A 137,996-nucleotide genomic window follows, 5' to 3' on the forward strand; every position below is an offset into this window, starting at 1 on the left:
TCCTACCCACTGCCCATCTCAGGCTGGTGTCAGCTCCACTCCAACAGGACCTGCAGGCAGGAACCCGAGCCAGGGCACAATGGCTCTGCTCAGGATATGTCTGTACCCAACCCCCAGCAGCTGGTGCCTGTGGCAGCTGTGTCCAGCGCCACGTGTCAGGGCAGGCCAGGACAGGGTGCTGGGACCCCAAAGCATAAGGATAAAGGAGAAAAGGCAAGCACAAAAAGCACAGAAGCCCACGGCACAGCAGAGCTGGAGCAGATATACCTGCCTGGGGAGGATGGCATGAGGCACTGCCTGAGCAGACCTGGGCAGCACCAGGGCCCTGGATTGGCAGCAGTGCCCTGGTGGCACGGGCACAGCTCTGCCCTGGCCCGGGCAGCCGCTCACAGGCAGCATCAGTCCCGGCGCCGGCTCCAGCTGCCTCCTTCCATCTTCCCCTCACTCATTCCTCTGCGGGCTCTGGCACCGCTCCCAGCCTTGGCACCAGCTGCAGCTCCTCACCCTGTCCCCTGCACTGCTGCTGGTACTGGGCCAGTGCAGGGGGGCTGGGGACAGCAAGGCAGCACAAGCTTCCTACAGCAATCCCTCTTCTCCTCCCTTAAAAACCCAGGGGAAGACAGTCTCACCTTGATGGCATGTTGCCCACCAGGGTCATCTCTCCTAGCAAGGATTTTCTCCACGGGATTTAAAAGCCCAACACTGCTGCCCACTCTCTGTAACTCACTCACCACTACCTCAAGAGCTGCAGCTTTTACCCCAAGGGCTTGCAAATAGTCCCCTGCAGGGATGAAGGCAGCTGGGGCACTGCTGGGGCACTGCCAGACATCCCCATTCAGCTCACTTGGCACGGCTGTCCTGGGGCTGAGGCTGCCAGGGGACCACCACCATGGCCAGGACACGGAAGGGCACTGCCAGGGCAGGGTCCTGTGAAAGCTCTGCCATGGTCATTCTGGGAGTGCAAGGAGACTCTTCAATGATTCTACAGGCTCTGGGAGATCTGGGCCTGGGCTGAGGCTGAAGGCAGCTCTCACAGGAGGGACTGTCCCTTCAGAGAGGCAGGCACTGCCAGGCTTGGTGGCACTGGGCTCTTCTTCCCATCAGAGGCCCACCCTTCAGCACTGTGCATTGTTCTGGAGCAGGACTGGCCCTGCTGCTTCAGCCATAACCCTGCCAGGACCCAGAGAATAGCTCCTGCTGGCTCCAGTGGCATCAGGTCCTTCTCCCACTTCCTCCAATAGCCAAAAAAGCCAAGCTAGCACAAATAGAAGCAGGCTGTCTCCTTCCCAGGCCTGGGAGACAAACCACAGCGGTTTCTGCATACTTGTGTAGCTTCTTCCTACCCAGTCATCCCAAAAGCATTCCAGTAATGCTACATCTTGGATCCTTCCTCAGCATGCCAGGACACTATCCTCGGCAGGAATAGCTCCTGGGGTCTGGATCCATGGGGAAGTGGCAGGAGCTATGCACACCAAATGGGTATTTCTGCTGAGTGGCACAGCGACACAGACCCCATTGCTGCATTTGGCTCTTCTCAAAATTCCTAATGTACCCACTCTGCAGACAAGCTTGCAGGGCAAGCAAAAGCAATATCCATTCATTCTATAAATAAATACGTATGTGTGCAAGTGTGTGTGTCACTATCCTCCTCAGACACACATGAGAACCCATTTTAAAATTCAATTAATTTTAAGAAGCTGTTTCTAAGGAAAATGTCACCCTGTAGACATTCACTAAGAGCTTCCCACTGCTGCCCACAGTGCCTGGAGCCGGCAGGGACACCAGGATGTCACCACTCAGCCCCAGCACCGCCACACACATCCCGCCTTCCCTGAAAGTCACGGGACAGGGCCGGTATTTTGGAGGACAGGTACAGCCTCTTCCCACAACAGATCATTCCCTGAAAGGAGGCTGCCGAGTGGCCGGGGCCGGAGCTATTTCTGTGTGCCGATGAGCTATTGCTGTCCGGCTGTTGCCCAGGATCAGTGACAGCTCCGGCTGGTGGCGGTCCGGCCGTGTCCCCGCAGCCACAGAGGCACCGCTGGCACCGCTGGCACCGCTGGCAGCGCGGGCAGGGAGCGGGGCTCCCCCGGGCCGGTGGCACACGGGGATTTTCCACTTTCCGCCGTGCTCAGGCATTTCCCGAGGCTGGGAAGGGCGCAGCTCCCGCCGAGCTGGCGTTTCCCCATTAGCATAGTGGGAACAGGGACCCTTTTCTTCTCCCGACGCCGGACGCGGGGCGGGTGCTGGCGGTGCTGGGCTGTGACACCACGGGGGCGGCGAGAACGTGGAAACTGCAGCCCCCGGGAGCAGCAGCGGGAGGAAGAGAAGGCAAGGACACGGCCGAACCCCCTGTGCCCCCGAGCGAGCTCTGCCAGGCTGTGCCCGGGAAGGGCCAGCACACAGGACCCCACGGAACCCCACAGCAACCCCGGGCTGCGGCTCCACTGTGGAGCCCCCCCTGCTCAGAGCTCGGTGCCCAGCTCCAGCCCGAGAGGCCAAATGTCTCTGCTCCACCAAGGAGGCACCACCCCGACCAGCTGAGAGATGCCCAAGGGCAGCAGAAGACACTCCCCAGCTCCCCGCAGCCCATGCCACCAGCGAGCCCCCTGCCCACTTGCCACCACTGCTTCTCCATTAAAAAGTTCCTCATATAAAATAATCCCGATGTGCTCCGGTCTCCAGTGGCTCACGGGTGGGATGTGCCGGGCGTGGACACGCTGGGAGGGTTCAGGACACACGGGGCATTGCCAGACAAGCCACAGGCTGCACCGGAGCTCCAGCCCTGAGGGAAAGCTTCTCTCCGGGATGGACAATTAGGCAATTACTTAATCGCCACGTGCAGCTCCTGCGGCAGAAGGAAGCGCTCGGGTGAGCAGGGCTGTCCCCCAGAGAGCCTCCCGGGGCCAAAGGCATCGATGTCCCCATCCCACAGGGGTGGAGCAGCCAGCCAGCCCCATGGCATCCCCTCAGAATGCCCCTTCCCCAGGGCTGAGGCAGCACAGTGGGATGTCCCCTCTCCCAGCACTGGTGGCCCTTGTGTCCTGCTGAAGTGTCACCTCCAAAGCCAGTGACACTTTTGCTTAGCCCAGATGTGCACTGGACTCCCAGAGACAAGCCAAGGGCCTGTGGCCTCAGCCAGGGCTGCAGGAAGCTCCCAGCATCCCTGTCCCCAGAGGGGTCCTGGCACAGACAGGTCTGTATTTCCCCACACAGGATGCTCCAGTTTGCAAACACCAGCGAGAGAATTCACAAACACCGACTGATTTAGCACACACACAAAACCAAACAAACTTTACAGCTGACTAATCCTCACAGACTGGCAAAACCTCCCCAGTTTCACTGAAAAAACCAGTCCATGATAGCTTTGGGGAATTTCTGCTGCACCAGCTGGGGGGTGCTCCTGCCCCAGTTCCCAGAGCCAGAAAGATTGGGGAGCTCAACAGGGGCCTGGGGCTTCGCTCAGCATGGGGTTATTTAAATGCACTTAAAAGAGCATAACTGAAATGGTGACATTTTTGAGATACTGTAGACAAGATCTGCAAATTACAAATAGGTACAAGTGATACAGAAGGAAGCATTTTTTGAGAGTCATATTCCCATTCAATTTTAACCCCATTTGTATTCAAGCACCCAAGATTTAGACTGGGGGTGTCTATAGAGACTCCCAAGCAGGACAGAATTCCAGCAAAACCCTGCTGCTACTGCTCTCTAGTTCTCTTCAAGATGCCTTTGTGCAAACAAGAACTATAAATCAGGCTGCATTTTTGAGTACAAAAGGGGACGTAAGCAAAATGCTCAGCAGGCAGTTTTTCCTACCCCTGGGAATAGCACTGAGCTGCTGGAGCCTGGCTGGGACATTAATCCTGGGACATTAATCCCCTGCCCACAAGGCAGGCACCAGAGCAGCCCAAGGAATTGCAGCAGCTCTTATTATTAGCTGGAGCAGGGAGGCTCCCGTGGTGAAACACCCGAGTGTGGCACGGGCTGGGCTGGCAGCACATGTGTGTACTCACACTCACACTCAGCCCTGGTACTGCCACTGACAGCACACTCAGCAGCTAAAACACAACCACAGGTGACAGGGACGCCTCCTCCTCTGGCTGGCACGATGAAATTCCATTTAATAAACTGCATCTGAGCTACTTGGGTATTTTTGCACATAGTTCTGGTGACAGCTGCTGTCTGGGGAGGATCCCAGCCCTAATTCTGGCCAAGGGTTGGGATTAAGTCCCAGGACAGAGGAATCTTGTCAGGTGCAGTGCTGGCTCTCTGTGAGGGCAGGTGTCTGCAAGCTGAATGCCCAGCATGAATTCACATCTCCTCTCACTCGTGGAGGGTTGGGCCATTCATGTACCAACTTTCCCACACCCAAATCCAGAGGTAAAACATGTCCAGTGTAGGTTCTTGGGCAGAACTGGGGACATGGCATCAGGGCTGGGACAGAGGATGGGGGACTCAACAGCTCCTGGGTGTCAAGAATTAAATCCTCTGATAGCTCCAAGCATGCAGCCCCAGAGCAGGTGGGAGCATGGAGGTGACAGGACTCAGGGGTTTTTGCACCACCAGTGCAGAATTTGTCACACTCCAGCACTCTGGGGTCTCTGGAGGATTGTCACCATGACGCACTGTGGATCTACCACAGTGCAGAGAACAGTGGTAGGAGAGCCTCCCCAGTTGTCCTCAGGAGCCTGGGGTTGCTGTCAAGCCCCAGCAGAGCCAGGCTGGTCTTGTGGGCACTCTGACAGCAGAGCACTGCAAAGCTCAGGGGGCTGGCAGGGACACAGGCTCCTTCCTGTCAGGAGCATTAGAGCAGGATTTACAGCAAACAGCACTGGGCACATCTTCCCTTGACACCTGGTCAGCCAAAACCACTGCCCAAGGATGTGCTTTCCTTCAGGCATGGACAAGGAGAGGCATTCCATGCTCAGGGACACCAAGTGCCCATCCCGTGCCCATCCCGTGCTCCCGGGCACCACACCCCAGGATATTTCCAGGCTGGACAGGAGCCACGTGCCACTGCCAGCCTTCTTTGGGGACGCCAGGAAAGGCTCTGAGGCAGCTTCAGAAAACCCTTTATGCCACCCCCCCCACACACAAAGCCTCATTATGTGACAGTGAATTCCTTCCACCCCCCTGTGGCCGCGGGGGCTGCCAGGCTGGTCCTGGAGAGGGATCCTGCTCCCAGCCCCGTGTTTTCCCACCCCAAAGGGAGCCAAGAGGTAGAAGAGGCTTTTTGGGGACAGGTCCTGGCTGCAGAGTAGGCTGTCCCCACACCCTGTGCTGGACTGTCTCGGGCTTCTGTTCCTGCTGCTGGGAAGGATTCCAAAGCCCTGAGAAAGAAGAGGCAGCAGCCCCAGCCCAGACCTCAGCCCCGTGGGTTTTGCAAAGGGAGGGCTGAGTTATGGGGAGAGGAAGGATTTAAATCAGTGCCCAGGATAAATAATTGCATGTTCTGTTTATGATCCTGAGACAGTGACACAAAACACCAGAAAAAGACTTGAAAAGAACCAGAAAACACAATCCTGGTGAATTCCAGCAGTTCTTGCAGAGCTCTGAAATTCACCCTTTGCCTTTCTCCTGCAGATATCAATGAGCTTATCAGGCTCCTGCCTTGCAGCAGCAGCTGTGGGAAGCACGAGAACAGAGGTAGGGATGGGGAAGGAGAACAGCCATGGGGACAAGGCTGCTCCAATGGCTCCACTGGCCCCCACAGCTACTCTGCTCCAGGGCTCTGGAGCCTGGAGCTCTCTGCAGCCCAAATAACCAGGACCAGATGTCTTGAGGGCCACTAGGCTCACACGAGTTTCTTGTAAGCACATGGACTCAAAAGGGTTCAGAGATGTCATTGGGACCTGACAGAGAAACAGGAGCACAAGGAGCACAGACACTGCAGTGAGGGAGCCCAGGCAGGAGCCTGTGGGCCCACAGGCACGGGAGGAGCTGAGAGAAAAGCCCCCAGTGCCCAGACCAAACATAGAGGAAAACAGCCAGAGCCAATTCCCCTGGCTAGGGAGGCTTCTCCTCCCTGCAGGGCTTTGGGGGAACACATTCTGCCCTCATCCCCTGACACACTCCCTGCTCTGCTTGGCCACCACCCCAGGATGAACAGAAATCCAGTTCCTATTTGGGTAGAAACCCCTCAGGGTAGTAAGACTAATTGTTAAAGGATGCAAAGGCAACTTAACACACTGGATTTTAACTGCACATCACCCAGCCTAATGCACGAGTTTAGAGGAAAAGAGAAGACAAAGCATCTGTGTCTGCCAGAGCATCCCAACCTCAGGACCAGCTGGGCACCTCTAGGGAGCAGGGAATGGGGCACAGGGAACAGGCACTCAGAGTCACCATGTGGAACACTTACCAAGTGTCTTCACTTCCCCAGGAGACACAGAGAAGGCATTAACCTCATCTTCCTTGCAATCCAGGGTGTTGTGGGCTCTCCTTAGGTCTGCCCTGAGCAGCCCCACCTGCTCTGTTTTGTTGTGCCTGAGCACGTGCCCAGGCTTTGTCCGTGAATGTTCATCAAAGGCCAAAACTTCACTGCTGCTGAAAAATTTATTGTGGCCTGCAGCATCCCCACTGTGCCCTGCAGGTCCCTGCAGGGGGCTGATAAATCCTGATCGGTGCCTCCTGGTTCTCCTGGGAAAAGATCCCCAGAGGGACAGCAAGGATTTGTCATGGATCAGCTCATAAACAGGCTCATGCTCAGGACTGCACTTGCTGCTCCTTGGACAGAGGAAGCCATAGACACCTTCATCATCTTCAGCTGATGAGGGAGAGCCTGGGCTCAGGGGCTCATCCTGCCGGCCTGGAGACGCTGGTGGCTTTGCTTGGTGCTCAGCACTCCTTGGCTCCATCGTCCCTGGATGGAGCCCTCACTGCCACTGGCAAAGCTGGCAATGCAAAACCAAAACTCAGTAGCAAGAACCACACAGGAGACTGCATTTATTTTGCTTTTCCTCATTTTCCTTTCCATTCTATTTGATTAGAAAGGGGTGTTATGGCCCTCATTCTAGAAACCTCCATGCTCTCCTCACCAGAACATGCAGACCCACAGTTGGAGCTCGAAACAAAGAGCTGGGTTTGTATTCTTCATTTCTCTCTTAAAATACCACTCCTCCTATACTTCCAGAGGAGGGTGTGCTTCCCATCATGGCCTTTTCACTGTTGGCAAGGCAGCACTGGGGGAAGAGTGAGGATGTGGAGGGCCTCGTTGGGATGGATTTCAGGCTGCCTGAGGTGTGTTTCAGGCTTCTGGGAAGAGCTGGGGCCACGACTTCTGCGCAGGCAGGGGAAGTTTGACTGAGGCAGGGAATCACTCCACCTCTTCCCACCTGGGCATAGCTGGGAAGAACAGAGTTCCCAGGTGGCAGGACCCTGCCTGCCCGCTGTCCCCAGGGCTCTGATGATGCTCCCTTGTTTTCATCAGCAGCACGAGCAGCTGCTGCTCAGACACAGAGGGCTCAGAGCACAGCTATGATGAGGTGCCAGGCACAGGGAAGCCATGGCACTCCAGAAAACTTTCCCTGTTCCCTTCCCTGAGACGTGGGCAGAGAGGACAAGGTTCAGGTAACTGGGTAGAAACTGGGTAACTGGGGCAGAAACACCAAACCTGCCCTTCCCACATCAGGAAGTGCATTATTGGTTTTTATTCCAACTAGGATTCTGAATAAATAGAGCAAATCTACACTTTCCTCTCCCAGAGCCCTGAGCCCCCCAGCACAGGCATTGCCCCCTGACAAGGTGAGAGCAGAGCAATGCAGTGACCCTTGTCTCTGTCCCAGCAGCTGCCCCTGTGCTGGGCTGTCACATCTGCCCTCGGTGATGCTCCCCCAACATCTCCACTGAGGAACCCTCCATGCTGGACACAGCCTGTCCCATCCCACCTGCCACTGCCCTCGCATTCAGTACCTGCAGTGTGGAGATTCAGCAGCCTCCGGCCTGACTTCCAGCTCCTGCAGCCATGTCACACACTTGCCCTGCCAGGAAAGCCAAAGGTCAGGAATCAGGTTCAGTCCCAGCTGTCAACAGCTGCACTCTATGGGTTACTTCCTGATTTTACTGGCAAAGTCCATCCTTCCACTAGCACCTGCCCCATTTGTTTGCCCTAGGCTACAATTCAGCGTGCAGAATATTTGCCTTAAAAGATTTACTTAGGGGAGAAAGATGCTAAATTCGAGCTTTAGCTGAACAAAGTGTAACTACAAATCCCAGAGCTGAACTTGGGGACACCTCTTTAGAGTGGAACAGGTACATTTCCAGGTCTGGTAAATTGTATTTAAAAGAAACAACAAACAAACAAACAAACAAACAAAACCAACCCCTTGTTGAATGAAAGTGACTTCTTGCCCATCACAGGCAGAAACCCCGCAGCAGGGCCAGGTGAGGCAGCACCCGGCTGAGGCTGGCTGCTCACAGGTCACCTCCCCGAGCTGCCTGCGGGACGAGCAGCCCGGCCCCGCTCCCCGGAGCTGCCCGGGATGATGGAAACCACGCAGAGGGGACAACCAAGCCGCACAAGGCTGCCGGGGACAGCGCGGTCCTGCCGCCCTCTGGTGACCGCTGGCCCACGGTGGCCGTCCCCAGCCCCGCAGCCCATGCTCGGCACAGGGGCAGGGTGTCCCTGCTGCCACCAGCTCCTGGCCAGGGTCGTGCCATGGATGTCCTCATTGCCAGCGAGAGCATGGACAAAGCCCTGGCCACTGCCTCAAATCCCGCCGTGGCTCGGGGATGGGTTTAATTGCCGTTGGTTCATTAATGCCATTCACCCTTCCCAGCAGGTTTTGCTCCCCCCTCGCCCCCGGTGGTCCCTGGCCAGCACCGCTGAGGCACACACAGGTCCCCTGGGTGGCTCCTGAGACCTCCTGGCCCTAAAGCCACTGGAACCCCGATTTTGGGGTACACCAGCACCACTGCTCCTTTCCTGAACAGCCTGTGAGCACCAGCAGGATCCCAGCCTGGCCAGGGCGATGTCCCTGCTCAGCCTCAGGGGCTCTGGCATGCGTGGCACACATGTCCTGCTCTCCGTGTGTGGCATGGGGACACGAGGACAGGACTGGGGAGCTTCCCCCCTCCTGCCCCAGCCAGGCCAGGGGAGCTCCTGGCACTGCAGGAGCCACAGGTACACAGAGCTTCCACCCACACCTCACATTGCCCACGAGACTTTCAGCCCGTTTCATTTTTCAAGTTAAAACAAATAAATTATTTTCCTTTTTATTGGTATTAAATAGATCAAAATTAAACGTATATAACAACTTCTGCTGATCAACAGTATTAAAAAAATCCTATTAGGAAAGAAAGCCTGGTTTGTGCATTGGAAATCAGCCATTAGTCTGCAGAGCAGTTCAAACACTCCATTATAGGCAACACAGCTGCTTCTCCTTGTTGCCCATCCCCAGCAGCTTTAAACAAGAAGGAAAAGCCTTTCCCCTTGGAAAGCACCACAGTTCTTACCACAGACATTTCCAGCACAAATTAAACCTCTCTGCTGTGGTGACAGGGATCACTCCCCTGCAGGGCCGATGGGAGGGATGTGCTGCACACCTGGCAGGATGGGAAGAGGGACATTCAGGGAGCACTCAGCACCCAAAGGTGACACCAGCACTTTAAAGGACGATCAAACAGTTGCATTAATTCCAGCATCTGCAAGTATCAAACAAGCTCGAGGCATTTTGTTTCCCTGAACCAAAATGGTTTGGTTGTGTTGAATGTGCCCATGTGGTTCTGTCACACCAGGGGCTCTGCAGGACCCACAGGGGTGAGTGAGGAACAAACCCCAGTTTGGGCTTTTTGACTTTCTGAAGTCATGCAAAAAAAATTTGAAAATATTACTGGATCAATTAAATGCCACTCCAATTATCCTTCAGATAAAAGAGCAGCTCAAGTCACAAGACCCAGAGAGAATCAAGGATTTATTTGAAAGTGTGGTTAAATTCTTGTAGGACAGGAAGATTTGGCTCAAAGAATCCCATCATAGCCATCAACAGCATGACCATCCATTTCCCTTGAATACTTCTTTTCAGCTTCAAAAAGCTGAACTAACATTTAATTGAATGAAAAACTGCACACTTAAAAGAAAAAACACATTCCATACCAGCAATAATTTAATGGAAGCTTAAAAATTCCCTTTTCCATGGTTCTCATGTCTGTGAACCACCATCCAGCCCCCTGGTGCCATAGCCAGGCCCTGCCACACACAGCAGCTCATTATCCACAAATGCAAAAATGCACTTTTAATCTGAAATTCAGCAATTTCCATCCCAACTCCCACCCAGCGCCAGTGTCTACAGCACAGACTATTCTTGCACATGTAACTAGAAATTAGGCATATTCACACCTCAGCAGAACCCACAGACCTCAGTTTCGATCTGTCTGCACAAATGTAGGAAAAAAGACATTTTACAGCAGCTTTTTAACCCCAGACATTTCATGGATTAATGACTGAGAACAACAGACAACAGGAATCGTTTCTGTAGTTTCCAAAAGCAAGTCCCAGCTCCCAATGTCTGTGCCAAAATACACCTGACTCTTGCATATCTGTACCCAGGAGAGGTACACAATGAACCTGCAGTGACTGGTGGAGCCCCCTCCCCTTTATTAAAGTATTAAGCAAAATTAAAACCCCACAAAACAACCCACAGAACAAGTGTCTGACATCTCATGGGAAGTACAAGGGAACAACATGTACATTTGCACACATTTCTTTCCTGTCCCCATGAACAACCAAAGGAACAGTCACACAGAGGCAGGTGAGAGCAGAATTCACATCCTGCTTCAGAGCAACCAACACTTCTAGTACCATTTACTTCTTTTCCTTCAAGCTGTTTTAACACTTTGGGGCCCAAGCCCTGGTATTTTTTCAGACCCAAACAGCCTGTGCAGCAAAACCTCAACTTTCTGCATAGAACCCATTGTTTTTTCATACATACACATTCATGTACTTTCCAAGGAATTTTCACCTCCCAAACGCAGAGTGAGAGCCCAGTCTTTGCTACAAAGCAGTCTCAGCATTTCTGCAGGACTCTGAGCTTTGTTCCCTCTGGTCACAGGTCTGTAACTTGCAGTGAGTCCCAAGTCCCCTCACGGAGGCAGTGATGAAGGCACCAAGCTGGAACCTTTTTCCTGCCACACGAAGGGATGGACACACACAGCACATGGATATGGGCAAAAGCAACTCCCTGCCACCAGCTCCAAGGCCCTGCAAAAGGACCCAGCTGAGTTTTGACTGAACTCTCCTTTCCTGGGAAAGCCCCAGTCCCACGATGCCCTGGGTGCGCATCCCACCAGTCTAGAATGGAATGACAAGGAGTCAGACACATCTCTTTCCTCTCCAGACATCATTGCAGTGAAGTTCTATGGTTTGATAAGGCATTTTTATCTTCAGTGAGGATCCAAGCACGGGCAGGAAATCTGCCAAGTCGTGCAAAAACTTCATGTCCCAGCAGCTTGAAAATCCAGGATTTCCCATTCTCTCCTCAGATGGAACAATCCCTGTCCCAGTGAGCACTGTTTATTTAACACCAGTACAGAACAGAGCTAAATAAACCCCTCAGCAGCTGGACCTCGGTATCTTTCACAAAGAGGGACACACAAATGAGCACTTTTTGCAGCTCTCTGGCTTTATCCCACAACCTGCCTTTTTACAATATCCCTATATATAAATTAGAAAGAGATAAAGCCAAGGATTCACTGCAGCGTCCATGAGAAAGTCCATCTGTGTAGCAGTCCCTCGGGATGGTGCTCACTGGGGGGTGAAGGTCAGGATCATCCAGCTGATGACGAAGTAGAAGAGGAAGATGGGGTACACGACGAGGGCCTTGCGGTTGGGGGGCTGGCTGTCCGCCAGGAACGCCGTGGATGCTGCAGAGACACAAAACCTGTGAAGCAGGAACCCTCACAGCCCCCTCACAGTGAGGATCTGCACTGCAGCTGTGTTGAAAATAAAACTACTGCTCAAACCAATGGGCTGTAATCACCAAACTTCCTCTATCATACAGAATGACAAATCACAGAATCATGGAATCACAGCATGGTTTGTCTTGGAAGGGATATTCCACCTCCTGCCACAGGCAGGAACACCTTCCACTAGCCCAGGTTGCTCCAAGCCCCAACCAGCCTGGCCATATATACTGATTATCACTGTACAATGAAAGCCAGACTGACAGATAAAGAGCAGGAGAAATCATGCAAATGTATCTCTATAAAATTGGCATTTTTAATAGTATTTGTAACTTAATCATAGAATAAACCACCAAACAGTTTCACAGAGTTTAATACTAAATCACTATCCTGCTGCCCAAGGCAATTTGCATATGACCATGGAAATCACCAGGAGCAGAGACAGAGGCTGAACCTCTGCCAGCTCAAGGACTGGAAGAACTATTTCTACAGCCCTTCAGCAGCCCAGGGCCACCCTAGACTAGAGCACCCCTAGGTTCTGCCTCGGGGAATGCACAGGGATGCAGCTCCCCAAGCACAGGCACACGTCAGGGACTCACCCAAGGTGGACCAGGCGAACATGGCCCCCACCACGATGAGGCGGATGATGAAGCTGACGGTGCCCGCGCCCGCCAGCAGCACCAGCCTGCACACCAGCATGGCCACGGTCAGCGGCATCACGCAGTACCCCAGCACACACAGGCTCTGGAAGAAGGAGCTGCACAGGGAGACAGCAACAGGGAAACAGCAGTCAGGCCAGGCAGGGCAGAGCTCAGTGCACAGGAGTGAGTGAGCCTCCACGGAACACACCCGCACTCACATGGTGCCTCCCAGGAGCTTCGAGTTGAGCGTGATGACAACGGCCCCAAACCAGATGATGACAAAGACCTCGGCAAACTGGGGCCCTCCGTCATCCTTGCTGTCTGCAGAGCCACCCTGCAGCATCCTGGAGTGGGGAACAGGGAGAAACAGCTGGTGGGGAACAGGCAGATGGAGGCATCAGCACTGGTGGAGTTTTCCCAGACCGAAGTAGGTGCCAGAGCAGGAGCCCCAACACTGATCCCCAGTTATGCTGCAGGCCCATAGTTTTTCATCCATTTTATGTTTCAGTTTTGCAGAGGTAAGGAAAATGGTTGTGGCTCAACTGAGGTGATTTAATTTTCCCTGTTTTGAGGGCTGTGAAAGCACTCAGAAGGAAATCAAGCCATGGACAACAGGCTGAGATGGAAATTAAAGTACCAAAGTTTTGGTACCTCTCAAAGCAGCAGAGTAGTGTGTGATTGAACAAACCAGCCTCAGAGAAACCCTGGAATAATTACGGAATGCAGGCACCACAGCTGAACCAGGACACCTAAGACACCTTCAGTAAAACCATTCCTGGGCCAAGGGACTGGGAAGAGTTCATCCTTAAGTGTAGGGACGGAAGGTGCTAGTGGGCTTGAAGTGTCACAAACACATTTTATCAGAGAACCCAACCAAGAGAACCCCAAAATCGGGGTTCCATCAGAGAGGGATGAGATGAAATTGATCTTAACACATTAATTAGTAATTTTTAACGTTTCATTTCCCTCATGCACTGGGCTACAAAACTCCAAATTGCCTTGGAATACTCACAGAGCCAGGGAGACACACAGCACCAATGGGCCCCAGAGATCCCCTGCAGGAAGAGGGAAAACACATCACAAAAGTCACAGAACCATCTCAGTGCCCCTCTCCTGGCAGTGACAGAGCCCCTTTCCCAACTCTCAAGGTGCCATTTGCCACATCTCACTGCTTTACAATTGCCTTATTCAGCATCTTACACCACAATTTTTAATAAAATTAATTCAAGACCCAGCAGCTGCTACAGCTCCCAGTCCCACCCATCCTGGCCCACACCACCCTGCCATAGAGCCCTGGGGACAGCCCAGCTGTCAGCTCTGCTGCTCAGGATGTTCAGCCCTCCTGAATCCCCATCCCCTGGATCCTGCCTCTCCCCTGGAGGTCAGCAAGGCCCCAGCACGTACAGTCCCTGAGGAGGGCACTGCTCTTCCTGGGATACATGACATGGACAAACTTCTTCCCAACAGCCTTCAGGTCCCTCATCTGAAACAAACACAAAACACTTTCATTTATCCCCTCACAAGAATTACAGCTCCCAGCTAAAGCAAAGAGACAGAAGGAACACGGATGGCAAATCAGAAGAGGATCCAACCCAACAAGCTCTGCAGCACCTTCTGCAACAAACAATGACTGCTTTTCCTACATTTCTTAACAACCACAGCATACCATCCTTTTCTTTAACAACCACAATACTGTATCTTTTAATAACACCAGAATATAACCAACAACTGTTTGCTCCTCTAGGAAAAGAGAATAAATGAAAAATACCTTCAGTCAGTAGTTTCTCACAAGCTCCCACTGAGGCCTCTGCCCTCACATTGATTTCAGGATCACAGAGAAACTTTGAGCCACAATTCAGACACTTTTTGACCCGTTTTGTTTAACGTGATGAGTTCTAAATCAATCCCCGCTGAAGCACAGGTTGAGCAGAGCTGTGCAAAAACACAGGTTTTGCACAACAGCTGCCAAAACCACCAGAAAACCTGAGTTTTACCCCAGCCACAGGCTCAGACTCACAATTGTGTCCTTGACTGGCTCATCCAGTGTGGAGTAATCCTCATCAGGAGAATGAGATCCCACAGGGACAGTGATCTCCCCTTCCACTGGAATATCCTGGGATATCGACACATCTGCCAGACCTGGGAACTGAACGGGTACAAAGCTTTAGGAACAAACACAAACATGCTCGTGTGCACTTCAGATGGGCTGGGGCCGGACAGAGCTGCTGAGGATTCAGGGATACAACGGATAAATGTTCTGCAGCAGGGCCAGGCTGTGCTGCCCGATGTCAGCAGGTGTGTGTGAGCCTGTCCCCTGCCACCCCCAGAACCCACCCTCTGCGCTCTGCTCCGCCAGCACTAACTGGAATAAGTAAAAAACTGTGTTTTAAGGGAGGTGGTGCTTGAGGGCTGCACAACCACACCACCCGCATTTAAAATTCACATTAACATTTAACATTAACAGCCCCGAGGAGCTGCAGGGACACCCCCAGGCACACGGTGAGGCTGCACAGATACCAGGTTTTCCTCGAGGAAAGCTCCCGGGTGCCCGGAGGCGAAGGCAAAGGCACAGCCCGACCGGTTCTACGGCAAACACTGCCAGGCGGGGCACGGCGGGCACGGTGGGAGGCTCCCCAGCAGGGTAGTCTGAGGACCTGCCAGTACCCCACACTTGATTTCTTTTCCCCAACATTCAATTTTTCTCTCCCCTTCACAGCAGCATTTCACAACATCCCATGATTGCCACCACAGCAGTAAGTTTTATTTTCAAATCAAAAAACTCCATCCACGTACGCCAAGTTCCCGTATACAACAATCATGGTGCTGGTTTGGCTAAGCAGTGGTGGCAGCTGGTTGCCCATAAGGGCTGTGCCATCACATCTTCCCCACTCATTCACTTCTGAAAGTGCCATCTCTGTGCACCACCACAAAGGAGTCCACCTGGGACAGCCCATAGCTGGAGTCCCAAATTGGGGAAAGTAGCGATGCAAATCAGAGTCTACATTCATTTGCTTTTCTTTTTGTCGCCTACATTCTACTCTCTGAGGTCAGGCAAGTGCAGTCTCTTTCTGTTAGGAAATCCTCAGGAATTGTAGTTTTGCGCAGGATGATGTGGTCAATGCAGTGAGTGTGCTGGCCCTGGATCAGGCTCTGCAGCGGTGTCACTGTCACGCCCCAGGGCCCCTCTGCCCCCTGCCCTGTGCCCGGCCTTGTCCCCTTTCCTGTCACCTTCCTCACCCTGTCCTCGGCCCCCTTCGGACGAGCCGCCGCCCGCCCAGGCCTCCAGACCCCGCTGGACACCTGCCGGACTGCCCGGCCCTGCCCAGGGAGAGAGGGAGGCCCGCCCGCAGGCCGGCCTCCCCTCGGCTGTGTCTGTGGTTTATGGTTCTGGCTCCCGCGGCTGCCCCGGCCGCACTCACCAGGCTCCCGCCGGCCCCGCTCCCCTCCGCCGCCGCCATCTTGCCCGCCCGGCCGACGTGGCCGCGCCGTCACCGCCGCGCGCCGCGCGTCACGCGCCGCCGCGTCCATGGCAACGCGCGCGGCGCCGCCCCGCCGGCAGGGGGCGCGCTGGCAGCGCCCGGAGCGCGGCGGGCGGAGCGGGGCGCGCGTCCCGCACCGCGCGGGGCGGCCGGGCCGGGCCGGGCCGGGCCGGGCCGAGCTGGGGGCGGCTCATCCCGGACTACACCTCCCGGCGGCAGCGGCGCGGCCGGAAGCGCGGCGGGCGGGCTGGCGGGGGTCGCTCGGGCGGGGAGCGGCGGGCGGGGCCGGGCGGGCGGGGCGGGCCCGCGGGATGCCGGCGGCGCGGGGCGCCCGGGGCGGCGGCGGCGGCGGCGGCAGCGCTCCGTAGGCGCAGCGCGGCCGAGCCGCGGCCATGGGGCACCCGCCGCTGGAGTTCAGCGACTGCTACCTGGACAGCCCCGACTTCCGAGAGCGCCTCAAGTGCTACGAGCAGGAGCTGGAGCGCACCAACAAGTTCATCAAGGAGGTGATCAAGGACGGCAACGCGCTCATCGCCGCCATCCGCGGTGAGCGGGCCGGGGCGGGGGTCCGGGCAGGGCTCCCCGCGGTGTGTCCCGTTCCCTGGGCATCGCCCCGCGCCGGAGCCGCTCGGGGCCGGCGTCCCGCAGCGCTCCGGGCAGGGCTGGCGTTCCCCGGGCGGCGCCCGCCACCCCCGGCTTGTCCCTGTCCCTGTCCCTGTCCCTGTCCCTGCGGTGCCACCCCCGGGGCCACCCGCTGCTGTCCGCGGATCCCCGTCCCGCTGGGTTGACACCGGCGGCGGGACCGGCCGAGCCTTCCCAGCATCGATCGGCTCGTCTGGGGCCGGTGCCCCCCGCTCGGGGAAGGCGCTCCGTTATTCGGCATCCCCCGAGCCGCGGGGAGCGGGGCGGGTTCATCCGCGGTCCTCCCGTCACCCTGGGGCGGCACCGTGAGCGTGAGAGCGGCCCCGCAGCGCCCTGCTGGGAGTCCTTTTGTTGTCGGTGTTCTGTCATTCTTCAAATCACGGTGAGCGTTTTTCCCAATGAAACGTCGATTTCAGTGTTGACTTTGCGGGTGTCGCCGGCTGAGAAGTGCTGACAGATCACCAGAGCACCTGGGCCAGGTTGTGTCACCTGAAACCACCAAGTCCCAGGTGTTTGACAGTGACCTTCTGACTGCTTAGATTTGTCTTCCCTCCCCACCTTTGTGGATACACCTCCATACACACCTTCCTTGTGTCATCTCCCATCCCTTCCTGGACTCCATGATCCTAAAGGTCTTTTCCAATCCAGATGATTCCATGATTCTCTGCTGCTGTCGATGCAGAAGAATCCAGGCCCAGGCCAGCAGAGCATCCATGGGGGCAGTGGAGGGACACAGACAATCCACACTGGTCACACACGGTTTTCCTGCCAGCTGGTTGGTTTCAGTTGGTGTTAATAGGTTTAGCTGCTGCCCTTTTGTTCAGAATAATTCAGAGCTTCCTTGTTATCGAGGCCGTGGCTGGAATAGCCCATGTTTGCCCATCTGGAAGCAGCAGAGACAAAAGCTGGTGTGACTGAAACTGCCAATGTCACAGGGCTGTGAGACCTAACGTGCCTACAAAAACCCACATCTCTGCACAGGCCAGGGCCAAAAAAAAAAAAACCAAAAAAAACCAAACCAACAAAATGGAAATCAGAGGGATTAAAACAAACCCGCTTGCTAATGGAAATGCTTTTCTTCATCACTTTGTTCAAAACCATTTCCCTTTTCAGTGTTTGTAGTGCACAGGGATGTGAGGGATTTTGCTGGGTCAGCAGACCCGGCCCAGGGAGACTGGCCAGGGAGGAAGGGCAGAAGCAGAAGAAAGCAGAGCACACCCAGACAACACTGAGAACCCCCAGGGCTGAGGATTTTTTGCCTGAAATGCTGTGGGTGTTTTTGTATCTGATCCAGCGGGCTGCCAGGGAGGTGCTGGGGCTAATCCTGCCTGAGCTTCCATCAGCTTCCTCTGTTTAGTTAACAGATAACTTAAAAACATAGATATATCTCTGAATCCTATCCATGTGGAGCTGTGAGTGGGAATCATGGGCACTCACTGGCCATGGCCTCACCATGGGCAGCTGGCAGATCCCAATGTCCACTCGGACAGCCACGCCTGGCAGTCCCTCTGTGCCCCTTGACAGGGTGGGATGGAGGTGCCCTCAGCTGCTGGGATGCAAAAGTGGTGGTGGTCCCATCAGGAGGGTGAGATCCAATGAGGATAGAGGGTGAAGTACCTGAAGGGGCTCACAAGAAAGGTGGAGACATTGGACGAGGGATGGAGTAACAGGATAATGGGAAATGGCTTCAAACTGAAAGAGAGCAGAGTTAGGTGGGATAATGTGGAGGAATTCTTCCCTGTGAGGGTGGTGAGGCCCTGGCAGAGAGTGCCCAGAGCAGCTGTGGCTGCCTCATCCCTGGGAGTGTTCAAGGCCAGGTTACCTGAATGAGGAGGGTGCTTTAGGGGGCTTTAAACTCCTTTAGCCTTTCATGGATTAAGGGAAACTAGTTCCATTCCCTCCACCCAACTATGTCACCAGCTGGAACAAATAAAATTCCAGGGGTGAAGCTCTTCCAGGGGCCTGCAGCCCACCATATCCTGGGGAGGGTCCTCCTGCAGCCACAGCCCTAGCAGTGCAGCCTTTGAGTGTGGCACTTTCTCTTGTGGACTGACACCCCCCAACAGCTGAGTAGCCACAGCTACGTGGGACACCACAAGGGGACAAAGTATTCGGAACTGCCAAGCGGGGAATTAAACTGACTAAAGCAGAGAATAATATTTCATTCATTTGTAACAGTCTTGGGTGTGAAAGCCAATAATAGAAAATAATACTTTGAGTCAGAAATGGAAATTATTTTTGTTGTGAAGTTGACTGTGTCCCTTATTTTTCGTGCCAGCAGTATGGAGAATCACTGGCAGTGCCAAGTGACCGTGCTGGTCCCACACATTCTAGTGGCAGTGCTGAGACCACCGTGGCCTGTCCCTGGTCAGGCAGGGAGAAGGACTGGGAGGTGTCTGTCCCTTCATGCCCATCCCCTTGGGCTGGCCAGGATCAGGATCTGATGTGGGCACTGGGGATTCAGCTCCAACAGCAGCTCAGCCATGCCCAGAGCTCGCCATGGCCAGCACTGGTGTGACAGAGGAGCCTTGCTCAGGGCACATGCTCTGGGCCACTGGGCTGTCAGAAGTTGTGACTCCATGGCATCACTGTGGCTGTAAGAATGGCTGCATTACTGCAGTTTCTTTCTGTACTTCAGTGTGGATTTCTTTAATCTCTCCTGCTCGCTATGCTCTGCTGTGTATATGATAATGCAAAATCACCTATTTCCCCTGGTCTTTGATCTTCTCTCCCAATTAAATATCAAATGGAGTTGGAGAAATGTCAGAGGGAGGCTTTTCTCATTAGTACCTGTGAGTGCTGTGATGGTGAAAATTGTGCTTTGAAGCTCAAAGAGCTGTGAGTTCCCATGCAAATGTTGTGTTTGTGGTTTGCACTTGATTTCTGTCCAGCATGGAGCTCTGCAGAGTGCCAGACTCTGCTGGCAGTTCCCAGCCTCCCCAGGTACTGCGAGCACTTCATCCTGAGGGATGATGTGACAAAGGAATGTGTAAGGACTGTGTGAGCTTTTCTCCATGAATGGGGTTCCTTGGACATCCAGGAAAGGTCCCACCATCATCATCATCATCATCATCATCATCATCATCATCATCATCATCATCATCCCCCACTCAGGTCCTGCAGCACTGTGTGTGGGAATTGGTGTGTCTCCTCAGGGAACTCTTGTGTCCCCCAGCCTGGCAGACCTGTTCTGGACAGGTTTCTGTGCTGTCGTTGGATGTGGTGCCTGGGGGTTTAATGCTGTGGTGTGTGGGAAGAAGTGTGGCCTTGGAACAGGTTATTTTAATGGGATTGAAGCCACCCAGAGTGGCCTGTCTGCCCAGTTCCCCAGAACCCCATGTCCTGGTTCATGGGAGGGCTGTGGGGACAATGGAGTCTGTTCCTGCAGTATGTTACACCCAGATTCTGGGGACTGTGTCCAAACAACTCTAAAGCTCCTGTAGAAAATGTGGAAGAAGAAAGAGTCTATCCCACACCAGGAGAGGCTGCAGGTCTCTAGAAAGGATGAGCTTTGCTGGGAGGCAAAGCTCCAGTGACAATGTCCTGTCCCACAAAGACAGCTTAGCCATGAGACAGTATGGAGTAGAGGGAGAATGACCTGCTGGAAGATACATCTCTCTTCACAGATCTCTTGTACTTGTTGGCTCCTTGCTGGTCTTCCCCATCCTTGCTGTGGATGTCAGCCAGTAAGGGCACCAGTTACTGCTGGTAGCTTGTAGAATTGTCTCCTGACTTCTCAGCTCTGTCTCAAAAGACATCACAGGCATAGCCAGAGCCCCACTCTCCCTGGGAGCATCTGTGCCCTGCAGGCATCCTCAGCACAGCTGGGCACAGGGGTCTCTGCAGCAACAGCTGCTGATGAAGCAGCTCCCACTCCTGGGCTTTGAGCTCTGAGCACAGGACTAGGGCCCCAGTTGGTGCAAATCTAAACCAGACATGCTTTAACCAGACATTAAAACACAATAGCAGAAAAAAACCCAAAAGCCAGCTCACTCCCAGCGCCAGAGCCGTATCCTCAGTGCAGGCAGGAGAGAGAGGGGCCAGCACAGGATCTACCAGATCCAGCTGCAAGGCAGATCCCACCCCCTGCTCTGGGGCTCAGGGATGTGTTTTCTGGCTTTTGCTGCCCCTGGAGCAGCTCTCTGGCTGGGCAGTTGTTGCTGTTGGATTTGCTTTGCTGGTGGCTGAGGTGCCAGGCTGGGCAGAGGAGGGTTTGGCCGTGCCATGATGTCCCCAGGCCTGGCTCCTTGTCCCTTGCTCCCTCCCTGCTGAGGTCCTGAGCTCCCCAGCCTCCCCCCTGGGAGCCACAGGCTCCTGCTGGTTACAGCTGCTCCATCCATGCCCAGGTGTGCCCAGGCCTTGGTTTGTTTTAGGAAGCCCAGGGCAGGAATGTGGGCAGGGGTGGCTGGAACAGCAGGAAGCCAGCCCTGTCCCTGCCAGCTCAGGGGCTGGTGGGAGGGCTCTGGACCAGCCTTGGCACAGCTTAAACAAACCAGTGAGCAATATTCTGTGATGGCTTTTTCCAGCTCAGATATGCTTCCCGAGGACTCGCCTGCATACAGCAGCACAAGGGGCCAGGAGAAGAGGCAAAATCGTTTTCATGTGTTTAAGGATATTTTTTCTTGTGCTGCACATGAGGCATTCAGGGAGCTTTTCATCCATCTTCTACTGTGTTTTCTGGCTCCTTCCCTGGGAGGATGTGGGTGTTATCCATGTTCTGTGTGTCTCACAGCCCACGGCTCACAGCAGCACTGCTGCTGACCTAAGAGTTTCCTCTTGAGTCACTGTATGAAGACTCAGCTTTTCTGGCTTTTTACTTGAGGTACTGTTGGAATATTTTATTCTCAATGCTGTTGGTGGCACACTGGAAACTACAGATGTGGCATCCCATGCTTGCCCCCAGACTTTTCTGTCCTGCTGGGTGCCAGCCTGGCTCTGTGGAGTGACAGTGCTGTGCTCGCTCTGTTCTGCTGCAGCGTGCAGCCTGACACCTGTGGCACATCCTGGCCATACTGCATCCTCCTGCCCACACAGCGTGGCTCTGGCACTGATCCCTGGCTGCCCAGCCATGGATCTGGGCTGCAGAGAGGGCCTGCAGTGCCAGGTCAGGCCATTCTCCAGGGCCAAAGGGGCAGGTGCTGCTGTGGGGGCTGCGTGGCACTGCCTGGCAGGAACACAGAGGTTTGGAGAACTGTGGGTTCATAGAAAAAAACTCTGGTGAACAATCAGCACTATTTACAGGTATCGAGCACCAAAATGCAGCAGCTTTGGAACTGCTGGAGAAGTTCAGGAGGCAGCAGTTATTTTTCCTTACTCAGCAATAAATGAATCTTCCAAACACATAAAGCTTCTGTCTGAGGATCTGACACGTGTGAATGAGAAAGCTTCTGGAACCCTGTTGTTTCTGTTCTGGGGATGGTGCATTGTCCACACTGGCCTGTGTTGTGTCTCGCAGCCTTTTCAGTGCCACTGGCTGAGCTGCTACACTGGGAGCAGTGATCCCAGGCCGTGCTGGCTGCTTTCTCCTAGGGAACATTCAAACATGGGCCCTGTGTCTTTTCTTGTCACTGAATTCTCTGTGCAGGTGAATGTGGGGTCATGAGTTGTTCAAGTGATGATAAGAGCAGCAGAATGGCCTGAGATAAAGTCTATAAATATAAATACAGCCCAGAAGTCAGTTGCTCTGTCAGTCTGATCTCACTCCTTTTTAGCCTTTTCCTCCAGCCAAGTCTGATTTTGAAGATCCTGGGGATGTTTAAAACAGGAATAGATTTATTTATGTTACTAAACCTTGTAGTTGTGAGAATGGAGAACAAGGGACACAATCTGTTCCTGTTCCACCACAGGATGAACTGGAGACTTGCAGAGCATCGGGGACCCTTTGATGTGGAAGCACAGACCCCAGGTCCTTGCAGAGGTGCCCAGAGGTGGGGTATCTCTTGGCAAAGCCCCCTGAGTGTGCTCTGCAGTCAGGCTGCCCCAGTGCCAGGCAGGTTGACGGTGCCAAGGAGTCTGCCAGTGTGCCATGTCCACAGTGGCATCATCTCCCAGCCTGGATCCGGAGGGATGCACGTTCCTCCCCGCACCAAGGCAATTCAGATCGCTGGAGAGCGATCCCTCCCTGGCGTGCTGTGTGACTCAGCTGGCCCCTGCCCAGCCCTTATCGAAGGCAAAAACTCTGAAATCATCGGTGCTCCCTGGCCCGTCGGAGCCTGTCCTGCCTGGGAAGGGCGGCTGCAGGGAGACGCGTGTGAGGGCTCTGCAGATCATGAGACGTCTCCGTGGGGATTGCTCGTGCTCTGCCCGGATAAGAGTCCGTTGTTTTCGTGTTTGTTTTCCCTGTGTCCGTCCTGCCTGTGCAGCGGGATCTTGGAGCACACCCTCTCCTGCTGCTCACGCCAGAGCACCGTGCCAGGAGCCTGCTCGGCTGCTCCCAGAGGCCTGCAGCACTGCAGGCATTTCTGCAGCTCTGCCCTCGCTCTCCTGATGCCCCTGGGAAAGCTGCCCCTCCCTGACAGCTCCCTCCTCCCAAGGGAGGGCAAAATACATTTGTTTTCCCTGGCTCAGCTCTGTGTATTTTTCTTTTTCAAAGAGCCTGTCCTTCATTCCCCAGCCCGAGGACATGTCCCCAGGCTGATATTCCAAAGGTGGTGACTGCCTTCTGTGGGACAGTGATGCAGACAGGTGTATACATAGGTGCAGCAGCCAGAGCCACCTGCCAGCCTCACCCTGCTTCCAGCCCCAAAGTATCACCCGGCTGCCACAGCCACAGCTCACCCGGCGCTGCCATCCCCAGGGATCACCTGGCAGCACCATCACCAGGACTCACCTGGCCATCCCTGCTGCAGGGGCAGGCATCCAGCACCTCTGTGCTGGGAGTTCTCAGGAAAGCAGCTGAGTGCTGCTGCCCTCGGAGCCTCCCGTGCGGGGTTTGGGAGCCACTGGCTGCCCAGCCCAGGAGCTGCCCACCACTTCCAGCAGCAGCACGGTGCCCACAGGGCTGGGCACTGTCCCCCAGCTATGGCTGTCCCTCCTATGCTCGGGTTCATTGCACTCCAGAGCAGTGCTGAGCAATTCCCTGCTGTGCTGCCAGTTGGATTGGGACACCAGCTGCTCTGAAATTCCTGCAGGTGTGGCAGCACCAGCCCCATGGCTGGGCTTGATCTGTGGTGAACCAAAGAACTGTGATGGCGTTTCATCCTTTGTGACTCTTCTCTGCCTCTGCGACCCCAGGAGCATTTGTTTAAAAAACAGTTGCATTATTTCTTACTGTGCATTTCACCATTTTTGCTGATTTCTAAGGCAGCTCATCTTTTCTTAACTTCCATTTCAGTTGGCCACGTGTTCTGGGCTGGCTGCCCTGTGTCTCTTTCCAGTTTTGTTGAAGCAACTCCTCCAGCTTTGCAGGGCTGCAAGGTTGATTTGAAAGGCCAGCAAAATGGCAAAGGGGAAAAAAACTAATCTCTGAGAAGTTCAGGCTTCCAAAGTGCAGTTTTACCCATGGCTCATCCTGAGGAGCTCTAAGGGAAATGCTGATGCCAGCATGAATTTTGCTGCTGTGGGGAGAGCAGGGGTGTCCTGGCTGAGCTGGGCCAGGCAGGAGGCTGTGCTGCAGCATCCTGTGCTACCCTTGTCTTGCAGAAGCAAAAATCATTTAAAAAAATTAATCCAACACACTGTCCATTATAAAAATATTAAACATACAGTCTGGAGTGCTGCTTGCTAGGAAATCAGTGCAAGCCAGTGAGTGTCACTGGGAGAATGGTGTGCTCCATGACATTGCTTTGAAGTGTGGCTCTGCTGCACGATTCTCTTCCTGAGCAATGGATCTGTCACTGTGGAGGTCTTGGGAAGAAGATGCTGGATAACTTAATCCAAGGGAGGGTGAGAATGCATCCTTCTCCCAGAAGCTGTATCCCACATCACTCACTCCCAGTTTCCTCCAAAACAGACCAATATACCCCAAAACTTTGTTGTTCTTCCAGTGTTGCTTGGTTGCTTTGTTTCAGTTGGGGTTTTGCGCTGATATGTTGCCAAACTTCCAAGCTGTTGATGAGGAGACCCATGATCTCCTTGTGCTCCAGGCACCCAGGAAAGAGCCCCTCTGTGTGTTTAATGCGTTGAGCTTCAGGGTGCAGCCTCGTAACCTTTGCCAGCTCATCTGGAGCACGGCAGGTTTGGCAGAGCCGGATTCCTTCAGGCAATGAGGGAGATTAAGCAGGCGTGAGAATTATATGATGAGTGTAAACCCTTGCTGTCTGGTCCTTGGGTATTTAATTTAATAGTAAATAAGAAAATAAGCCTGTCAAGCTCGTTTGGGCACTTCCCACGAGGCTGGCTGGGCAAGGAGAAGAATTAATGAGAATAAAAGATTGAAGTTTAGGACAGAAAACAGAAACTGTGGAGGATGGGGGGAGAGTGGGAGGGGGATGTGTGAGTGGAAGTGATGGTCCAGAGGGCAGATAACCAGCTTGCAGAGCAAGAAGTCACTGGTTGGGGAGAGTTACTGAGAAATGTCTTTTTACTGGGAGCACAGCCCTCCTGCCTGGAGCCTGGGCTGGACTGGCTGTGAAAGAGAAGCAGCAGCTTATGAACAGCTCAGTCAATGAAGGGCTGATTAGGAGAGGTAAATGTGTGACAGTGTGAGACATCCAGTAAATTCCTTCACAGGAGATTTGTAAAGCACAGCTAAATATAGCAAGCTATTTTTAGCAGTTCATGCTAGCCACTTACTCCTGGCAAGTGGAAAACCCGTGTCAGTGTGGGAAAAATGGCCTTTGTCCAATGTGTCAGGATTTCTGAGTCCCCACAGAGCCTTCAGGGGCACTTGCGGACGGCTCGCCCTGGGTCAATGCCAGGCACTGCCTGTCCTGGGCTCTGTAATTCCCTCCTGGTGAGCATCTCTCCTCTGTGCAGCACCAACAGGGCTGCATTCCTTGCAGGATCCTGTGTGGATTTGGGACTACCTAGAAGGCTAACTGGAAGGTTACATTTTTATCCTCATCTGAGAAAATTAACATGTTTCTGTGTTTGAGGATCTGTAGAGTATCTGGGAGTGTTCCATGAGTCAGGGCTCGTTACTCCTGACCCTGATGGCACATCTGGGCTCATCAGAGGGAGCTCATGGCTTTCCAGGCTGAGGTATTTTTGTGGGACAGAGACTGGGGACTTCATGCAGGTAGTACACACAGTGTAAAAACAACACCTTGGAGCACAGTCTGGCCCCTTGGCCACTTACTTTGTGTGCTGGCTCCTAAAACTCTGCTGCAAGGACGGAAAATTCCCAGGAAGCAGTGGGTGGGGTACTGTATCCAGAACCTCCTCCTCAGGGTGGTGATGGTGATCAGCTCCATGTCCTTAGTGATGCAACTCCCTGGGGAATTCTTTGGCCGGAGTTGGTAACAATGGGGACATTATTTTCCCCCTAGGAATCACGGCTCTCTCTCTGCATGCTGGGAAAAGTGGAATTTCTCATGCTGAATGTTGTGCACAGCTCTCCATCAGGGAGGAGAAAATCATCCATAGGGACCATTGGTAGGAAGTGTAGGTGTGTCCTCAGCTGCTGTGGGTCAGGGTCTTGCAACGTTTTCCTGACAAAAGTGGATTTCCAGGGTTAAGATCCCAACCTGACAATCTCTGTCTTAAAATGCCTTGTTTAAGGGTAGAATGAACTTTTGTTGTCTTTTGTTTGCTTATTTGAAAGGAAAGTGTGTGGCCAGCTTTGATAGTTCTGTTTTCAATCTGGAGAAGAAGAAAGCAAAATGCAAAGATGGAGCTCCTGCTTAGCTTTGCTCTGGTTATTTGCATTGCCACAATCAAACCTGGGCCTTGTTTTCCCTGTTGATTCCTTATGGGTTTTATTCATGGGTTGCTGAAGCTGTGACTGAGTTGCTCTGGCACTGCAATCTGTGGGTCGGGCGGATGCAGAACCTCAGGAATTGCTTTTCCCCCATGGAAATCTCTGCTGGCTGCACTTCCCCGAGCTGCCCATGCGTAGATGCAGACAGAGAGACCAGTGAAAATCACTTCCCACCTTCCGTGGTGGGCTGGGACATCCTGTCCCTTCCCAGGAACAGGGCAGGGATGCTGCAGCCCTATCACTGCTCAGCTATTCATGCCTTCAGCTGGATCAGATTAAACTCAGGGTTGGCTTTGCACTGAAAGTGTCACTGGCCAATGATTGCAAAGATGATGAGGTCGAGGGGCGGTATTTTTATTTTGTTTTTTCCTTTTTAATTTGCTCCCTGGGAGCAGCGTGTGATGGGGATTAGCCAAAGGGCTGCTGAACCCACTGCTTGCTCTGCCCCTTAGCTTCTGGAGGAGCAGCAATTCCCACCTGGCTGTTTCCTAGGAAGAAGCAGGGTGGTGCTGTGTATACCAGCTGCTGCAGAGCCAATGAATGTCATGTAAACAAGGCCTGTTTGGGTGTGGATAACGGGGCTGAGGGTGCTGGCAGCCTGACTCTGGCCAGTGTGATGTGTACCTTCCACACCTACTCTCCTGCACAGCTGGGGATGTTCTGTTGGTTTTCAAAGTGTTTATTTATAAAAATCAGGCTGCTTTTTGTACCTGTGTAACACCCAATGTCCCATTGTGTCCCCTGTGGTGTTAAATGAGGCAGCCCAGGCAGGGCCCTCCTGTCCTGGCTCAGAGATCCTGCTGGTCCCCATAGCTGTCACTGCTTGGTTGTCACAGCCACTTCTATTTCCATGTGCTCAGGGGCACCGTTTCCTCTCTTGGGAACAGAGGACCATTGCAGTCACACAGACTGTGACCTCTGGGTTGCAATTAGTGAAGCTAATTAAGGATATGCACCTGTGACACCTGGAGCATTGCAGACCCTCAGGCAGCACCTCTGTGCCCCATTCTCTGGCTGTGTCTGCTCACCCTGTTCCCCCATGGTTCTCTTCTGTGGTGATGGTTTCCTTCTGGTTTAAATTCTAAGCACTGGAGGAAAAAGCAGCATCACAGCCTCATTTGAGTTTTGTCAGAGACCTGTGGCTTTTGCAGCGGTAGCAGCACTTTTATGTTTGTGGTTTTTGGTTACCTGTGGTTGCTGTCAAAGGTTAAAATAAGAATCATAGGTCCTCACTGAGCAAGCTGTGAGGCACATCCTTCCAGAGCTGCTGGTTCTGAAGGTGTGTTTATCTACACATAAAACCAGCCCTGAGTTCCCTGTGTGCCTCCTGAGGCTGGCACGACTGGCACTGGTGCTCCCCACTCCTGCCCTGCAGCCTGGCTGGGGCAGCTCTGGGCAGGGATGGAGCTTCATTTTGACTGCTAAATTATTGTAACCACAAATGGTGAAATTTGGCATTGCTTCCTGATGCTGGAAGGGAGAGGAGCCCTTCAGGACTCCTCATCAAATTCATTTTGGTGTGTTTCCATGGAAACAGGCTGAGCAGGCAGGGTCCTTGGGGTGGTGCTGAGCCTTGGTGTGCTGTTCGCAGGAATATTCCAGCTTGGAGCATGACACTATTCCTTGATCCTTGGGTCCTGGTTCTGGGGGAGCAGGACAGGCCCTGCAGCTGCCTCTCCCTCCTGCCAGGCTCTGGGGGTGCAGAGCAGCAGCCTTTGGCAACGGAGTGTTTGTATGGGGGGAAAACATTTCCGACAGTTAAAACAAGGGAGAATACAGACTTATCTCTCCCAGTGTGGGATGGAGCCTCATTTTTCCACAGCACATCTTTTCCTGCTGGTTCCTTCCTGTGGTCAAGCCTCTTTCCTGTGGCCATGGCTTATCCCTTTCTCCCCAGCCCCCCTGCCCTGCCTGATGGGGTGTCCCTGTCACACCCAGGGCTGTGGCAGCACCGCAGCAGCAGCAGCAGTGATGCTGTCCTGTGCATGCACACAGGAGCTCTGTCAGGAGCTGATGTTCAGCCAAGGCTCGCTCCGTGTGGGAGTCAAGCTGTGTTGGTCTGGAGAAGCCTGGTTTCCATCAAGAGCTCCTCCAGAGCCCGCCAAGCACATGTGGTGCAGGCTTTCACTCCCCTCCCTCTCTCCCTCCTTCTCCCCTGGGCTGACGGGGACACATGGCACACAGAGACCCTCTGTCCCTGCCAGGTACCACCCATGGGACCTGCGTGTGCTGCTGTGCTCCCAGCTCACGGGTACACTGGAGCTGTGGTGCCTTGTCACCTGCCCCCAGCCAGCTCCCATGGTGGGGACAGACAGACAGACGGAGAGAGGATGCTGGCTAGGGGTGCTGCTGCTTTCAGAGGGGCTCAAGGACTGGGCTGGGAGAGGTGTTTGCAGGGAGGGATTGAAAATCACCTGCGACCAGCAGCAGGGGAGGGGCTGGAGGGGGCCACAGCAGCGTCAGGGACGGTGATGGTGACGAGGATTTGCAGGGGAGGAACAAAGATTCCCCTGAGCGAGGGCTGAATGAGCCTCCGGCCTGGCCTGAGCGAGCACTGGGGGACTGAGGGGGAATTATTTGCCGAGGTTTTCCATCAAGTCAATGACATCGTTCTGTGCGAGAGTTCACCCATTTACGTGCTCCAGCCCCTGGCAGCTGGGGCTAAATAGCGACATTCAGGCCTGAATCTGCCCATTCAGGAGCAAAGGTTTGACCCATCGGAGGGAGCTGCTGAACGAGGCTTTTCAGGGAGGAGCAGGGACTGCACTCTGAGCCTGCAGTGGGACCCAGCAGTGCCCCCACGCCTGCCTGCCCAGGGACCCTGGGGAGGGTCAGGAGCTCCTGACCTGGGGACAGGAAAAACAGGGTAGTCTGAGGACCTGCCAGTACCCCACACTTGATTTCTTTTCCCCAACATTCAATTTTTCTCTCCCCTTCACAGCAGCGTTTCAGAGCATCCCATGATTGCCACCACAGCAGTAAGTTTTATTTTCAAATGAAAAAACTCCATCCACGTACGCCAAGTTCCCGTATACAACAATCATGGTGCTGGTTTGGCTAAGCAGTGGTGGCAGCTGGTTGCCCATAAGGGCTGTGCCATCACATCTTCCCCACTCATTCACTTCTGAAAGTGCCATCTCTGTGCACCACCACAAAGGAGTCCACCTGGGACAGCCCATAGCTGGAGTCCCAAATTGGGGAAAGTAGCGATGCAAATCAGAGTCTACATTCCTTTGCTTTTCTTTTTGTCGCCTACATCCTACTCTCTGAGGTCAGGCAAGTGCAGCCTCCTTCTGTTTGTATCTCAGGAATTGTTGTAGTTTTGTGCAGGTCAATGCAGTGAGTGTGCTGGCCCTGCTGGCCCTGGATCAGGCTCTGCAGTGGTGTCACTGTCACGTCCCAGGGCCTCTCTGCCAATGCCAGCAGACGGCATCCAGACACGTCCTGCAGCCACACAGGGTGCAAAGACACAAAGCATCCTTTGGGCCAGAAACGTCTCTGGAAGGTCCAAAAATAATTTGGACTGAGCCACAGGAAACATCAGGCAATTTCTTTGCTTCCAGCCCAGATTGTTCCCCACCAGCGGGAGCAGCAGGTCCCAGGGCCATCTGTGGGTGCCCAGGCAAGCCCAGCTGAGCCCCTGGCTCAGCTGTGTGCTCTGTGGCACTGTCCTTCCCTCAGGGCCTGTCTGTGCCCATGACCCCACACAGGGACAGTTATTTTTAGTCCTGCCTTTTCCCTCACATTTATTTTCTGACTCTACAGATTTTTCTCCCATATTATGAAACAATTCCTGTGAACAGTGGCCAGCCTGTCTGACAGCCCCTGAGCTCCAAGGAGCTGTGCTGGTGCACACAGAGCCCTGAGTATCTCCTGAATGTTTTCCTGCAGGGAAGTGTGTCAGTGTCCCTTCCTGTCTGTGGCTGGACACAAGGCCATCGATCAGTTGTTGTACTGTGTGGTGCATCCATTAGTGCTGTAGAAGCTTTTTCAGAGAGAGAAAAAACCCAAATCCTGTACTTTCTGCAGCTTCTGAGGGTTATTAATGCTGCAGCATTTTCTGCAGCACTGAAATTCCCATTGCCTATGGATTTTCGTAACTACATTACTATGGTCTTTTTCCATTCAGGATAAATTCCTAGGACATGCAGCCTCTGTAGAATAATTGCAGAAACCCACAACTGATTGCTCTGTCCTTTTCCAGGATATTCCTCAGCAGTGCAGAAGTTCTCCCAGACTCTGCAGTCCTTCCAGTTCGACTTCATTGGTGACACACTAACGGATGATGAGATCAATATTGGTGAGTTCTCTGCTTTTTGAAGCTGACTTCACTTCCAGTAATTGGAACAGTCTCCCTCTCTAGGAATTAGCCTGCCTGATGGTTTTTAAGCAGCCTCAGGAGCCGGGTTCCAGGCAGCTCTTCCACAGCTTATTTTATGAAGTTGAACAGTCACGGGTCAAGTTTCACATTCCCAATTCAGCGGATAATTTGCAGAGGTTTTCCATGGCTCTGGGCCTGCTCCATGCTGCCAGGTGCTGGGAAGGAGGCAGCGTGGTGACCTCCCAGCCAGCCCCTCTTCCCAGAGCTGCAGTGGAGCCCAGCTGCCTTCGCTGTGCTGGAAAGATTGGATACTAGGAAAAAAATTTCACTGAAAGAATAATAAAGTACTGGAATTGTCTTCCCAGGGAGGTGGTAGAATCACCATCTCTGGATGTGTTTAAAAAAAGCCTGGACATGGCACTTGGTGCTATAGTCTAGTTGAGGTGTTAGGGCATAGGTTGGACTTAATGATCTTAGAGGTCTCTTCCAACCTCATTATTCTGTGATTCTGTGGTTCTGTGAAAGGCCTTGCAGGAACAAACTGCCCCACGCTGCCCTGCAAAGGCACAGACTGCAAACTGCTGGGAAAAAGTGTTGCTGGATGTGTCTCAAATGGAAAACAATGGCCATCTGTGCCCTGGGCAGCCTTGCAGGGCTGCTCCCTGCACATCTGCTTGGGGATTAGTGATCCTGGAGCCGTGTTACATCCCTGCCCTCCCCCAGCACAGCTCTGGGAGTCACTCAGCATCCACAGCCCAGGAGGGCTTAATTCCCCAAACCCTGCACATTTCACATGAATCACATGAATCTGCTCTTGGCTTAGCGAGGTGAGTGGACCCTGTGGGGGTGACAGGGGACTGCAAGAGGGACAACAGGGCATCCTTAGCCCTCGAGGTTCTGACCTGCCCCATCAGACAAAACACTTGAGCCACGTGCCTGGGCTGAGGAGCTGCCCATAGGCTCACAGGGCATGCTCCAGGCAGGAGCACAGGGCATTCATGGGCTGGGACACAAGGCATGGGATCTTTTCCAAGCTGTTCCCGAGGGCTGCACATAGGGGGAAAAAAGAAAACCAGCTTTTGTCAGGCAGCGGTTGGAGAGTGGCAGCAGTGTGACATTGCTGCTGTCAGGTCTCAGCCACTGTCAGAAGGGGAAGGAAGTAGAGCCTGTTCCTTGGGCTGTTGTATTTAAAGCCACGTGAAGCAGACTGCAGGCTGCCCCTCCAAAGCTTGCTTCGTTTATGGAAAGTCTCTGGGTGAAACCCTCTGGAAATGAGCCAGCCTCCAAATCTAATGGCAGCAGAGGTGCTGAGCTTCCAAACACACGTGGGTCAGGGAGGGGAGAACTCTGCCATGTAAATGCCCCTCCTGGGAGCTGAGGAGTCTGAGGCAAACAGCCATGCAAGGAAAGGAGTGTCCCTCCTCTTGGCTGGAAGAAACAAAGCTCCAACAACCAAGAAAGGCTGCTGGGAATGACAGAGGTTGAATAAAGGGAGTGTGGGATGAGGGAGAGCAAGAGAGCAGATGTAAAACCCGTCGTGGGGAAAGAAGTGTGTTTCCCTTCAGTTTTGCTGGGGAGTATTTGTTTTGCTTTTTGAAGAAGAGGTCCCCAGCTTTCCTGTGAAGAAGCCTGGGCTGTGTTCCTCCTCCCACCCAGGCCCTGGTGTGCCTGAAGGGGTTGAGGCTTCCTTATTCCTGACACAGCAGTGGGGCGTTGACGTCTCCGTAGCAGCTTCCATCTGCCAGGGTGCCAGGGATCTGCGTGGGAGTGCAGAGCTCATTTGATGTGCAGGATATGGGAGTGAAGCAGAACACTTACAGGCACTTCTTATGCGCTGCAAGAGAACGTGTTTGGGTTGTAAATAGAGCTTAAGTCACACTGCTCTCTCGTTGTGTGGGCACAGAGCAGCCTGGCACCCGAGCGGGTGGCAGCGGGGACACTGCAGGTGGCAGTCAGGACACTGGGTAGATGTTGTCTGTCGTGAGCAGCACTTTCCCCTGGGGAGGTGAAGGTCATGGATGCACCCGTGTTACCCCACAGCTGCAGCCCCTCCTGTGCTCCCTCCTGCAGCTCCTCCACTGTCACCTCACGGGACCCAAATCAGCAGCTCCTGCAGAGATGAAGGGGCAGTGAAATGGGGTGGCATTCTCTCCCAGGCATGGGAACCTGGAATCCTCTGGCTGTAAGGACCTTCCTGGAATGCTTCTGGCTGCCCAGCAGAGTCGCTCTGGCATTTCCAGGTGTCAGTTCCCAGGTGTGGCTGGGCAGGCTGTGACTGCTGGTGGCCCTGCATGGGCTGGCAAACTCTGACCCAGGCCAGTAGCACAGATCCGAGATCCCCAGGCACTGCTGGGCTGGCAGCAGGATGTGAGCCTTGTGTGTGGTGCAGGGTCAAACTCAGTTCTGTGACTGGAGCCTGGAAACATGTTCCTGGGCTCTTCCTATAGAGCAAAGGGAAAAATCTAGGGAACATTTTATGCACTGACATATTCCCTGTAAGCTTGGGACTGGATTCTTTCTCCCTGTGATAATTCTTTTCCTGGCTCAGGCCCCTGGTGTCCATGTACTCCATCATCCTGGGGAGCCACAGTGACAGCCACGTGTGGCTCTGGGTGTGAGCACCATGGGCAGTAGGGCCATGGCATTGCTGGGTGCTGGAGCCCTCACTGGAGGAGAGCTCAGAAGCCCCTGACTCATCAGGAAGGTCTGTTGTACCACTGCCAGCTGAGGGCTCATGTCACGAGGCTGCAGTTGTTCCCTTCTGTGTGTCTCAGCAGCTGCAGAATGAATCCTTACACTGGATTTTAGGACAGGTACCTCTCCCAAGGTACTGCTGTGTATGAGGGGAGAGGACTCTCTGCTTGCACAGGGAGCACATGAGCTCCCTGTCTCTGACCTGTAGGACAAGCTAATCCTGTGCCTGCACTGCTGTACAGCTGCTGTGCCCCCTCGTGTGCAGCCCTGCTCTGTCCAGCCCAGCAGCCTGAACTGCAGAGTTCTGGGGTCTGACAGAGCCACTCTGGGATGTTTCACCAGGGCAAGAGGGAGCCTGAGACCCACCAGACCTGTCCCATGCTGTGCTGAGCAGGCTGGAGCTGTGGGAAGCTTTCCCAGGTAACTCCCAGGTAGTTCCCAGGCACACTGGGGTGATCAGGTTGTTCCCCCAGGCATCCAGCACACAGCCACGCTACCTGCATGGGCAGGTGTTTGCCCAGCCTTGCAGCCCAGAGGGATGGGAGTTTGGCTTGGCACTGTCAATGCTCTGCTGCTTAGAGGTTTCCTCCCCTGGGACAAACTCAGCCCCTTCCCAAGTTCTCCTTCGATGGGCAGAGAGAGGAGCTGTATGTTCCCCCTTGGTGTGGGGTCAGCTGCTCCCACCTAGTCTTTTATTTCCCCAGGCTAAATTATTCTTAGTTCAGTTTGTTAAAGGGAAGGTTTTGTGCTATTTGTGTTGTAGCTGGACTCCAACTGCTTATCAATGAAATCTTTATGTTTCACATATTTTGGGGAGTGGTGTCGGTGTCTGTGACCATGTCTACACCTGCTGCCTTTCCTCCTGCACTGGACTTTGTGCCTCCTGGTGCTGCGTGTGATCTTTGTCATTCCAGGCTGTTTTCATTTGACCCACTTGTCCTGGTCCTGGCAAACACCTGCAGCTTTTCCTGGGACAGAGGTGCCAGGCCCATCCTGGTGCTGCTGACAGCTGTCCAGGCAGCCCAGGCACCCCTGTCCTGCCCAAAGTGGCAGGGCCTGGGGATGGCAGCTCCCCTTCCCCCTCTCTGGCCTTTCCCTGCATTTGCTCCTTCTCTGCCACCTGTATTGCCATCTCTATAACACAATTCCTGATAAAAGCTAATTAACATCCCCTTACTTTCCCAGGGCCTTCAGTCCTTCATTACCTGGGTAGGAGATCCTCCTCTCCCTTGCATAAATAAATACCCCTTAAGGCCAGCCTGCACCTGGCGTTGCCTCATGCAGTTTCTGCCAAAAGGAGCCAACTCTTCTCTGTTTTTTGTCAGCCTTTAGACAGCCATGCTGGGGTGCAGCCTCACTGGGGTGTCCTGACATGTGTCACATGCTCCAGTGCCACATCCCAGCTCCACTGACCAGCCTCTTCTTTACTTACAGCCGAGTCCTTCAAGGAGTTTGCAGAGCTGCTGCATGAAGTGGAGCTGGAGAGGTCCATGATGGTAAGGAGAAGGGAACTGGGCTCTGTCATTCCTGACATGGTTAAATGCCAAATCACAGCCACAGCACCATGTGCCTCGGTGTGAGGCTTCTCAGCAGAGGGAAGCTGGGAGCACCAGGAATGTGCTCTGCACTCATCTGCTCCATGGTCCCATGGCCGTGGGCCCTGAGCATGGGGCAGGCACAGCAATAGGTGTGGGGGGCTGTGACTCTCCCAGGCACAGAGCCCCAAGCCCTGCAGCTGGAAGGGCTGCTCACCAGCTGCTTCTGTGGTGAAACCGAGGGTTAAAGAATAAGAAGTGTTTTCACACAGTTTTTGCTGGGGGCAGGAAGGCAGAGCCCATCTGTGCTGCTCCAGCTCCTGCAGTACAATGCACTGCCATCAGCTTCCTGCTGCCATGTGCCCTCAGCTCTCCAGGGCTCCTCCAGAGCCAGTGCTGGCTTTCCATTTCACTCCTAATTCCAGGAAAAACATGAAGGTTAGGCTCAGTGGAGAGCTTGCAGCATGCCAGGAATGTGCTGCTTGGCTCTGCCTTCCCCTGCCTCGTGCAGCAGCAGAGGCTCCTGCCAGGCTAGGCCAGAGGGTCCATGGGCAGGCAAGGAACAGCAGGAAACCAGGAAAGCACTGAGATACTTCTTTATTATGAATTACATCCCAGGTATAGTAGCTCCTTTGGCAGTGGGGGAGCAGTGGAAGCTGTTGTTTTAGGAGTTATGGCACTGTCCAGTTTTCAAAGTTGGGGTTTTTTGACCTCTACTTGTAGGACCAGTTCTGTTTTACAGCAGCTCCCTCAGGAGGTTTTCCACTCACCGTGTTCATCAGCCCTAAATTCCCTGAGGGGCTGTGCTGTGTGGTGTCCTGTCCCCTTCTCTTCCCCTCTCCCTTCTCTGGAGCGTGGGGCAGAGCCTGTCAGGGAAGTGGGGATGGGAGGAGGCAGCAGGTTGGTCCCAGGGCCAGGCTGGAGCTGCTGATACAAGCTGGGATGAGCTTTCCTGTGGATTCATGGTAAAGGTGTGCAGAGCACCATCCAGGAAAGCATCTCTCAGACATGAGAAGGAGTGGAAGAGACACAGGCAGGCTTTCCCTTTTCCCTAGCTGTTCCTGACACAGATTACCTTCTGGCTGAATCTCGAGACATGGGAAGTCCATCCTTTATTTGAGAGCAGCCTTGTTAGATGGGGATGGGGGGACTCCCTGTCACCCACAGGATGTCCCCAAAGCCTCCTGGGATGTGGTTGGGGTTTATTGTGTGTCACCCATGGGGAAGAGCAGGTACAGATGGTTTAAGTGAATTCACCTACAGACAGAGAAGTTTCCAGTCAAAACCATTAAAATCACAAGTTCTTGGCTTCTAGCCCTTTTCAGCCTCTGTTTAAGAGAAAATTGATCAGCATCCTGCAATTAAAATGTTTTTTTTTTGCACTGTAGGTGCAGAATGCAAGTGATTTGCTGATCAAACCTTTGGAAAACTTCCGAAAGGAGCAGATAGGGTTCACCAAGGTAAGGCTTCTTTGTTTGTTTTCAGTGTAAACAGATTTGTTTTCTGTTAGTGTGTTTGAATTCAGATTTTTCTCCTGTTGTTTTTAACAAGCTGACAGTTGTTCTACTTCATTCTGACTTCAGGCACTCAGAAACTCCCTGTTCAATGCTGGCTTTCAGCTGCTGGCATGAGGGTTCGTGCTGTGACTTTTAGTCTGAATTTTCAATCTTAAGAGTCTCCAAAATCTTTTCCTGAATTCTTTGGGTTCTCTTCTGGCCTGATTTCAGCACTGCCACTGCTCTGAGCAAGGAGTGCTTGTTCCAACCAGGAGATCCTCCTTGCTGCTTTATCTCCTCTCCCCTTTGTTCAGAGAATAAAACACTTTCTGCAGAGAAGTGTGTGGTGGAGTGGGAGGGAGGAAGGGAAGGAGGGAAAGCAGGAGAAGCCAGCAGGCAGAACCTGATTATAGTCATAGGGCTTTTGTTATGAAATATTTACATAAAGCGTCTAATGAGTCTTTCAGATGGACCAAACTTTTAAAGAAACAAGCTATAAAAAGCAAATTCTGCACATGTGGAGCACAAAAGATCATTTTTCCCTTGTCTACTATCAAGAAGTCCAGGTTCCATGTTACTCAGCAGCAGCTTAAAATGGGGCTGGCTCTGACCCAGCTCTGAAATGGAGATGTTTTGGAGAACACTTGAGGCTTGGATTCAGCCCAGCCCATCTGGAGGCTTTGACGTTTAATAAATACAGAGTTTGAGAAGAGATACTCGATGGCCCTCCTGCCCTTTGCCATGCCCTGAGGGCTGGTGCGTGGAACCCTCTGAGGAGCTGCAGCCACGAGCATGGCACAGGTGCTGCCCACAGCCCCTGCTCTCAGCCCTTCAGGCTGTTTTAGTCCCAGAGAGCCCTTAAGGTGTGTAAGGGCCACTTTGCCCACAGCCCAGAGCACACACAGCATGCTGTGCCCCGAGAGCTGAGCTGCCTGTACCCACAGGCTGTGTGCCCGTGCCCTGCTCCCTTCCTTGATGGGCAGGCACGGGTCTCAGCAGGGCTTGTGCCACAGCCCCAGCACTGGCATGGATTCACCTGGCAGCCTGCAGCCCTTCCACAGTCCCTGTGGATGAGCAGGGCGCTCCAGGGTGGTGACAGTGGCAGGACACAGCTCAGAGCAGCTGGAGAGGTGGCAGAGGGCAGGGGGTTGTTGCAGATGGCTCAGTTTGGTTTGGGATTTTGTTTCTCGTGAGGAACATGAGCTGCAGAGGTGCCAGGGCACTGTGGTGGTCAGAGAGCTGTGCTGTGGCTCAGCACAAGTGCTCCATGCAGGAGCTCACAGGGCAGCACCTTGCACCATGCCAGGATCCAGGTGTGCCCACACTGACAGGGCTGCACAGGGAGGTACCACTGTCCCCAGTGCCACCCCAAAACCTTGAGAGGGTGTGAGTTTGGGAGTGAGCCCCAGCCACCCCACAGTGACAGGGCTGCACAGGGAGGTACCACTGTCCCCAGTGCCACCCCAAAACCTTGAGAGGGTGTGAGTTTGGGAGTGAGCCCCAGCCACCCCACACTGACAGGGCTGCACAGGGAGGTACCACTGTCCCCAGTGCCACCCCAAAACCTTGAGAGGGTGTGAGTTTGGGAGTGAGCCCCAGCCACTCCAGCCCCTTGTCCTCAGCTCAGATGCTTCCCTCACAGGAGCCTATGCCACCCTGCTGGTGGGCTGCACCCTCAGGTGTCACCTCGGGAACAGAGCCTTTCTTCCTTCACCTGCCAGCTTCCAGAGCATCTCGGGGCATCCCCAGCCGGCAGCAGGAGGTGTGAAGTACAAATGGGGCTACTCACAGCAGTGCTCTGTCAGTGTGGGTTCCTCCCATCTGCCCCATGGACCCTTTCTGGTCTGCAGCAGGGCAGAGGCCAGCCTGGGGAACAGCCTGGAGACATGACACAGGGAATTTGTGCCCTCTGCTTGGTTTCCGTATTTTGGCAGCGTCGCCTTCTGTGAGATGTTTTCTGTTCCCTGTGCGAGCTGCCAGAGCCAAATAGGAAGAGCCCTGAATCGGGGCTTTGTGATGCCTCTAGCTGGAGCACAGCCAGTCTGACCAGCACATCTGAGTGTGCATTCAGCCCTTCTCCCAGGGGGAATGGAGTCTCCTGGGGAGGGTGTTCTGCCACCCGGGCAGCCCTGGCTGTCACTGGGACCACTCCAGCCACCCCCTCCCCGTGGGGTCACTGCTCTTCCTGTCACTTGCTGTCAGGGTGAGTGGCTCGCCACTGTTATCACAGATAAAAGGGAGGATCTGGGACCCCCTGAGCTGACCCATTTCCCAGCTCTGGCACCATGGCAGGGGGTGGGTGTGGATAGGAGCTGGTGCATATGGAGGCCCCATCCCTCCCTCCCCACGCTGTGGGGCTGGGACCCTTTGGGAAGAAGCTGGCCACACTTACTGAGCTGAGCAGGATTTGAATAGAAAAGTTTAATTCCAGTTTCACTTGGAAGGAGACAGCTTTTTTAAAAAAAAACACAAAGCCAACCAAAAAAATCAGAGGGAAAAGCTTGTTGGGATGTAGTGTAAGGGCAAAAGGAGTGCTGAATAGCTGCAGTGTTTGTCAAAATTTTTTCCATAGGAGATAACATATTCCTAAATGGTTTTAGTTAATTCTGCTATTAATTTCAATAATTATAATTTTAAAAGAAAGGGAGGTTAATAACTTCTACTTGCTTTCACCTCTGGGGGAGCAGGGCCTAAGGATCTTTTGAGAGAAAGCAGTGGGCGAGGAAAAACGCCAGGATGAACTGAATGTGCTTTAATAGAACTGCTTTTTCTACACCCCTTGACATTTTAGAAATCTGTTTTTGAATTAACTGCTGATGCCTCATAAAAATGAGCTATGATGATCCTGCATCCACTGCTCTTGCACCCAGAGCCCTCAAGTGTGCATGGAGGTGGGGGCTCCCAGCAGGAAAAGTGTGTTTAATTCCTTGTGGAGAGGAGAAGTGGCCCGTGAGCTGGGCTTCTCACTTGCCACTCACTCCACCTCCCCGAAAATGGGAATTTCAGAGGATCCTAGTTAGCTCCCAGCACGGGGTGTTTGCAGAGACCCTCCTGCCCAGTGGGATCTGCTCGGCTGCTCCCAGTCAGCAATAAGTGGAAAGTGGGCGGTGGCTCTTGGACTTGGCAAACCTTAATGGAAATGTGGTGCTGCCCTTTGCTGAATATTCATGAGGAGCTAATTCATGCTCATGTTTCCAGATTGTGCTTCAGTCTGGGTGATTTTTTTGTGGGTTTTATTTTTTTTGTCTTGGCTTGCTGTGGTCAGCAGACAACTCAGAAGGATTTGTAGGTCATCCTTCTGCTGTTCAGTTATATGCTAATTAGCCAGAGTGGGAATGATTGGCAAACTCCCTCTTAGTGGCCCAAAATGCCACACTGCACTGTGGTCCTGTCACACGTGGGTCCATCATTCCCAGTCCCTTCAGTCCCCAGAAAGAGCTCAGTGCTCCCTGCCCCCAGTGCAGCCGTGTGCCCTGCCTGCCTGGGGTGCTGGCAGAGGAGGGGGCACTCCCCAAAGCAGTTACTGTCTGGCTTCACAGCTCCTGCTGCAGGAGCTCCACTGCTCTCCCAGGCTCTTCCTTTCTCTTCACCAGTCTTTCCTTGAGCAGAGGTGACCCCTCTTCCTCAGAACCCACCATGTCTTCCCACAGGGAGCTTCCCACAAGCTGGTGACAAAGCTGCTGCCTGGTGGTTTGTGGTCTCCCTGTGGCTGCAGGCTGTTGCCTCCTGTGGCCATTTGTGTGGGCACCACAGCCACACATGGCTCATGGCCTCCTCCACGGGTTCTTGTTCTTGTGGCCACGTGCACGGGCACCACAGCCTCCCACAGCAATGTCCCCTCTCCTGGGGACAAGCCAGGAGCCATGTGCTCCCAGGCTGCTGCATCCAGAGGCAGATCCCCCTGTCCATCCTGTCCTGCTCCCTGCCCGTGGGCTCTGCCATGCCCGGCCATGGGAGCACCAAGCTCTGATGGGCAGCTCTTCCTTGTCCTGTGCATTCCCACAGCTCCTGGTGCAGGTGAGCAGCCTCCCAGCTGGAGAGCAGCTGGTCCCAGCTCTGGCCTGCAGTGTGGCTCTCTTCCCTGGTGGCTTCTCCACAGGGTGGGGACAGCTGAGTCACCTACAAGTGCTGCTTGCTGGTGGTGAGAGGCGGGGGAGAACTCCTGGAGTGGGCTTCAGCCCCATTCCTGCTGCTCACCCACAGCTCTGCACACCACCTTGGTTGAGACAGTGGAGCTCTTGGTTGGGTTTGGAGCTAGCTTTCCATGGCAGCACCTGCTTTTCTATCTCAGGACCTGCTGCTGGCACAGCCATCTCCTCTGAGATGTGAGGAGGTGGCCACAGGAGCTCTGTGCCTGCAGCCCCACAGCTCTGCTTCCCTGCACTTCTGTGTCCTTGGGGCTTGGAGGCTCCTCATTGAGGAAATGGAAATTAGGCAAGTTCCTGGCTTCGTTAGAAGGGCACTAATGGCACAGACAGCCCAGGAGTTTGACCTTACAGACACAGGAACTGCTGCTCCACAAACGCTTTCACTGCACTGGGTTTGGGTTTGCTGATCAGCGCCTTAGTCACGAGGGTGGTGGTTTATTTTCATCGTCCTTCCTGGCCTCAGCCCCGCAGTTGCTGCACTGCTTAAATTAGGATTCACCCTTGGAGGAGTCTCTCTTCCTCTGGATTTGATGTAGATCTCTCTGTTCTGATGTGTGAGGCTGCTAACAGGGAGTCACAGTACCTGATACTGCAGGGCGTGATTCCAGAGGATGCAATTCCCTTCGTGTGTCCTGTAATTCCAGGGTCTGCACAGCAGAATATGCAATTGCTGAGGTGAAAAGGTTTGCTGGGCTAAGCTTGCCCTGCTCCAACACTTACACATAAGCAGGGGTAGTCAGGTTGGTGCCACTTCCTCATGGTAATTGTGCTTTCACTACAGCCATGTCAGGACTCTTGTGGGGAGAGAATCCTCTTCCCTGGAAGGCAGCTGGTAGGAAGGCTTGTTACTATTATTGGGAGCCACCTGTGCTGAGCCCAGGGGTTTGGGGAGCCCCCAAGCATCCTGCTGCAGGGCATCCTGACAGACAGATGGAATAGTCTGTGCAACTGGAACAGGGAAGCAAAACTTCAGCCAGGGGAAGCTGTGGTCACTACTGAATTCATGAGGAAAGTTCCTAACACCCAGCAGTCTGGCAGAGTCCATCTGCTCTGGCTTGTGGTGGCACTGGTGTGTGCTTGTTTATCCATGCATTTCTGAGTGGGAGCAAGAGAACAGGATTTCAGGGCTTTCAGGAGATAGATGTTGAAAGATGCCAGTAATTTCCCAGGAAGCTGGAACTGTTTTCCACTTTCTTGACCTTTCAAAAGCCAGACAGAAGATCTGGGTATCCTATACATACTTGCACTGTGTGTACACCAGCTCTCAATTGCTTGGACCTGGCACTGAGGCTGCTGCCAGGCTGGAATTTCCTCATTTCAGTAATTTAGTTGCCTCCCAGGAATCCCTGATATATCAGATACCATCTGAAGTGGGTATTTGTCAACCTGGCCCCTTACTGTGGTTGTTTTGTGATTGCCAATGTCACAGTCAGTGCAAGGCAGGAACCAACAGCCTGGTGCTCACTTCTGCTGCTCCCTGCATGCTCTTGGGAGTTCCTTCTTGAGTGTCTCTGTTTGCTGCTCTTGTTCATTCGTGCTCTCTTTGCACCACTGCTGATGGGCAGATGAGGATTTCCTGCCTGCCTGTCGACCTGCCAGGCTTCTGCTTTCCTTCTGGTACTCTTCAGAAAGAAATTATAAACTCTTTAGAACAGAAAGTTGCCAAAATCTAACGAAGCTTTTCTTGACCTTGACGTGTCTGTGACATTGCAGTGTTTGCCCAGTTGTTTCTGGGCTGTGTGAACAGCATGGCAGGAGATGGTGAACAGGTTTTTGATGTATGAGCATGTCTTCAGTTTACTGGATATTGAAGAGATTGAGAGGGGAAACAGCACCTCATGGGTGGGGCTTTTGCCATGATGTTGGTGTGAAAGAATACTTCTTGTGCCACAGAGTATTGCTGGACTGGGTCTTGAGGTGTAATTCATCCAAGGGGCTGTGAAAGCAGAGCAAGTGAGAAGTGGCCTTCTGTTCTCTGGATTGACCAAAATTTGTCCACGGGAATACTGAATTGCACAAAGAATCTTGTTGTTGGTGCATGTTCTTATCTGGAAATTGCCAATAATTGGTTCTGCTTCAACCTCTTGCATCTACAGGAAAGAAAGAAAAAGTTTGAGAAGGATGGTGAGAAGTTTTACTCCATGCTGGATCGCCACTTGCATTTGTCTTCCAAAAAGAAGGAATCTCAGTTACAGGAGGTGTGTATGAAATTTTTCTCAGAGTTAGGTCCAGAAGCAACAGCACCAGCTGTTCTAGGTCTTAAAAAGGGGGAGAGGAATCATCCCTTCCAGTAACCAGTTGAAACTGATAATCAGTTAAATCTACCCAAAGCCTGGATTCTCTGTGAGACCAGGGAGATCAAGCTCATAGTTCTCCTGTGTCTGTTGGATGCTGGTAATGGCTTCAGACATTGTCATTGCTTGTTGTCACCTTGATGGTGAAGGGCAGTGACCAGTGGCACTAATACAGATGGGGACTGGCCACCCTTTCACCTGGGGAAGTGCTCTGGCTGAAAAGTAACCAGTTACTATTCCTTTTGCTGGCCTGGTGTCCTGCCTTGCTGCTGGTGCTGCTGCAGGCATGTTGCAGCAAACCCAGCTGTTCCCACACCAGGGCAGCTGGATCCAGTAACATCTGTCAGACAAGTTGTCTGATCAACCTATGAGCATCTCTGCAAGTCAGACTGTGTGAGCTCTGGGAGCATTGTATGCTCCTGCCACTGCTGCAGCTCCAGAATTGCCAGTTCTGGGACACAGATGGAGTCAGGCAAGAGGGTGGTGAGGGTGGCCTTGTCAGTAGAAGAGGTTTGTGTTAAAGTAATAAATGAGCTATTCCTTACAGAGTGAGAAGAGGTTTTGGATCCTTGAATGAAGTGGATCCAGAAATGGGGAGACTTAAAAGAATATCCAATGTTCCAGCTCACAGCTGGGCTGGACACCAGGCAGATTTTCAGTGAGGACAGAACTATGTGTGGGCTGACAGACAAAAGTGAGTCAAATATTTTCAGACCACATGTGATGTATTTTCTTTTTCCACTTTTCCCTCTTTCTTCTAGGCTGACCTTCAGGTGGACAAAGAGAGACACAATTTCTTTGAGTCCTCCCTCGAGTATGTGTACCAGATCCAGGAAGTACAGGAAAGCAAGAAATTCAGTATTGTGGAGCCGGTAGGAGCTTCCTTTTCTCTCAGTCTCAGTGGCTGATGCTCAGATGTGCTGGCAGTGGCAGGAAGGGATGAGATGCCAGGCTGGATTAGGTCCTCTGGGGCAGGAGCACTGTGAAGCCCCAGCCCTGTTTCTTCTGGCTGTCTGTGTGTCCTGAGGAACAGCTTGGACACTGTACAGAGCTACAGGTCTTGTTATGGCTTATCCTGGCCTGGGTTTGGTGAGTGCAGAGGGAAAGAGGTGTTACCTGCCCTGCTCACCTGTCCCAGCCTGGCCTGCAGGGTCCCAGACTGTGGCTGAGTGCAGAGACCCTGCCCTGGTGGTGTCTGTGCCCCAGTGCCAGCTGCAGTGGAGTGTGGGATCCTGTGGATATTGTGGATGGTTTCTGCAGATCTGCTCTGGGTCTCCCTGCAGGGTCTTTCATTCTAGGTGTTTTATTCAGACAGATGTGTGGGTGGTAGCTTGGGGTTTAGGGACACTGTGGTGGATAAGCCATACCAAGGCTGGCATGCCAAAGTTGTGAGGAAAAATAATTGCATATGTAATTTCTGAAACCCCATACTCTGTCCATCTTTCCTTCCATTCTAAACACAGAAGTTCAGTGTGTCCCTTCCTCCTCTGCAGGTGCTGGCATTTCTCCACAGCCTCTTCACTTACAACAACCTGACAGTGGAGCTGACACAGGATTTCCTCCCATACAAGCAGCAGCTCCAGCTCAGCTTACAGAACGTGAGTCCCTGCCCAGCTGAAGGACTTTTCTGTGTGATTTCTGTTCTCATTTGTATTTACACACCTCTGATGGCAAAGTCTTTCCACACAAGCAGTCTGGCCATGTTTGTACTGTTGCAGATACAGTTATTTCCTTCTCAGTTCACATGGGTTTTCCCCTCTCCTGCATGGGACAGTTTACAGGTCTATGAAATTGTTTTCTCTGCAAGGGGCTACTGCAGTTGCATCATTTAACGTGGTACATAAACAAGCCTGAGATTTTATTTCAGTTTCACAAGATTTAAATTGTACTCTAAGAAGGCCTCTAACCTTGATCTTAATGGCACTGGCTTCCTGTAGGCTTGCTACATGCTTTAGTAAGCTCCTCTGTTGGCCAAGTGTGTACATGGGGTAGAATATCTGAGTCCTGTTTTCTTTATCCTCAGTCTTTCCTGACTGGCCTCCATTTCTGTGGAACGACAGCCATAAATCTGAGCCAAGATGGTTTTGCTGCTGGCTCATTAATTGGCCCAAGTAGTATTCCATCAAAATGCTTAGATTTTGTACCCCCTGTTGATGTGATTTTTTTTTCATGCTAAGCACTGTAGCATGATCCTTTGGGAATCAAGACCTTTGGGAGGAGAATGCACCTGTTACCCAAGCAACAGTGTGAACAGGAGCTCAGGTGCTGCCTCTGCTCCAGCCAGCCTTGAAATGTGCTGAAGTTCCTTAATTAAGGGAATAAGTGGCCTCCCAGCTGTGGCACTCCAGCACCATCTCTGCATATGATGTGTGTCTTCAATCATCCCTTAGAGCTCAGTGGTTCTTATAGCCAGGTTCCACGTGGATTTGTAGAGCGGTTTCCATGTTTTGTACCTTGGGAGCCAATTCCTTTCTGCTACAGCACCTCAGATTTATCTAGGAATAAATAACCTGCAGCTCACTTTTTGCTCATGTTCAAATATGCTTCTTTTGTTTTCTGTTACCAGACGAGGAATCACTTTTCCAGCACACGGGAGGAGCTGGAAGATCTGAAGAAGAGGATGAAGGAAGCACCCCTAACCTGCAAGCTGCCTGGGCAGCCAACCATCGAGGGCTACCTGTACACTCAGGAGAAATGTAATGGCTTTGGGATGCAGCTGGATGCACTAGGGCCCAGGGCTGCCCTGACATAACCCAGCTGTGGGCTGTGCTCAGTGCTGTGCCCAGGCCAGCCCTGCTGCACTCGGTGTCACTGCTGCCAGGGCACGGCATGCCCAGGGTGTCACCTTCTGCCAGTGCCCGAGGTGCCCGGGGTGGCAGTGCCTGGGGAAGCAGCAGCAGCCTCAGCTGGCAGCGTTGTCAGCAGTGGCACAGAGCTCTGCCCAAGTGGCAGATCTGTGACAGCACAGGGCTAATTGCCCTCGCTCCAACGAGATGGGATTTACGACTCCAGAGCCTGCAGCTCTGGCAGGCTCTGCCTTGGCTGTGTTTTACCAGGATGAATCTGGTGTCTTGTCCAGCCTCCCTCTGGCAGCCTCTGCGAGCAGCTGAGCACAGCCAAGGTGGAACCAGTGCTGAGTTAAGCTGCTGAGAGCAAAATTTGTAATTCTGAGCAGAACCAAATACAGCCTTTTCCAAAACCTGGCTGCAGCTCTCCATGGCTGTGCAGTAGGAATGCTCAGAGGACAAAAGTCTGTGCAAAACTGTGACCTCTGAGTCTGTTTATATTGCTTTTAAAAGAAAGCACACTCAGTAATTTTAGACCCTAAATGTGGCATGTTCCTGCAGGCCAGTGGCTATTTTCTGCCTCTATTTATGCTTCCCTATAAATCAAGTATGAAAAGTTGTTCTTCCTGACAACTGCAACTTAAAAACAAATTAGAGAAAATATACCAGTTGAATTATTTCCTGTAAAGGGGTTCAGGTAAGAAAACAGAAAAGTTACAATGAATCCAGAAGTAGGAACTTTGGAGTATTTTAAAGCTGCTGAATATCTCAAACTATTGAGCTTTCACTCACAGGAAAAAATAGTGGAGTTTGTGAACATTCAGGACATGTAGAATCCTGCCAGTGTAGCTCTTGGCTGGGCTTGGCCAAACCAGCCTGGCTTGTGGTCAGAGTCCCACAAATGCCCTTTCACCAGCTGTGAGTTGGAGGCAGCTGCTGCCCTGTGCTCCTGTCCTCTCCCTCTCTCCTCCTCCTCTCCTTCTGCTTCTCTTTTCATCTCCTCCCCTTTCTCTCTTCCTCCTCCTCTTCTCCTCCTGACTCTTGCCATTATCTACAAGGGTGATGTCCCCCAGGGCTGTCAGTGTCCATCCCCAGAGAAGGGAGGACATGTGGGCAGCACTGACCCTGCCTTGCTGGCTGCACCCAGCTACAGCCCTGTCCCTGATTCCAGCCTCTCCTGTGTTCTGCAGGGGCACTGGGCATCTCCTGGGTGAAATATTACTGCCAGTATGAAAAAGAGGCAAAAACCTTGCGGATGACACCCACAGACCAGAAGCCTGGAGCTAAGCAGGTGAGTTGGATGTCTGCAAACATTGGCCCAGCTAGTGGCCTCACCTTGCACCCACGTATGGCCTCCCTTCCCGTGACAGCTGACCCTGCAGGTGCCACAGGGGGTGGGCTCTGTCCCCTCCCTGCCTGCACAGGGCAGTTTGGTGTCACCTGGAAGAGGCACACCTGTGAGGAGAGGTCTCACTCCACTGTGTCCCTGGGAGCCCAGGCCCTGCAGGGTTTGGCAGCAGACATGGGTCGTGTGACATGAGAGATAGCAGACAGTGCTGGCCCATGAGTTCAGTCTAGGGTGAAACTTGTGCTTCTCTGGACCAGCTGATGTTGAACCTTCCCCGTGCACAGGGGCTGGAAGCCACAAGAACTGTGGCAGCCACTGAAGTGCCTGAATGACTCAAGTTATTACAGGAGTTACTGCTTCCAAATGCAGCATTTCCTCACAGCACTACGTGCTCACAGCACTCGTTTGTGGTTTGATTTCTGCTCCCAGCACTGGATTTGGGACAGTGTGGGGAGAGGAGAGGGCAACAGCACAGCTCCAAACTGCACTAAGGCACCAATTTGCGTAATTACTTCTTTCACAAAGTGCTTTGGTTTACCAAAGTCTGGGAGTTCCCTGAGTCCCTCCGCGTGACAGGGGAGGGGTGGGAGGATGGAGCACAGCCAGTGCCTCCAGCTGAGTCCCCCGCCCTCCTCTGCCATGGAGCGGGTCCCCAGGGCCTTCCCAGCCAGGCGGGTGTGCTCCAGCGTGTGAGCTCATGGTCTGCTTTTGGCAGGGCTCTGCACGCTGCAGCAGGAAAATAAAATGGATGTTTTGCAACCCCTTGGCAGAGAGCTGGACAAAGAAATAGCCAAACTATTGTATGGAGAGATTTGTTGTCATTTATGCCACAAGCATCTCTAGTAAGGCCTATTACTGCAGGCAGGGGCTTGGAAAACTTAATGCCTTTCCCAAACACTGGCAGTCTGGTAGCCTGCACCATCAGGTCACAGCTGGCCACAAACCCACAATCAAATTATGAATTAACTCCGCTGCAGAGCGCAGGGACACAAACACCCAGGGCCAGAGCTGAACCTCTCCAGAGCATGACTGCTCTGTCTGGGGTGAGGAAATGTACATCCCTCTGCCACACAGTGTTGGTGTAAAGCCATTTGGTTCACTGGTGGTGTGGGTAATTGGTGCTGATGACCAGCCCTGATAAAAATCAGAACCCAGCTATGTCTGAGCACGGGTGAGCGTGGTCCTGGCCTCAGAGACAGGGAGTGTCTCTCTGGCTTGGTTGGAGCAGTGTTCCAGCGCTGTAGGGGCAGAGTGCTGCTGTGTGGGGTAGTGCTGTTGAGTCCAGAACATTCTCTGGCTGAGGGCAAGCCTGGAACTCAGAGCCTCTTGTGTCTCCTGTGATGAAGGTGGGAGGACCACCTGTGCTCCTGGTACCGATGCCATTGAAAGCCAGGGCAGGCAGCATGGGCAGTGCTGTGCTGGGCTGCAGCTGAGGGGCCTGAGGAGCCCAAAATCTCCCATGCTTCTGTCCTCTCACCTTGGATTTCATGTTCTCTCCTAGGGCACCTTGGACCTGACCCTGAAATCGTGTGTAAGGAGAAAGACTGACTCCATAGACAAAAGGTTTTGTTTTGACATTGAAACTAATGAAAGGTGAGAGGCTTTGTGTCTGGTGGCCCCAAACCCCATGGGCCTGCAGGAGATCCCTCTTTGCTATCTATTAAAAACAACTTTTCTTCCTTTCCCTGGGGGAATTCCGCACAGGTCCGGGACCATCACGCTGCAGGCACTCTCAGAAGCCAACCGAAGGCTGTGGATGGAGGCCATGGACGGGAAGGAGCCGGTGAGTGTTCCTGGAGCTGTTCCCGGCTGGAATGTGCTGCCCAGCAGTGTCCTCTGCCGGCGGCTGCTGCTCGGGATCAGTGCTGCACGATCACCATGGGCTCCCTGCCGTTCCCTCAGCTCCTACTGCGCATTTTGGGTTTCCCCCCTAAATCTCGGGATGTTCCCTGCTGTGCCAGACCGCAGCCTTTCCACAGGTTCACTCCTGCTCCTCACTGCCTGCAGGAGATGATGTTTGGTCTGTCCCTGCTCTTAGCCACCTTCTGAAAAGTGTCACTGCCCACCCTGCACCTGTGTTCTCCCTCCTTTCTGTGCCTGCTGGTGTTCCCTTCCTTGAGTGTGAGCAAAGCTCAGAGCCCTGTGGTTTGCCTACAGAACAGAAAATTTCCCTAGCAATAGGTGCCACACTGAAATACAAGGAGGCAGCAGAAACTCCTTGATTGTGCAGATAATGGGTTACTGCCTAATTATAAAATGAGATTTCTATGGGACACTGTCTTTTTGGCTGTGATTGCCTCTGGATAATCTGAGGGTGATTTATGGGATGCTTCATTTTCTTTTAGAAATAAATACCAAATCATGCTGATGATATTTTTGCTTCTCCCTCCCCCATTCCTGCCTTTTTTTCAGATCTATCACAGTCCCATCACGAAGCAGGAAGAAAGTGAGTCACTTCTGTTGCTGTTCTTTGGGCTCTCACAGCCTCGAGGCCAGGCAGGATTTTCCTTGCAGATACGCTCATCCTCAATTCCTGCTGAGTAGCACTGTCCCCGCTCTGTGACAGCAGTGTCACTTCTGTTCTTACACCACAGTAGCTGGCACTGAGCCAGATAAGAACGAGTTGCATAGAACTGCAGTGAGCAGTTTTTATTTAGCCAGGAGTAGCGGGATGTGAGGCTCAGTTTGCACCTCCAAACCCAAAGATTCTGAGGACGTGTCCCTTAACAAAGGTTGTAACAGGGCAATAAAGGTGGCGCTGAGTTCCCTGGATCTCCCACGCACCACCATGTCCCGTGTACCCTGGTTCAGCAGTGGGGTGTACCCTGCAGAGCCCTGGAGCACTGAGACACACTGCAGAGCCCTGGAACCCGTTCTCTGGGGCTCTGTTAGCTGGGTGGAACCTGCATTCTGTCCCAGAGCTCACTTCATCAGCACTGTAACTAGCTGGCTCTAAGGAGCACGGGGGAGCATTCCCAGAAGCATGAGCACAAACCTGCTCTGTGGCCGTGTTCACATCACACGCTGGGAGGAATGTGAATTAGGGTTTCATTGAACAAACATTCTCTATTTGACATAGATTAAAGCTGGTAAGAATTCCAGTGGTATCATAGCCCTCAGTATCAAGCGCCAGGTGGGTCTGTGCTTATTCCTGGGGCAGGGCTAAGAGATGTCTGAGCTTGATGTTGCTGTTGCTGAGAGCAGACAGAATCAGTATGAACAACCTGCTGAAAATGCAGGGATCCCATAGGATTCCTCAGCTCAATGGAGCAAGCCCTGTGCTCAGCTTTCCTCAGCACATCAAGCTGGATTGGTTTTGGTTTTTAATCCTAGTGATGTAGATAAGAAGAAATTACACAGTCCCATGATGAGGAATAGCTTTAACTATAGCTTTTGCTCTGGAAATTATTATTTAAGTCTTTATCAGACACAATCCAAATAATTTACACTATTATTATTATTATTAAATACCTTATTATTAAAGACAGGGAGGGCATAGGGAACAGTGCTGAAACTCAAAATAAATTTGAGGAAAAATGGGAGAACATGTGGAACTAACAACTCCTTGTCAGGATGTCCAGATGTTTCCTGAGGAGGTAGGGGATGTGGGTGCAGGTGTGGACACTGTGCTGGGGCACTGTGGCTCTGGGTGCCAAGAAAGGCCGGGGCTGGGGTTGGAGGTGGGGCTGGGGGGTCCCAGGGGTCTCCAGGAGTGCTCAGGCAGCTAACACAGCTTCCTTTCCAAAACAGTGGAGCTGAACGAGGTGGGCTTCAAGTTTGTTCGGAAGTGCATCAACGCAGTGGAGACCAAAGGTGAGGAGCTCAGCCAGCCTGGCCGTGCTGCCCATGGCCTGGAGTTTCACTGTGCTGCCTGCAGGACAGGGTTACCCACTGACACTGGACTTCAGCTTTTAGCTGAGGAACATGTGCTCTTCAGTTAAATGCATGTTCTTCGGGAGCAGAAATCCCACCTGGTTGGGAATGTTGTGCCAAGGTGGTTGGGGTTGAACTTCCACCTTTATGCTGTTTTCACTCAGGGTTTTCTCAGTTTTGGCCCTGAGCACACCCACTGCTGGACAGGATAACATCTCTGGCAGCAGGGGTGGCTACAGGCTGCTTCAGCCCCAGTCTGTGAAGCAGCAAAAGCAGGTGGAAGGGTGGCAGCTCATCCTCTGGGCTGTCACATATCATCCAGCCTGCACCAGTGAACATCACCAGTGTAGGACAGAGGCCTGGATTCATCTCCAGGTGTGGGGTTGGGGCTGCTGGGGCTGTGGCAGCCAAGGCCCACTGGAGTAGGGAGCAGCAAGGGCACGAAGACCTTGCTGGCAGAGCTAGGAGAGACAGTGATTCTGCCTGTCCCAGCACTGGCCAGTGTTTTCAGATTCTACTTCAGTGTGTTTGTCTTCTGTGGGGCTTTGAGCAAATGTGTGATAAAGCAGCACCCCACAGAAACGGGATGTGAGGGTTGGTGTGTCCCACACCCTGGCTGTGCTCACCTGGCCGTGACATGGTGACCGCGGTGGTGCTGGTGGCTTCAAATGCTGGGGTGAGTGGAGCCCCTACCTGAAGAGCCTGGAGAGTGGGATAGGGTTTGAGATATGGGACAGAACCCAGATATGGGACAGAACCCAGAAATGGGGCAGAACCCGGGATATGGGACAGAACTCGGGATATGGGGCAGAACCCGGGGTGTGGGACAGAGCCCAGCAGCAGGAGAACAACTCCACTAGATGGGGCTTGTGGACTACCAGCAGGAAACCTCGGCTAGTGCTCTTGGCTTTGTCCTCTTAGGAATCACTACGGAGGGCGTGTACCGGACTGTTGGCAGCAATATCCAGGTGCAGAAGTTACTGAATGCCTTTTTTGGTAAGAATTGATTATTCTGTGCAATTCTGTTCTTGAATTGTTTGTGAGGGACAGAGAGGTTCGGGTTCCACAGTGAGAAATGTCCCGCATGGGTTTTGGTCCCTGTGACTCCTCTGAGGCTCATCTTCCCCTTCTTTCCTGGGATAACACACTGAGCTGGACTGGGAAGGTGGACTTTGCAGGGAGCCCTCCACCCTCGTGTGAGGTTTTTCTCTGTAAGGATGGGGGCACCTCGCTGTGTGCAGTGTGTACCATAAGGAGCCAATGTACATGTTAAGAAGTCAATGGATGCATTCCTGCTGTGAGCCTTCCTGTGGCTGGATCTTCCTTGGCAACTGGGGAAGTGTTTACAGTCTTGTCAGGTTGAGGGCTTCAGCAGCACTGCTTTGTGCCAGGACAGGCCCTTCGGGGCTGGGCCCTGGCTGAGGCCATCCTAGCCTCACCTCCTGCTCACCTGTGAGCCTCTCGGGGAACTTCTGGGGTTGATCCCCACCTACCAAGGCCAAGCTTTTCTCCCCAGCCCTGCCTGGGGCTGAGCACAGGGCAGAGATTGTGTTCACCTCTCTGCCTGCGTGCCTCAGGCTCATGCCAGCTCAGACATCTGATATTAATGCAGCATTCGGAGGCTTTGGCTGTTTCCTATTGCTTCTACTCTGGATGTTGTTTATTAAAACCCTGGTTTGTACCAGTGTCTGGCTATGCCCAGTTCTCACAGAGCCATGACCTCGGGCATCTGCCCAGCTCTGCTGGCCAATGACTCATTGCTAAGCCTCAGGTTCTATTGCTGCTTGATTCTCACCCTCCCTGTGAGCAGCTCTGTGGTTTTCTCCTCTGAATCCCACCAGTGAGTGGCTTTTTGTTTTGTTTATCTGCATGGGTCTGGGTAACCACTTGCCACCTCACTGCATATGAAAGCATAATGGAAAGTCCAACACCACAGAAATAACTGCTGCAGCAGGATTTCATCTATAACCACTCAAAGGAGATAATTTAATATTTTTTTTAGTCTCTAGTCCTATTTATTTTCAAAAATAAATCCTGCTGTTTATTTCTGCAGTCCAGTTTCCCCCGTCCTACAGCTACATCCTTCACTTAGTGGCGCCATGGATATGATGCGGTTTGTTGAGGGGGTAGGCAGGAGCAAATTGTATTTCCATGCTGCTGAGCCTCCCCTGAGTTCCCTCCTCTCTGTGAAGCAAGAGGGAATGCTTCCATAACAGCCTTCAGGGGAGTAGCTGCAAATAAGAGATTTGAGCTGACATCCAGATTACTTTGGATGTCAGAAAGTTTGTCTTGGACCTGTTGAAATCCGTTGTTTCTGCCAGCCTTGTGAAAAAATAAACTATAGAGAATATGTTCTCAATGACTTGTCAGCACTGCCTAAATTTCACCTTGTGTTTCCCTCTTTGTCCCTCATTAGCACCACTCCCCAGCCTCTCCAAAACCCTGACACTGGTGCTGTTTTTCTGCTTTTTCCAGCCATGGGAATTAGGAGCTCTTGTTGTGTGCTGATGTGGCTTTGTTTATCTCAAGGGGAATCCCCATCCCAAGCAGTCTGTTTATTAGCAACCTCTGAATGAACTTTATTCTAAAACCTTTTCATTCTTCTTCCAGATCCAAAATGCCCTGGGGATGTGGATCTCCAGAGTGGGGACTGGGACATCAAGACCATTACCAGCTCACTGAAGTTCTATCTCAGGTAGCACTGCAGGTCACACCTGCCCCAAGGAGGCAAAGGGGACTGGGGCTGATCCAGATGAAAGGTGACATGAGCTGCCAGATATTCATAACTGGCTGTTGAAAAAGGCAAAGTGACAAAGGCTTTGGGAAGAAGAATGATAAATACAGGTGTTGCAGAATCCCTCAGTCCCATGAGGAGGGCTCTTTCACAGATACTGATTGCAAAGGGAAATGCCACTGGGCCTTGGTGGCACTGAGGGATGAGGCAGTTTGCCCATTGGTCCAACGTGTCACAAGTGGGTCACAATTGCCCTGCAGAGCTGAGTTTTCTTTCTGGTTGTTGCAGGAACCTGTCTGAACCCGTCATGACGTACAAGCTCCACAAAGAGCTGGTCCTGGCTGCCAGTAAGTCCCACAGCTTCTCCACTGATGGTCCCTGGCCCTGCTCTCCCCAGCCAGGGTCCATCAGAATCACTTGGCAGAGCTCTGCCAGCCCAGCTCTGTGGTGTCCAGCTGCTTCACCTGTAGAGAGAGCTGAGGCTCCTTTCTCCAAGTGCAGGAGATGTGGTGCTGGATGTTCCCTTCCCTCCTTTGCTCCTGCAGTGCCATTCCCTCAGACAGGGCCTTGTGGTCTCAGGGGAGAGAATGAATAACACCTATTCTTTCTTGAAAAGGGAAGTGTTCCACCTCTTTTTGAAGGTGGTCAAGCCCAGGATTTTTCATTTCAGAGCTGGTTAAGCCCATGATGGCTGGGTGTGGGCAGGACATTTACCCCTTCCCTACTCTGCCTCAGAAACTTGAACCCTTGAGCTTCCCAGCCACCCAGACCCCACACTATTTTTTCACACAGAGTGTTTTATTGTTTCCTGATTATTTATTCTTCTAATGGTGACCTCTTTGGGTCAGGGACTCAGGTTTTTTCCCTGCAGGATATTTTTAGGTGTTGTTCAGTGTCAGAGCTCTCTGGGCTTATAGACTCCCAGGTGTGTGGAACAAGGGTGTGAAGGGGAGGACCTGCCCATGCCCAGCCTCTTTTGGAGGGTTTCCTTGGGCTCCCTTTCAAGCTCCATTTCTTCCTCTTTCCACTTCATGTTGTTTCTCACAGTGTTCACCCTGTTGCTGTGAAATCTCACTTCCCTCTGCTCCCTTTTGCTCCCATGCTGCACAGGGAATAGCTTCCACAGGTTTCCTTTGACTTTATATTTCCCTGGTGTGTTTAATTTGAAAGTGTGGGGTATAAATTCTTCTTTGTGTTGCTGTTTTCCAGAGTCTGAGAACCTGGATTACAGGCTGGGAGCCATTCATGCACTGGTGTATAAACTGCCTGACAAGAACAGGGAGATGTTAGAACTCCTCATCCAGCACCTTGTCAAGTAAGCAGATGTTTTCCTCTAAAACCAAAGAAAGGGGAATAATAGAATCAGCAGGCCAAGCCTTTTTGGGAGGTCAGGTTTGCAAAATTTTACATGGGAATTTCCATGTGGATTGCACAAATGGGGTGACTATCCTTGCTGCCCTCTGCATGAACTGATGCTTCTCTTTCTGGTGGTTCCTTCCATCTCATTTCAGATATGCACAGAGCAGGAAATAATTTAAAAATGAAAATAGTCATTGAGAGCAGGGGCTGTAAATTGTCACTCCTCAGAAATGTATTGGAAACTTCCATAGTGTGCTCCCTATATTCAGTTCTCTTCCTTCAGAGGGAAAGAAAATTAAAGCCAGAAGTCAGTGCTGCGGAAATAGGATATAGGATTTAAATTATTCCTTTTGTGCATATGTTGTGCAGATAATTTTTGATTGCAGAGTTAAAGAGGAGCTGGGAGTGGGAAGAGATCAAATAAAGATGCTGTCAGCACGTTGCTCTCTCCAGCATCTGTTCGAGCCAAATGTGTGTGTCAGAGCTAGAGCTATGTTTGTCACTGCTGGGAAACAAATTCTGAAACACAATGAAGAAAATTGAATTACTGATTCTTAATGTATCCTGGGTTTTGTTTGGGTTTTTTGTTTGTTTTTTTTTTTTTCCCTTGGAATAAGATCTGTTTGGGAAAATAAACCAAACCAAACTCTGTCCCTCCTTCCCCTGCCTCTGCAGCGTCTGTGAGCACAGCCGGGAGAACCTGATGTCGCCGTCCAACATGGGGGTGATCTTCGGGCCCACCCTCATGCGAGCTCAGGAGGACACTGTGGCAGCCATGATGAACATCAAGTTCCAAAACATCGTGGTGGAGATCCTGATAGAGCACTTTGGGAAGGTACGGGGCAGCTCCAGCCTGCTCCTGCAGACTGTTGCTGTGGTAACACGGCAGCGCTCGGGCTCCTTCTGGAGCCTCCTTGGGCTGCCTTTATGTAACACTCTGCTCTGAAAGGCTTCAGGAGGAAGCAAAGGGTAGCAGGTGTGCTCCTCAGTGTTGCTGTTATCTGATCCCAGAAGAAACAGTGAGTCTGGGCATTTTTATCTGTTCTTTTTAAACAAGGGGAAGCTTTATTGGAAAAAACCCTGTTGTATTGACCAGGCATTACAGGGCTTCACTCTTTCCTTTGCTAGACAGGAGCTAGGCCAGAGGAGGATTGGTTTTAATGGGCACAGTTCAAGATGAGACACTGCACATCTGTTAAATCAGTGGAAAAAACCTAGAGCAGACAAGTGTTGAATGGTTGATGAAAGTAATTCAGCTGTGGTTGCGTTCAGATACAGACACAGGGATGGCGTGGAAATGGTATGGAGAGCCTGTGGGAGGTGCTCCCTGGACTTAGGGGGAGTCTGAGGGAGCTGCTGCCTGGGGTGGGGCCTTCAGAGGAGCTGAGGCTGGTGCCCATGTCCCTGGGCCATGCTCTTATAGGACTGAGAGCCCTGGAGAGCCTCCAGTCTCATCTGTCTTCCATGCATCTATGCTGGGTATTCATATTTCAGCCTCAGCATCGCCCATGTGCCCAGCCAGGGTCTGGTTGCTGGGGTGGTGCAGAAAATGCATGTGCAGACAGCAGCTTTGTCATGTGGAGCTGTGCCTTTGGAGAGCAGAATGTTCCACTGTGTCTGTGCTCACTCTTGCTCTGATACCCGACACCTCAGGGGTGTCTGGTGGCTGGGAGATGACAAGAGCTGGGTGTTAATATTGAAAGCTGGAGCAGCCTTTGCATCCAGAGCAGCAGATCCCGAGCAGGGAGCAGATTACTGCCCTGGTAACAGCCCTGGGTTCCAAGGAGCAGGTTGGGTCCTCCAGCTTTTCACAGCAGAGTACACAGTGTACACATTTTGTTCAGGGATGCTGTTTGCTATGAGGGGGCAGCACATGGGCAGGGGCAAAGCTCCCTTTGGAAAGGGAAGAGGCAGCCAAAGCTGGAACAGCAAGGTTCTTGTCAACAGGGATGTGGAGCCAGAGCAACCAGGTGGGGACAACATAGGGGTATGGGACCAGATAAGGGGGTGGAATTCTGCTGTGATGCCAAGGCATTGAAACGGAATGAAAGAGCTCAGAGAGGCTTCTGAGTACCCAGAGCAGAAGCTCATGGAAACACCAGCCAATTCCTTTATAGGTCTCTATGAACACTTGTAATAAATTCCCACAGAAAAACAAGGGCTGGTTTGTGTCTGGGATCTCACACTCTCGTTCCAGAGATGAGACTCTGTGCTCCTCTCCTTACAGCCTGCAGCACAGTCTGAATCAACATACCCTGCCACCTCTGAGAGCTTTAATTAAGCCAGATGTCTTTTTACTTGCTTTTAATTTCTCCAGCAATAAGGTTAAGTTAGTCACATTTATTGGATTGAGTTTTTAAGTTCAGCGTTGGAGCTGAGAGTCTGCAGCTTACACATGAGCAAACAACTCAGATGAGACTTGGAGGAAGAGGGGATGTGAGTTATATGGTGCAATCTGAAGATTCTGAGGACAGAGTAACTATTCATGAAGTGTTTGTGGATAATTGCTGTTTCCACAGCTCATGTTTCACTCCCATGGTTAAATTAAATAGGTTGATTGTTCTGGAAACACCTTCCCTCACCTTCCTCCTCAAGGTGAGGGTCTGTCAATATCTTTGTACCTTTATGTTATTTGACTTGATTTTCAATTAGAAGAAAATCAGAGCCTGAACCCACCTCTTAAACACAGTCACTTGTGGTTGGTTTAGCTTGGGTTTCAGGTGTTGAAAGCAGTATTCTTTGGTACCTGTGTAAGTGTCCATGGGGAGCTTAATGTTTCTTTTAAAAGCAGGATTGGATTCTGCTCAGGATAAAGGGGTGAGGTTGATATTTCCAAAGAATTTCCCTCCTACAGGCAACTCTTTACTGTTTTATTAATACATGAGCTGCTGCTTTTAATTCATGTGCTGCTATGTCACAGCAAAGAGTACTCCAGTACTCAGGCCTTGTGTTTTGGACTGGGGAACATGTCTTGCCCCTGCCCAGAGCCCAGCAGGCAGTGAGCCAGCACCTGCCCTGTGTCACCAAACCCTGAGTGTGGGGTTTTTGTTTTCCAGAGTGGGTGTGTAATCTTCCCTCACTGGAGATATTCCAGAACTGTCTGGACACAATCCTGGGCCATTTGCTCCTTAGGGAAACCCTGCTTGAGCAGGGAGGATGGACCAGGTGACCCACTGTGGGCCCTTTCAGACTGAACAGTTCTGTGTTGTTTCTCCTCTCCTCATGCATATTGGCACAGGCTGTTGGGAGCAAAGCCTGGTCCTGACACATGGATTTATCCAAAGCAGCCCAGGCTGGGCCAGAGCAGCCTGACCGTGGGATGTGAGGAGCCGTCTGCTGCTGCCCTCCCTCCCCAGGCACACACTTGGGACCAAGGAGTTTAAACTAGGGACATATTTTCCTCTCCCATCCCCCATCTGGGTCTCCTAGCCCTTCTTTTTGGCCCAGACAAGAAGGAATATACTTTTGGTTTGAATTACCAAAATGAGACGCTTAAATCAGAATGTTACATTTCTTCATGGTAAGATTTTTCTGGGTGATGCAATTAAGCTGTTTTTACATATTGAAGTGTAGTCCAAGGGTGTGGTGACCCAGCATGCCAGTGAGGCTGGCACAGCTCTCCTCCCCTGGGCTGGAGCCAGGAAGGGTCCAGCTCCACATCACCCAGGACAAGCAGTGCAGCCTCTGGGCTCAGCAGCTCAGGCCACCTCTCCATAGTAACTTAGGCTTTAAAACCTGATAAAACTTCAATTAACATCCCTGTGAAGAACACAGGAGCAGCTGCTTTGGGCCTTAATATGGTGTTTCAGCTCTTCAGATATATTTCGTTTTCAGCTCTTAAAAAAAGCCTTGATATAAATGAGGACATCTCAAATAATCCCAACTAAATAGGTGCTACATGACCAGTGAGAAAAGGAGATAAAACTTCTCAGTAGCACTGCTTTTATGCCAGTATTTTATCCCAGGTAATTTCCTGGTGCCAAATGTGTCATTGTAAACCAAGAGCTGAAGGCTTTTAGTGTTTGATCTGGAACAATGCAGGGTTGGTTTGGGTGCTGTGACAATGAGAATCTTGATGTTGGTCAGGAGCTGTCAGCTCCAAAGTCTTCCTCATCTGCTCCAGGGGAATTTGCTTCTACAAATTGTTTGTGTTTATGATCTTCCTGCTGAGCTGCAGGGACAGTGTCGGTGGTGGGGACAGTGTCAGTGATGGGGAGAGTGTCAGTGGTGGGGACAGTGTCAGTGGTGGCCACCATCACCCTCTGTGCTGGACAGGGGCACCTGCAGCAGGAGGTGAGGCAGCAGCCCCTTTGTGTCGGGTCACCTGAACGTGTCTCCCTTTGCAGATCTACTCTGGCCCCCCTGAAGACACCACAGCCCCCCCAGTGCCCCCACCCAGGGTGGCTGCTCGGCGGCACAAACCCATCACCATCTCCAAGCGTCCCCTGAGGGAGAGACCTGTCTTCTTTGGTGCCTCTGTGGAGGAGAGTGGAGGTCAGTCTGGCTGTTCTCTGATGCCTTACCTGCTTCTCACCCCTCCTGTAACACCTTCCCAGGAGCAATGGAGGTAACAGCAGCAGGGCTGCACTTTCCAGGTCCTGGACATGGCTGGCAGTGAGGGCTGCTCAGAGAGAAAGGAAAGCCAAAAACACTCATACATTGATTTCATCATGTCACAAGTCAGACTTTCTGGGTTTTTCTGCTACCTGCTGCATTCTCCAGTAGCTAAACTAAGGCTGGTTCTTAGCACAGGAGAGGCACAGAGGAGAGGTTTTGTGGCATCAGAGGCAAAAAAACTGCATGGAGTGTTGGTGGGGTGGTAGCCAGGCAGGGCTGTGCTGTACGAGGCCCAAGAGGTCTCAAGCTGGCTCAGCTGCTGGCAGTTCCACACCCAGAGCAAGAACTCCAAAGAACTTTTTTAGGAAGCAGTAAAGGCATTTTCTAGATTAAGTTCTACTTTGATATTATTCGTAACGGCTTCACCATTTCTTTACAGTCAGCTGGATTAACAGTAAAGGGCACATCACCTTAAAATCATGTTTCTGCACCTGATTTGCTTTAGTTGTCCCTGCAGGCTGTGCCCTGATTCCACAGTCACCAAAAAGATGGAAAGTCTCTTTCTCCATTAGTTTTTAGAGCTCTGATGATGTTTAGGTATAAAGTGCACCTTGTAACACAGGCAAAACATGATGGATTCACCTTGCTCTCTAAAACTGCAGACTGCTAATGGAGTTGTGGCTGGCCTTGCATTTCAATGCTTCCTTGACCTGGGAGCAGAAGCATTTGTTCACTTTGGTCCGCCCTGAGGCTGCACAGGGAGCAGCAGTGTTCATAGCAGAGCTCCTGCTTGCTCCTAGGTCTGCAGCACAGCAAGAGGGGTGGGATGGGTGGCTTTTGGAGGCACACCAAGAGCGGCACACACCTAACCCCACGGCTCTCTGCCCTCTTGTCTGCACAGCAGAGAGGCTCGGCCAGACCCCCAATGGCGGCGGCGTGGAGGCCCCCAGGCCCCTGCTCCGCAGCCGCCTGCCCGCGCCCCGGCCAGGGGGGGACGAGCCGGGGCGTCCCCCCGCCGAGAGCCGGCCCCAGCCGCGCGCTGAGCCCGAGCTGGGGAAGATGGGGAGCAGGCTGCAGGATGGAGGGGCGAAGGCAGCTGCCAGGGCGGCCAACGGGGTGGTGACCAGCCCTGCCCTGAGGACCGCCACGCTGCAGGCCAGGAGACCGGCGCCACGGCCGGGCATCTGTGGCAGAGAGGGTGAGTGTGTGCAAGGGGCAAGCCCGAGGTGCCCGAATCAGCCCTCCCTGGGCCTCTCCCCTTGAGTCCTCTCCCAGCAGGAGTGGCTGGGAGACCAGACAGCCTAAGGTGTGGGCACGGATAAAGTCTGACACTCATTCCTTGTTGACTTGACTCTTAAAGACTTTGCAGGGTTAAGTGAATAGTAAGGTTGCCTAATCTTGGGGAAGAAAAGAAGCCGTAGTGTCACTGTCCCGGATGAAAGCTCAGCTGCAGGAATCACCAGTTTGTGCTGTTCCTCTCCCTTTCATAGAGCAGCAGCGCACAGGGTTGGGTTAAGAACACTTGTCATTCCCAGGAAGTATCAGCTTCAGCGTCAGCAACTGCATTGAGTTTGTCCTTACAGGTCCAGCTCCAGCCCCTGTTCCCAGTGCCAGGAAAGCTTTTCTGAGACAGGTAGCGTGGCAACTTTTCCTGGACTCTGTCCCTCTATTCTGTCTATTGGCCACTGTCAGTGAGAGAGTGTTGAGGCAGAGGGACAGAACTAAACCCACGGACCTGTTTAGTGCCCCTTCACAAATATCTGGCCTCTGCCAGAGCTCTCTGCTCAGTGTTTGTTATCTCCATCCCTGCAGGTGACTGTGACGGTGTTCCTAAGCCACGTTCCCATGGTGATAAACCTGTGATAACGCGTCCCCCTGTGAGACCTCCGGATCCACCGTGCCGCACACCCGTCCCTCCAAAGCTGGAGCAGAGGCCAGATCTGATAGCAGGCACTGCAGAGGAGATGCCCTCATCTGTGTAAGCCAGCAGCCTGTGGCAAATGCTTGGTGCTGGCAGGGACACTTAGGGGCTCAGTGGCTGGAGCCTGTGGATGTCCCCTTGGCACTGGTGCAAGTGCAGGTTTGAGTGTCACTCGCAAAGCTGAGAAGATGGCATGGCCAGGGAGAGGAGTGGGGCCACAGCAAAGACAAACACGAAGCTTTGGGGCTGCTGAAGCACAGCCTGAGGGCTGAGCCTTGCCCCATCCCCTTCCCTTTTGTTCCTGGGTCAGTGGAGCTGAGCCCCTTCCTGCCTGCCCTCAGCAAACCCCTCAAACGAGACACTTCCTGGTGCAGGACAAGATCCAGCTTGGATCTTCTTAAGGAAACTGGATGGAGTTCAGCTTCATCTCATCCTCAGTTTTCTTTCAGATTTTAAGAGAGTCAGAAACCCTGCTGGCTTTAGTGGGAATTCACCTAAAGAAAACAAAAGGTGCCATGAGGGTCAGCTCTGTGCCAGAACTGCCTTAATTCCTTCTCTGGGATAATTTAATTTCTCTTTCTTGAGCACATGAGAAGGAAAGACCATAAAGGGGATGGATGCACACAGGATTATAGGCAAGAGCATGGAAATAATGACTGGATGTGGCACTTGGTGCTATGTTTTATTTGGTGTGGTGGTGTTTGGTCAAAAGTTAGACTCGATGATGTTGGAGATCTTTCCCAGCCTGAATGATTCCATGATTCCATGGTTCTATAGACAGCCCAGCCAAAGTGCTGGTGGGGGATGTGGGGGTGGAGCGAGCACAGAAGGAGCCCGGCTATGCCTTGGCACAAGAACTGTCAGTTGAAGGTGATCTCTGCAGTTCTGCCAATGCTGCAGCTCATTCCCCTGGCACAGAGCAGATCTCATTAGCAAATTGCCAGGTCAAGTCAGAAGAGACTTCTCCTGTTTTCTTTGCAGGGTGGCCTCTAGGACCAAGTTCTTTGAGACAGCATCCCGAAGAACAGGCAGGTAAGGCTGGCACGGGGAAGGCTGCATGTGGGCAGCAGCAGCCCTGCAGCACAGGATGCTCCCTCTGAGGCAGAGCCAGCACACACAGCCCCAGCCCCAGGCCTGCCTTGTCTTGTAGTCACAAACAGCAGATGGGGCTCAGCTAAAATGCTGAAACTAAATAAAGAGCACAAAGCTAAGAATGTGAGTCCAGATACAGACTTGATAAGTTAAATGTGCCAAGCAAGAAACATCCCTGTGGATCCCTGTTACCATGAGTGTGGGTCTGTGTGATGTAGTGCCTGTTGTACTCGGTGCTATAGTCTAGTTGAGGTGTTAGGGCATAGGTTGGACTTGATGATCTTAGAGGTCTCTTCCAACCTCATTATGCTGTGATTCTGTGATACTCAGGCTTTCTGGGAAGATCAGGTCATGGGTGAGGTGATGAGGGCTGGTTAGGTCCCAGCAGCTGCCGAGAGAGCATGGCTGGGTCCAGCACAGGGGGTGTGCAGACAGGATGCTAGGGGCTTATGGGGACACAGCATGGGCAAAGCCTTTGGCTCTGAGTGGCAGCAGGTGCCATTTGTGACAATATTTGCCCAAATAAATCTCAGCTTCCTGCTCTGAAAAGCTGCCAATCTCTGCCCAAGAGAGAGCAGGTTTGTGTGTAAGTCTGAGAACTGCTGCTACTGGTAGTGAGAGAGAAAACATTTGTGCTATTGCAAACCAGACTCCTCCCTGCCCATTACCCAGCCTCAAGGAGCTTGTGGAGCTGAGCTGGAACTTGCTCCTTGCACTCATTTTTTATCTATTCTTCTATGTCCTTTTATCCAGTTCTTCATCACCACAAGGCAGGATTCCAAGTGATGACAGCTGAGGCTAAAGGTACGTATTTATGACAACAAATGGAATGATAAACTGAAAGCAGACGTGTAAGACAAAACAGCATTTATGGGGCTGTGGGGTTCCAGTGGTTCTGCCATTATGGGTGGATGTGCACTGCTGCACAGAACATGGAGCTTGTTTTCTTCTTCCAGGCTTTGTAAGCACACCTCAGCCCAGCTGGACCCAGGAGACTTTCTGTGCTTGTGACCCAGGAGTCAGAGCTGAGCCTTGCCAGCCCCAGTGCCCTGGAGAGCAGCTATCTTACGGACGATGATTTCTGAGCCACAAGTGGGCTCGGAGACCCACGAAGAAATTAAGAGAGGGAGACCACAATGGAGAGCAGGTCCTGCCCACACATCTGTGTTGAACTGTTCCCTGCCCTCCAAGCTCTCCTCTCTCCTGTGTATGCCCGTGCAGGTGGCAGCAGCATGGGCAGGGCTGGGGGACACAGACTGCCTGTGGAAGGGACAGTGTTCACCTGCTCACTTTCAGGAAACATGCCTTGAAAAGTGTGTATGGACAGCACAAGGGCTGAGTCCCTGTGTTTGGATGCAAGGGCAAAACAGCTGCAGTCCCCGCTTGCCCTCAGAAGCCCCTTCCTTTGTGCTTGTGTCCCTCGCTTGGTGCTTGTCAGTGTGTGGGACAGCTGTGCCTGGTAACGCTGCCCATGGTGGCACAAGTGGGGCAGGGATGGGGGAATCACTGTGCTCAGCTCTGTGGGATGTCTCCTCATCTCTTGGACATCCCTGGTCTGGGACATTACACTGACAGACAGGCTTGGCCGGGGGCTTGCCCTGAGCCATGGCCGCAGCCTTGCCTGGGACCAGCTGTCAGGCAGCACCCTCGGGTCAGCAGCCTCCAAGGGTGCTGCTGGCGGAAGGGAGCAGCAGGTGCTCCTCCTCTTCCTCCACTGCCTCCTCTTCCATGTGAGCCACACTCCCACCAGATCCTCTTCTCACAGGCCCACCAAGAATTCTCCATCCTGGGTGATTGCGGTGGCCAGCACAGAGGTGCTGAGGATCTGAAACTCACTGTTTGTGGGTCAAACCCATTGTTTTGTTTTGTTTTGTTTTTTCAGAACTGCCCAGTTTCTTGTTTGCTTGTTTATTCATTTCCAGTACAAGATGCCCAGCCTGTCCCTCAGCCATGGCCCTGTGGATGATGCCATTGGCCCGGGAAGTGTCCCTGGCCAGCACCTCTGTAGCAGTAGAGGCTTTTCTGTTGCTCCAGCTGCCACCAGGGCCCAGCTCCAGGCCTGAGCATGGCAGAGAGCTGCTTCCTCGCTTCTTCCACCCTCCCAAAGACGACTCCCTCCTTTTGAATGGTTTTCTTTAGGTGCTGAGAACATTTGCAAACCAGTGGCCAAACATTCCCAGGTGCTCCGTTCCCCTGAGCATGGTGTCCTGCCCGGCGCAGGCCCTTCCCATCTCCTGGCACTCTGCCCCTGTGTGACCTCGTGTCTCATATTGCTGAATGGCACACACTGGAGCTCACGTGTGTCATGTCCATGGTGCTCTCACTCCCTTGGCTTCAGCAGTGCCCCAGCTGCTCCCTCCTTTAGGCCTGGCACGTGAAAGTGGCTTTCAAACCAAACCAGCCCTGTGCTGTGGCACTTGAGGCTGTGCCACATGCACTGGCAGTACCTGGGCTGTGCTGGCCCCTCCTGCTGCAGCCCCTCACCAGGGGTTCAAGGACAATGCACAGTGGTTCTGATCAGGGATCTGTGAACAGGCAGGATGGAGCTGAAGCTGGAGCCAGCTGCTCTGACCAGCCTGGCATTGGGGCCCTGTGCCTGCAGCACATCACCCCCTGGCCCTGTTAGGGTGTTGGGCTTGTGTCTCCTGCACAAAAAGCCAGCATTTCCCTACTGTCCTTCCTGCTTTGGGCTGCTGTTTGGGGACCCCTCGAGCCTTTCAGTTTGGGAAGCTCCCTGGGTTGTGCAGATGTGCGTGGCACTGGAGGTGACATTCTGTGGGAGCAGTGGCTTGTCACATCCTCTCCTGCTCATGCCCACTGCCCAGCACAGACCCCCAGGACAGAGCCTGGCTCCATGTGTAGGGAGAATCCAAGGGTGGTCGGTTTTCCATCAGGTAGTGCGAGCAGTGGGGAGAGGCAGCTTCTTGCAGATTATTTCATGGTGTCCTTTTAAAGTTCTTTGTCACTTGTATGTCTGTGTTGATTTTTCCTGCACCTCTGGGTGCAGCTGAACACTGGGGACCAGCAGCTGGAGCAGTGGGGGATGCTGGTTGTGCTGGCAGGGGGCTGTGGTGTCCAATTCCTGCTGCCATGAGGCACAGTCCCTGCTGCTGTGGGGCCCAATCCCTGCTGCTGTGAGCACAGTCCTTGCTGCCAGTGGCCCAGGAGTGACAGCTGGGAATGTGAGATCGCCCTGTGCAGCATGGCAGCCCCCAGCATCAGCCCTGGAGCCACTGTGATGTGTACCAGCTTAGGTTACTGCGAGTGTTTATAAAGTTTCCATGAAGTGAAACAGCCATCTCGGTGTGTTTTGTTCCCTTCACCCTGGGCCCAAGCGCTGCCCCCACTGCAGGCAGCCCTGCTGTGGGGCCCAGCTGTGTGCCCCAGGGAGGTCACACAGGGCTGTGTCCATGGGATTTGGAGTGCCCTGGGCTCTGCCATAGCCCCACTCTGGGTTTGCAGTCCCCAAAGCTGGTTTTTTACATTTTTCTAACTGGAGAAGCTGCCCTGCCAAGGCTGAATAATGCCTGGACAGTGTCATGTGCCGTGGGTCGCTGAGACTCCAGTTTTCCTGTGACCACCAAGGGCTTCTTTCCATCTATCCAGCACTCTTTTCCCCTCCTCACAGCTGTTCCTCCCCATTTTGACTCTGACATTGTGTACCAGTATTTGCTTTTCTTCAACAGCTAGCCCTCTCCCAGGAGAGAACAGCTTCTCTCTCTGACACAGGAATCTTGCAGACAGCTTTGGAGCCTGGGTTTCTGGAGAAGCTTGATGGAGGTGACCTCTCCAGAAGGTGTTCCTGGGGGCCCAGGGACAGCCAAGCTGCCTCCACAGCCACAAGGGTTCCCAGCTGGAGAAGGGGTGCGTTCCCACCCACACCCTGCTCAGGGCTGGTCGGTGTTTTTGGGATCCCCCTGCAATTATTTCATGCGAGCCCGGCCGCTGCCCGCAGTCCCTTGGTGCAGCCCCGGCCAGGTTTGCCAGCTCTGAGAGGTCTGAGCCGTGCTCTGGCTCTGGGCCCGAGCAGCCGGAGCGCTCCCGGGGCAGGCATGGACACAAAGCACCAGGAGCAGCAGCTGGAGGGTTTTCTGCTTGTTTTTTTCTTTCTTGTTTCTCTCAAAAGTTTCCTTGTGGAGCTGTAACTTTTCCAGCGTTGGATGTGTTCAAAACAGCAGCATTTGGGGAACTAAACTGTTTCCCTTTCCTCACTAGGCCTTGTATGAAATGATTGTGAACTGCCCCAAGAATCCTTGTCTCCCAACCCACAGGTGCCTGGCTTGCTTTCTTACAGAAAACATTTGGATTCAATACAAGCAAGAAAATTATTTTCCAGCACAAGTAAAACCTTTCAGTTTTTTATAGAGAGAAGATAACAAAACAAGCAGTTCCAAAGCTTGAGCCCAAGCCTCAGTGAGTTCTTCCCAGAGGAAGAATTTGAAGAGGCCAAAGACTCCACAGCAGACACATCTGTGTGATAAATTTAGAATTGAAATATACTTAGTGGAGCACTGACATCTGAAATTTATGTGCTACAGGAAGACCCACAAAGGCGCCAGAATCCACCCACGTGGTACTCCTTGGAGGATCAGAGCCGTAGTTTTCAGCTCTGTCATTCTTCCTGACCCATCCCACTACACCATTGCCCATGTGGATGCTCCGAGCTGGGAGCTCCCTGCCCTGGGCAGGTTCCTGGCAGCCCTTAGCAGGTTTCTTGGCCTGTACATATGGCTGTAAATCAGGTCGGGCCTCCAAAAAATCCTGTGATTGGTTTAAACAATCAGGAGACGCTTTGAACCACTAAAGGCCATAATGTTTTCCATTTTCTGTGTTTTCAGAAGTTCAAGAAGTGATTTCATAGCTTCTGCCAGTGTCTCTAAGAGCTCCTGCAAGGCAGGACTTCTGACAATTCTTAAAATCCTGCATAAAATGGGCCATGCCCATGAAGGCTCAGAGAGGCAAGTGCCCATGGGTTCCATCCTCCCAGAGCTCCACCCTTCCTCACTCTGTATCCTGCACACCCCAGCTTCCTTCAGTGCCTTGGCCCCACAGGCTCTCCTGGTGGCCACTATCCCCATTGAGGCAGGGCAGGAACAAAAGAACTCCAGTTCAGAAGGCTAGATGATGTGAACACTAACTCAGTTTATTTCAAATACATCACTCTTTTGTAGAGAGCATCGTGCAGACTCATTTCATTGGTCTTAAAGTAAAAACATCTTCCACCATTGGTGTGCAGTGAATGACACACGGTGGCAGACCATATCTATAAACAATGTGAACAACAAGAGAGATGGAGAATTATTTACATTCCTTTGCAACTCTTTCCCAGCCTCTAGCCTGGTTAGAAACTCTTCTTTCTCTCTGACTGAACTGAGAATGCCCATAGGCCACCACACCATGTCACTGTGGCCACCCTGCTCCTATGGGGTGGGCCATAGGGCATGCCAGGCAGGCCCTGTTTGCCCTCCCCTTGGCACCTGCCCACCACTGGCAGAGGGAGCAGCAGTAGTTTGGGGTAAGGAGCAAACGCCAGCGTTGGCTGATGTCCCTGGTGCCCGGGCACTGGAGTCAGCAGGACCCCACTGGGGTCTGTGGTTGCCACTGGCTCGTCCTGGGGGCACAGGCACAGCCCTGCACCATGGCAGGCACACAGGGCTGGCACTCCCAGGCCCCCAGGGAGGGAAACCACTGCTGAAAGGGCTATTTGACACAACTCATCAGTATTTTAGGAAAAAGAACTTCTGTCTATTGTAAAAATCTCCCACTTTCTGCTATGAGGACAAGAAAAAATAAATGACCTTAAAGCATGGGGTCATTTGGGGGTTTTCAAGATGTTTTTGTGTTTTCAGTTGGCTTCTTCATGGTAACTGGACATTTTCCTGTGAGCTCGGTGTGCCATTCTGCTGGGGAGCTAAGGCATCTTAAAGGCCAGCTCTGGAGCCTGCTGGCATGTGGCTCATCCCCAGTGCTGGCATGGGGGCTGTCACCCTGCTGCCAGACCCCACAGCTACAGCAGTTAGGAATGGCCAGGGGGGTCAGCAGCTTCCCTGTGACCTGTAGGTCCTGGTGAGCTGTGCAGGGTGTAGGATGTGGGATGCAGGATGTGCAGCAGAGGTGGCTGGAGCACAGCAAGGCAGAAGGAGTTGAGTGAGGTGAATTTGTCCTTCAGCCTCACAAATTTGTCCTGAATTTGTTCAAGCCACACGAGTTTGGGGCCATCAGAGACTGAGGCCAGTGCAAGCCCAGGATGTGCAGCCACTGAGGGACCAAGTCCAGGATCCCATGAGGCACTGGACCAGTGGCTCCTGAACATCCCTGGGGACACTGGTGACCAAGTGGCCATTTGGCAGGTGACACTGGGGCTGACATGCTGGCAGGTACCCAATCTGCCACACCAGCCCCGAGGAGCTGAGGCCTGCTCAGTGTCCATTAAGGGTGAATTTTCAAATAACACAATAATTTTTCACTGTGACTCAGACCTAGGGATAGGATCAGGGTCCTTGCTGACAAACCCAAGGGTTTTTGTTCTCTCGGCACTTCAGATCACAGGGCATGGTGTGTTGACTGCTGCTGTGTAATTACACACCAGGCATTGCCTGCTATTTGTGGCCCAATGAGTTTTTTGTTGTGGGTTTTTTTTGTTTTTTGTTTTTTGTTTTTGTTTTTTTTTCCCAAGCTCTTTCTTTGTCTCAGTCAATCAAATCTTGGCCCTGGGCAGGATTCACATTTGTGACTTGAATTAACAAGTGGCTGGTAAGCGTCTTCTTTATTGCTTGGAGAGCATAGGTCAATTTTATAAAGACGTTGCGGAAGAATGGATTTACAACTGTTCATAAAGATACCAAAAACAATGACAAGAGCAGGAGGACACTGGCCTTTATTAGCTCCTTGCTTTAAGAAATACATTAATCAACTGAAATTCAATTTTAAAGACCCAAAGAGGAATATATGGAAGGATTAGCCAATTGATATGTAATTGAATTACGAGTTCAGATGTGATTAATAGTGAAATCTGAGTGTGAAAGAAAGCCTGCAATGATCCAATGTACAGCCTCATCTACTGGCAAATGACCCACTGATTCCCAGTGCTTGCTGGCAGCCATCACACCCACAGCCATTTTCATGCACAAAATCGACACAAAAGCCAAATGCAGGCAGAGGGTAGAGCTCCAGCAAACCAGATTCTGCATTTATTGGACTCAGAACAACAGCGGATTTTCAGGTTACAAAAGGAACTGAACACCAAGCACGAGGGGCCACCCTGTGGCACGGCTGGGCGCTCAGGTGGGCCCCAGGCATGGCTGAAAGAGAAAGGAGAATTTTCATTTACCCCCAGCACGGTGTCATCGGTTTCTTTACCTGGGTGCCAGGCAGGCCTCTCTCTTTGGTTATGCAGATTAACATCCCACATGGGGACTTGAGAGTTGCAGTTGTCCCCAGGGCATCCTGCACTGCACCACATTGGCCCCAGAGCATCTGTCATCACAGTCCAGCCCATGGTACCAAAACACTCTGGGGCTCTCTCTTCTTTAGCCAATGCATTCAGTTCCAATTAAAAAAACCAAACAAACAAACAAACCAAAACAAAACAAAACAACCAAAACAAAACAAAGAGGAAAAAAAAAAAGAAAAATAAAAACCAGCTGTGTCAACAATCCATCTAATTCCTTCTCTGGGATAATTTACCCCCAGGCAATGCTATAATTTGGGCAAAGCACTGTGATTCCAAACCGGGCCAGACCAGGCTGTGTGTGCTGCACCTGCAGCACGTGGTTTGTGGGGTCTCCAGGGTCACAGTCCCACTGAAATGGGGCCAAGGCCTGCCCAGTATCATGCTCAGCCCTCCCCTTGGAGCCAGGCCCCTGGAAAGAACCAGCATCATCCCAAAGTCTCTCTGCCATTCCAAGGCTGCTGGCTCTTTTTCTTCTGGCAGTGCTGTGGCATTGGCTTCTCTCTCCCTCAGCTGTGGTGGAAGGAGCAGTTGCAGACTGGCCTTTGTTACTCCTAGGAGCACAGCTGTGGGCTGGGAGCCCCCCCAGGCAAAAAGGCACCAGCAATGAGCTTTTTGGCATATTACAAAGAAAGTAAAATATATCAAACAGAGAACTCTTATTATTACAGAGACATGTTAACAAAGAGAAACAGCATAAAATTGCCACAGAACACCAAATATCTGGCACAGAGAGCAGCTTTTATCCACTTGCTAAGGGTTAATGTGGGCGCAGAGATTGACTCTGTGAGTCACAAGCACAGCGTCCCTCAGCTGCTGGAAGGAAGGAGCGCAGGGAGGCTCTGACCCACCCCAAGGGGCTGGGACACCCTGCCTGCCCACGGCCACCCCAGTGCCCACAGCCAGCCCTGGGCGGTGGGACACAGCCACTCTGTAAGCCCAGCATTCTGCCCAAACGTGCAAGTCAGAAAGGGAAGAAACGAGGGATACTCCGTTGTTCCCCAAATGCAAAATGTCCCTGTCTAACCCCAAGAAGACACAGGAAGGCTGGAGAAGCTGATGCCAACCCCAGCCTGTGCCAGCGTGTGCTCTGTGCGTGCCACAGAAGGGGGCACCTTTGCGAACTGGGCAGCACGAGCCAGAAAAATAATTAAAAGTCTTCATTAAATTGGCACGTTCTGACTCATCTCCTGCAGAGCATCCAGCACCTCAGTGTGCAACCAGAGAGGACTCTTAGAGCACGTCACTAAATAGATATCTTTAGCGATAGAAAATGGGCCATGCCTTTATTTTATACAGAGATAGATAATTTTAGCATACATTATGTTATTGAAACATCCAGGGCAAGAGCTCAGCAAGGGGAGGGACACCACAGGGACTGCAGGGCTGGCCAGTGGTGACTGAGGGCAGCAGCTCTCGGGCTGGCAGGGAGGCAGGTGACACCTTGGGTGCCCCTCAGCATTCCCTACAGAGCACAGGGACAGCCCCACGGCACAGAGCAGGGAGGGTCCTGCCCCAGCTTCACCTCCCTCACCGAGCACCCTGAGCCAAGCACAAAGGGCCTCTTGGACATTATGGCAGTGGCACGTGGATGCTGCTGGTTCTCCAGACTCAGCCACAGCCTCTCCAAGCAGAGAGCTGCTGTCTTGGCTCTTGTTCCTGCTGAGCTGAGCTCCCTGCTGAGGCAGGGGGTGCTGGCAGGAGCCTGACAGGCTCAGGTGGGCACAGGTCGGTGATACCTGCCCTGGGAGTGCTGCATGCCATTGCAGCATTTGATCTGTCTCACTGCTTCTGGCATGCCACAGGGCTGAGGAAGGGTCCCTCTTGCCCTCAACTAAAAGCAGCATCCTTTATCCCACACCCTCTGTTATGGAATGGTGCCCATTCATGCACAAACACTGCCCCCAGGGAGATGCCAACGTCTGTATCCCTTGTCCTCCACCTGCTGCCTTGGGCAGGAGCTGATGGGCTGAGCCATGACCCAGACTGAGCCAGCTCAGAGCCCCCCACACCTCTGAGATGAGCCAGAGCAGAGTCAGGGAATCCACAGGGGAACAGCTCTCAGCTCTCAGCTGTGACACCCAGGGGTGCCCAACTGCAGGCTCAGCCAGCCCGAGGAGAGCCTCAGGGACAGCTTCTTTGGGACTGTGAACACGGTGAAATTCTCCTTGCTTTATTAAAGCAAAAATAGACAAAAAAGCATAAAAATAAATGGCAGGAGTTAGACTTTGGTATTTCATAAAGACTCTTCTTCCCCAGTTCCTGCAGCAGCCCATGAAAATCCACATGGAAACAGCATTAATTGTCCCAGCAAATACACACACAGGTGCTGCGAGTCCTAGATCCCACATTTCCTGGTAATTACATTGCAAAAACCCAACTTTTGAATTAACAAGTTGCAGAAGTTACTGTGATACTGAAGAGACAGAGAGCATGACCTCAATGCCCCTGACTGCCCCTCTGTCCTGGGCTGGGGGTGCTCCCCGTGAGCTCCTGAGCAGCTTCACACAAGGTGACACACACGGGGCAGGTGATACACAGGCAGAATCCTTCCCCTGCTCCCCCATTTCTCATCCACATGGTGCTCCCACCAGGAAAGCAGGGTGGGCAAATCCCTGTTAGGCTTGGCCTCTTTCCAGTCTCCCAGCAGATGAACACCCAGCAGGACACAGCCACACTCATTAACCAACCAAACCTTCACTGACATGAGCCTGTGTGAAGCACAAAGCTCTCCCAAATTGATGTTCCAACGGCTTGGAGCCATCCTGAGCTCATATCAGGACTGGGAATCAGCACTCGTCTGCTCACTGAGCTCTGCTGTGAAGAGCCAGGGAAATTTCCAGAAGACAGTGATGCACCAGCTGGAATTTTTTACTGGTTCATTTGCAGATATCTGTAGCTCACATCAGCACTGAAGATGCCAGCAGCCCTCTGGCATGGGGGAGCCTCTGAGAGCAGCAACCTGCTGGCTGCCAGCCAGAAAGTTCACCTATGGATTCTGTCACTGCCTGCACGAGAGGATTTCAAGAGGAGCAGGATCAGAGCCATATCTAGCAGAGGAAGGAAAACCATTGCAAAGAAAGATTCCTCCCCTTCCATAGGGGCTTTTCCCCCACTCCTTCTAATAATGCAAATCCCATCAAAAAGTTGGAAAGTAGCAGGGAAATTGTTTGTTTTACTCCAAGTGTGTAAAGGAGCAGCTGCACCATGATGGCATTTCCTGGAGAGCTGAGCTGGGCTCTGGGCGGGCACAGGGCTCTGGGTGTGCTCACTGCCCTGGGAGGGTGCAGAGTTTGCTGTTTGTCTGTGCCAGCACAAGAATCCCTTGTAGATATCTGGTTTGGTAATGCCAGGCCATGTCACAGCCCATGATGGCATGTGTGACCCTGGCACCAGCCTGTGTGTGTGCAGTCATTGACAGCCTGTCTGGGTCTGGGCACGAGGTTTTGATGTACTCAGGATGTGCAGGAGGAGGGGAACTAAAACACCACAGGGCACGTAGGTTGGGCCTCAGTGTGTGTGCTGGGGACAGGCTGGGTGTGCGGGATGGTGCACGTGGGATAGAGTGTGTGGGGTGATGTGTAAGGGGTGGTGTGTAAGGGATGGTGTGTGTGATGTGTTAGGGATGGTGTGTGTGGTGTGTAAGGGATGGTGTGAGTGGTGTGTGTGGTGTGTCAGAGATGGTGTTTGTGGTGTGTAAGGGATGGTGTGTGTGGTGTGTTAGGGATGGTGTGAGTGGTGTGTAAGGGATGATGTGTGTGGTGTGTTAGGGATGGGGTGTGTGTGATGTGTAAGGGATGGTGTGTGTGATGTGTTAGGGATGATGTGTGTGGTGTGTAAGGGATGGGGTGTTTGTGGTGTGTAAGGGATGGTGTATAGTGTGTAAGGGATGGTGTGTGTGGGTGGTGTGGTGCATACAAGACCATGTACATGGGACAGTGAGTGCACAAGGGCGTCCTCCTGGGCTGCAATCAGCCACTGCCATCAGCAGCAGCTGTGTGTGCTGCTTCCAAGAGCAGGGGGTCTCTTGGTGCTTCCCTTGCAGCCCCCCAAAGCACCGTGGTGGCAGCAGCCAGTTCCCACAGCCACCTCCCCATGGACAGGATTCAGAGAGGAGTCCCATGGTCCCACAAGTCCCGCAGACCCTGGCCTTGGTCTTGGCTCCAGAACGCTCATCCGCTGGCGCTGGAAAAAATAGTTGGGACAAAATATTTGGGACAAATGAAGGGAAAGAGCATAGCTGGAATCCCATGTCTGCAGAGCAGGTGTGGGGGCAGGGGCTGCAGGTGCCCAGGGGAGCCAGGCAGGTGTGAGGTCCGAGGGCATCAGGCACTTTCAGAGGTGGGTTCAGCTGGCAAGGACAGGAATGTGACTGCTGAGCACCCGGGGACTGTGGGGCAGACCAAGACCCAGCTGGACAGGCCATAGGAAGAACATCCCAGGTGGAAATCAGGAGCCAGCCGTTGTTGGGGGAATTCCAAGGTGACCTTCCTTGGCAGGCTTCCACTGCAGCCTGTCCTCTCCATCGCTCGTGTCTCAGCAGTGCAGGCAGGTCCCAGGGCTGAGCTGACAGGAGCAGATCCCACAGCGGCTGCAGCGCCCGTGAACTCCTCAGCCACAAACGTGCCTTGTCCCCCAGCTCTGCTCTGCTTCTCTTCTGCAGTGTTTGAATTCATCTGCTTCCCAGCACCACAACGCAAACAAAACATCTGGAAGGAGGCTGGCAACATAACCCACACCCAAACACGGAGCTGCGACCTGCTTAGTGTTGTGTTCTTTTTATAAAAATCACCCCAAACCCACCAACCACTGGCACTTCTGCTGTCCCGTGGCCTTGGGCTGCTGGAGTCACAGTGACAAACAGAGGAGAACACTCAGACACTGCCACTGCCCCACCAGTCCCTGCCAGCACCGTGAGCAGCTGGAGCCAGGTAGAGGCCGGCACCAGGGGTTCAGTTCAGAGGTACCTCAGGAAAATAGTAATTTCAGGAATCCCAGCAGGTCTGCCTCTGCCTGTCCCCTTGGCCACCACCGCAGAGGGATTCCCCAAGGCACTGCAGGACAGTAGTGCAGAAGTAACAGGCAGGAGATGGCTGGAATGGGGGTGGCAGCACGGGGGTCCCTCTGAAAGATCACTGTGCGTGGAAGTAGATTGGTTTGACTTTTCCAGACAGGATCTTGGGAACCTGCACAGAGATGATCTCAGCCATCATTTCTGGGTAGTCCACGCTCACCATGTGTGCCTTGATTAGGAGATCGAATGTAAACTGATGCAGGTCCTTGGCAATCTGGGAAAGGAAGAGAGCTAGTTAAACAAGTCCCTGGGCAATGCTTTCTTTGGGAAGATAAATGACAGAGGTCCCACCTACCCTGGGAAAGGGAAATGGGATGAGACTATCCAGTGCTCTCTTCAATTGCATCTGAACTCCTCCCATGATGGGGAGGTTGTTCCAGGGAATGATCATTCTCACTTTGAAAAGTTCCTTTTTTATATTGTTTCTTATGCATTTAGATGGACATTATGTGTACAGACGGACATTTCCCTGTCCTCTCTTACCGGATGCACGGAGTCCAGGACCTTGGTGAGCTGGTAAAACCTCCGGGAGCAGGAGGTGGGGTTCTTCCTCTTGCAGGCAATGATCCGGTCAAGTTCCTTAATGTAATTCATGCGGAGCTCATCAAAGAGCTTCTGGTTCTTCAGGCCATCCACTGGAACTGGGTGGGATGGGAAGGAAACAGTGAGAGGAACCCAGAGAGTGACAACAACAGGAGAGCAAGAGGAAGGCTGAAGCAGGGGGCATCCCCAGCCTCCTCCTGGGAAGTGAGAGTCCAGGCACAGGGAAAGCACCAGACACCTCAAGGGTGCTGAAGCTCTGTGGAGGGAGGGGTGTGGACACTTACTAATACTGAAGAAGAGGAGAGCCTTCATACAGAGGAACTCCTGGGGTGTGATCTGAAGCCACCCAAACTCCTGGGAGAGGTGCCGCATCCTGATGCACTGGCTGTACATCCTGGATTTGTGCATGCGGTACCTGGCAGGGTGACAGGGCACAGATGGCACGGAGCCCTCAGTGCACGAGTGTGGTGGGGAGGACATTCCCTGACCCAGCAAACCCCCCTTGCCTGGCACACCCCTCTGCCCAGGGCCCGAGCTCTGTCCCGGAGTGCCACATGCAGGAATGGAGCATTTTCCAGAACTCCTGGGTGAGGTCCTTGCAGGAATGTGCTTTTTGCTGATGGAGTAAACAAGTTACCTTTTGTCTCCTTAAAAAGGACAAAAGCTTAGAAGTTTCTCTTTTTAATTTGGTTAAAAGACACATCATAAGACTTTAGAGACTTTAAACTTAAGGACGGCTAATTGGATAGGAGCTAAAAAGTCTTGCCTAAGCAATTTACTAGAAAGAGAATAGAACAAAAGAAGTTAATCACTCTTGTGAAGTGTTTTAGTAAAAGCAAGACCCTCTTGCCTTGACTTAGTTTTTCTTTGTAAAGAGCTTTTTTATTCTGCCTTTTATTAAAACTTTTTTTGTTTCTAACACTGTTACAGAAGCTATCCTGGTATTTTATGTCACCTAAAGTAGCTAAGCTATCAAAGGTACAATGTTTGTCTATGACAGCTTACAAGACCTAACTCAAATAGACCATACATTAGATCCTCACTGGACACACATGGCTACAAGGGACTTGCAGCATTTGTCTGAAGAGCGACTGCAATGATTTCCCAAACATTTCTGTCTGTAAGGGATGTGAGGCCGAGTTGGAGCTCCCAGGCAGGTGGGGCTTTGCCTGCTGCTGTGCTTGGTTATTGGGTTCACACTCTTCTGCATGCCAGCAAACCCTCCCTGGCTCTAAGGTGATGGTACATCAGGGAGAGCCCACCAGGACCTTACAGTACATTTTGTCTCCATCTCTGCTCACCCCAGCTGCCCAACAGAGATGGAATTCAAACCCCATAGCAGAAAGACAGAATTGGAGCAGCCCCTCACCCCACACCAGCTTCTCCTGCTGCCCCAGTGGGTGTTAGCCCACAGCAAGGCTGAAGGAGTGGCTGAAGGACCTGGAGAGGCATCACAGTGCCCTCACTGCTCCTGGAGGTCACCATGGGTGGTGGCAGTGGGGAGCAGGCTGGGCTGGGCTGGGCTGGGCAGCTCAGTGTAACTGCTCCAAGCGCAGCTTGTCACCTGGGCTGACCCAAAGCCCAGCTTTAGGCTGTTGTTGTTTCACACTTACTCATTGAAGACCAGGTCTGGAGCGAAGTAAAGCATCCTGGAATTGACATTGGTGAAGGATCTCCACCCCATAGCAAACACCATCAGGCCCATCCAAGAGTACTGGATTATTGACATCTGGTCATCCACATGCAGGTTGCGAAATCCTAATAAACAATGAGGGAGGAATGTTACAAATTACTGCTGGGTTCCTGCAGTTTCCAGGGCTGTTTCCAGGCAGACTCCTGCTGTGCTCCTCTTCGGACAATGTGGTCAGTCCACAGCCCAAGCTTAGCATGTCCCAGGACACGAGTCATGACATGGAGCTCCCAGCTTGACTGGGAATCAAGGATAGACAAACACAAACCTGCCCCTGGAAGGGAAGAAAGGGGACTTCAGACACAAAGAGGGGAGAAAGTCCCATTAGGACTTCACCAAATTTAAGTAACTGGAATTTAATGTGATGCTCAGAGCCAGCAGGCAGCCCCTAGGCCTCCCACCATGGTTGCAGTTGCTCTGGTTTCTGCCCCATACACACCGCATGGATTTACTGACTGTGGGAATGAGCATGGAAGCCTCAGCTATATTGCAAGAGAAACAAAAATAGCAGCTAAATTCAAATTACCATTCCCAGATGGCAGCCCAGAGTTAAACCCCAGGCATGCTTACACCACTTCCAACACTGGTTTTTTCAATGTACTTGTAAATAGGAAAATATAACTGAGTGTCAAGGCAATCATGCATTATTTCAATCAAATATTAAAGTAATTTAACAGCTCCAGTATATAATTACAACCCATTGAGGCAAGAATCTCTGTGCTTTGGAGAGCTCTTCAAGGCAAACAAGCTGAAGAATGAACCTTGCCAAAATGCCACCCTGGCAGAGTCGGCGCTGGCCCTGGGGGGCAGCAGGGCATCAGCTGACAGTGCTACACACTGAGGGGTTGGGCATCAGTGAGGAGAGTAAAGCCCTCTGATAAGTGGTGGTTATGACAGAAAGCATTTTCCAAATCCCTCTCCCTTTCCACTGCTGCAGTGGTAGAGCCTCAGCCCTGGTGGCTTTGGTGGTGTCTCTGTGGATCTTGATGTCTGGTGTAGACAGGCCAAAGAGGAAGCAGGATTTATCCCTGGTTTTACAAGCCAAGTGACTCAAAATAGTAAAAACAGAATGGGCTACTCTGCATTTAAGGGTATGCAGAGCAATATCCCATAGGGATCACCAGTCTAGGGGGCTGCTAAACTCCTGGGCACTTCAGACACCTGACCATGGTTCATCACCAGGGTTTGGCAGAGAGTGGCAAACTTACTGTGCCTCAGTCTCCTCCTCCAGCTGTATCACCCTACACATATGAGGAGTGGGGCTCCTCTTTTCTCTGGTGTCCCCTGAGGAGTGGGGCCAGAATGCAGAAGGCAGCAGGACCTGGCCCCATGCCCCAGTCTCCAGGATGCTGGGAGGTGAGCTGGGTGCTGCTGTGCCCAGACTGAGCTCAGCCCTCTGCAATCCCACTCACTCAGGTCCAGGATTACAGCGTGGAACAGGCAGCATGTCACCAACCTGGCAGAGACACCTCACCAATCCAGCTCAGTGAGCACATCATTCACCAGGATGCTCCATTTACTGCACCTGCTGACCAGCATCTGGAAAATTCCTGACCCCTGTTACCACTCTGAAGGCATCACAAGTATACCACACCAGGCTATCACATGGGCAACCTGAGTGACTGCCAGAAGAGCCCTTTGGGATTCTGCATTGCTCTTCTGCCATGTTGCTATTTACCCTTTTCATCACTTCAGGTGGGTCCTGGAACAGGGCTGATCCTTCTCTAGAGGCCAGTTCTGCAGGGTTCACAGACAAACCCTGGAAGTAGGGCAAAACCTCCATGGAAAGAGGGGGAGAAGAGCAGGACCCTGAGCCCAGAGCAGCTGCAGCCCTGCCGTGGGGGGAAGTGCCCTGTGCCCACGTGGTATCACTGACCAGGGGCTATCTGAACCCAAAGTTCCAGCACATTCCATCACCCCTCAGTTCCTTCTCCCATCACCAGTCTGCTCCCCAGCAAGAGACACACACACAGCCCATGGAGATGGTCCCCCAGGAGCTGTGTGATGGGACACAGGCTGCAGACCACCCCCCGTGCACCTGCCCCCAGCAGTGCAGATGGGCTTTGAACTGAGAGGGGACCTGTTCACTTTCCTTCTCACCTGGCAGGGCCTTTGCCCATTTGACCACATAGACCAGCTGCCGCTCCCCAAGCTCATTGAGGCTGCTCAGCAGGTTGGAGAAGGAGTCAGGCTGGCTGTTGTCGTGGCCAGCACACACCACCCCAGGCTCGATGGCCTCCAGGACGTTGAGGAAGATGGGCTGGCACTCGTAGCCATCAATGCGTGTCATCACCAGCTTGGGAGCTTGCTCCTCCGTTGGGCTGGACGAGCTGGCTCCCTCCATGTCATCCTGTGCCTTCAGGTTACCCAGTTTCTTCAGCTTGCGGGCTGTGGGAAAGAGACACTTCAGTGTGATACTTAAAAATATATTTAAAAAAAAAAAAAAGTCGGGGCTTCTTGGCTCCATCATTGTGGTTACGAGGAAGGGAAAAGTGCACTGCCCAAGGAGTGCCCTGGCATTGTGGCATTGCAGTTCTCACCTGAGGGCAAGAGGAGAACACACGGTGTGACAAAACCCATTTTATTGTTAATCTGACATGGAAAAGAACCAACATCATTTACATCCTCAGCAATAACCGGTCTCTAACTCCCACTCAAAACCAGAGAGGAAGATCCAGGGAAGAGAGAAAAGAGGTTTTAACTTGACTCAAACTACTGCTTCTATGCAATCAAAAAGAGGAGCAACACAGGATGATAAACTCAATACACAGTCATGTTCCAGGGAGAAAAAACACTGCACTTGGATGCCCAAGTGGGATTGTTCCATCCCGGGCCAGGGTAGAAGCAGGATGCATCCGAGATAAAAGCCTGCTGCCTGCAATGCCTGCTGCCCCAGGCAGAACAGCCAGTCTCTCCCAAACACACTGCACACATATTACAGGATGAGCTAAGCCGGGTAGAAGTCTACACTTCACTTCTCCAAATCAAGGTGGGAGGAACCTTAGGACACATGACCAATATTGGGATGTTCCTGCTTGGCTGTCAGAAGGGACAAGGAGCCCAGGGATCCTCGAGGTACAGCTGAAGCACAGCACTGCCCCAAGCCCTGCAAGCTGACCTGGGGGTCTCTGGGGAACTACTGGATAGATTTGGAAAAAAGCTTAAAGGACACAATTATATATCACAGTAAAGTATTCACCAGTGCACCCCCAGGAGCACACAGAGCGATGGCCAAAGTGATGCACATTTTAAGCATCTCCCCTACAGGCACTTCTAAAGCTCTGAGGAAGGAGCACTCTGGGCTTCAGCACCAATTTTCATGATGCCAGGACTTAGGGAAGTTATGGAGACCTGGGAAAAGCTGTTCTCACACTGGATATGATGGAGAGATCCTGCAGCATACGTCAAGCTCAGTGCCAGTGGGACACTGAGGAGCTGAACAGGACTTGATTTATATCCTGCTGCCCTTTGCAGTTTTTATGAACTTCATACCAAGCTTGTCAAAACCTGAACCTGTCAAGCTATCAATTTTGTCTGGCTCAACAATTTCAGTTGATAATAATAACATTACTGGTTATAGTAGACACATTTAAGAAAGCTGAGTCAGTCAGGTCCACATTAATGAAAAGAACTTGAAGAATGTAATAGTAGATAGCGTTGCTGAATGATTGCAAGCCCCCTAGTGATACATCTCAAAGGCAATTTTAAGTGTTGAAACACCACCAGGCAGGTTTGTTTCTTACAAGGTTGGCTCATTGCTACATTCACCCCAAAACCAAACTTAACCATTTTTACTCAACCAGCCCATGTGGCAATGTATGGATGGGAAAATAGGGATGAACATTAAGAATGATCACTGAATAGAAGAGCTGAGGTCAGCAGACAGGGGCTGATAGGTGCTGGCAAACTGCAGAAGCCACGAGGACACTGAAGATTTGACACGTCTTGGAGCAAGGAGGAAAGGAATGTCACTTGGGTGGCTGTGTAGGAGGCAAAAGGGTTATTGAGTCACAGGTGATAAATACACTGTGGGGACAGAAAATCAATACAATTAGAGCTTTTAATCAAGAAAACCAAGTTGTAATATAGATCCAATTGCTCTAAGTCAAGGGCAGACCAAATGAAAAATCAGGTACATCCAACATAACATTACTGATTGTAAATACTGTAATGGCTCTGCAAAAATTCTGTCAGATTCCCCCTGGCTGGAATCAATCCCCACTGTGTTGGTGAGACATGGGCTCTGCTCTGCCCCCAGCAGCTGAATCTGAATTAGGACTAAACACACCCAGCCTCAAGCCTGGGCTTCCACAAGCTTTTGGCTGTTACTACAGGAGATTTCTAGCTCTACTATAAACAAAATGAAAGGAATTACATGTGTTTTGAGATTTTGCTCCAGCCAGGACCCACATGGTTGCAGCTCGAGTGCTGCCAGCTCTGGCTGTGGGCACAGGAGCTTGGAGTTCCCCACAGGAATAGCCCCTGCACCACTCATGCTCCCTGGGTTCAGGGCTGGCAGAATCCCTGCAGCTGAGCCCATACCAGGACATTTCCTGGGCTCAGGGCTGGCAGGATCCGTGCAGCATCTTCCCAGCACCAGGCACAAGTGCAGTGGGATAGTGGGCACAGGCCAGCACACCAGTAGGACCCAACACACTAAATCAGCATTATCACTGTTTTTTTGATCCTTTTTTTTTCCTTTTCCCTCTCTACAGTGTCTTTTCCCTCTCCATAGAGAGAAAATCCTGCTCAGTGGATACCAGCTTTCAGGTCACTGTGATCTCAATCAATAATGAAGTGCTTCAACACATTGCCATCCTGTTCCAGAGCAGAGCCTGCAGAAGGCATTCAGTGTGTCACCTCCCCCTTCTCCTTCTCCTCCTCCTCCTCTTTCCCCATGAGAGCTGCAGGGTTGCCAGGGATGTACCCCATCAGTGACTGTAATTAACCACCAGTTAAAAACAACTGGTTGGAGCTTGGGAGTGATTTCAAACGCCCTGCCTCCGCTGTGGGAGAGGTTACTGTGGGCAACCACAAGCTTGCCTGTTTGTAACAATTGCCTTTACACCGTCATCCAAACCAAATGTAAAATAGACCAGGCAGAACAGGTCAGGGTGACCCAAAGAGCTGAAGAAAAAAGAAGGGAGCGGGGTATCCGTATTAGCATTAATTTTGTCAGTGTGTCCTGCAGAAGAGGGTTACACTGATGTATGTCTTTTCCTACTTATGGAAACTTCACTAGAAAAAAAGCACTTAAAAATAAGCTAAGAAAGGGGAGTGAGGACTGCACTGCATTTGGGACCTTTGGGGAGAAATCAAACGAAACCCTTTGCTCCTTGGTGAATCACAAATCAGAGACCCTTCAGTAACAAGTCCTTCTAGACAGTGTTCTTGCAGCCCAGCAGCTCTGGAGGCTCAGTCCATCCCAGCAATGGGGTCAGGATTTAACCCAAAATGCTGACACACCCCAGCAGCCTGGGCTGCCTCTGTCCCCCTGTGCTGTGCCTGGCATTGCTGGGGCTCCTCTCTGCAGCCCCTCAATCCAGGGCTGCCCAGCAGGGGCCTGTCAGCCCCCTTTTCCAGGATATTTTCCTCCTCACTGTAACCTCACAGAATCACAGGGTGGTTTGGGTTGGAAGGAACCTTAAAGATCACCCAGTTCCACCCCCTGCCATGGGCAGGGACACCTTCCACAGGTTGCTCCAGACCCTTTCCTAGTTTCCAAAGCCTTGGAAACTTCCAGGGATGGGGCAGCCACAGACCCTGTGCCAGAGCCTCACCACACAGGGAAGAATTTCATCAAATGAACTCAACAAGGAGACACCCAGCAACCAACACTACCTGATAGACTATGAGCAGAAGACCTCAGATTTTGGATATCAGCACCCTGACAGTTTTGGAGGGCTACAAATTTGGGAACAGAGACAAATTGTAACAAGAACCCTCACCAGGGACACAGGAGCAGCTTCCATCCCACAAAAGAAAACACTGAGGTTGTGACTTCACCAAGAAATTGCTATTTTCTGCTGTGGAATAATCCCATCAAAAGAGGGGAGTGCTCTGCTCCGAGGCTCCAGGAGCCAGAACCAAATTCACGCTGGTGTGAATTTTTGGTTCTATATTTTTGGTATATTTTATATAGATATATTTGGTATATAGATATATATATTTTTTTTATTATTATTATTATTCCCAAGGTTTAAAATCAGGGAAAAGTCTGTTTCCTGAAACACAAGCAAAAGCTATTGAAATTCACCATTTTGGTATCAGAGCCCTGAAAACGTTTCCTGAGAGTTTGATCACCCTCCATCAGCCTCATTTTCCAGCCACTTACTGACAGCTCCTGCAGCAAGGGACACGCAGGGACCCCAGAGGGGACCCAGGAGGGGACCCAGGAGGGGACCCAGGAGGGGACCCAGGGGGGGACCCAGGAGGGGACCCAGGAGGGGACCCTGGCCATACCTCCGAGCGTCATCCCAGCCTCGTAGCATTTCCGCAGGCGGCACGAGGGGCAGTTTTTCCGTCTGAACTTGTCGATGGTGCAGTCATTCCTGCTGGCACACAGGTACTTCTGCTTACCTAAAACACCAGAGAAACAGAGCATGGGTGCTGGTTACCAACAGAGGCACGGGCTGGGCTCTTTTGGGATCGCCAAGGGCAGCCTGGAGGGTTTGGTTCTTGCTTTTTAAGTGTTTATTGCATGGCTCTTGGTGGTTTTCTTCCAGACCACCAAACCCCACAGTTTGATCCTGCTGTACAATATTCACCATGTTGCTGTACAGACCTTTTTGGGACTGAATTATTTTTTGTGCAAACCATTGATACCACTTGGGTCTGTTGTCTCCAGGTTACAGATATGGGAGTTGGGGAGCTGCTGCTCCACAGGTGAGTCTGATGCCACCCTGTCCCCTGGGCCGTATCTGCAGTCAGCCAGGAGGACACTGGGACCAGCAACTCCCTGTACAGGGGACCTTGTGCAGCCGTGGGTTTTGGGCAGTGCAGAAAATTCAGAAGTTACTTATGGTCAGAGACACTCATACCTCAGACTCAGCCTGCACTCGCTCAAAGAGCAGCTCGTGCAGCTCCAGGCCACAGCTTTTTTTCACTGCCCCATTTGCCAGACAAGCCAAGAATCATCACCTTTCTTGTCAAGTTTGAACACATTTGCTGGATCAGGATTTACCTGATGTTCTTTAGGCTGCTCCAAACCAAACTGGACTCAGCACACAACAGAGAGCTGCAGCTTGCAGACCCACATGGAAACCAGCCCATGGCCTTTATTTATCATCCTGCAAGGGGTTACCTTCTGCATTCCTATAGGAATAACCATTTGGAGTCATCAGATATCTGTGAACAGCCCCTTAATGTGCCAGTTTTGACATGAGGTGCCCCAATTTTGGTGCACAGATTTTACAACCCCCACACCTCCCCCATTGCTGCCCTCACTGCCACTGCCTGAGGCTTTCACAGTTCCCTCCTGGGTCCCACCAGCTCGTGCCTGGTCACAGTTTTGGCAGGACCAGCTGCCACTGTGACCCCGAGAGATCCCCTGGCAGGGCTCAGCACCCAGCCCACTCCTCCCACGGTGCCCAGGGGCTGCACAAACACCCCATGTTTGACCTTCTCAGAACTGTCCCCTTCAAAGTGGATTATCACCCACCCCTGTGCCTCAGTCATCACCTGCATTACTCACCACATCACACACCTGTTAAATCATCTTCACCCTGCCCTCAGAACAGCTCTTCTCACCTTCTCCCTGGCTCATTTCCCATGAGAAGGATACTCATGCAAGCCTTGATGACACCCAAATCCCTAAGGACCCTAAAGGGAGTACAAATACCATCCTTCCTTTCAGCAGCTCATTGAGGAGGAGGATGAGCAACCAGAACTTCATCTGAAGTTACTTGGAGTTATTTTTGCACCAGGGGCACTGAGTGCTGAGGCCACACTCCCTCCACTCAGCCTTCTCAGGTAGTCACAAATGGGTGCCCTACTTTCTGGGGAAGGGAGAGCTGGAGGGAGATTTCCCTGCCTGAGCCCCCCAGGGGTGTTCCAGGATCAGCTGTGTCAGGAGCAGCACCCCACAGCCCCAGTCCCCTGCTCATCCCCAGGATCTGGACAGATCCCAACACATGGGCTCATCCCCACCCTGCTCTGTCCCCGTTAGGCACCCACAGGAGGGAGCATGGATGAGTCCAAGCCTTGCTCAGTGAGGCTGTGCTGGCTCCCACCTGCTCCTCAGCAGCACCTCCCCGCTCCAGAGCTGGAGAGAAGGGACATGGAGAAGGAGTCAGGAGCAGGTGGAGGGGCCTAGAGACAAACAGGGCAGGAGGAGGCTGCAGGATGGGCACAGCACAGGCTGTGAGCTGCAGCCAGCTGCTCTCCCCACGGTCACGGTACAGTGGCATTGCTGAGATGGCCAGGCCAGCTTCATGGTTCATGGACAGGCTCTTTGGGGCAGGAACCTGTTCTGTGTTGCCTTGGCCTGCACAAGTGAGCCCTGTTTGCTTTATGCTGTTCACCAGTAGCAAAAGTAAACCAAACAGCCACAGCTGGGCATGGTGCTGCTGCTGCTGGGTGTGAGAATGAGCCAAGCTCACCTCACCCTAATTCCTGGGTATGCAGAGATTTCCCCTTAACCACCAGGAAAGGAACCACCTGCTCTAAAAGGCAGGAGAACAGGGAAGGGTGGCTGGAACACGCATGAGTTCCTTCCCTCTGAAGTGGAGGCAAGTTCCTTCCTTTCTCACACACAAGAGACCTGTTTCTAATTTCAGGGTAATTCACTCTCTTCATTTCAGAGCAAGGTGAGACATTTGCAATCAGCTGTTCTTTATTTAAAGGTAAGTGTGCTGTTTTTTCCTGCTCTGGAGTTCAACACTGAGACTACTTCTTTGTTTTCCTTTTCTCCCCTGCAAACAACAGAGGTGTTTTCTTGTGTCACTCCAAGGCAGAGGCTCTTGCTTTGCAAACCTGTACGCACAGGTCCAAACCTCACACCCACCCTCAGGTGTTCCCCAGTGGTCCTGCTCTGTGCAGGGCCCATCACCAGCCTGTCCTTCCCCCACAGACCACTGCCCAGCTGAGGACACTGCAGATGTCACCCAGAGAAGCCCCAGCTCCTGCCCTGCCACCCAGGTCCTGTTTGACACGGGCACAGCTGAGAGGGAAGTCACACCCAGCACCTTCTGCTTTCCAGAGCAGCACAGGCAGCCCAAGAGAGCATCTTTGCAGCAGCCCCCAGCATGGACACGCTGCTGGGAACGTCCCCCCACCTTGGGCCCCTCCTGGGCCCCTCACACCAGGCAGAAAGACTCTTCCACCACCCCCGAGCCCTCCCACTCATCTCCTGGGACCACAGCACACACTGGGAGCCAAGGGGAAGAGCTGCTCTCCAGTTCTGCTTGACTGAAAATAATGATTTATGGAGGTGAGTTGCTCAATCCAGAGGAATCATCTAACAGCCTGTTGCCACATGAGCTGCTGTGCCCAGACCAACTTTCTCCTCCAGACAACAAAGTAATCTCTGCAACATCTGGAGCAAGATAGAAGACTGTAAATGTGAAAAAACAGTAAATGCTTTTTGGAAGACAGAGATCCTCGTATTTCAGGGCATAAACTGAATTTTAACAGCTGGAGGATAAGGCCAAGCTTTCTGCGAAAGCAGCTCCCCTGGGTCTCATATAACCATGCAGGCTCCAGAGCTCCCCTGGGCAGCCTCTGGTCCTTGGGGTGTCACCAGCAGGGCCATGCCCTGAGCTGAGCCCGTGGGTTTGCTGCTGGCCCCCTTCCCTTGTGATGCTCCTCCTAACACCTCAAGAGGGCTCAGCCTCAAGGCTCTCAGGAGCCAGGACTGAGCCTCTGAGTTTTCTGAACAGCCCTCTGTATTTACCAGATGGTTGCAGTCAACACTCAGAGCTTTCCCTGTACTCTGGTTGTCCCACCTTTTGCTCTCCCCATGATATTTTAAGGCAAGAAACACTCAAAGAGTTGTGAGAAACCCACTACTGGGGCATCGTGGTGCTGCAGCACCACTGAATCTTCTGCAGACTCAATTTCTTTGTGTGTCACATCAGCCTGGGAAGGAGGAGAGAGATTTTGACAAGATGGCAAGGATCTTTGCTGACGTTCACTTTAACTTTAACTTGGTGTCATCTTAAAATCTGGCAAGAAACTGTTGAGTTGGCCCAGAGACATCTCTCTGGTGTAAGGCTAATCCTCAGCAGGTCAGAACATAGAACACTAATCCATATGGAGAATGATGGAGGCACTCAGAGCAGCCTGCACAGCAGCCTGGCTGGGTGCCTGCTAGGAAAATTGCCAAACACTGTGGTTGTTTTTTTCTTTTTTTCATTTAGCTCTCTGCTATTTAAAGACAGCCCCATCAGGAGCACAGCCCAAAGCATCCCAGTCCTACACTGCCAGGAATGCTGTGTGGAGACAGCTCTGGGCTGGCTGAGGTCGCCACCAGATCTCAGAAACCTCAGAGGGACAAGGAAGGTCTTCTTCTCTCCAGGGATATATGCAGAGACACAATGATCTCCCTCCTGGACAGAATGGGAGAGCAGGAACCCCTGGGTTGCAAACTGACACAGGAGTTGCCTTGTTTGAAGCATTTTTCTTTTTCAGGGACAAGGGTGGCATCACAAGGAGTGAACTCCCATGCCTTCAACCCACCCCAGCCATGCTCACCACAGCCAGAGGTGTCCTGCCTGCTCATGTTGGGAAGAACAACATCTGTGCTGAGCTGGAGGAGCTTTTTGCTCACCAGATGAAGAGGGGAACCCTCCTCTGTGGGCAGCAGGGGAGCAGCAGCCCTGGTGACAGGGCAGCCACCCAGCCCTCTGGACCCTGGGCAGGTGACTGCCAGGGAGGGCTGGGCTGGGTCTCCAGAGGAGGGTGGTGACCCTGCAGGCCAGGCAGGTGTGGGGCTGCTTCAGGGCTGGCCTGGACACAGCCCGGACATCTTGAGAGTCTGAAGCATGAGAGCTGGCTGAACGAGACAGGACAACATTCCTGTCTTTTCTATTAACTCTTCTAGCAGCTGGACCTGAACTTGTGAAACCCCTCAAATCTGTCAAATATTTCATCAAAGCAGGGGTGGCCTGCTCCTGCCCATAAACCCCTCAGTTTGTACAGAGGGAAGAAGAATCAGTGTCACAACTTTTTTTTTTTTAATCTCTTCTCTTTCTCACCCCTTAGAAGCCAGTGCATGCCTATAAAACCTCCTTAAATATCCCTGAACCCCTGCCAGATAAGTTCACTATTATCTCAGAAGAATACAATAAAAAGGAAATGATGTGCCCAGCTATTTCCCTACCCTCCAAGATGCTGTTTGTGCTGTTCTAGTCACAGCCCTCTGCTGCTGAAGGCTGTGGCTTGACACCAGCACCAGGAAGGTAACAGGCTTCTTTTCTCATGGGGAAGCATTTTGATCTACTGCTGTAAAGTCTCCAACGGCGACCTAAGGTTTTCTGAGAGGCATTTTATGGACCTTAAAACATGAGAACACGCTGAAATATCAGCTTTCAGTAAGGCTCCTCAGCTTTAAGAAGGAAGAGATGTGTCTGGAAACTCACCAAAAGTTAGAACAGAAATCACCACCTGCCATCTCTGCATTCAGTACCTATAAAGGAGCACAATTTATTGTCACTTCCCCAAAATAAAGACTTAGCCATGTGCCTCAGGGTAGCATAAGATGAAAGCTCACAGTTTGGCAGCCCCCCTGCCTCTCCCTGCACACACATATGCCTCCTCAGGAAAGACAAAGGGCTGCTGCCCAATCCCAACACAACCAAAGGCTCCCAACCCTCTGCCACACTGCGAGGCTGAAGAAGCAGGAAGAGACATAAATGCCATTTAAATTAGTGATACAGCACAATCAGGAGAGGGAACAACTCTGGGCTGTCCCTGTGCCCATGGGCACCTCCAGTCCTGGTCAGGCACAGGCCAGAGCCCACCCTGGTGCCAGGGGAGCAGCTCCACACCCAACAGACTCAGGCGCTCCAGCAGCCGTGCATCTGACTGAGAGCCAAGACTCCACTTACTATAAATCAACAATAACTTGCTGACTTAAACAAGCATCTGTTATTTACTCTGGCTGCACAAGCTAACCCACTTGGCTTGACATAGATCTGGTGCTCAGCAGAGACAGATCTGCAAATGATTTATTTGGGAGAAATATGCAAAATTTGTTAACTATTATTTGACTGCCGTTTTTGGCAACACTGATGTCCCCTGTGGCATAGTCCCTATTCTTCCCTGAACCAGCACTGACAAGTTGGCTCCTGGCACAGAGGAATGAGGGAAGCATGACTCCAAAAAGAGGCAGGATAATGATAATTGATCTAATTGGTGTAGAAGCAGCATTCTGACAACAGCAGGTGAGCACCCCTAGCCTGAGACCTCTGCTCATAGATGGGAGAAGCTGAGCACAGGGGAAGGCCATGGTGAGACAGAAGCTCCATCCCCTCTTTGCTGCCAGCCCTCCCTCGAGGGCACCACGGCCAGTGACAGCAGCTGCCAACGGTGTGCCCACATCAACTGTGTTAGCAAGGAAAAAGGATGGCTTGTACTGGTTCATCTCTCCTGACAGCGAGCCTGATCAGCGACTACACGCACGTTACCCTGCTGGACAGTTCATCTTCCACACCAGAGGCTCTCACTGCTGCCCAGAGCCACGACTCTGAAGTGCAGGTAGAAACCAGCCACTGCTGAGGCACAGCCTAAGGAAACAGCTGGGCTGGGTCCCTCTGCTTGCTCATTCCCCAGGAAAGGTGGTACAAAGACTTGCTGTTGAGAGGGAACATTTGGGCTCACACTAATCCCTGACACTATGGAGCTGGGCATGAAGGAGAAGTTGCTTTCTCATGGGCTGGGAAGAAGGATCACAGATTCCAAGGTCAGAGCATGGTTCCTGATGGACAGAGGGCTGTGCTGTTTCATGGGCAGTCACAGAAGGGACCCTCTGGAAGGGATGCAGGAGAGGAAAGCCTCCCCTTAACACCAGCTGTGCACCTGAGACTGCCGGTGGGCTGATGGGAGCTTAAAGCACTCTGGAGAGTCAAGAAGAGAAGCAGGAACTGACTGCTCCAGGTCTCACCAGGTCACTAAACTAATCATGGAATCACAGAAACATTTGGCTTGGAAGGGACCTTAAAGACCATCTTGGTCCATACCCTTGCCACGGCAGGGACACCTTCTAAGAGACGAGGTTGCTTAATGCCACTGGAAAGAATTGTATTTTGGCAAACTGGTTTGGCTACTTTTTGAGAGCAATCTGTAAAATGAAATGACAAACGCAGGAGAGAAAAAACCCAATTTCTCCTTGATTTTTCTCCCTGTTTAAGAAATCTTAGAATGCCACCACAGTGGGGCAGTGACCTTCTCTCTCCCCTGTCCCCATTACCTTCAGCTGCCCGTTTGAAGAACACTTTGCAGCTCCCACACGTGAGGGCTCCGTAGTGGCACCCCGACGCTTCATCTCCACAGATCAGACAGGTCTTCTGAGGTGGGAAGTAATAGTCAATGGGCAGGACATGGTCACGGCCAGGCTCCAGCCTGCAGCACAAAACAGAGAGCAGGAGAGGGGTCAGCACATGTGGTCAGGCCAAGCTGGGAGCACGGTCATGGCAATCCCAGACCTGCAGTGATGGATCAGCCAAGCACTGAGCAGCAAGGGGGGTGAGCAACAACGGAGCCAAGCCTGGCCCTGGCCATGCACAGACCCTGCTGGGTGCCTCTCCTGACACTGCCCACTGCGTGCAGTGTGTGACAAAGTGTGACAAAGTACAGTGACAGTGACACGCAGTGACAGCACAGCCCAGGGACAGAAGGCGACTGAGACTGGCTGCTGCAGTGCTCATGGAATTTTGGCTTCAATAATGAAGCTCGTGCACCAAACAAGGCAGAGCATGGCACTGACAGCCACTTGATGCCACGTTAGCCACTATGCCAAGATGTCCCAGCACCTGACTCCCCCTCTCCAACACCTCACTATTCCACACACCCACATTCTCTTCTCTCCAACCTGATGTGGTTCATCAGATCCATGGAGAAACTGCTTTTCCAGAGGGGACGGCAGGACAAGAGGGGCTTATCCAAATCAGGAGCAAACATGTCCAGGCAGTTTGGGAAGCACGAGCACTTAACTGAGTGAGTTAATTACCAGAACTCATTTACCTGCAACCACTGGATCAGGCAATTAGCTTTTAACAGTCTGCATGTCACTGCAACTTTTGGGTAAAATTAGATCCCCTTTCATTTTTGGCATTGTAAGGTGAGCTCTGAGAAATCAGGTTACATCAACAGCAAGTGTGAAAAAGATGGGACTTATTGAAAAAACCTTTATATGCAGAAAAGCCCCACTGCCCTTGCCTGTCCCTCACCTGGGAGCTCTGCAGATCCCACCTCAGTTTCAGGTCAGTAACTGGAGCAGCAATTTCATCCTCAGTTCTTATGGTGGAAACCTTCTGAGCAATTTCTCATTTCTTTAACAGGAACAATCAGTGACTGATCTGTAGATGCAGCTCAACCACCCTTCCCCACCCATCTCCATTTCCAAGGCTTTTCTGGAATTACTGATTAAATGGAGGAGACACAGCTGGCTGCACCGTTCCTGCCATAGTCAAGTCCTGTTGCTACCAATGTGTTCCTTTCTTGGCTTACATGGCATCCCACCTGTCCTCCTGGTGTGACCCCACACCCATCTCAGGGTGCTGCCACATCCCCCCATGTGCTCCAGAGCCCTGGCACTGGGTGAGAGGGGCTGCTGGAGAGCAGACCCTGCTGAGGAATACCAGCAGCACACAGAAAAGCCTGGTTCAAAATGCCTTTTTAATCCAGTGTGTTTTAGATGCACACAGAGCAGACCTTTCTGCTAGTGACCCAACACCTCTTTCTCCTCTCTGTGCAGTCAGAAATCCAAGAGTGCTCATTCCCCTGCTTCCATAAGGCTTCCCCTCTGGAGAGGGATCTCCCAGATGCTCAGCACTGTGCCGTGAGCAGCAGGGCCTCTCACAGCAGGTGTCGTGACAACAGACACGGGACTCCCAAAGGACCCTGGGCTGTTTTTGAAGATCAATTATCTGAAACTGCAAAGCACGTTTGCAATTGAGTGGCTGCTGAAACGGCTTTTAAAGAGCTGTTCATGTATGGAGAGATTTGTGCAAGTACAGAAACACCTTCCAGCAGGTGTGCATCAGGAGTACCCCATACACGTGTCCCTGCCACGGGCTGGGCAGGGCTCCCCAAACACATGCTCAGCCACCCTTGTCCCCACTGCCACCAACAGATGGAGACTGGAGGACACTGGCTGACATGGAAGGTGATTCCTGGCCATGGGACAGGCTCCTCCTGGGGTAAGGCTTGGCAGGGTGTGCACAGCCCCAGCACCCCAAGAGGCAGGAGATGGTGATGGAAGATGAGGAGTGGTTCTACCACAGGCCCTGCAGCACCAGTGTGGTTCCCTGCCAGCACCCACTGCCCAGAGCTGAAGCATCTGCCCAGGAATACCCTTGACTTTAAAACAACGCCAGTTTGCCTTTTTTATTTTTAGAGGGAGAATTGCAAGGAAAACAAAATGTAAAAATGTTCCAGCAACTCAGAAAGAGCTATGCTAATGGTTCCCTTAATGATCCATTTTCCAGCTTCCAAGGGACATTTTACAGGGTGTTCTCAAAACGTGCAGGTAATACACAACACAGGCCAATGAGCCAGAGAGGCGCCTGGAGAAGCTGCAGGGCTGGGGGCTGGCAGAGCTCTGGGCAGAGCCCCACGTGCCCCCTGCCCCAAGGTGCCACTGCCCAGCAGTGCCACAGCCCCTGATGAGGGCACAGCAGGGACACGATGGGTGGCACAGCGGGCAGCTCAGCCCCGGCGGCTCCCAAGCTTTCCTCTGGTTGGGAATTTGTTCTCCGTGGGGCTGTGCTGGCCCACAGAGCTGCAGGAGCACAGGCTAAAACAACCACGGGGGGCTCGCAGTCGGTGCAATGTGTGGCAAGTGTCAGCCCCACGGCAGAGCCCGCAGCAGGGCGATAGCGCCGGGCAGACACAACTGGGGCCCGGCCACGGCGGCGCCGATGCCAGCCCCAAGGCCAAGGTCGTGGCTGCCACAAAGGAGCTCGGTGGCTTCTGGGGGCAGGGCAAAAACAACCTCAGTATCTCTTCTACAGCTCCAGGATGAGTTTTAGTCTCGTTGCAGGAGGGTTCTGTAAGGAAATTGAGGGTTTACCAAGCTCCCCTCACACAAAAATATTTCTGGGGATAGAAAGTGTCATGTGATGAAGCATTTGTTTGTCATTAGTTAAATTTCACCAAATATCCACATTTCACAATGCCCCCAGAAAGCCAAGAGCAAGCACTGGTAAAAGAGGAGCCAACCACTTCTCCCTACCCACAAAGCTTCTATCTCAGCAACAGCTGGCACAGGATGCTCAAAAGGAGCCATGGCACAACTGCCACCCTAAGCCAGACCAGGACAAAATGATGGCAGCTGCCACACACCCCCAGCTCATCCCACACAGGAACCCCAGAGCAGAGAGCCCTGGTCCCATACTCCCTGAGGAAAGGGGGTTTGCACCGTCACCATGCCAAAACCTGCACATCTGTGATGCTCAGGAGGGTGTTGAGACCAGAACTGAACCAGCACTCACTCGTTCAGGTGCTCAGAAGGGTGCTGAGCTCAGATCTGAGCAAGCACTCACACATGAACTCGGCTGACACAGAATCCTTTCCAGTCATTTCAAGCACTGCCATTTCTGTGACACTCTGATGTTATCAGGGGGAATCTCTGCCTTTAAAACAGCATCACCTGTGCATGACATTCTCAAATGAAATATTAAATTTAATTGTCTTTCCCTCAGTGCAGCTGTGGTGCTCCTGCCTGGATGAAGTTCTGTGACTCTCACCAAGAGGCCAGACCCGTGCTCAGCAAAGGGCATGACTGCTCACTTTGGGCACATCCTCGTGTCCCCTTGCACTGTCATTTGGCTGCTGCTGGCTCCAGCCAGAGCTGAGCCAAGCCTGCATGCACAGCCACCACATCACGCTCGTCCAGATAAAAAGGCCTGCACGGAAACTTTGAAGCATTCATCTGTTAAAATGCTTTCAGCCATTTCATCTATAAACATGCAGCTTTGTACACTGAATTCATGCCCTTTCTGCTAAATAGCCTTGAGTAAGTTTCCAGTTTGCTTATGCCTTGTTTTTGTGTGTGATGGCAGCAGAGGCACGACAGCATCTGAGAGCAGAGCAGGGTGCAGCATGAGCCCCAGGCCTGGTAAACACACATAGGAAAAGGATCCTCACCGGATTTAAATAAATATTAGCAGATGACAATGAGTTTTCCAAGCATCCCAGCAGTGCAGGCTGCCAGGAGGAGCGCACTTCAGAAAAAGCAAATGCCCCCCACCAGCAACTCACAGGAGTAGGCTTGTCTCTCCAGCCCTGGCACTGCCACCCAGCCCAAGGAGCACAAATAGCTTCCACAGGCCCAGCTGCACAAATTCCTTCTCAAATACCCAAATTAAACTCTATTTTTTTTGTTTTCAAACACACTCCTAGTTTTGACAGTTTATTTTTCACACAGCGCGTCCCCACTGCAGCCAAAGCCCCACCACTCCCAGCCCCTTTCTCTCCCGTGCTCCTCTGTGGTGGATGAAGGCTGCTCCAGACCTGGAGCTGCATGGACCCAGCCACTGTTTGTCCCTGCACTCAGGGGACAGCCCCAGTGTGCCACCTGACTGGCTGAGGCAGTGCACAAAACCAGCCTGCCAGGGAGTCCCCTCATTTAATGGCCATCCTGGGCTCCCACCTTCCAATCTTCCTAAGGAAGAAGCAGAAAATGAGCTTACAAAGGTGAAAGGTGGCAGGTTTGCTACACCTGGGATGCAAAGCCTGGGAGAAGCCACCCTGCATCCTCTGCACCTCAACAGTGGCCACAGCAGAGGCTGCTGCCTGCATTTGGTACAGCTCACACCAAAATTCCTGCCTCAGAGCCTGATGTCCACCCAGAGGCTCAGGGAGCAGCTTAAATAAATCAGCTCACAGAAGGTGGAACAGGTACCCACAAAAAGAGATGGCACAAGCACATTGCAAGGCCCCTTCAGATGGGAACTCACCTGATTATGAACCACAAAGGAGACAAAAAAGCAAACAAGGAGCAGCAAGGCTGCAGCCCTGAGGAGCACTCAGGGCCCTACACTGTGTCCTCCTGGTGACTGCAGAGTCACCTGGAGTCACCAAGGACAGGACCTTGGCATCCTTGTTGCACAGAGAACCCTACTTATTTTCCAAGGAAACACTCTGTCCTCACTGATATTTATGCAGTTAGTTTAAGCCACACCATAATCTTCCATTTTCAAATCCACCTCCTCTGCTCACCAAAAGAAAATGTGCCTGTAAAGAAAATCACAAATAATGAGACACTTGATACATGTATTTCATGCTCCAAGAGACACTGCCAGATGCAGGTACAGGCTTACAGCTGCCAGGAAAATATCCAGGGTACAGGCTTGTGGTGCCACATACCAACATCTTCACCTGCAGGAGAGCTTTTACCTTTCCCTCTTCCAAAATCAAGTGAAGTGATGCTTACAAAATGCTCTGGAAGAGGGGATGCGTGTTCTCAGTGCCTTTTGTCACAGCTGCTGTGCCAGGAGGATCTCCAGAGGAACAAAACACTGTGCCAAGTGTTCAGCATGGTCCCCAGCACCCCCAGCTAACCACAGCATCTGGTACAGGGCTACCAAGAGAAACCAAAGGCAGAATGATTCCAATCAGTGTCTCATGGAACTCCAAGTGTATTTGGAATTTAATTTGGCAACAAGGATCAAGCTGTGCTGATAGCCAGAGGTCAGTGGTCAGCTCCCAGCTGGGCTGCCGAGGGAGATGCCAGGATTCATTCCCAGACTCAGATATTTAAAACACAAAATATTTCCCCCTCTTCCTTTGGCAGTGGAATTATTGCTAAGGAAACCAATGCTGCAAATTCTGCATTTTTATTTCTCCACTGGAGGATGCACAAAGCAAAAATGGTCAGCAACAAGGCTGGAAACATGAGACCACAAATACCACGAATTTGGCACCCAGCTGGGGCAGCACCTTCCCCCTGGCACAGCACGGAGCCCTGGGGATGGATGGGCAGGGAGCAAGGAGCAGAAGCTCCATCTCTGCCACCCCTCTCGCAGTGGGGGTCACTGCTGGCCCTGCAGCACTGCTCCCACAGCTTGCCAGCACAACTGCGTTATTTTTAGGCACGTTTCTATCAAGACCAAACCTTTGCAGAGACCAGCTGCAGGGGCATAAAAATCCTTTGCCTTATTATGTCTGGGAGCGGATACAGGCTCTATCTGCAGAACTTCCTTCCAGCTCTGCTGGCAAAGCACTGAGTTTCTAGAGGAGACTTCACGACTCGTACAACACTATCATCTTCCCGCCGCGTCCTCCAAGCGGATCATGCTGTGACTCATCCCCGACATAAACACACTAATTATAACGAAGGTTTCACATATTTAGTGCCAGGTCTCCCTGCAACTCTTAGCCCCAGTCTCAGCAGAACAGGCAACATAGAAACAAATTACCCAGCAACTCACAGGCATTGGCTGACACCCACCAATCCCTCCTGCGCCCCGGCCCAGCCTTCCTGGCATGCCTGAGGCTCACAGCTGCCCACAGCTGCCAGCTGCACACGGATTGGGGCAGGAGCAGGGCAGGAGCAGGATAGGAGCAGCGCTTGGATGGGGAGGATGGATGGATGGATGGATGGATGGATGGATGGATGGATGGATGGATGATGGATGGATGGATGGATGGATGGATGGATGGATGGATGGATGGATGATGCATGGATGGATGGATGGATGGATGGATGGATGGATGGATGGATGATGGATGGATGGATGGATGGATGGATGGATGGATGGATGGATGGCAGCTGCACCAGTACCAGCTCCAGTGGCACAACCAGGGTATCCCAGACAGACATGAGCTGGGAAACAGTGCCTTCATGCCAGTTTGCATTTTCAGTGACATATGGCAGGGACAGCCAGACCTGCTGTTTTGGGGGCTGAGAGCATTCCCAGGAAAACACAGAGAGCAGAGCCCCACAGTCCTGCCCCCAGGGACCTGTGGGCATGGGTGATCCTCCAGTTATCACAGACCCACGCTGGAGCTTTTACTGGCCCTGCTGAGCAGCCGTGTCCAGAGAGAGCCGTGGCACACCAGGGATCAAAGCCCTGCCCACTACCCCTTGCCCATGCTCTTCCAAGCAGGCGAGGAATGAAAGCAGCCAAGAATAATTTTCTTTTAAGCCCGCCTGCAAACCAAAACACAGATGCTACATCTAATTTTAGGCCTCCCAGCCTTGAGAGTGTTCTCCCGAGTCTCTGTGAGCGAGCAGTGAGATAGTCATCTCAGGATACGCCGCAGCCGCGCTGGCTGCGCACCCGCCTTGACCCCAGCTCTGGATAGGAGGGCAAGGGCACAGCAGGAGGGCACAGCATGGCCAGGAGTTAACAGATCCCTGATGATTCCAGGGGATCCTGCAGGACTCACTGAGCCCCCTCCACTACTGTAATCGAGGGCAGAGGGACTGGCCAGCCACCCTGCTAGCCCAAGGCTGCCACCTTCTTCCTGTTACTCAGGCCATAACCCAAGGTTTTATCACCCACAGGGGAAAAGGGAAGTTAAACTGAACAAGAAGAGAACAGGTGTCCCCCAGAACCTTAGCTCCCATCTCAGCTCAGCTCTGCCCAGCTCTCAGCACAGCCCCTGTGAGATGTTCTGTCCTGCAGGCTTCCCAGCACTGTGATCTGCTCCCTCCTCAAACAACCCCCAACACAGCCCAAAATCAAGGACCTGGCACTTGGCACAGGCTGTGCTGTAAACAAGAAAGGGGAAAAGTCCCTGTCCTGCTATTGTTTTTCTAACCATTTAAAGATGCTCCAGGGCACTGGAGAGCAGACTGGGAAGTAATAGATTTCTTTGTAAGGGGAAGATCCTATTACCGGGGAAAAGACTTTTTGACTACAGGGAACACGTGAAAACAAAGCCAATTATGGAGAGCCAGAAAAACTAAATTCATGTGAACAGGCTGAGTTCATTGGGGCAATGTCACACGTTCTGCAACACAGGAGCATGCACAGGGACAAAGCCCAGAGCCAGCCCACGGGGATTACAGCCCACACTGGACCCATGGCTCCAGACGCGTGTCCCACAATCCTGCCCTGCCCACAGAGCACTGCCAGACAGCAGGACAGGGTGAGTTTGGGGCTGGTTCTCGGTGTCTGAGCAGGGAGAAGCAGCAATGCTGATCCCACACCAGCCCTGTGCTGCTTGCAGAGGCTCTCGGAGTTGCAGCCACATCTCCTCCATGGCACAGTGCCTGCCCTCCAGGGACGTGTGTGCAAAGGCAACGCTGCAGACCCCAGGGTGAGGGGTGGGATGTTCCCCATACAGCAGAGAACACACACATAATCTGTGTGTGGTGCTGATGGGAAGATGATGAACGTCCACAGTGTGCACAGGCACACACACGATTCAATGGAAACAGTACATCACCCGTGCTCTCTTTGCAGGGGGATTTCATTTTCCAGTTGACACACCCCATTGCTTCCCAGATGTAAGCTATCAACCCCATCAGCACTTGAACTCCTTCCCCGTATTTCTCTTTCAAGAGGAAAGTGGAGCTGCTGAGCTATCCCGTCCCAGCCCTCCCAAGAGCAGGCCGGGAGATGTGCGGACGCTGCTCTGCTGATCGGCACGAGGGGGAGGAGGCAGGAGCCTTCACGAGGAAATTTGTGATACAGAAACTTGTGCTCGGGCTCTGTTCTCAGCACACAGGCCAAGGTCAAAGTGGTTTTTTGGTTTTTTTTTTTTTTTTTTCTGCCATTTCTAACCGGCAAAGAAGCAAACACAGCTAAAATCTGTAACAGCAGCCAAAATGCTGAGGGCTGGTAAAAACATCAGAGAAAGAAATGTCGTGTGATTTTGGGAGAGACAAGAAGCCCCCTTTATCCACCCCCAGGCAGAGAAAACCTGCAAGGAAGGAGGAGGAAGCAAAACCCAGGGTTTTCCCACCTCATCCCAGGGACTGAATACATCCTCTGTAAAATGTATTCTGGAGATCTGCAGCCTCCCCTCTGGCATTAGTAGGGATTGCTCCTGCTGGCAGCAATTCCAGGAGCACTCAGCAGGATGGGGGTCTGGAAGGTGAAGATGCTGCTGTGACACAGAAGGAATTGCCCCGAGGTTCTTCCCAAAGCCGAGGGCTACAGCCAGCCCATGTCTCGTCCCTGCTGAGCATATTGGTGCAGAGGGAGAGGACACCCACCAGAATGCACCACCCACCCTTAGGTGACAAAGCCAGGCAGGACACGGCTCAGAGCACACGGTTAGTGGGAGGTGTCCCTGCCCACAGAGGGGAGCGCAGTGAAATGGGCTTTAATGCCCCTTCCAAAAAAAAACATTCCCTGAGTCTATGACTAGACTCCCCAGGCTCCAGCAAGAGCTGGATCAGGCAGTCAGCACCCAGGACATCCCCCTGGCAATGCCTGTCACAGACACCTGGCTACAGACATGAAAGGTAAATCCTCATGACTGCTGCCATGCCCAATGCATGAGGGCTGGCTGGGACTCTGCATGGAGCTCTCAAACAGCTCTCCTGCTCTGCACAGCCCAAGCAGGGCTCTGACAGCCCAGACACACCCCAAAAGTGTCCTAGGGCACCCAGATCCCAGGGCAGACACAGCAAATGTTAAACGTGCCTGTGCCTGGCTGCTTGCCCCGGCTAAGGCTGCCCACAGTGCTCCCTCCCCATGCCAAGGGTGTCCAGGGCCAGCACTGTCAGTGTCCCAGCATTGGTGGCTCTGCACTGACTCTCCCACCCATCTCTTTTGCCCCTAGAGCTATTTGGGAAGTGACAACTGCCTCGCCTGTCAGGAGGCATTCAGCATGGTCCATGCAGCCCCCAGCCAGGCAACAGACAGGCTGGCCTCCTCAGCAGAAACAGGGGCTCATCCCAGGAATCATTATTTGCTTATGAGGATAGGCTCTCTTCTCCTTCGGATGGCACAGGGAAGCCACCAGGACACCAGTGGAAAGCACGGGTGTAACCCAGCCCTGTGGACACCCGAGCTGCCTGGGGCCGGCTGGCCTGGGAAAAGGGCAGAAGCTATAAATACCTGGGGAACTGGAACTGGAACTGGCATATACCTTTAAGATTATTTCTATTAGCGCAAATCACTCAATCTGAGGTCCGTGTCCCTACAGACCAATGCCACCCCTCCTGAGGACGTGTCAGCACCTGACTTCGCTGTCCCTGCTTGCAGAGGCGTCCCCGGGCGGGGGCTGGAGAGCTCCGAGCCGGGGCGCAGCGGGTGACCTTGCTCCTGCTGGCCTCTGCTCACACTGCGCTGAGCGGGGAGCGAGCAGCACCACGAGAGCAGCAGAGCCGAACCGAGCCCAGGCAGAGCGAGCCTGCCCTGCCCTCCCGTCCCGCACAGCTCCCCGGGCAGGCCGGCTCCTGCGATGCCGAGGAGCGATGCTGCACTCCCGGAACCCCTGGCAAACGCTGTCCCGGCGGCTGGACAGGGCTCTGGGGCCAGTGGAGGCGAACGGGGTAGTGGATGGGCTGCAAAGTCCGGCACGCTGCTGCAGCGCGGTCCCCAGCAGCCGGCACAAAGCCGGGCTCCCCGGGCTGAGCGCTGAGCCGCTCGCACACCGAGGAGCTGCTGTCAGACCTCAGCCTGCAGAAAAGAGACAATTCCTTTTCCCACAGCTGCCTGGAGGCTGAATGAACCGCTGCTCCTGAGCGCTTCAGCAGTAAAGTGCCACTTCTGGTAGTGTCTTTATTACTGTTAGAGGATACTTTGAATCTCACCGGAAAACGCTGGCAAGAAGAATCCGGGTGGCAATGGCTGGGTTTAGAGCAGAACAAAGGACAAGCACAAGCCGCAGAGCTCACGAGCACTGCCCACTGCAGCTACCTGGCCAGGGTGAGCTGGGCTCCCCTCCCAAGGAGGAATCCCCAGGGAGGCTCAGCCCTCCCTCTGCCCCTCACCGGAGCAGGCAGGGGGATTACGTGTGGCTGGACACGGATGAGTGGCACGGCAGAGCAGCGAAGGCAGGCAGCAGTGCACACAGCGAGCGAATATGGATGGAGAACCTCCGTCACCAGTCTTTGCCATGACAACTGGGCCAGTTCCTTTTCATTTCCATGAGCTCCCTCAGACCGCTGCTAACAAACAGGGCTGGCTCTGGTCCCCACCGTGTGCAGCAGCAGCCGACACCAGGGGCACCCGCCACTGCCAAGGCCACCGCTGGGCAAGCCTGCACTGTCCCCCACTAAGGGCTGATGTGGCTGTATCTGCCTCTTAATTGTTTACCAGGCACAAAAGCTCAGCTACAACAGGAGATGGGACATCCGCCTCCTGTGCGTGCTGTGTGCTGGATCTCTGGAGCAAAAGAAAGAGCTGGAAAGGATCCAGTACCCCCGCAGGAAGTGTTGCCATTGCTGTTTTCCTATGAACGTGGTGTAGAGCTGGGCTCATCCCAGGTGAGAGCAGATCACTCTGGTCAATGCTCAATTCTTACCCCAACAGGAGGTGCCTGTGCCCCCTGTGCCATGTCACCACATGCATGTGGTGGCACCAAGCTGCCCTCCCAGCTGGCCCAGGCTGTCCATGACGGCTTTGTAGCACTTGCTTTGCATCAGTCGGAGGTGCAGACGTGCCTTCTGCAGAAAATCTTCCAAAAAGAAAATTAATTTGCACAAAGTAACGAGGCTGAGGAGCTGTGCAAGGAGGAATCTTCACTTTTCCTATATATTTCCAGAGCCATCCACAGCTGCACAGATCTCCAGAATCTACCAGGGCAGCTCTCAGAAACAAACAGTTTTTACTAGAAGTCATAGGAAGTCTCCCACTGAATAGTTTTCTTTCAGTAAACACTAATTTGATAAATTCTAAATGTTCCACAGGATGATAAAATAAATACAATTTCTTTCTTTTGTAATTTTAGTCCACAATCACTAGCAGAAAGTATCCACTGGAAACACCAACCCAGCAGGCTCCAGTGAGTGCTCCAAGTCTAGACAGCAACTGGCAATGGAGAACTGGCAAACTGGGACAGACACCTTCAAGCAAGCAATTTATAAAATATGAATGAAGGTCCGTGCCAAGAGTGGAATTCATGACAATGACAGAAAAACACAAAGAACTGAGCTACTGCTCTCTATTAAAAATTGTTCTTACCCCCGTGTAATGAAACTGTTTTCATCACACCAAAACACGACTACAAGATTTCCAATATTTTGGGCAATTTTGCGATTTCTTCCCGCAATGCGTGGCAGCGTTTCCAGCTTTCCTCCCAGCTCGAGCACGCTCCCCTCGCCATGCAGAGACTGATTCTGACCTGCTGCAGTTTCCTCTGCGCCTGTTCCTCCCGCTGCCCACGCGCAATCCGCTCCCCTGGGGACCCGGAGGTGCCCCTGGCACGGACACAGAGCGGGCTCTTGTCTCTGCTGGCGCCCAGCGTGGCCTTGGAGGGTCCCGGTGCGGGGGCGCGGGGAGCTGGCATCGCCCTGGGACCGGGGCCTCGCTACACTGTTTCTGCTTTCATTCTTCCCATGCCTGTCCCACTCCTTCCTCGCTCTGAGAAACGGGACAGAGGCAGCGACTTCCAGGAACTGTGAGCTCTGTGCCTCAGGGACACAATCCCAGCTCCAGCACCCACTGATGCCCGTCCCCAGGGGCCGGTAGGGATCTTGTCCCAAGGGAAAAACCCATCTGTGCAGTGGGAATCCTGACCTGGGAGTGACTCCTGTCCCCTGGGCTACAAAACACACTCTTTTGTTCCAAATCAATCTTTTGACACGCTCTTCTGTCTTCAGAAGCAGCACCAAAGCACTTCCCATTGTTAACTGGCTCTCAGGCTGGAATAAAGTTCTCCTAGAAGGAAAACCAGTGGTTATGCCAGACTGGCTGCAGGGAGTGGTGCTCATCTGTTCCATGGATAAACACCTGTGCAATAGGGAATCTGTAAACAGCAGGAAGAATGTAAAAACTGCATGAGCAGGAGAAGAGCTGCCAAGACCAGATCCTGTGCAGCTTCCATTCCTGAAGCCTCAGGAAAATGCACAAAATAGCTGTGTGACTCCGACCCACCAACACTCTGAAAGCTTTCTGTGGATTGCTTATTTGGCAAAACTTTCTTATTTGCAGCTGCTGCTTCCAATACCAAGTGCTACATAAAGCCTGTCTTCCACTGCAGCCAGCACTTGAGAGGAGCCAGAGTGGAATACTCACTGCCAATACCAAGCACAAGACTGTGGAAGCAGCTTCCAGAGGGTGTAAGAGCTCAAAAATTCAAGACATTTGGAAAAGAGGATGGGAAACCTAGAGGAGGATGGGGCAAAGCCTGCTTTTGAGTAGGGAAGAGGCAACGAGATGCTGTGTACCCTCAGAGCAGCTGGGTAGGTCCCACAGGAACACCCCACATTTCTGCCCTCCAACCCCTGACAGGTGATCCATCACCTCTTCCCAGCAGTAAGGGAGAGCCGGGGCACAGGAGAGCAGGTAAAAGAGGAAGCGACAGACAGAGGAGGGAGGGGAAAATGAGGAGACCATTTTATGAGATTTGATATATGCTCAGGAGTGAGGAAAGGAGACAGCAGTGCCGTGCTCAGGAAAGCTCTGGAGTGAGGAAAGGAGACAGCAGTGCTGTGCTCAGGAAAGCTCTGGAGTGAGGAAAGGAGACAGCAGTGCCGTGCTCCAGCACAGCACCCACTTGGCTGCTCCCCCAGTCCTGACGGGTTCTCCTTGCTGAGCACAGCTCCAACATCCCTGCAGCTCCAGTTACCCAGCCTCAGTTGTTCCACAACCTCAGCTCCAGCCATGACAGACATGCACCCAGCCACCACCTGCTATCATGCCAGCTCACATTCAGCCGAGCCCTGAGCTCTCTATTCCAGCCGGATTATCATAATCGTCCTGTGTCTCTGAGCAAGGAAAGGGTGAGAGGTGCTGAGGAAGAAGTTTGTTTATCTTTTCTCCATTTATCAGGAACTGACAACAAGCTTTAGCACATCCCCAACTCCCCTGGCCACCAGAGACTCCCTGTCCCTGTGTCTGTAGGGGCCGAAGGGACCGGCTGCCTACATGACGTTCTGCCATGCTCCTCTTGTCTTCAAAGAAATGTTTACATCCCATGGCCAATTGCCAGAACAGAAAGGTCACACTGACAGCAGCAGACAGGAGGGTCAGCCCCTTCCCAAGGGCTTTGGAGTTCTGCCAGTGCAGCGCTGGGGGTCCCCAGAGCCCTCCTGGGACTGGGATGCCAGAGCAGCTGCTGCTGGGCACAGACTGGGAGTGAGAGCAACCCTGAGAACGACCTCCTGCCTCATTCCATCTCTCGGTGTAACCAGCTGCCCTTCACTCCTTCATCTCTTTGTCAGCCTTATCTCCTCTCTCCATAAGAAGGAATTGCAGCAGGTTTTATCTGTAAGCCTATCACAATTACAGAGCAGAAACGATTACAGAGCCATCGAGCCAGGTGATGAATGAACACGTGGCGCTGGCCCAGACTGACCACAGCCAGACTAGGGAAGGGAACCAAAGGCAGATGTAACCAGCAAACACCAGGATTCCAACCAGTATCAGCACCAGGTAATAGCAGTGATAGCAAATGCCACTTAAAAACGTCTGAAGCTACATGGACAGCAGATTTTCCTGAACCAAAAGTCCCTTAAATCCTTTTCTCCCCTTTGACTCCATTGCTTCAGTGACAGCTCCTTCTCTGATTCCATTTCATTCTAAACCAGAGGCCACCCCCTGCCATCCCGCCACTGTAATTTGTCTTCTGATAGCAGAAGCTTGGATTTATTTTGACAATGCTCCATCTTGCTCCTGAAACAGGTTATTTTGTTACCTCAAACAGTGCTGGTAGTAATGATGCAACAGAGCACAAAGATAAACAGCTCCAAGTCCAGAGTAACAAAACATCCAATTAATTTGCTAATGACATGCAAGTCTGACTGGTGCAGTTAGGGACACTCTACCAAAAGCTTTAAATTCAACCAAATTGTGTTAATGATCACAGTGTTTCTGAGATATGCCAGCATTTCTTAACTATGACACTTCCCCAAATATTAAAAACTGTTCATGCTTTAGTGTCATATGAAGGGTGTATTTAACTCAAAAATATGAAGGGTATTTAACTCAAAAAATACCTACTCATACTCAGTCCCAACTGCAGCAGGGCTGGGGCTTGGGAGAACTCCATCTATGAGGGAAGAGCCATGATCCTGCTGGCAGACAGGAGGACCATGCAGAGAGGAAAGAAAGTAGGGGCAGCACACCTTGAAATGCTCCTTATTCTCCAAAGCAAGGGGGACTGTGTGTGCCTCTGCTCCCAGCAGCACCTAAGGGACAGGGCTCTGAGGTGCCCACTGTCCTGGGCTTATACAGCCCCAGAAGTGCCCCTCACTGTCCTCACAGAACACTGAGGATGCATCTTCTGAGGCTATGAGGGGAAAGGTTTATATGCAAGGTCAAGTAGGGCAGGAGATCAGATCAAGCACCAGACAGCACAGGGGTGCAGGTCCTCAAGCCAGTCATCCTTCCATCAGGGAATTTTACTACAGAGCCTCTCAGCTCCCACAAACCTTTCTTCTGGGATGCTGGTACACAATCCACCGCTCCAGGAGCAGCAGAGGCTGTCCCTGTGCTGGCACCCACAGATCCAGGAGAAAATGCAAAGCTCCAGGAACGGGCCAGCAGCATGCTGTAAAGCAAATGGGGACTTTGCTAGGATGAAATATAAACCTGGCAGCGATTAACACATGTGGTTTGAGCCAGACCACGATGAGTGTTCCGCTTTCCTTACGGTGTTTGGAAATTACATCTGAACACAGAGAGACGACGTCCCTCCGTTACACCTTTGCAGAGGCAGGGTAGTGCTGTACAAGCCTTGGAGTTCAAAGGACAAGACACTGGTGGTGTGAAGGTTGCTGTGTCAGCTCCAACCCTGCTGGTCCCACAGAAGTCTCCTAGGGGAATTAGGCACAGCACACACAACAGAGCTGCAAGGAAGAGGAGTATACAGAGCTTCCCACAGGAATGAGGGAGATGTCGCTCATCTCTAAAGTAAGACCTGGGCAAAATGTACCTGCTGCTGCCTAGTCCAGCCTCCAAGACCACCTGCAGACCTCCATGGGAGCCCACACCTGCTGTCCTCAGTGTGGCATTCCCTGTCTGCGTGGGACCCCAGTGCACAGCTCCGCAGGCAGAACGGCAGCACGGAACAAACCTGCGCCACCACCAGCGGCATCCGAACGCTGAACTTTTCCAACTTGATTCCTCCCTGCCCTGATCTCTGCGCTGATCCCAGCAGAGATTTATCCAGACTCCAGAGACACACCCAGAGCTTGCATAGCTCCTGCCACGTACGAAGCTCACAGCTGGATGATGCTCACAGCTGCACTCTTTCTGACCTGTCATTACTTTTATTCTTTTTTCTTTTGCCAAGCCCTTGACATCTCTGTACAGTCCCCTAATAAATCACTGTGTGAATGGAAATTGCCCCAGTACCCAAATAAAGCTCTGAGCGTTTAAAACAGAAACCAGCCCAGAGGTAGTGCACTTGCCTGGTGCTAATTTAAAGGTAAAATCTAATTGCTCATTTCAGCCTTTGCTCCCAGCATCCCAAGCATCATGGGGTGAGTGTGTGGATGCAGGACTCCCACAATGCAAACCCCAACTGAAGCCTCACATACTCCTGGATGGGGCTGCCTCTGAGCCAGAAGAAAATCCCTTGGGCAGCCCTTTCTCCCTCCTATTTCCATCAGCTCGGCCACATTCTGCTGTGCTACAGGTGAGAATGTAGGTGCACGCTGCTTTAAATGCTGTACAGGTATTTCACAGAGATGGCTCATCTCTTTTTTTTTTAAATTAATCCACCAGGAAAAATTATTCTTGATTGAATTCTACTTCTCAAAAAAAAAAAAAAATCTCCCGTCTCCTGGTTCATTCCCAAACCTGTTCTAGCTCTACTTTAAAACACATTTTCTACCTGTACTTAAAACAGCCCCAAAGCACAGGTGATGTTTCTGTCACTACATTCGGGGTTTCCTGCTCTGCACAGTGCATTCCCGTCAGGCAGCTCTCGGCGGAATAAGTTGCTGGGAGGATTTTAACTCGATGTCAGCATCCGTCCGTGCTTCGGGGCTCAGCGTCCCGATCGCGCCCGCTCCCAGCGGCCGGGATAGCAGATGCGTGAGGAAACGAGATAAACGCAAGGACCTCACAGGACGGCGGGGACACCAGGCGTGCACCGCGGTATTCCTGGCAGGATCTCGCCTAGTCAGTCCCAAATGAGAGCATCGCGGCAAAAGGGAAGATTCGGCAGCGGAGAGGTGCATCAAAGCGGGAACAGCCAGGACATAGCGGGGCTGGACGCGCGGTGAGCGCGGGGCACCTGCGGCAGGCGGCGGGGAGCTGGGGATGGTGCGGGGTGCCGGTGGGGTGCGGGGTGCAGAAGGCGGCATGAGGGGTGCGGGCACAGGGTGCCGGTACTGGCGGGATGCAGGATGCCGGCGGGAAGCACAGTGCAGGGCACGGTTGCCGTGGGCTGCGGGACGCGGGTACTCACCGGAGGTCGCCGTAAGCGCCGGCGTAGCCCTCGACCCAGGGCTCCAGCTCGCTCTTGATGCCGGGAGCGGGGGCGCCGAACGGCGCCCGGCCCGGTGGGTACCAGGCATCGGCAGGGCAGTCGGCGGGCCCGGCGGGCGGCTCGGGGCACGGCCCGTAGAGCTGCCCCTCCTCGGCAAAGAAGGTGGGCCAGGGGGGCGCGGGGCCCGGCGGGACCAGCTCGGCCCCGAAGCGACACGGGCCGCCCCAGCCGCCGCCCGCGGCCGGCCCCGCCGCGCTCTCCAGCTTGACGCGGCCGAAGCCGCGGGGCAGCCCCGGCCCGGCGGGCGGCTCGGCGGCCAGGACGGCCTCGAAGGCGGGCGAGGGGTCGCGGGCGGGCGGGCGCGGGGCGCGGGGCGGCCCGGCGGGCACGGCGAACATGCAGTCCTCGCGGGGCAGCTGCTCGGCCGGAGTCTCCAGCGCCTCCAGCGCCAGCCCCATGGAGGCGGACACGGCGCGGCACAGCTGCCGGGCACTGTCGCCCAGCGGATCTTCCTTGTCCGCCGGCTCGGTCTCGGGCGGCGGCAGCATGGGAATCGCAGCCGCCTCGCCCAGCAGCTCCCTCAGCTCTCCGGCGCAGGGGAAGGACGAGCCCATGGCGGGGCCGGCGGCCGGCAGCGCCTTACCGGCGGCGCGGGGCTCGGGGGGCGGCAGGCAGCCCGGCGGGGGCAGCAGGCAGGCGGGGGAGTCCGGCGGCGCTCGGGGACTCGGCGGGCAGGGCGCGCTTGGCGGTGGCTGCCCGGCGCCCGGCTCCTCTCGCGGCGGCTGGAAAGCGTCGCAGACGCTCTGGAAGAAGCTCTGAAAAGCCCCGCGGAAGGTCCTGCCCGCCGGTCGCGGGTAGACGCGACCGACCCCCAGCTGCACCTCCATGCTCGCCGAGCGCGGGGCAGCGAACGCTGCGGCGGCGGAGCGAGGCGAGGGCGGAGAGCCTTGGCAGCGCTCCCGGCCCGACCCCCGCGGGCCGCCTACCCGCGGCGCTGCTCCGCGGCGCCCATGGCAGTGCCCGCCGGGCACGGAGCTCGGAGCGCGCAACAGGCGGGGAAAGTTGTCGGCGGGGGCGCGGGCAGGTGCGGCGGCGGAGCGAGGGGCGGGCGGGGGCGGCCGCGGGGCGGGGAGACCGCCCCGCGCCGGGGCTCCGCCGCGGTTAACTCTGTGACGGCCGCGGCGGCAGCGGCGCCCGGCTGGCCCCGGGCTCGGCGCGGCCCCAGCGGCGACCCTGGAGCAGCGCGGACGCGGAGCCGCAGCCCCGCCGCAGTGTCCGGGCTTGGCGCCCCAGGGCGCGTCGGAGCGGGATGAGGCTGCCCGGCCCGGCTCGCCGGGACATCGCCCGGCACCGCGGCCCTTGGGTGAGCGGCCCCCGCGGCCCGGCGGGGCGGGACGGGGCGGGGATGGGGGCGCGGCGGCGGCTGCCCGGGTTCCCAGCTGGGCCCTGATGGAGCGGGTGCGTGCGGGCCACCCGCCCCGGGCCGGCTCGGCTGCTCCCCCGCTCTCCCCCCGGCTGACAGCTGGCGCAGCTGGGCGGACTTGGTCGGGAGGATGCTCCTTTTCGCGCTGGCGTGTCGGCGCTCAGCAGCTCTCCGCCCCCGGCTGGGTCCGAGGCGACCCCTGCAGCTCTTGGTTCGCCTCCGGTCTGAAGACCGGCCGCCCGCTTTCACCTCCCACTGCCCCGCGTCGTGCCACAGCCCCCGCCTGCCAAAGCACGAACCATCCCGTGGGCATCCCCGCCTGGGTCACGCACTGGGATGAAAAGCACCTCGCTAGCAGAGGGAATTAGTGCGGGACCTACCGTGAACAAGGTTTGAGCTCCCCTTGCTGGTCCTAGAATAATAATCCTAAAGCAACTTCTGGGAGACACCATCCCCAGGCAACCTGGGAATAGAATCATTTTCATTCGAGGCAGTTTAAAACAAGCCCATTACTTTGAGCCTCTTTGAAGACAAAGGGAAAAAAAGTCGTAAATAAGCAGAGTCTGTGGGGAAAACAGAGAGACATAGCCCATCTTTTAAAAGCCTTTTTACAAGCTGTAGAAGATAAAAATAAAAATCGAAGTCCAGCCAAGCAAAATTTGGCAATGTCCTCCATCCTGCCTGCGGGATCAGAGCAGCTGCGGGAGGGGAGGAGGGCTGGTGCTCCGGTGGGGACGGGGTCACTGCCGCTGGCTGCTGCAGCCCAGCACGGCTGCGGGCAGGGACTGCCACCCCCCGGGCCATGGACTGTGCCCAGTTCTCCCTGGCCACCAGTGAGGAAGAGAATTTGCAGAGAAACCTCATCAGCCCTCGCGTGCGGGTGAAACACCAAGTTGGGCTCGAATGCCAAGTCCCACAGCCCCTAAAGCACCGAAGGCAGCTCAGCTAACGCCTGAGATGGTGAAAACCAGGGGAGATGCTGTAAGATAGCTGCTGGCCTGTGGATGTGGGTTCCAGTGTGTTTGCTGCTCCTGCCTCTTCAAGCTGACAGGATTCTGGAGTGAAATATATGGACTGTGGAAAACATCTAGGGGAGGATTCTCACTGTCAGCCTCAGGAATAGCTTTGAGAAGGGCTGGGGCTGGGGCTGCAGCATGGTGTTGCTGCAGGAGCAAGGGTCTCTATGCCTCAAACGAGACACAGGTTGTGACCAGAGAGTTTTGCTTGACCCCACTGTTCCCACAAGGAGGAAACAACCTCAGCTTGTACACCTTGAAACACCACAACCTGCAAAGACCTCAGAACAGTTCAGACTTTGGATGTTCAAACAACCATCCCATCTGGGATGGGACCTGTTGCGGTCTCAGCTCCTAGATCGGGAGCTTTGGCTTTGGTGCTGTTCGTGTTGCTTTGCCCTTTCCCCTCTCTGCAGCATCAACAGGGCCCTGGATTTTCCCGTTTCTGAATGTTGCTGTTTTTGGAATGTTGATCACTGCAGAGGTGCAGAAAACGAGACTGCAAAATGGTTTGTCTACTTCAGCCTGCAGAGCCAACACTTCTGACTGTGGTAAAGATGTTTTTATTTCTTGAACAGGCATCTTCCAAGGGTGTTTTTTTTTTAACTTGGTCCTCACGTTTAATTTAAAATTGATGAAATGTTAGTGGATTTTCTGGCTGTATATGTGCACGACTGCATATGCTAGGCTTAAAGGCTCTGTGAATTTTAATCCTTATACTTGGTTGCTGAAGTCATCACACAGTGTTCTAGAGATGTCCTTTTCTCAGCTTGCATTTGAAATGGATTTCAATTATATTTTCCAATTTTCCCAGCAACACATATTCAGGTAATTTATATCTGTAAATGGTTATTAAAGTGTGAATTTAACATCCCATACAGGTATTTATAAGACTTTCTCCACAGGCTGAGGTCTGAGCTGTGTACGTCAACAAAAGTTTGGTCTTTCAGTTCCAAGTCAATTTAAATGCATGAGGAGTTAAAAAAATTGAAGATGGTGGACTCGACTGTGCATCATAGAACAGGCACATTGCCTGGCCTCATAAAAGCAGAGTGAGCTCCAGTTTGGGCAGGGGGAGGTGTTGAAGAAACCTAATCCAGCAAAACACTTTAAAACATCTCCATCTTGAAGTACATAAATAGGTCCACTGAAATCTAGGAAATACTCCTGTGCTTAAGGTTAAGGATTCCCTTAAGTGCTTTGCTGGATCAGCACCAAGGTGATTATTTACCAAGCGCTGTCAAGAACATTGGACACCAAGAAAAATCTTTTTCTTATAAAATCCTTTGGCTCAAAATGTCCTGTGTGACTGCTCAGAACTGCAACAAACAACATTTTTCAGAGATAGGGGCCATTCCATGAAAAAATTTCCCTTTAGACCCAAGGGTAACAGGTGGTCCTTTGTTTTGTTGCTTGGAAAAAAAAAAACATTTAAAACCAGGTGATCTCTAAGAGCTCAAATCTACAGCCACAGAGAGCTGAAATGTTATCAGGACAGTCCCACAGAACTTGCCAGGAATAGAATCAATCATTTTTCACCATTAATCTTTAGTAAAATGAGGCCAGTAACACAGAGTCTGACAGTTTTGCATCCATTCCTGGAAGCCAGTTGCAGGCATAACCCTTTAGCCATCGCCTACTGAATTACTTGATTACACTCCTCCTTTTGTCCCATCCCAGCTGTCAGGAGATGTCACCAGCTGGGAACCTGCCTCTGAGCCTGCCCTGCCAACGTCCCCTACATGGGGAACTCGTGGAGTTTTTTCCAGCTGCATGACAAAAAGAGGAATCGTTTCTGTGGGGCAATGAAAATGATGGCAGAGATTCAGAAAGAACCATAAGCATAAGTTCTAGATCCCACTCCACACCAGGGCAGAGGCAGCTGGATGAGCCAGAGGCACTCTGAGCCTCAGTGGTGCCTGTGCAGGTAGGGATGTGCCTCTGCTCTTGCCTAATTGTCACTCAGCAAGGAGGACAAGGTAATTTAGGGGAAAGCAGCACACACATAGGCAAGGGAGACTGGTTTGTGCCCTCCTGGATGCTGTGGCCAGGCTGAGAGCCCATTAGGGCTGGAGGAGCAGCCAGCCCAGCCTTTACACCACCCACACCTGTGGACAGCAAGCAGGTAGAACACAAGGCTCATTTATGCTGCCTCCCACAGTTTTTCCTCACTATTCCGTGCACTCTGTTATTCTTAGGCTGACTAGAGCTACACAACAATACAGTTTTCCTAAGATTTTAAATATTTTAGCCATTTGTGTCAATCCTGGACTGCTGCCTTGTCTCATCAGACAGGTATGTCAGTACACATGGGTGGGTTAAGAGTCTTTAAAATTTGCCCTTGCAGGAAGGTGCAGACAATGTTTTCACTTTCATCTATTTTAATTCTGAACATTAATAATGTTTCACATCTCTCATAGCTTGTACCTTTCTGATTTAGGGCACAGGTTGCTTAACTCTTCCTTGCACCTCTCCTTAGTGGCCAACACTGATGGTGCTTTTACCCAAGAAATCCCAAAGCTCAGTTGTCCCTGGAGCAGGAATCATCTCACCTCACTGCTGCCCTCAGCGAGTTTTGATCAAGCATTTGGGACAGATCAGTGAGAGGATCCTGCTGTGCTGTGCTCATGTCACCCTGCAAACCTTCTCCCAGCAAGGTGGGATTGATTGAGCATTGTTACCTCTCAAAAAAAAAAACAAAACAGAAGAAGAGTTTGACAAAGACCTGGCTCACAGCAGGACCCCCTGGCTGGACCCTGCCCAAGGGTGGCATCAGCCCAGCAGCATCAGAGGGAGGCAGATCTGCACACTGCCTCTCAAATGCCTTTATTCACATCTTGGAACAAATCCTGCTTTGAATACAGGGCTAAATGATGTCTTAGGTAATACTTCTGGAACAGTTACAATCACCTGAAGTGTTATTCTTCTCTTTGCCCAAATTCATCCTTGTCACCTCCACGAAATCACTAGCATGTTTTCCTTCTCTGACAACTTGGAGGTCAATTTTCAGAACTGTGAGATCTCACCTTAGTGAGATGACTGAAGTGCTTGGTCCAGTTGATCAATCATTGCAGTGCTGAGAACAACACAAATCTGATGAAACAGACATTTGAACCATTTCCCATATCTTACACAATTGCCTTTTGGGCAGAGTTTGGAGTTCCTCAGGAGCCAGGGAGGTGATACACAAGTTTGTGACAAGTTCCAGTATGAAATCTGGTCCAAGGCAACAACACTGGAAGATCCATTTTCCCAGCCTGCAGCTGGGAGAAGACTGGGATAAGCCCTCTTCCATTGCTCAGCAGGGATGCCCACCTAAAGTGAGATGCCAGAGGTTGATGAAGGTTCAGTGGCTTCACTGAAGCCTGTGGGCACTTCAGGCTGCCTTCAGCAGGCCAGGACTAACCCAAGCTTCAATGTGGAGTTGTGTTTGATTATTCCTGTGTGTTTGAATACCCTGAGGACTTCAAGTAGTGCCAGAATGTTTTCCTTTATCTACAGTTTCTAATGCTGCTGTGCTCAGCAGGCACAGCTCTTCCCCAGCACACCTCAGAGGTCACTGTACACCTCAATTTCCAACACTGCTGTTTAAAGACCCTGTAACACATCTAAAGAATATCAGAGAGGAAAGGCATGTGTCCGGGCTCAGCTGGGAGTGACTGAGAAGATGAGGTTTTGTTGATCAAATGTGAGAGCTGCTGTGGGAAGAAAATTGCCCATTGGAAACTTCAATAGAACACACCTCTTTCCTGTTGTTACAGCACAGCTCACAAAAACTCTGATGCAATGTCCCAAGAGGTGAAAGACTGCATCATTTAATTCACAGACATATTTTTACTGGTACTTGGATACTGAGGTGTCCATTCTTCCATCAGGAAAACCCTCCATGCCTTTTTAAGTCATTCCTCTTGTACTTTGACTTCTGTCTCCCCACCTGCTGACTCTAAACTCCGTGCCTCCCTTCACTGAGCATGGAGCTCTCCCTGCTTAGGTGGGTGTGACAAGCACTTTTTGTTGCCTTTAGAGCCAAGCTTTTGAAGGGGAGAGTTTTCATCTCTCCTGTTCCCCTCTCTGTGTGGTTCCTTTGCTGCTTAACACACTCTGGGCACTCACTTGGAGGCAGGTCCTGAGATGCTGCCCCTGCATTTCACACTGCACAGCATCCCAGGATAAAGGCAAGGAGGATCAGGGGTGTCCTTGGGCTCACCCCTGCAGAGGTAAAGCCAGGCCTGGCTGGTGTTCACTGCTTCTTGCATTTCTGATGCACTTCCCTGCCCCTCTGGTATAAGGAGGAAGTGTGCTTGGTAGTAAATTAAAGGAAAAACTAGAATAGTGCATCCCCAAGGGAGACAGTAGAGATGAAAACTATTCATCACGACATGCCTCACTTAGATGACCTGGAAAAAAGTCACAAATATAGGTAGTGTAGTGTCTCCAAGGTGCCTCCAGTGAATCAAAATAAATAAACCTTTAAGCACAGGAGTCTGAAGTCACCAGGACAGCTACAACACAGAGGTGAGAATAATTTACAGAGAACCCAAAGAGGCCAAATGGGTTTGTGTTCCCCACGTGTTCTCCTGCAGCACAAAAGTAACCTGCTGGTAGAACAGATTTTCAGTGATTAATCTCCTGCTGCCTTTCAATTAGTATTGAAAATTTTTGACTTACAGTGTAAAAACCTATTAGTGACATAATTCCAGGGCAGTAAATCCTGGCATAAGGAGGCCCAGCCCTCTGCAGCTTGGGCAGAGGCGTAATTTCTGTAATGCTGCTGCTGTGGGCAGTGATTTGGGGTGTTCATTCTTTAGGCTTTGTCTCTGCTGCTCCAATTCTAGCCTCAGCAGCACACACAAGGGTGTGCACACACAGACACAGACACCTCAGAATGGTCCCACACTGGGAACACAGGTTACACCAGTGGTGGCAGCCCTTCTCTGACACTTCAGGGCACTGGCCAGAGACCAGACTGAGTGCTGGTCTGGGCCTTGCTCAACCAATAACTGACATTTATTGACTTTAGAAATTTAATTTGCATCTAGAACCATATTGCCTAAAATCTCCTTTGTAGAGCTCATTATTATTTCTGATGTGATGCTCTCTGGGTACTTCCATAAGCTGTTGTTGCACGTTTGGGAAGTCTCCATGGTTGTAAACCATCAGCAGATGTCTCATTTTTCTGAAACATCAAGAAACTGGCAGCTTTACTAACAGAAAAATAAGGGAGAACATTTTTCTTGTTACGTAGCTGCAGTTTCCATGTGTATTTGTATTTTTTGTTGTTGAGTCTTGCCCCCAAGGCATCCATCCCTCTGATATCCAGCCCTATTTTGAAAGAGAGACTAGAAATGCCATTTCTGTGCTGTCAGGTGTTGCAGTTCTGACAGATCCCCAGGGTGGCCTGGTGTCCACTGTGCCCAGAAAGCTGAGCTCATTAGCAGGGTCACTAATTGCCCCCGCTGTGATCCCTGGCTGCTTTGCTGTGCCTCTCCTGCAGATGCAGAGAGCTGCTGGCTCCTTCCTGCCCGAGGGAGGCCTGAGGGATGGCTGCGTGTGCCTCTGCAGCTGGAAGCCAAGCACCACATCTCATTCCTGGTCTCCCCTCCTGCTAAGCCTGAGACCACATCAGCCACAGCTGGCAGGAAGAGGTGGGGAGTTAAGCCATACCTCAGTTAGTTCCTGCAGAGTTTTACTTTGCTTGTTTTGATGATTTTTGTTGCTTCTTTTTTTTTTTTTAATTCCATTTAGACACAGTTGTAACCCTGGAAAACCAGTCTGGTGCAGCATCACGTTCTAACCCAGAGCCAGCCCAAAGCACCAATTTTCTGGGCTTGTTGGCACCAAACAGGCACTGAGAATACAAACCACTGGTGGATGGTGCTCCTTGCTGCAGCACAGCCCAAGTGTAACAGAGCTGGTCCAACATATCAACACACACACAGCATTTCTGGCACATTCTGTGATCCCTTAAGGACACGCTCTGCAGTGCCCATCACTTCTGCAAAGAGAAGGGGCTTTTGGCTGTGTTAAAATGTGAGCCATTTCCCTGAATTTAGAAAGGGGAGGAGGGCTTCTCCCCTGTCTGCTGGGGGATGAACCTTGTGTTTGTAAATCTTCAGCAAAACATGGGCAAACATCTGCATTAGAGAGAACATGGCCCAAAAGGAAAATGGCATTTCCTTGCATCACAGTTTCTGTGAGGTGGCTGCCAACCCTGTTTATCCTATTTTCTGGCAAGCCAAGAGTTTCAACCAATTATTTAGTGCTTCCTTCCTCTTTACTGGTGCTGCTCACACCAACTCATATCAGCTCATCATTTCTGTGCTGTTAGACAAAGTCTTGTTTCGTGTTACCAAAGCAAAGGGAAACAAAGCATGAGCATTAAAAATCCACTGCCACTGCTCAGGTCCTGCCTCTCTTTGAGCACTTAAATCCGTTCTGTCTGCTGAACAGGATCTGGACTGAACTGCTTTTCACCTGAAAAACCACCACCACAACACTAACAATAACAACAACAACCACCCAGCCAAAATGTTTTTAGCATTTGCAGCCCAAGAAAAACAAGTTTAGAAAAAATGCAAAATGTGCACGTCCCAAACACCACAGTACAGCCAAGAAATAATTTGCCCATTGATATCCATGAATTTACCACAGGACAAGGGAAAGACAAAGGCTGTACAATTTTTGGCAGCTAAAGAACAGTGAGTTAGACCAACAGGAGAGGCTTCTCTGCCTCTTTCTTTTAGGGGCAGTTGGTCCTTCCTTTCCCTTTTTGATCTTCCTACAGCACTGCAATAGGACAGGAACCCCCCAATGCCTTTGTGGGTTTTTTAAGCCCAGTGAGCCCTGCAGAGCTCTCCTGGGGCCAGCAGCCCAGCTGCTGTCCCTGTGCTCACACCTGGCAGATGCCTTTGTCCCCAGCCATGCATCATCCTGTGCCGTGTCCAGTGGGGCTTGGAAGATCCTCCAGTCCTGGAGCTGAGTTGTCATAGAACAACAATGCAATGAGAAAACTGATTTGAACAAACAAGAATGGGCCTGGTTTATGTAGAAATAATTCTGTTAGACTTGGAACACACACACGTTGAGCACTGGGTCAATAAGCCACCAGACAAAGAGCCAGGAAATGTGAATTTGATGTTTCACACCCCAGTGTAACCAATACTCAGAAAGGCCACAGAGGCCAGGGAGGGGATCTGAGAATGGGATTTCTGCATGTCCTTGAGCATCCACAATCTTCTGGGTGCTGATGTTAATGTAGAATCCAAACTATCTGCAGTTTTCGGTGGACTCTAAGAAAGCATGAGGAATTCCAGAAGAATCAGGGCCCTGATTCAAAGAAGGAGAGATCAGACTGTGTTACAGAGCTGCAGAAAAGGTCGGAGTCTTATTTGTAATCTTATTGGAAAAAATATTTAAGAATTTAGAAACAACAGTAACATGAAAGGAATCTGTCATTTTTACCAGTGCAAGAGCAAATATTTAAAGTTCCATTGAAAAGCCCCAGAGTGTGGAGCGGGCCAATTGATTGTATTTCCAATTTGTCCTTTTCTCTGCAGAGAAAGCTGCCCCTTGGGTAACTGGGATGTGCTGCCTCTGTGCTACCTAATCTCCCTGTCCATCTGCAAGAGGGTGCCAGGTCCTGCCTTGTGTTTACTGAGTCATTGTTGCCTCCATTGTGTTGACTAATTTGGCAAAGTGAACTACAATTCATTATCCAGCTCTATCTTCTTCTCAGCTGTGAAAGAAGGTTTTGCATGCAATCAGTTTCATGGAATGCTTCCAGTCACTTTAAGGGTGGGACTTTACTGCTTTTGGAAGAAATGGTAAATTTTGAAGGGAAAATGGAGGACAAACAGCTGCACAGGCTACTATATAATGGTAAATAAAGTAAAAAGATGTTGAGGAAAGAATCACCTTTCATGTAAACTCTCCCTTTCCTTAGGATGGTTACTGGGCAGCTATATTGGAAAAGCTGTTTTTCAAGGAGAAAGAAAACTCCATTTCCTCTGTGTAAGGCTACTGGCATGAAAGAGAGATTTCCATCTGTGAATTTGTCCCTCTGAGTGGGCCAACCAGTTTGCTTTCTTCTCACCCAAACATCTATTCAGTGACTATTTCCGAGGATCACTAGAGGCTGATGTCAGTCTCATTTCCATCTTTCACTCCTCCCTGAGGCATAATTAACGTCATTCCCTACTGTTCAGTTCAATCCAGATTCCAGTATTGGGCAGTGGCTGCTCAGTGTCCTTGAGAGTCCATTTGGTAATTGCCTGTCACCTTTAGGAATTCTTGCTCTCTGTGGTGAAAGTGGGTCAAGGATGTCACTCCTCAACAGCCACATGGCCTGAGAGATGGCATTTTGTTGTTTTTTTACACCATTCCCATTCCTTTCTTTATCTGAACCATTCCTGTTGCTCCCACTGAATTTGTAACAATTTTTTAAAGCATTCTGTTCATCTGTGGCCGTTTGTAAATGTTATCAGGTGTATGTCCTGGCACCTTTCACATGCAGAGCACTAGAAAATACACCCTAATTAACCTGCCAAACCTCCTGGTAAGGTGGGAGAGCTTTCTGATCCTCCATCTATCCATGCTGAAGTTCTCTGGTTTCTCCAAGCTCATAAAGCAATGTCAGAACCGAGGTTAAACTCAGAAATCCTCAGCTCCTGTTGCTGGGATCTGACCTTGCTGCTCCCACGGAAACCTCCCCACTCGGTTTGGAACTGGCACGTTTCGATCCATCCCTGCCCACATCAGCACTTCCAGGAGCCTTTAACCCCTTCCTGCCCCCACCACGTCGGGAAAGGCTGCAGGTATGTGCAGGGATGGGTATAGACAGGTTCTCCTGCCTGAGAACAGTTCAGGGAGTTTTCCCCAAAGGACAGAGGGAGCCTTTCAGCTTAGTGTGAGATGTCCATGTTCCATTTTACATGCCCTGGATTGGGCATCTCTTTTTTGCACTAAAAGTCACGGTAATTACTCTCCCTGTAAACAAAGATTTTAATATGCTATGGGGAATTCACTTAACTGAAGCCATGACAGATTTATAGCTATTAAATGGAACGCCAGGAGGTTGTTAGCACTTTGGGAATCCTGCTTTGTTATTTCATAATCACATATTTATGGTTCCCACAGCACATTGTTTTTGTCTTGCCATTCATTTATGGCAGGTCTATTAAACTGCCACAGGTCCTTGGGCTGTAACTCTCTCCAGCACTGCTGTGATTCCACTTTCATTCTTCTGGGGCTGGTTTGATGGAGATCAATGCCAGAACCCTGGAAAATACAGAGAGAGCATGTTCTGCCTTAGGAAGCAGGCATGAAATGAAGCCTGTGAACTATCCATCATCTGAGGAACATGCTCCTTACAGGGAGGATTTGTCATCTGCAAGCCCAGGTGTTGGCTCTTGGAGCGAGCGTGGATAAACGGAGCCCACAGCCTCCAGACTGGTGAGCTGAGCACTGGCTGTGCTGCTGGGCCCTGCCACAGCTGCCCCTCACACAGAAACCCCACGGGCTCCACACCCGTGCTTCTACTTTCTCCAGCCCATTGTAGGTTTTTCAGTAAACTTGAAAGCCTCAGTTGCCCTCATTTTTTCTGCTGTTAATTTATCTCTGTCTGATCTGCTCTTCTCCTCCCTCTCCATTTCCATCAAGGCCTGGGGTGTTTGTGAAGCTTTGCCAGAACACCCAAGCCCATGACAATTGCCACATTTATAGAGGAGAAGGACTAGAGCCCAACAGTGCTACTCAAAAGTTAGGAAATCAGGTCAATATCAGCAAGAACCTTTTCACAGAAAGGGCTGGAAAGTATTGGAAAGGACTTTCCCAGGGAGCTGGTTCCCATCCCTGGAGGTGTCCAGGGAATGCCTGGGCATAGCACTCAGTGCTCTGAGCTGGTGACAAGGTGGGGATGGGTCACAGGTTGGACTGGATGATCTTGGAGGTCTTTACCAGCCTTGGTGATTCTGTGATTCTGTGAAATGAGATGCATTTGTAAAGAGCTGGTATTTTAAGGGGCCTTAGAGACTACAAAGGTCATTCTAGTTCTGGAATTTTCTCAAATTCAGGCCACCAATGTGCCTATCAGTAAGGACAGTGTTTAGGGCAGAGCTTGAATCCACTGCAACACAAAGAATTCATCCTCCCAACAGGTTTTTTTTTCTTCACTTTTCTTTTGTAGTAAACAATCCAGATGATGCACTGAAAATCCTTGTCCAAATATCAATTTATTTAGTTGGCTCATTCTCACACAGGGAATAATCTGGAGAGTGCTCTTTTGTTTCCCTCCATCATACCTCTGCCTCTTCTTCAGAAAAACATAAATTTAAATTAATGGATAATCTAGAATGCTACAGCTTTCCAGTCAAGTTTAAAAAGCACATATCAAAATAAACCAAAGTTTCCACTTTGTACCCAAAACAGTGAAAAAAAAAAAAAAAAGTCAAAGCAGTGCATGAGGGTTTTAATTCAGCAGCCAAATCACTGACTGCCTGTTCCCAAGGACAAACAGGCATCGCTGAGCCTGTGGGAGCTGTGGGAGAAGCTCCCAGGGACCCCCAGGCTCAGGGAATCTGCAGCAATAAAAGAACACAGCTGTGGCAAAGTAAAATACCAAAAGGCGTGTAATGAAACTTGGGAGTCATTTGGATCATTTAGAAATGGAGAATTAGCCAAAGCAGCAGAAAATAGAGCAAGGAGGAGTCAGAGGTTTGTTCAATTGTTACTAAAGAGAATTCCTGAAGAGCAGTGGAACCAGGGCCAGAATCCTGGGCCCTGTGAACTCAGCTATGCTCCTGTCCTTGAGACTATCAACAGAGTTTGTTTTCTCTCCAAATCTTGCATTCATTTCTAGGCAAAGAAGCCAGCAGGAACAGTGGGAGCTGTTCCCTTTTGCGTATAACCAGCAAGGTTTATACCTAAGCACTGCTGTGGCTCTCTCTTCCAGTCTTGATGCCCCCAGGTTGGGAAATAATTAAAGTACATTAGTCATAAGGGCAGTAATAGTGGAGCAAGTGCCATCAGTGTCCTGGGTGCCCGGGGTGAGGTGCCAGGCAGCAGGAGCAGCAGCACTGGCACATCTCCCACATCAGCACCAGCACTGGTTGGTGCCAGCTCTGCAGTGCCTCAGCTCCTCGGGCTGGGTCACCTAATCCTGCCCAGAACCAAACTCACAGACTTCCAAAGGAGCTCTCAGGTCAAATGAGGATTTGTCTTAGTTAGAAGGACTGAGCGAGGTGGAACTTTCCCCTGGTTAGGCTGCAGGATGTGCACAAAGCAGCTGCTGCCTGCCGTGTTTTGGCTGGGGCTGGGCTGGGTGACCCTGCTGGACAGACAGACCCTGCAGGGCAGGGGGAGCTGGGGCAGCTCAGCCTCCCCTGTGCTGCTGCAGCACAGCATTCTCATACCTCACACCCTGTGCTGGGTGGCTTTGGCTTTTTGGCTGGCATCCAGCAGACAGCAAGGATATCAGCTCTTGTAATTCCAGCTTGTTTCCCTGTCTGCCTTCTGGTTTCTTTGTGGTGGGAATGCTGAAACTGCTGTGCATGTGTGCAAAACACAGCAGTCCATTCAGACACTTACAAAAAGGTTTAAAACTATTTTTTTTTTTTTTTGTGCTTAAAAATCTAGCAGATGCGACTGAAATTCTGAGGAAGCAATGAGTATTGCATTTGTATGGAAGGAAGGTAACAAATAACAGAGTGGTTAGCAATTATTTCTTTCCATTTTCAATATTTTTAGGCTTTATCCACTCTGGAAGTTTCTCTGTCAGACCTGGATATTCTAAAGAGACTTTTCTGTGCAGCAAATCAGCATTGCCAGTGCTGCCCACTGCACCTGTCCCTTACCATGCTGTGATTGGGATCTTTTCTGTCTGACAGCACCAGATGGGAAGTTTTTCATAGGTGTTCTAGCATCAAGCAAAGCATTTCCTACTGATGCTGGTCAGTTCTGGGCTTTCATTAGACTGGCTTGGCTTTGTCCCAGCTCTCTGTAGTGCCTAGACCAGCCCCAGGCTGTGCCAGTGTGTGCTGGGATGGCTGCAGCATTCCTGACTCACCCTGGCCAGCCCCATCTCAGACTGAATGTGCTTCAGCTCCTTCCTATCCCCAAAAACCACCCTTGCCAAGGCCTTTCACAAAGCTGCCCCTCACCAAACCCAAAGGGAGCTCCCACAACCCCTGCTCACCTCTGCATTCTTGGCAGCCAGCTCAAGCTGCTTGGTGCCGAGGGCAGGGCTGTGTTGGAACGTGATGGATTTGTTACTCCAACCAGCTCTCACACTGCTGGCACCCAGGCAGCTCATCCCTGTCCTCTGCAGTCTCACCTGCCCCAGGGATGTGCCCAGGGTGATCCAGTCAGCCCTGAAGATCAGAGTGAGGAAAGCAGCTGGAATGCAGAGGTAAAGGGGCACCTTGGACAGAGTGCTTCCCATAGCAGGAGATGTCCTCCAACCCTCCTGCCAGGGCACGGGGCTCCTTCTCTCCCTCCCTGCACACTGACAGGCTCACAGCTCTGCAGGCTCTTTGTACTGAATCCAGCTGCATGGAATCTGCTGGACTGAGCTGCTAACAAACTCATTAGGAATCATTTTGTGCACAGCTATCACCAAATGTAGTTCTAGATTTAGAGCAGCATTTTTGAGTCCAGTAACCACAGTGTGTTTGGAAACAGTGCACACACACTGAAATCAGTGTTGTTGGAACACAGAATTGACAATTTCACACAAAATCACAAAATCATGGAGTCATTCAGGCTGGAAAAGACCTTTAAGACCTCAACCCAGCATCACCACCATGTTCTCCAGTAAATCCTCAAGTGCCACATCCACAGGGATGAATCCGGATGCTGAATGCAAACTTCATCTTTCAGCAGAGCTTACAGTTGAGTCCATGCTATAGGATAAAATATAAATGTGAAGTGTTCCAATTATTTAGACATTCAAATATTTCAAGATTTTGAACTGGTCCACAGGTTCACACTGAGTGGGGTCAGTTCTGAAGTAGAATAAGAGATAAGGAGACACTGAGTCATATGCCAGAGTGTAGTCAGCCCTCAGTAAATAACCACCCAGCACGTCACATGCCTCAGTTTAGGAGCATTTAAAAGCAAAAAATCATGTGCATAATCAGTCCAAACCACTAAGTCACAGCAAAGCTAATGGTAAAAACAGTTCTTGTACTTTGACTTCTGCATGCAGCTGAGAAAATTGTCTATTCAGGGGAGTCCCAACTCTGTGATGTGTTGTGAATGTACAACTGCAACTTTGTCCCTCGCTGTTGTGTGCATTCATGTTTATGGATTACCTGGGATGGATTTGTGTCTCATCAGTCACACCAGCACAGCAGGAAGGCTGATTTTGCCAGGGGTATTTACAAATTCCAGCTCAAGCAAGGTGCAGACATTTCACCAGGGAGGCTGGAAGTGGTGATGCAACAATTCTACCCCATTATTCAGAGGTAGGAATTACTTGTCTACCGCAAAATATCTCTCTTGAGCACATAAAAATCTGAAATAGGCAGCATCATCAGCAACATTAGCTGGCTGATTTCAATCCTTTTCTGACCAAATCCATCTCTTCTCTCTGAGGCTGCCATTTCCCACCTCCCTGACAGGGAAAGGTTTGGTGAACCACAGAGGACTGTCACAGCACCCAAACAAGAGCAATGCCTGACTTTATCTGGTTGAAAGCCCATGAAATCTACTTTACTCTAAGTAGATGTTGACCTCTTTTACAATAACTGGTGTTTTTAACCATCCATATTTGTCAAGACCTTTCTGAACTGATGAAATATTCATCCAAATCCCTCTGCATGGAGAAATGAACTTGATACCTCTGCTCAGACCCTTCTCCTACCCTGGCTTATCAGTTTGCATAGCCCACACTGAGGGGCAGGATCACAGTTCTAAATTCTATTTCCAGTTAAAATAAATTTGTGTTCTGTTATGTACACTGCAGTTCATATCTCAACTCCTTGTGTTAGGCTTGACACCCAGCATGAAAATGTTACCAATATGTGCAGAATTTGCTTACATTAAACCCAGGTCAATATATTATGCCTGATTAATATAAATCTAGGAAAGGTTGTTAGTTTGACAGAAGTCAGAGCTCTGTTCCAGGCTTTGTCACTGGCTTGGGAAAAGAAAATCTGCTTTTTGTTGCTCTCTAATCTCCAGCTCATGCCCTTTCCTGTGCTTGGGTGCCAGCTCTTTTGGATAAATGCTGTCTGCAGGTACAGTGCCTGGGGGGCTGACCTGGGTGAGGCTCTCCTGGAGCACTGACACTGCTCAGGGCCTCTCTACCTGTGCTGCAGCCTCCTGTGTTCTGGTGAAGGGAGGAAAATCCCTGCCCACAGTTTCTTTGCAACTGCTCAGGGAAGGAGTGACCTGGGATTTCTATGACAGCCACTGCCCTGACTACCTTGATAGCAGGAATTGTCCCCAGTGGCTGACATGCTTCTATTCAAAGCAGAAAAATCCTTTTTGTCTACTACACAGCTAAATTATTCACAAGTTCCTGTTTTCCCTGTAAAAAGCTGCGAGAAGACGCTGAGCAAGGTACAAATATCAAAGGTCCTTTCCCCTGAACATCCTCTGTGGGGTGCAGCAGTTGTTTTATGATCCCTCCATTCCCACAAGAGAATTCAGAAAGCAGAAACCTTGTCTAAATAAAGACAACCTTGGCAAAGCACATAATTCCAGCCAGAGATTTCTGTCAAGGCAGCGCGCGGTCACCGCAAGGCCACGAGGCAGGAGCGGGGAGCGGAGGAACAGGAGAGACATTTGTGTGGAAATAAGAGAAGGAGCTGATGGGGAGAGATGCGTGTGAGGGCAGGGGCTGCCTCGCCGCTGCCCAAGGGAGCACCCCAAGAATGGTTATTTCCTGACAGATTCCCTCCAGAGCAGGGAGCTCAGCCTTTGCACCCTTCCTAAATCCCCACAGCCCGTGGAAGCAGGAGCAAAGCAGCACCAGTGCTTGTAAACACACTACACACATCACAGAGCTTAATATGGTACATGTGTGTGCTAACCCTAACCCTACCTATACGGTAATGTATTAGAGGATCTGAATTTCCCTTGAAAAGATGGAATTCCTTCAGGAACTCACAAGAAGTGGGATTGCAGCCTCATGGAGCTCAGGGAGAACAGAGAGTGAGCACAGACAGGGATTACCTCCAGGGGTGGTCTGCTCCAGCAGCAGCTTCTCACAATGTCACTTCTGCCAGTGATGACAGACTCAGGCACAGGAGCCTTCTCCCTGATCCAGCCAGGTGGCTGCACACAGACCTGGGACTAATTTAATTCTCTGAGTCAGGGCCTAGGAATGTAGAACCCCTATGCAGAAATGTCCCTGCTGTTTAATACAGTCTCTATTTAATACAGTAAATATAGTCTTAGATCAACTATAACTGCCATTCAATCAGCTGTGGAACTCATGATAGTTGGGATGAAAATGAGATTGACAAGGAAATGTTCTGAGATACCCTCAGCAGAAACTGGAAATAAAAGAGTGAAGAGCTGAGCAGCTCCTTTCACACTTTGGCAGGAGCTGACAGGAGTAGGCACCAGGAGTAGGCAGAAAAGTTTATCAGATATTTGGATGTTCATTCTTCTCCTGACACGTGGTTTTTCCTGCCTACATCAAGGGAACTGAAGTGTAAGTGAGGTGGTCCCAGCTGACCCCACCAGTCCCTGCAGGAGACAGAACCCTGTGAAATCTCCTGTCCTGTCTTTCATGCTACACAAAAATGTGATTATGGAATTCTTTTTCTCCTTCCTCTGTTTTTTTTTTTTGCTTAAGAAATTAGGTTAAATGCAACTTTAAAATTAATTAATACAACCTTTTTTGCTGAGGTTGTTATGTTGCAAAGTCCTCTTGACTTTGGAGCATTTCTAAAACTCTCTGCTGTCCAGCAGTTTTTCCTAATCTCGGAGCTGGTGACACACTCATGAATTCTAGAAGCCACACGTGACAAACCAACAATACAGTGTGGATCAAACAGGTCTTCTGCTCCCTCCACCAGTGCAGCATCATTACTTCTGTATCACACAGATTCTCTGAAGAAAAAAACATCAGGATTTTGATTCTCAGATGCCTGACCCAGCACTGGAATTAAAATGCTGACCATAAAAGCAAGGTACCAAGGTCATGTACTCCATGCTTTCCTGTCAGGAGTCAGAACACAGTTCCCCAGGGCCCTGTGAGGTACATGCAATTACAGAGGCAAACAGAAGCCCTTTCTGCTCAGACAGGGTTTGTGGTTGTTGTCCTTAAATGAAAAATACCAGTGTGGTGAGGAAAATGATGTACACGGAATCCAGTTTCTAATTTTGTAGTGGATTCCCACTTAAACTTCTGAAAGAAACAGCAGAAATTATCCATCCCAAGATCAGGAATGAAGACAAATAAATAAATATGTAAATACTGACATTTGTCTGGGTTGCAGTCACTGCAAAATGGCCACTAAATTCAACAGGGTGAGTAAAACTTTACAGTTCGGTTGTTATGTTGGAACACTGACAGTTGATATCATCTTGCAAAGAAGAGTGATTTATCCAAGTGCTTAGAGGATGGGAGCCCAGGACAGGTTCTGAGGCTGATGACCAACATAAACAGGCTGTAAATTCAGGAGGTAATAGTGCAAGTCAAAGGAAAAGAGGGAGAAAAAGGAAAACATATGGCCAGAGTCAGAGAAGTAGATCAAAGTTTGAACAGTGAAAACAAATCCAGAAATTCAGACAAGGAAATATTTGCTCCTGCCTAAGCACATACAGCAAATCCTGCTGAGGAGATTGCGTGGGACATGGTTCACAGAGCCTCAAATGGAAACTGAGCTCAGACACCTCTGAACTAATGGAATCTGCAAACCCTCAAGAAGGCCCTTGACTTGAACTCTGGAGGAGTCCCATTACAAGTCCTGTGCCTCTGACCCTCTCCAACAAACACCTCCTCCAGGCTGCTCTGCAGCAGCTCCACTGCCTGGTGATGGCTGACACAGCTCAGCCATTGCACACAGATTTCAAAATGGGAACTGAAGGGCTTGGTTTAAGAGCTTGACCAACACTGAGGCATAAAAGATGTTTAAAGCAATGTAGAGACGTGAGTGGTGTTCCCCTAGAGCTGAGAGTGGCTGCTGCTGTGTGCAGGTGGCTCCATGGCTCCACCTCTGCCAGGTAGGCAGCAGGTTACTGAAACCATTTTATTGTTTGCGTGCTGCATGGTGAGCTGCGACTTCCCTGCAGAGGAGTTTGCACATCGACATAATTTATTTCTGGCCTTGACAACTCCTAACTTCTGTAGTGAGTGAGAGCACTTGTCAAAACCCACTCAGATGTAAGTAAAGATATCATTCTTAATGGCTGAACATATCTGGCACTGGTAACTAATCTCAGTTATCTTTGAGATCTCACGACAAAAATAATTATGTACAGGAGTGGATTATTGCCACAGACCTCAAGAACACAGGGCAGGTTTTGCACAGTGACACAGGTTTCTCTGTGCAAAATGACACAGCATTATGAACTGTTTCCTCTCAGGGAAGGAGTTTGTGAGGAAATTGAAGTGGACTGAGGTGGAGCATCGATCCTGCACAGCAAGGATGGATCTTGTGCATCATCACACCTCCAGTTTGTGTCCCTTGCCTTTCAGGAGTGATACTGGAGACTCTCCAGCCAGACCCTGCCCAGCACTCATTGCAAACAAGGAGGGGCTGGGGCTGCTGTGACCAGGAGCAAGAGGCGTGCTGCATTCCTGCACATGCTGTCCCAGCTCTGGCTCCTCAGGCACAGTGAAACCTCCCAGTGATGCTGAAAGGAAGGAACCACTCTGGGTCTGCAAACCCAGCCTGGACTTGGAGGTAAAGAAGGGTTGAATGCACCACAGGGATGTACAAACAGCTAAACCCCAGGTGGGCAGAGGTGCAGAAGAGCTTGGAATTTGAGAGAGAAGTGATGCTGGCAGAAGATAAGAGGTATCAGAGTAGTGAATTCAGCTTGGAGTAAGTTTTTCTTGGGAAGAACTATGTGTGTTTGTCAGCACAGTGTGTATTGACAGTGTGCAGCTGTGGACAACAGCTGAGCGTGGATCTACCTCCTGCCTGAGCAGAAATCATGGCTTGGAAAGTACTTGTTCTGGCAAGCAAGTGTAGAGTGCTTACATTGGAGAGCTGGGTGACAACAGGCACAAATACAACCCAGAACCACAGTTAATTGTTGGTGAAGATTTACCCTTTGTCCTTATTAGCTTGCCTTTAAACAGACATGATAAATGCTGTTCATTACTCAAATGTATTCTGGAGGAGGCTAAATTTCCCCAGCTCACCCTTTAATCATCCCCTGGCTTACACATTTGTCTTTCCTTCCAGTACACTGGTAATAAATAAATGCTGTTTAAATGGTCACAGTGCTGTGGCAAGCCTGCAAGTCCATACATCTTGTCTTTGGGTTGTTGGTGTTTTTTAACTGCCTCTATATTTCTTAATTCAAACCCTTGAGAAGTTCAGCACTTGTTTCCTGCCTCAAGATGTCTGGTGAAATGTCTGCTGACATCTTGTCTCTAGTGTTAGTGCCAATGGCAGGTGAATAAGCAAAACCAGAGAGCAGCTGCCTGGAGCCTGGGCACAGGGATAAGGGAGAAGTGCTGCTCATTTGTCTCCTTCTTGTCCTCCATGACTGGACAGGAAGACAAGGTGTGAGCTTCTATCTGATGTACATTTATACCTAAGTAAAAGCTTTTTTACTCTAAGGATGATCAAACACTGGGACAACTTGACAAGAGAGGCTGTGGAGGCTCCATCCTTGGAGATATTATAGCCTTTATAATATAAAGAGAATCAACAAGACTGAATATTCTCTCTGCTGCAAAGCAAGAAACTGTGCTGGCACCAAAACCACCTCAGTGCTGGAGTGAAAGAGGAGCTGATGTCTCAGCAGCAACAGAAGAAAACAACACTCATCTATCTCCAAGTTTGGAAAACTGTAGGCTGGAAACATGGCCAGAATCCTCTAGAATAATCTCAAGCAAAGTACAGAACAAATTAATTAATAACCTGCTTCTGAAACATCTGGAACGATGGATCAGTGGCTGATTAATTGTGGTGGTGTGTTCCCCAGAGTCTGATCATGTCAGCTGTAGTGCTTTCCATGGAGGGAGCTCAATCACTGCCTTGGGAAAGTGTTGGTAGAGAAGTTCTATGATGAAAGGGAATTTGAGCTTTTAAGATATTTGGATCATTAAGAAAGAGTTATTATGTGTAGCATTGATTCATCAACTTGTGCTTTTAAGTTAACAAGCTCTGTTTGGCAATTGCAATCTCTCCTTTTTCTGGACTAGAAGCAGTAATCAATCAAAGCCCAGCTCTGAAGTGACTGGAGAAGTACCAACAGCAAACTGTGCCCTTGGCAAGGATCTGGGTATTCACTGGAACCTGTAGAGAGCTCTGGCTGTCTAAAGGACCTTCCCACCTTACACGCTGCTGAATCACCAGCCTGGGGTTGTTCTGGGACAGACAAGAAGAATGGGGAGAACATTACCTGTCAAGCACTGAAGAGGCTTGACAGGAATTCCTTTGCTGGGGTTTTTCTGGTAAAAATCTCAAAGCTCAAGGTGCTCACCAAGTATTGGACAAGTCTCCACATGAATTGCAAATCCAAAAGCCAGAGGACTGCAAGGTCCCAGTACATTAATTATTTTCCAAATACTCACCAGAGTTAAAACTTTCTATGCAGTTTTTCCAGACTCCTTGGTCAAGGTGTAAATCGGGGATAAAATTTACTCAATGACTCCTTAACAAATGAATGGAAGTATCACAGGTATTCCACATGACTGAAGTTCTCCAGGTCCTGGAGCTGAGTTTTAGTGGTCTGTTCCTGCCTGGCAGTATGTTTCCATGAGCACTCAAAGCTGCACTCAGACATCATTTATATATCAAGTCAGAAAATATTTCAATTTTTGAAAAAAAATACCAGAACTAGCACTACCTCAAGGTCTCATAGGAGAACTTCCTGAATTCCTTACAAATAGAAAGAAGCCTAAACAAATAACATTTGTTGATTTCTTCTTAAGGCTGGGAAAAGAGAATATTAAATGGAGGAAAATGTTAGCTTGACTGAAAACAAAAGCAAAACTTGTTCTAAAGCCAGGACTGAGCTGGAATTTATTTCTAGTGTTTGCAAAGGATAATAAAATGAAGCACCAGGAAAACATCACATTTCACAAAGATGAATGTGATTACATTAGACTTTCTAAATACAACTTGATGAATATGTGCAATAAATACAGAAAAAAAAAAACCACAGGAAAAAAATTCAGAAGTCATTTGACTTATTTGACTTTAGGTAGTAGAACTCTAAAGACCATCTGTGTTGTGCACCAACTCTTCTGCAAGGTTTTTCCAACCAAAATTACAAAGTACTTCACAAACTTGGACCAGTTCTTTATCCTTTAAATGATTTGGGGAAATATTTCCCTTTGAATGTGGGAGGTAATTGAGTCATGGAAATGAGCAGAGGTGAAGGAGTGATCCAGTGGCACGGGTAGGGAAAGCCTCCTCTCCTTCCCTCTCAGGATGAAGGTGCTTTGTCATCAAACAACAGCACAGGATCCATGAGCCAGTGCTTGGATCTGCTGCAGGCACCAGCAGCCACTGAGCAACCTGATAAACCAATTTTGCCTTAGTAAAAAGGTAAAGCATTAGTAATAGTCTAATAAATTTAGCATTAGTAAAATGCTTTATTCAGGTCAGCAACATTGCTTAGGAAAGATACACAGCACAGGTGTGAGAACCTGTGAATGTGAACCTCAGGTTCACTGGCAGGTTTTAGGATGCTGTGAACACTCTGCCTCCTGTGGAAGGGATGCTGGGTCTTCCCCCACAAAGCAGTAAGGGCTGAAATCCTCAGTCTGGAAAGGAATTCCTGGAAGCATCCCCAGTTTGACTCACCTGGACTCCTGCAAACATTCCTCATTTTCTGGGAAGGACACAGAAATAATGTACACATTTAGAGCTCATGCTGAATTCACTCTGTCTTTACCCCCGTCGTCTGGTTTGAAAACAAAACCAGTGAGAGACTCCAAGTCAGAAATACAGTTTATTAGGAATAGTGGAGGGGGAAAAAAAATACATGCAATAGTACAAAAAAAAAAACCACTGACAGAGTCAGAATACAACCTGACACCTCTTTTGGTCAGGGTGTTGGTAGCCATCCAAATTGGAATGGCTGCAGTCCTCCTGGAAATCCAGCAGAAAAGCCTGAGTCTGGTGTCCCAAAATCCCAGATTATATCCAGTTAGGAATGCTTGGCTCCTCCCTCTGGGCAGAGCATCTCACAGTGGGATTCTGTAACTTTTATCAGTCATGCAGTGACATTCAATATCCCGTTATCAGCAGACGTCTCCCCAGAGGGAGAATTGGTTGTGGAAGAGATGAGGAAAACTGCCCACTTAACAGAAGACAACTGCCACACAGATGGTAAATAGAATAAATCTTGTCTTGCAATCTGGGACACCCTGTCATGGCTGAGGAAATGCTTTTTAACACATTTTCCAGAGGATAATGTTGTTAGCAACAATATGGCATTATTTAATTTGATTTTACTCTGCTAATAAGCCACAAAACAACATCAAGGACCCCCTGACACTACTCATAGCTGATCTCCTTTCTGTGGGATGTGCAAATATCCATCCACATCATCCCAAAACAACAAAGCCTGCTGCTCAGCTGCAATACCTGTCCAGGTTATCTGGCTTCTGCTGCTTTTGGCTCTGCCTTCCTCTCCCTGTTGATCTCTGCAGCTATTCTGGAGCATTTGTAGTTATCAAAAGACAGCTCAAGTTCCAAGAACACAACGTAAATAAACCATTAATGGTGCCTGTACCAAATTAAAACCTCTCTAATCTTTGTACTTCTATCTTTATTTATTCTACTAATTTCATGGCTGGAACAAGTCTAAATATAAACAAAACGTTCTCCACTATCCATCCCCACAGCCCAGAGTGTGCTGACACGGTGAAAGGAAACCCACAGTAGCAAAATCCAGCAGTTTTCAACCTTTCCTAAATGACCACCCAAATTCTGTGAACTTGGATGAAATCAGAAATCTTCAGCCCATTAAATAACATGGAAAATTGAGCGTGTTCATCATTTTCTTACAAGTCTTCCCACCTCTGAGGGCTCTCAGAGGGCTTCTCCAGAGCCTCTCTCAGGGCAGGAATGCAGGCAATCAGATTTGTTTCCTGGCCACTGTGCACTGAAATTACCCAGTGGATGGAAAATGAAATTCTTCTTTTCTAGACAAGACTGCAAGATGGAATATCTCAAAACTCCTCATAGTAATGTGTTTTTAAGGCAGTGGAGTTATCTCTTGTTGAAAGTGATTGACAAATCCATCCAGCAACCTTTCAGAAGTGAACACTGTCTGCATACACAATAATGTGTGCAAGACATTATTGTGTATGCACAGGCAGATGGAGGAATGGCTTATTTCACGGGTTCTTTTTATTTCCAGACTCTGTGACTCTGCTGCCTTCCCTTCCCCTGTCCAACATCAGCCAGCCCACACTCCAAACACAACCACAGGAGTTCTTAACAGGTGCTAAAAAATGAGTTCTAAAAATGGATAAATGCTTGCAGTGATCTAGACAGTAATACACTGTGAAATATTTCTTTTTCTGCTTGTACCAAACAGTATTTGAGAATGACTAATACACAATTTCCACTGGCTCCAAAACATGCAGGTACAAATTATTGCTTGAGAAAAGGGAAATATCTGCTCTTCCCCAGCCTATTGCCTTAGGACTGTGAGGTTTGAAATCCCCAGTTTCTAAATGTCAAAGACCCATGTTTGGGATTGGCTGACCAACCATGCGAGGCCACAGAGAGGAGAGTTTCTGTTGAGAAGTTTCTTTCTTCTAACACAGCATGAAGAAATTAAAGTCACCTGGGTCATCATGGTCCTCTGAGGCTCCTCTGAGAGTCATCAAATTCAGTCTCCTTAGCAAACAGTAAAACACAAGGTAAGTGTCATTAAAATTATGGAGCTTGTACAAAAAGCATTGTGGGAAGGAATATTTCAATATCCTGCCATTGTAATTTTCTGTGTCTGTGACACTGTAAGCTGCTTCCACACTGCCTAATTAACACACTCATTAATATTCTGTTACAGGAACCAGAATGTGTTGAAGTGTTCCATGGGGTTTCACTGACTGGCTTTATTTATTCACACAGCTATGGTGAATTCATTATCACATTCCCTGAATATGCCCCATGATGGTGGTGAAAATCTGTTTGTGGCAAGAGGATGGTTCCTGACTAAACAAGCAGCCCTTTGCACCTTGCCTCTCCCACACCCCTCCTGTATCCTTCAAGGCTCAGGGAGGCCACTGCCAGGTTCTAGTTTGATCCCTGAAACACAAGCCATGGCAATTTTGCCTGGTAACACCTGCACTGAATGATATTAGGATACAGGCTGCCCTGCTGTGCAAAGAAACTCTCTTCAAGTTTGACAACTGCTCATGGAAGTAGAAATCTTTCATAAAATCATCCAGTCCTAATTAACTTATCCGAAGTGCTGAAAAATTTACAGCCTTTCTCTTGAGAGCCCATCGCATTGGCTGCCCACCCCACCTTTAAAAACCTGTGTAATGTGCCTTGATTGCAGTTTTGTAACTCGAGGCTTCAGCCCTGGCATTTCATTATGCCTCCTCTGGGCATCAGGGATGGAACAGGCTGTCCTCCCAGGATTCTCTCCAGCAATGTAGCTCTGAGATAGGAGTTTTGGTTGCTTCAAGCCAAGCTGCAGCTCAGTCCCCCTTTGCCCGCCATGGCCAATTCATCAGAAGAATTCAGTAGTCCCTCATCGCCACCTCCTTGTGCCATTGCAAAAATGTTTATCTTTTACAGCTGCAGTCCCAAACTTGCAGTGCCTCTCTGCCCCTCCTCTGCCTGTGCTGTCATACCCATCTCTGGGGCAGAGCTGACAGCCTTGGTGACTCAGTACTTCCACTTCTTTTGCATCACATTAGCTGGGCTTTGACTGTCTGACCTCACCAGGGATCAGGTGCTGCTCCCTAAATTCCTTGTGCTGCAGAAAGCATTCCCTGTTGTCAGCCAGCAAATCTCCCCTTTCATCAGGGTAGTGCATGTCCCTGCCACACACACACACAGGTTCATACCTCCACCTGCACAGTATTCCATATTTATTCTTTCCCTCTGTTTTCTCTCCCCATATTAGAAGACAAAAATACATCATCTCACTTCTGGGTGTGAATACACTCAGACACTAAAGCCAAAATGTCAGAGAGCTCTGTTTCCTGACATGCTCAGAGGGTCACAAGGTTTCCTGAGAGCAAGAACTATTGTTTTCCCTGCCACATTCACTCAGATATTCCCTTTCCCTACACAGTTCCTGCTAGTTTTTGCAGCTGTACAATGTAAAAATTTTTGCAATGGAACAAGGAGGTGACAATGAGGGACTACTGAATTATTCTGGCAAGTTGGCCATAGTGATCTTATGGGGAGTCCCACTGGCAAGTTTTTATTATTAAAAAGCAAAAATACAAATGAAAACTCCCAGCACACCAGCATCAGACTCAGATATTTCTGTTTCTCTTCCTGCAGAGCCCCCACTCCTGCCCACCAGGTACATACTAGAACAGAAAGTCCAGCATTATCATAGTTCTGTGGGACTGGCCCAATTAATTTATGCCTTTTAAAAGTGAACAGTCCTTGCTCCAAGGCTTTCCAGTCTAGAATAAAAGCACAGACTGCTTCCCCAAATTCTCAGGAAGAGAAAATGCGAGAGATATCACAAGTCATTAGGAACAGTTCTTTGCAATTTCCACCACCATTTCATACAAACCCAATCAAAACCATTACAGAAAAGATTTGGGTTGTTTTCTTCCTTCCTTTCTATTCCTACTGGAAGAGGCACAGGGGACATTTCTAAAAAAAGAGGGGTTTTTTCTTTCAGTCCTCAAGCCACTGAGTTTAAAGACAACTCGGATCCCTCTGGCCCATGTGGCAGCCTGTAATTTGGGTATAGCTCTGTTGTCTACCTCCCTGACGTCCCAAGATTTTTTCTCAACACCTGCTCCAGTTCGAATTTAATTCCTGAATCTACTTTGAAGATGAACATGTTGGAACCATGGCCTGAGACAGAGCTGTGACACCATTTAATGCCATTTCTAATCTTGCATCTTATACAAGTCAGTATTGCTTAACACCCACTGAGTTCTCATATGGGACATACAAAAGTCAAATCTCCCCATTACAAGAAAGAACCACTGTGGGGAAAATTCCCAAAAGCAGAACCCAGATAAGCCATCTACCTTTTCCTTTTTGGCCTCTAGGGCTGCAAAATTATCAGCTCCCATCAGACCTCACCAAACAAACCCATCCAGTCTGAGGCTGTAACATTGCTTTCTGCTGAGACCACAGGGACAAGCATAAGCTTTGATCAACTAACCACTGCAAACTTTTATTTCTTTTTAATTTCCTTTTTACGTAGCAGACATGGTTTGCAACAAAAGGTCATTCAAAAAGCGATTTGGCCAGTGCACAGAGCAGCAATGTTTTCCAGAGCACACTCAGCTTGGCTGTGTCGGGGCTAGGAGGGCCTGTCCTAGGGCTACCAGGGGGTTATGGTCATTACTGTCATCCAGATTTTGGGCTATGCTGATTTTTATTCAGCTGTTGGAATGGATGGGATGTGTTGACACGGAATAAACCTCTGCCTGGGAAGTCTGGTAGATGCCTTTGAGATGTTTTCTTGGTGCCTCTTTCACTGGCCACACAACTGCAGGGTTTGTTCTGTCCCATTTCTTACATAACTGGTAAATTTTCAATTTCAAATCCATGAGTAACCAAGTGATACAAATTCCTAGGGACAGTGGAAGGCAACAGACCCAGTGGTGCAGCTGTGATTGGAGGCAGGCCTGGCACAGGTTTCTATCCAAGCCTGTACCATAGCACCTGGATTAATCCTGTGGCCTGACAGAAGAACAGAGTTTCTTTTCCTCTTTTCTTTTTCTTTTGCTCTTCCACCTTTCAACAGTGCTCTCTTATGCGCCTCCATTCTTGTGCTCTGCCTCACTGGCTCCTTTGAAGGGAAATAAGGATGTGACTTTCCTCTGTGCTGGTCAGCAAACCCAAGGGATCAGAGATTAAGGTGAGCTGTCCCTGGGTGTGCACATCACTCAGTACTGCAACCAAGAGACTGAGGCAAAACCAGCTAGTTATTTCCCCAAAAGCAGCTCTCATCTGTTGAGAATGAACATCGCATCATCAGGAAGAAACCTGTACAGGGTGCAGCCAGTCTGACTGCATCACACAACAGCCCCTGACAAAGTTAATCAGAGTGACCCTAAGAAATGGGCAACGACCAGGAAATGCTCTGCCAGCACTGCTGCACAGAGGGAGTGGGATTTAGGACACACAGGATTTCAAAGGAGATGAAAACCCTGACAAGACCATTCAAGAAAATGAATAATGACTTTTGCCAGCAATTGCAGATAAAGGAAAAATCATGCACGATTTTGAGGTTCATAGAAATATCAATGGTATCCTATTCCTGTTGGGTCTGGAACACCTTACACATGACACCCTTGATGACTTCATTGGAAATTCCTCAGACTCTATTCTCACAGAGTTTGAAAGCAATGAAAATTCACCCTTGGCAGCATTTTCTACACCACAGTGATTTGAAGAGTGAGTTCACACTCTTTGCTGAGCCTCCTGCAGCACACCAAGAGCACAGGACACAGGACTGCAGTGCTGGAAGATAAACAACAGCTCCACAGAAACCAGAAGGGACCTCAGAGAACAGGTAATCCATCTTTTTACCACAAACCAAGGCTAATCAAAACCAAGCACTCCTGACCTGCTCTTAAACACCTTCAGGAACAGACCTCACCACGTCCCCAGACAATCTATTCCAAGGCTTTCATTGTCCTTTGCCAATACTTCTTTTTATTTTATGTCTCCCTTTAATCATTCTCGCTGCAGTTTACACACACTAGTACTTGTCTTACCCAGCATGAGCTCACAGAGCAGATTATTCCCTTCTGTGCAGCAGCGTTGCATGGATTTGCCACAGTTCTCTGTCTCTGTAGGTTATGAAGGCAACTTAAAGGATCTCTGATGATTTCTGTTATTCTGCCTTCAGGCTCTCCAGCCAGTTTGTATTTCCCTTGAAGAGCAGCCCCTCTAAGCAATGGGATTTGAGGCTTTACCCAAACTTAGCTGAACTATAAGGACATCACTGACAAGACTCTCCATCCTGGGCTACAGAGGCAAACAAAATACAGGAATCCACGCAAGATGAAAATGATCAGCAAGTGGCTCAAGCCACTCAGTGACTCACTGGAAGACTAAAATGTGATGGAGCTCTTATTGATCTCATCCAGGTATGTGCTAGGACCAAGCTGTTCAGATTTTTGAATGTGAAATGGAATCTA

The 137,996-nt window shown here is 51.3% G+C and overlaps 3 protein-coding genes across 5 annotated transcripts; 1 reads left to right on the forward strand and 2 right to left on the reverse strand.

The window, feature by feature from the left end:
• Positions 1-9,897: 9,897 nt before the first annotated feature.
• Positions 9,898-16,026, reverse strand: YIPF6 (Yip1 domain family member 6). The gene is made up of 7 exons (XM_021548349.3): positions 15,962-16,026; positions 14,560-14,688; positions 13,947-14,025; positions 13,555-13,597; positions 12,761-12,886; positions 12,501-12,658; positions 9,898-11,862 (listed from the first exon to the last, which is right to left on the reverse strand). The coding sequence occupies exons 1-7, from the start codon at positions 15,998-16,000 to the stop codon at positions 11,744-11,746; spliced, it is 693 nt and encodes a 230-aa protein (XP_021404024.2). The 5' UTR covers positions 16,001-16,026; the 3' UTR covers positions 9,898-11,743.
• Positions 16,027-16,311: 285 nt separating this feature from the next.
• OPHN1 (oligophrenin 1) lies at positions 16,312-65,972 on the forward strand. 3 transcript variants are annotated; one of them, XM_021548405.4, is made up of 24 exons: positions 16,312-16,567; positions 30,727-30,822; positions 34,972-35,033; positions 36,461-36,532; positions 42,813-42,914; positions 43,772-43,882; positions 44,504-44,608; positions 45,577-45,706; positions 46,987-47,087; positions 48,646-48,737; positions 48,849-48,927; positions 49,557-49,590; positions 50,895-50,957; positions 51,939-52,013; positions 53,628-53,712; positions 54,040-54,098; positions 54,961-55,066; positions 55,786-55,945; positions 59,457-59,604; positions 60,569-60,865; positions 61,480-61,645; positions 62,570-62,620; positions 63,434-63,484; positions 63,637-65,972. In XM_021548405.4, the coding sequence occupies exons 1-23, from the start codon at positions 16,414-16,416 to the stop codon at positions 63,474-63,476; spliced, it is 2,391 nt and encodes a 796-aa protein (XP_021404080.1). In that variant the 5' UTR covers positions 16,312-16,413; the 3' UTR covers positions 63,477-63,484; positions 63,637-65,972. The 3 variants fall into 3 exon arrangements, with proteins under 3 accessions (XP_021404080.1, XP_085426864.1, XP_085426865.1); XM_085570738.1 differs by having other exon boundaries at positions 60,572-60,865; XM_085570739.1 differs by lacking the exons at positions 16,312-16,567; positions 30,727-30,822 and adding an exon at positions 33,882-33,957.
• Positions 65,973-69,539: 3,567 nt separating this feature from the next.
• AR (androgen receptor) lies at positions 69,540-109,075 on the reverse strand. Its single transcript, XM_021548423.3, has 8 exons — positions 108,083-109,075; positions 90,846-90,997; positions 83,900-84,016; positions 79,538-79,825; positions 77,361-77,505; positions 76,032-76,162; positions 75,688-75,845; positions 69,540-75,418 (listed from the first exon to the last, which is right to left on the reverse strand). Exons 1-8 carry the CDS (start codon positions 108,988-108,990, stop codon positions 75,263-75,265), a joined length of 2,055 nt encoding a protein of 684 aa, XP_021404098.1. The 5' UTR covers positions 108,991-109,075; the 3' UTR covers positions 69,540-75,262.
• Positions 109,076-137,996: the final 28,921 nt, after the last annotated feature.

This window comes from Lonchura striata, chromosome 4A (assembly GCF_050655825.1).
Source record: "Lonchura striata isolate lonStrDom1 chromosome 4A, ASM5065582v1, whole genome shotgun sequence".
Classification (NCBI taxonomy): Eukaryota; Metazoa; Chordata; class Aves; order Passeriformes; family Estrildidae; genus Lonchura; species Lonchura striata.

Excerpts from the sequence above, each read along its gene's own strand:
- AR (XM_021548423.3), bottom strand. The coding sequence starts at position 108,990 with ATGGAGGTGCAGCTGGGGGTCGGTCGCGTCTACCCGCGACCGGCGGGC. Across the intron at positions 77,506-79,537 it reads ATGGGCAAAGGCCCTGCCAG|GATTTCGCAACCTGCATGTG; the intron begins GTGAGAAGGAAA and ends ATTGTTTATTAG. Across the intron at positions 76,163-77,360 it reads CCAGACCTGGTCTTCAATGA|GTACCGCATGCACAAATCCA; the intron begins GTAAGTGTGAAA and ends TCACCCTGCCAG.
- OPHN1 (XM_021548405.4), top strand. The coding sequence starts at position 16,414 with ATGGGGCACCCGCCGCTGGAGTTCAGCGACTGCTACCTGGACAGCCCC. Across the intron at positions 42,915-43,771 it reads AGGAATCTCAGTTACAGGAG|GCTGACCTTCAGGTGGACAA; the intron begins GTGTGTATGAAA and ends TCTTTCTTCTAG. Across the intron at positions 55,067-55,785 it reads CTCATCCAGCACCTTGTCAA|CGTCTGTGAGCACAGCCGGG; the intron begins GTAAGCAGATGT and ends CTGCCTCTGCAG.
- YIPF6 (XM_021548349.3), bottom strand. The coding sequence starts at position 16,000 with ATGGCGGCGGCGGAGGGGAGCGGGGCCGGCGGGAGCCTG. Across the intron at positions 14,689-15,961 it reads GCGGGGCCGGCGGGAGCCTG|TTCCCAGGTCTGGCAGATGT; the intron begins GTGAGTGCGGCC and ends GTACCCGTTCAG. Across the intron at positions 12,887-13,554 it reads CTGTGTGTCTCCCTGGCTCT|GATGCTGCAGGGTGGCTCTG; the intron begins GTGAGTATTCCA and ends TCCCCACTCCAG.